The sequence below is a fragment of the Salmo salar genome, chromosome 05 (assembly GCF_965601325.2).
Source record: "Salmo salar chromosome 05, fSalSal1, whole genome shotgun sequence".
Classification (NCBI taxonomy): Eukaryota; Metazoa; Chordata; class Actinopteri; order Salmoniformes; family Salmonidae; genus Salmo; species Salmo salar.
Window position 1 is genome coordinate 62,062,919 of NC_138295.1, and position 143,692 is coordinate 62,206,610.

The 143,692-nt window shown below is 43.2% G+C and overlaps 7 protein-coding genes across 13 annotated transcripts in view; 3 read left to right on the plus strand and 4 right to left on the minus strand.

The window, feature by feature from the left end:
- LOC106605381 (serine/threonine-protein kinase pim-3) overlaps positions 1 to 4,318 on the minus strand; it is a 6,736-nt gene extending 2,418 nt beyond the window's left edge. The window contains exons 1-4 of the mRNA XM_082974933.1: positions 4,310 to 4,318; positions 2,902 to 3,328; positions 2,721 to 2,815; positions 1 to 46 (exon numbers count right to left, since the gene is read on the minus strand). The exon at positions 1 to 46 is cut by the window's left edge and continues 5 nt beyond it. Of these exons, the coding sequence (XP_082831059.1) occupies positions 1 to 46; positions 2,721 to 2,815; positions 2,902 to 3,328; positions 4,310 to 4,318 (577 nt within the window). The remainder of the gene's footprint in view (positions 47 to 2,720; positions 2,816 to 2,901; positions 3,329 to 4,309) is intronic.
- A 6,419-nt stretch (positions 4,319 to 10,737) lies between these two features.
- On the minus strand, positions 10,738 to 37,249 carry LOC106605372 (pleckstrin homology domain containing, family F (with FYVE domain) member 2). 4 transcript variants are annotated; one of them, XR_014392361.1, is made up of 3 exons: positions 28,338 to 28,664; positions 12,067 to 14,342; positions 10,738 to 11,268 (listed from the first exon to the last, which is right to left on the minus strand). XR_014392361.1 is itself a non-coding variant. In XM_014200909.3 (2 exons), exon 2 carries the CDS (start codon positions 14,329 to 14,331, stop codon positions 13,585 to 13,587), a length of 747 nt encoding a protein of 248 aa, XP_014056384.1. In that variant the 5' UTR covers positions 14,332 to 14,342; positions 37,076 to 37,249; the 3' UTR covers positions 10,738 to 13,584. The 4 variants fall into 4 exon arrangements, 3 of the variants coding, with proteins under 3 accessions (XP_014056384.1, XP_014056385.1, XP_014056383.1); XM_014200909.3 differs by lacking the exon at positions 28,338 to 28,664 and adding an exon at positions 37,076 to 37,249 and having other exon boundaries at positions 10,738 to 14,342; XM_014200910.3 differs by lacking the exon at positions 28,338 to 28,664 and adding an exon at positions 35,292 to 35,981 and having other exon boundaries at positions 10,738 to 14,342.
- Positions 37,250 to 59,715: 22,466 nt separating this feature from the next.
- Positions 59,716 to 73,330, minus strand: LOC106605374 (NADH dehydrogenase (ubiquinone) complex I, assembly factor 6). Its single transcript, XM_082975350.1, is given in 8 exon segments — positions 59,716 to 61,152; positions 63,424 to 63,457; positions 63,459 to 63,517; positions 64,836 to 64,969; positions 67,728 to 67,830; positions 68,305 to 68,412; positions 70,273 to 70,372; positions 73,024 to 73,330. Coding segments are annotated over 8 exon segments (696 nt in total). The 5' UTR covers positions 73,089 to 73,330; the 3' UTR covers positions 59,716 to 61,059.
- On the plus strand, positions 71,052 to 92,615 carry nagpa (N-acetylglucosamine-1-phosphodiester alpha-N-acetylglucosaminidase). 2 transcript variants are annotated; one of them, XM_014200912.3, is made up of 12 exons: positions 71,052 to 71,399; positions 73,360 to 73,571; positions 73,789 to 74,056; positions 75,178 to 75,317; positions 75,784 to 75,892; positions 78,256 to 78,384; positions 78,576 to 78,781; positions 78,916 to 78,963; positions 79,397 to 79,525; positions 80,242 to 80,373; positions 88,682 to 88,760; positions 89,460 to 92,615. In XM_014200912.3, exons 1-12 carry the CDS (start codon positions 71,317 to 71,319, stop codon positions 89,704 to 89,706), a joined length of 1,782 nt encoding a protein of 593 aa, XP_014056387.2. In that variant the 5' UTR covers positions 71,052 to 71,316; the 3' UTR covers positions 89,707 to 92,615. The 2 variants fall into 2 exon arrangements, with proteins under 2 accessions (XP_014056387.2, XP_014056388.2); XM_014200913.3 differs by lacking the exon at positions 88,682 to 88,760.
- A 6,110-nt stretch (positions 92,616 to 98,725) lies between these two features.
- On the plus strand, positions 98,726 to 112,109 carry tp53inp1 (tumor protein p53 inducible nuclear protein 1). 2 transcript variants are annotated; one of them, XM_014200916.3, is made up of 4 exons: positions 98,726 to 98,948; positions 101,268 to 101,584; positions 107,688 to 108,150; positions 109,232 to 112,109. In XM_014200916.3, exons 2-4 carry the CDS (start codon positions 101,458 to 101,460, stop codon positions 109,491 to 109,493), a joined length of 852 nt encoding a protein of 283 aa, XP_014056391.3. In that variant the 5' UTR covers positions 98,726 to 98,948; positions 101,268 to 101,457; the 3' UTR covers positions 109,494 to 112,109. The 2 variants fall into 2 exon arrangements, with proteins under 2 accessions (XP_014056391.3, XP_014056392.3); XM_014200917.3 differs by having other exon boundaries at positions 98,770 to 98,839.
- Positions 112,110 to 115,136: 3,027 nt separating this feature from the next.
- ccne2 (cyclin E2) lies at positions 115,137 to 120,779 on the plus strand. 2 transcript variants are annotated; one of them, XM_045718477.2, is made up of 12 exons: positions 115,137 to 115,202; positions 116,068 to 116,129; positions 116,258 to 116,336; positions 116,452 to 116,502; positions 117,025 to 117,170; positions 117,575 to 117,710; positions 117,973 to 118,119; positions 118,255 to 118,350; positions 118,429 to 118,563; positions 118,680 to 118,791; positions 118,890 to 119,097; positions 119,350 to 120,779. In XM_045718477.2, the coding sequence occupies exons 2-11, from the start codon at positions 116,110 to 116,112 to the stop codon at positions 119,078 to 119,080; spliced, it is 1,113 nt and encodes a 370-aa protein (XP_045574433.2). In that variant the 5' UTR covers positions 115,137 to 115,202; positions 116,068 to 116,109; the 3' UTR covers positions 119,081 to 119,097; positions 119,350 to 120,779. The 2 variants fall into 2 exon arrangements, with proteins under 2 accessions (XP_045574433.2, XP_014056395.3); XM_014200920.3 differs by having other exon boundaries at positions 115,139 to 115,202; positions 118,890 to 119,047.
- Positions 120,780 to 122,656: 1,877 nt separating this feature from the next.
- si:dkey-22o22.2 (neural-cadherin) overlaps positions 122,657 to 143,692 on the minus strand; it is a 116,220-nt gene continuing 95,184 nt past the window's right edge. Inside the window, exons 17-34 of the mRNA XM_014200922.3 lie at positions 140,222 to 140,505; positions 137,847 to 138,476; positions 136,760 to 137,756; positions 136,052 to 136,145; positions 133,915 to 134,108; positions 133,320 to 133,555; positions 132,328 to 132,605; positions 132,016 to 132,230; positions 131,176 to 131,303; positions 130,894 to 131,021; positions 129,880 to 129,991; positions 128,657 to 128,837; positions 128,387 to 128,553; positions 128,023 to 128,287; positions 126,938 to 127,118; positions 126,562 to 126,815; positions 125,376 to 125,533; positions 122,657 to 125,128 (exon numbers count right to left, since the gene is read on the minus strand). Of these exons, the coding sequence (XP_014056397.3) occupies positions 124,532 to 125,128; positions 125,376 to 125,533; positions 126,562 to 126,815; positions 126,938 to 127,118; positions 128,023 to 128,287; positions 128,387 to 128,553; positions 128,657 to 128,837; positions 129,880 to 129,991; positions 130,894 to 131,021; positions 131,176 to 131,303; positions 132,016 to 132,230; positions 132,328 to 132,605; positions 133,320 to 133,555; positions 133,915 to 134,108; positions 136,052 to 136,145; positions 136,760 to 137,756; positions 137,847 to 138,476; positions 140,222 to 140,505 (5,099 nt within the window). The 3' untranslated portion in view covers positions 122,657 to 124,531. The remainder of the gene's footprint in view (positions 125,129 to 125,375; positions 125,534 to 126,561; positions 126,816 to 126,937; positions 127,119 to 128,022; positions 128,288 to 128,386; positions 128,554 to 128,656; positions 128,838 to 129,879; positions 129,992 to 130,893; positions 131,022 to 131,175; positions 131,304 to 132,015; positions 132,231 to 132,327; positions 132,606 to 133,319; positions 133,556 to 133,914; positions 134,109 to 136,051; positions 136,146 to 136,759; positions 137,757 to 137,846; positions 138,477 to 140,221; positions 140,506 to 143,692) is intronic.

The following is a 143,692-nucleotide window of genomic DNA, read 5'->3' on the forward strand; positions in this document are numbered from 1 at the left end:
CCAGCTCCTCCTCAGCTTGGGCCTTGGACACATACTTGATGGCTACCTGTGGGACAGGAATAGCAACAACAGTCTAAGTACAGCTGTTACATGTGAAAAATGTGTTATAACATTCTCAGTGCTTTCATGAGAATAATACAAAATGAACTCATACAGGAGACAGCTGAGGTTGGTCAGGTATGATGAAGGGCCTTCCAGAAGTAAATGACAAGGTGAAGATATATGAACGTTGTTTAAAGGAAAAGCAGTTACACCATCATAAAACGCCATTATGAAGGAATGTTGTCAGGCTTCTTAGCTGCACTGTGCAATTAAAGCAGACATTAGTTATAGTCCCTTATAAACTGGGTGGTTCCAGCCCTGAATGCTGATTGGTTGATAGCAGTGGTATAGGAGACCGTATACCATGGCTATGACAAACATTTTTTTATTTTTACTGCTCTAATTACTTTAGTAACCAATTTATAATAGCAATAAGACACCACGGGGGTTTGTGGTATATGGCCAATATACCACGGCTATTGGCTGTATCCAGGTACGACGCATCGCGGAGTGCCTAAGAACAACCCTTAGCTGTCGTATATTGGCCATATACCACACCCCCTCGTGCCTTATTGCTTAATTTTACATCAAATATACTGAATAAAAATATAAACGCAACATGTAAAGTGTTGGTCCCATGTTCCATGAGCTAAAATAAAAGATCCCAGAAATGTTGATTACACACAAAAACCTTATTTCTCTCAAATGTTGTGCACAAATGTGTTTACATCCCTGTTAGTGAGCGTTTCTTCTTTCCCAAGATAATCCATCCACATGACAGGTGTGACATATCAAGAAGCTGATTAAACAGCCTGATCATTACACAGGTGGTTCTTGAACTGGGGACAATAAAACTGCACTCTTAAATGTGCAGTTCTGACACACAACACAATGCCACAGATGTCAAAAGTTAGAGGGAGCGTGCAATAGGCATGTTGAGTGCAGGAATGTCCACCAGAGCCGTTGCCAGATAATTTAATGTTAATTCTCTAACATAAGCCTCCGACGTCGTTTTAGAGAATTTAGCAGTATGTCCAACCGGCCTCACAACCGCAGACCACGTGTAACCACACCAGCCCAGGACCTCCACATCCGGCTTCTTCACCTGTGGGATCATCTGAGACCAGCCACCTGGACAGCTGATGAGTATTTCTGTCTGTAATGAAGCCCTTATGTGGGGAAAACCGCATTCTGACTGGCTGGGCCTGGCTCCCAAGTGGGTAGGCCTATGCCCTCCCGGGCCCACCGGCTGCACCCCTGCCCAGTTACGTGAAATACATAGATCAGGGCCTAATGAATGTACTTCAATTGACTGATTTCTTCATATGAACTGTAACTCATTGAAATATTTGCCTGTTGCATTTATATATTTGTTCAGTATAATTACAGGCTTGTTCAATGACTGGGTCATTCTTCCTGATTTGCAAGGGAGCAGCGCAAGATCTCACTAAATGAAAAGAAAGTTGATATTTTCTATTGAAAAGGAAAGTTTAGTGAGGTTGGGTAACTCATTTCCTACACTGCCACTGTTAGGAAAGAAGAGAGGCTAAATCTGGAGGATAGATGGAGTGAAAGACAGAGAGGGGGGAGAGCAATTATATTGACTGACAGCCCACAGGGAAATAGAATGTACTGTAACAGGAGGACCTAGGTGAGAATAGGCCTGTCAATACAATGGTCCAAAGCATTTCTTACCGCAGAGCAGTCTCAAATGGTGAGTCACAGCCCAGTCCAATTTGGGTTATAGCTCAACACTGGGCCCTGGGTTTGTTCCTGTAACAGGTCACATTGACTTTGGCTGGCCATGTCACAGTACAAAAGAATGTGAACCACTGCAGGGGAATATTTAGTCTCCATTCTCTCACCAAGAAAATATCTCAGACTACCATTGCAACTGTATGAGAAGACCAGCCTCAGTTGAATCTTGCCCCCTGGTGGGCCAGGGAAGGTGAGTGTGTGCTAGATCCATGAAATTGGACAAGAGTTATGGGAGTTTAGGTGTAAGATGGAATCGAGAGGAGCCTCTTTGTTTTAAATACATTTGGCTGCTTAAATAAGGTACAGTAGCTTCATGCAAAAGCACTGCTTGATTTAGACTGAAATATGTGCCGGTACTCATTTTGGGTGCCGTTACTGTTTACATTTAGCTGCAGGAGCAACACAATACATTTGAGCTAATATTCTATAAAAGGAGTTTAAGCAGTAGAAAATGTGAGGAGCTGGTACTCAGCTCCAGTGAGCTCCTGCCCAAGTCAAGCACTGTGCAAAAGAAACTCAAATCAATAGTCCACTGCCATAGAGAGCCGACAATCAAAAGCTATAGCGTCGATGAGACAGAATGTCTCAAACGATAAGAATATAAGAATTTGCAAGGGCGTGAGGCTGTCTATGATGATTAGATCCCTTGAGTGTGTGAGAAGGAGGACTCTGCGAGTGCGTAAGATTGAGAATGTGAGAGTAGAAACATGTATAAGACTACCAGTCTGTTTCTGCTTTCAACAATATATCAGTTCTTTGTTGCTTTGCCAAACAAGCAGGACAACAACAAGTTGGCTGAGGCAGAAACAGACTGGGTAACCAGACTGGCTTAAGATTTTGTATGACACTAAAACAATATTAAATATCACACAGACAACATGTGTTTTCACAGGAAAGGGAAGAGTTGTGTGTTGTCTCACCGGCATGCCGTCAGATTTGCGGGTCCCTGCATAGACAGAGCCATAGCCCCCTTTCCCCAGCAACGTCCCCTTTACATACAGCTTTTCCAGCCGGGCTGAAATGAAACAAAGCTGTGAAAATGAATTCTCTCCTGATGGGACCGGAAATGATTTTTTTTATCTGTTTGGTGGTCACTTTTACCTTTGCGGTGGCGTTTAGTGGCTTTAGGGCGGGAAGTGGAGGGGTAGTCATCCTTTGCCCCCACCAGGCACAGTGGCCAGGGGCCTTGAGTCTGGTTCAGGGCTGGACCATGGCCTACAGGCTCCATCCAACCCCCCCTGCCTGGGGCCCAGGCCCTGGAGGTCAAAGCGTTGCATCTCTGGCTAACATTCCCTGTACGCCGGCACAGGACCTTGGGTGCAGGGGGAGCCGGCACAGCAAATAGCTCCTGGAAAGCCTTTGGCTCCTTGGACCCGTTACATTCTAAGTCGGGGGAAGCAGTTTTGGCGTTGTGGAACCCAGACCTTTTCCTCTTCCGCCTGCCGCCTCCATTCAGACCCCAACCCTGGTCAGAGCTGTTGGGGACTATAGGGAGAACAGAGAGGGGCAAACACTTAATGATAACATGCTTTTAAACAGATATTTAAATATTAGGTTAACTTTTTTGATAATAACAACAAGATCAATGTAGTTTGATTATAACATTTATTCTGTCATTTCCATCCCTTCTCCTTCCATATACCCATTTACAATATAGCCTAAATGTATTTATCTAGCCTACTTTACAAGACTAGGCACCCAGGCTACTTTTTTATTTTCGTTTACCTGGAGAGAGAACTTCCTGGGAGCTACGAGTAATCATGGTTGAATTCTACCCTCTTAAATCAGCCATGATTTTAGGTAGGCTGAAACGGATATCAAACCAGATATTTGCGTCTGACAGATTGTCACATGGCCTTAAAAAACACTATTGCTCTGACGTAATGTACATGGACAATTATGACGTGTCATGATGTAAAACAAAGAGTCGTGCGCGCCAGGTGTTTGTGCCTGTACATGGAAATCCAAAAGAGGGCGCAATTAGCTCTTTCAAAATCGCCTTAAATTGTTGCTTTTACCTAAGATTTCTGAGATGACCCATTCCTCCATTTCATGGGTTAGAAACGAAGAGAAAGGTTCAAAACCAAGATAAAAGCAGCCCTATCTTGCATTTTGTGACACCATATGCTAACAATATCACATGATTTAAAAAAAAAAAAAAAAAATGTCGAAATCTTCACACCCCTACAACTGTTTTTGAAATCTTGGTCCATGGAGAGTGGAGACCCACATACGGTGCAGGCTTTTGTTTTAACCCATACCAACCGATGAAACTATAGCTGATCAACAACAAAACCTTGACAAATTTAATCAGCTACAAAAAAGCCTAATATGACCTAACACTATACAGTCAAACTTTTCATCATCGCTAGGCCTACTTTATCTCACATTTTGGTAAAAAAAATAAAAATAAATGTAAATTCAGTGTTTTTGAGAAAAATGCCTATAAACGCTCTGAATCCACAACAAATAAGTTAGGTATGGATTTTGTTCCATTACCTGTCCATACCTTTTCCATCTGTCAATATCCATACCTTTTAAGCTCTGCATAAACACCCAATGTGAAAACATTTTAGAAAATTGGCCAAATATCAATTTGCACTTTGTTGGCAATGACACTCAGACTAGATTGAAAGAAAGCAGCGGAGAGATTAAAAACAGCCCTGTGTGTTTGTGTGTGTGTTTATGGACAAAGGCACCTGTGATTTGCTCCGTCCAAACGCAGTTCAAACAGTTTTCCACCTTCCAAACGATCTAAATATAAAGTGAGGAGGAGGTAAAACTGCTATGTTGTTCTTAGTAATAAGTGGTTATCATACACTATATATACACACAAAGTATGTGGAAACCCCTTCAAATTAGTGGATTTGGCTATTTCAGCCACACCCGTTGCTGACAGGTGTATAAAATAGAGCACACGGCCATGCAATCACCATAGACAAACATTGGCAGTAGAATGGCCTTACTGAAGAGCTGATGCCACCTTTCCAACAAGTCAGTTCGTCAAATTTCTGCCCTGCTAGAGCTGCTCCGGTCAACTGTAAGTGCTGTTATTGTGAAGTGGGAACGACTAGGAGCAACAACGGCTCAGCTGCGAAGTGGTAGGCCACACAAGCTCACAGAACGGGACCGCCGAGTGCTGAAGTGGGTACAAATCGTCTGTCCTCGGTTGTAACACTCACTACCGAGTTTCAAACTGCCTCTGGAAGCAACGTCAGCACAATAACTGTTAGTTGGGAGCTTCATGAAATGGGTTTCCATGGCCGAGCAGCCGCACCCAATGCATAGCGCCAACTGTAAAGTTTGGTGGATGAGGAATAATGTCTGGGGCTGTGTTTCTTAGTTCCAGTGAAGGGAAATGTTAACGCTACAGCATACAATGACATTCTACACGATTCTGTGCTTCCACCTTTGTGGCAACAGTTTGGGGAAGGCCCTTTCCTGTTTCAGCATGACAATGCCCCTGTGCCAAATGTCCAGTCTTTTCCAATGTGAAAGAGGTTGGTTAAGGCTAGATGGACAAGGCCACAGTTTTTGGAAGACACTCAGCCCTGGCTTGATATCAGACTCAGGGTTTTCCCCTAACTAAATGGATTTTCTACCGCCACGGGGCTTCTGGTTTGAACAGGAAAGCCACTTGAACCACTCGAGGGCCGGGTGGATGTCAACAGACAGATTTGCAAGAGGCACAAGGTCGTAATTTGCTATAAATGGAGAAAGTTATAGAAGACGTGCCTATATAATCTAATGAGACATTTCATTAATGAGTCAATTATTGGTTTGAATAGTTTTGCATATTTCCAGACAGCCTTTCCAACGGTAACACATTCATATACTACATTGCCAAGCAACTTACCAATGCACTTTTACCACAACAAACCATTATCATCTCCCTCTAAAACAGCTGGACTGCGGACAGGACTGCTAAGTCTGGCTGTTTACTTTAAAAAATATTCGGTGACACATTTCCCACCACAACCAAAACCACTTTGAGACCTCAGGTATAGTGTTCAATATTGCCTCTGCAGACTGTTCAATATTGCCTCGGACCGAATGCCCAAGGGAGGAGCAGGTGTGTGATTTCGTAACCAAATAATATCCTATCCTATGGGTGTCATTGAATACACATAATTAAACCTCCTCCAGTATGCCCACAACCAGTACGGAATGAAACAGGGAGGGACCTACCTGAATTTGTCCAATAGAAACTGTTTGGACTAATGATTACACCCCTGATGTTCTCCTCCGTTGATCATGAATCCTTTGACAATGAGATTGTGTATGGTGCAACCACGTCAGACTCCTTCAGTCTGAAGGGCCTGTAGAAGGCCTGGGCCCAGAACTTGGCCCAAACTCATTTGACATGTAGCAGATTCAGGAAGACAACAATGTATGTCCATTTCTCTTGTGCTTTTGTCAGAAATGTGTCCTTTAAACACACTGTACAAGGCCAATATACTGTATAGCCATTATACATAGGAGGCCAAAGCTTTGTTACGTTGGTGGCAGAAGTGGAATTGTGACCACGACAACCATCACTCCTGAAGTCCTATGAAGGACTAGTTAGTGAGTCAGTGTTGACATGCTTTTCAATAGGGGAGGGTTGTGTAACAACTCTGTAACCCCCCACCCAATGGATCCTGCTCCAGAGTCCCTACAGTACTATACTGTAGGTCAGGTCTCCATGTCCATGATGATACTGAGGGTGATTGTCGGTGGTGTGCTTCACACATCTTTGCACTCGTTAACAAGACATCCATTTAAGCAAATTTGATCTGTTTGATGGAGACAGAGCAACTCTTTGAGAGAGGAAGTTTAACTTTGAATTACATTGAATTTGATTTACTGTATTTCTATAGAAATTACAGTGCTCCAATTATCTGCAACAGCTTCACTCTTGCTGATCCTGGCTTTACAGTCATTTGCTTCATACTGAGGTGGACAGACATACATTATTTGCCAGTTACCTGTCAAGTCAGATCAGTGTGATGGACAGAAAACAGGGAATGAAATCTATGCAAGATGTTTGAAAACAGCAGAGGAATCATTTAAAATGTGTGGGGATGGTTGTACTGTTGCAGGTAAAGTACAACATTCTCTTGCCATTGTACCTCCTACTGTGTTCAGTTAGCTATGATTCATCATTGGGAAGCACTGCTGATTACACAATCATAGTCACTATTACTATTATCCTTATCTGTTTATTGATGGTCAATGCATTCTTTTACAAGTTCATTCCATTATATTTCTGTCAGTAAAGAACATCGTGAAGATCATAATTGCATAGCTGAAGCTTTTCTGACAGCTATGTGCCATCTTTTTGCTTTGTTCTCTAGGCCTCTGTCTTTTGAAATGTATCTGACATATTATTGAAGTGACTTTTGTGGGACCCCGACGGGTAACTTCCTCATGCATGTTCATGCATTTCCTATCACTAAAATAAACGAGGAAGTTGCCCGTTGGGGTCCCACACCAAAAGTCACTGTTATAGTACTGCATTTCCTTTAACAGCCATCACTATTCAAACAATGCACCTCTGTTTCCGATGCAGGGTAGTTCATCAGACCCCACCATGGAGACAAGGCAGGCTAACTGAGCACAGGTGTTTAGTTGTTACAACAGTAAGGTTATTAATACCTGTGGAGTGAAACAATGTGGCTTTGTAGAATGAAACATATACAGCTGCTTTTCAAAACAGCTTTCCACCTCCATCATTCATTTGAATCAGTTTCTCATACAAAGCCGTATGAATAAGGTACTCTCTGATAGAAAATGAAAATGAGCTTTAAATATAGCATTTTTTGTTGCACCCCTATGTCAAAAAGAAAGTAGAAAAGGAGAACGCCAGGAGAAGGCATTCCAACCTCCCCCAGTTCAAAACCGCTGCAATAGAGGATGTATAGCATGTGGCATAAACTGTCTAACACACCAGCCTTCTGCGGTAATGTCAATTTCTATTCTCAATAGGAACACTGTCCCTAGTAGAAGACTGACAGTAGGCTACATGCGTCCAGTTTAAGCGTCTGCCAGTAGAAAGTGCCCTGCAGCTTTTGAAGTTAAAGCATCAGGACCAGCAATCGCGCCCATCTGTAAGAGCAGTCACACAAGCAGTTCTCACTTTTACACCGAACACCCCACTCAACGGTTGTCTGTGCATTTATATTGTTCACAAAGTGGTCTAGCTTCCCCGCTGATCACACCCCCCAACCTGACCAAGTACATCTTGCTTTCTTAGTAGGGTGTTAAACTGTCACATCTCACTGGCAGCTAGCTTAATTGATAGCGCTCTCCTCTTCCTCCACCCAGTCTTTGGTTGCCGACCTGCCAGTCTTTAGAGGCAGGATGGACATCAGTCCTGAAGGCTCCCAGTCTGATTGTCCGCCGTTTCTTCAGCTTGATGTCGTAGGTTTTAAGAAATCAATACTGCTTTTCTGAAGATGTTGTACACAATGCTGGGGCTGAATCCCCCCAGCTTGGACTATTAGGTTTAGTTTGGTTCCAGTCAATATCCTTGGCATCATTTGAGGAAGAAAAATCTTAAGATGTATAACTACCACAACTTTATACTGGCCAGATAAAGGAGACAATCTATAACACCATCTGCAACATTATCACAAAAATCTCAAGTATCAACGTACAAATGGTAAACCTTCCTAGTTTCTCAATGGGATTTCAAAAAAATGATTTGCTGTGAAGTCTCAGTAAAAACTCAATAGCACTTAAACTTACCCAGACAGAGGTCAAAGTTACAACGGGTCATAATCACAGCCAGGCTGCAGGCCTCTGCGGTTACTATGGGAACTGTACAGTGGAGATTAGCCAGGGGCTGTAGTGAGCGGGTGATGGGCTGGATGGTGTATCAGAGGGCCTTGGGCTGGATGGTGCATCAGAGGGCCTTGGGCTGGATGGTGCATCAGAGGGCCTTGGGCTGGATGGTGCATCAGAGGGCCTTGGGCTGGATGGTGCATCAGAGGGCCTTGGGCTGGATGGTGCATCAGAGGGCCTTGGGCTGGATGGTGCATCAGAGGGCCTTGGGCTGGATGGTGCATCAGAGGGCCTTGGGCTGGATGGTGCATCAGAGGGCCTTGGGCTGGATGGTGCATCAGAGGGCCTTGGGCTGGATGGTGCATCAGAGGGCCTTGGGCTGGATGGTGCATCAGAGGGACTTGGGCTGGATGGTGCATCAGAGGGACTTGGGCTGGATGGTGCATCAGAGGGACTTGGGCTGGATGGTGCATCAGAGGGACTTGGGCTGGATGGTGCATCAGAGGGACTTGGGCTGGATGGTGCATCAGAGGGACTTGGGCTGGATGGTGCATCAGAGGGACTTGGGCTGGATGGTGCATCAGAGGGACTTGGGCTGGATGGTGCATCAGAGGGACTTGGGCTGGATGGTGCATCAGAGGGACTTGGGCTGGATGGTGCATCAGAGGGACTTGGGCTGGATGGTGCATCAGAGGGACTTGGGCTGGATGGTGCATCAGAGGGACTTGGGCTGGATGGTGCATCAGAGGGACTTGGGCTGGATGGTGCATCAGAGGGACTTGGGCTGGATGGTGCATCAGAGGGACTTGGGCTGGATGGTGCATCAGAGGGACTTGGGCTGGATGGTGCATCAGAGGGACTTGGGCTGGATGGTGCATCAGAGGGACTTGGGCTGGATGGTGCATCAGAGGGACTTGGGCTGGATGGTGCATCAGAGGGACTTGGGCTGGATGGTGCATCAGAGGGACTTGGGCTGGATGGTGCATCAGAGGGACTTGGGCTGGATGGTGCATCAGAGGGACTTGGGCTGGATGGTGCATCAGAGGGACTTGGGCTGGATGGTGCATCAGAGGGACTTGGGCTGGATGGTGCATCAGAGGGACTTGGGCTGGATGGTGCATCAGAGGGACTTGGGCTGGATGGTGCATCAGAGGGCCTTGGGCTGGATGGTGCATCAGAGGGACTTGGGCTGGATGGTGCATCAGAGGGCCTTGGGCTGGATGGTGCATCAGAGGGACTTGGGCTGGATGGTGCATCAGAGGGACTTGGGCTGGATGGTGCATCAGAGGGACTTGGGCTGGATGGTGCATCAGAGGGACTTGGGCTGGATGGTGCATCAGAGGGACTTGGGCTGGATGGTGCATCAGAGGGACTTGGGGGCATTTAACGTGAACGTTTTGTTAGACCTGTACCTGCGGGGAGATGGACAGTAAAATGTTCCCATTCCAGATGGGTTTTTTTTAAACGTTTTTTTTTTTTTAGTTTTTTTTTTGCGCAAGTTAAGCTTCATAAATAATTTATTGCTTGAGGGAAAGGGATTGGTAAATGTGACAAACAACCATCCCTATAATCTTAAATGTCAAGGCACCACAGGCTCAGTTGAGGGCCGCTTGATAATTCATCAGAAACAGATGAATGTAAGATGTCAAACAGATAAATGGAAGGACAGATATGAACATGGCATCTTTAGAATGAGTAAAATAACAATCAGAAATGCTTGGTGCAGAGCCTGGCACAATTCCTCAAAATTGTGTAAGAATTGGTTACAGTTGCACAATGCGGAGACAAGGAATTGTGTGATGCTCAGAACAGAAAGCAGTGGCTAATTAAATTCTACTACATAACATTTCTGATCAAGTCACTTTTAGTTAAGATATGCATTAGGAAAACAAAATAAGACAGAATTTTCTGGGCTTCCCATTGAGTCACTGGACAAACAGAGCTTGAAAACAGCACTGACAGAGCAGTTTGGCAGCTGGATTATGGCATGATTGTTACAAGCACTACAGGCCATGTGACTGTCAGGCAGCCTATGAGGTCATGGAGCAGTCAGTTCTCAGCTCCCCGAGAAGACGGTCACCACCACCAAGCAAGCTCCCTCTAAACACCATGGTAAATAGTCATTCCCCTCTGAAGCCATGAGGACTTTTTCCAATAAGCCAAAGAGACAGATTTTAGGCAATATGGTATTTATATATTTCAATTCAGAGAAAATTAGTATCCAATGATGATATGCTGTATTACATTCAGGTTTAAGCCCTTTTAAGACTTATAAAATGAGAATTTAAATGGCAACAGAAAAAAAATATTCTGAGAGAAAACAACAAAAAACACCACCCGATAGCAATGGAGAGAACTTCAATTCCATGAGACTTGAGAGGTTAACAAACCAAACCAGATAAGCAGGCAAAGAAAACTAACTCAAAAACGTATGGTAAGCTCCCTTTCAGAAATCTCACAATGTTCCCTCAGTTCTGTGTTCAGACATAATTTTTGCTTAATGGGTGTACAATGTTCATTCTCAGGTTGTGTAGGTACCCCTAGGTCACTCTCCTGAGGTGATGTCAGACAGGAAATCCTGTCCTGTCAGTCTACGGTCTCAGCGGCAATGTAGCTCGTTTACGACCTCTCTCCAGAGAAAGAGAGTAAAGTGCAGGTGTTTAATCCGGTCCATACATGAAGGTGAGACGTGCACAAGGAGACCTGAAACAGCGGCATTTGTATAACTACATAGTATATTGTACAAAACAAACCCCAAACACTATACAAATATACAAAATCAACAGAAGTCATTTCAAAATATTCCTTAAGTGAGGTGAAAGAAAAGAAAAGTGTTGATTAAGGAAACTACAGATTATGGTAGGATTTGCATTAATATAGATGTGCCCAATATCTATAAGTAGGATCAACAGCAAAACTTGTTTGAGTATAATGATAAACCTTCAATACAGTGAGGGAAGTAGTATTTTGAGCATCTGCAACAATACAACCTGATAATCAGATATAATGGGGTAGGAGATTTAGATCGAAGTACTGTATGACGTCTCATGTCTTATTGCTTGCCAAAGAGATTGACTTTTATAGGGTTCTACAGTTACTTCTTAGAGAAGCTAAAAAAGAAAAGGAAAGAAAAATGATCCCTTTTGTTAGTTCTGTCACTCAAACACACATTTCTCAGGATAAACGTTCCAGATTACACTGAAAGACTGCAAATTAGTTCAAGTCTTTGCCACCTGTGAGCCTGACTGCTTAGGTGTAAAAACAAGTTGCTTTAAAAAAGGAGAGAAAGGATTCCCATGGAAACACAGGAAGATAAACTATGCCCAGACTGAAAGTGATTGAATTAGATCTGTCTGTCCCAGAGTGTAAAACCTGAAATGGTTAGTGCATTTCATATTCGAATCACAGCGTGAAAAAGTGATGGTGGTTGTGGGTAGGTCATCATTAGTCCTCCAACAAGCCTTTCACATGTCAGTGTCAGCTGACACAGAATGGCCATACCTTATAGGGAAGCTCAGTTGGAAGAGGGACATGGGGGGCAGGGACAGTCTTGGTTCCTCTGAGAGAAGTCGATGGTAGACACTTCCTGTACGTTATGCAATGATTTCCCGTCCTCTGTTCAGGCAAGTTCAGTTCAGCTTTATTTTCTGACAGGTCAGGATACCCTGGAACTTTGAGGGCAGGTTAGGAAGCAGTCACATACTGAGGAGACCACAGTAAGACAATGGGCTGATTTCCTGATCATTACGGGTCAAGTTTCTGCTCTCACAGCACTCTAGAGGCACTCAGTGGAGACTCCAGACAGAAACTTGTCAAATACTCTAGATGAACCAAAACCTAACAGATAACTATCTCCAACACTGGACAGTACTCTATAAAGCATGACAATATTTTTAGGTGCATGTTTTCTTCTATGATTTAGTCAAAAATATCTGAAGTAAAGCTTTCTAGCGCATCTACACACACCGACACAATGATGACACAATCTTCTCCCTACAGCCATTATTCAGCTTAGGGTCATACCGACAGAACACAACCTGAAAATAGAAGTTACAGTACTAGGGTCTACTCTGATGCAATATCTCATTAAAACAGGCCTGCCCAGACAACTCACTTTCTCAGAAGGCACTGTGTGAAAATTAAGGTCTGTGTGAGGTACATTTTCGGGATGATTGAATATGTGCATTTCAAATACATGCTATTACAAGCTAAGCTGTGTAGAAAAACTCTTCAACTTCAAAACTGAAAGTTGGCCACCACTGTATGCTGACATGCACACCTAGAGGAGCTTCTCCATACAATCATAAAGCTTTAGCTGATTTGTCATAAGCAAATAACTACAAAAGACAGATCAACAGATCACACTGTTTATGTTTCTGGCTTTGATACTGTAATCATTTGAGAGGTTAGTTAAGGGGGGTTTATTTAGGTTAGAAAATACTGAAGCAGGTACAAACCGAGAAAAAAAGCACCTATAGGTATTTTACCTGAAATATTTAAATGGTTAGGTAGACCATGTGAAGTGTGACTGAATGCTAATCCCTTCTCCCTGAAGAAATATCAGCATTGAGGCATGTACCTCTTAAGGTTCATCTGGTGGGGGGGGAGAAAAAAAGGGAAATGAAAAGAAAAAAAGGGAAATGAAATCAAGAATATAATAGAAGAGAGGATGACATTAGCATAATTCTCTCCTGTAGTGAGGTCCACTGTTTAATGGAGAACAAAGAGGATGACTGTGGAGCACGCCATACAGGAAGCAGCCATACTACAAATAGTGTGTGGGATATTTTTACCGAACTTACTACAATTCCCATCAGGCATTTCACTATATTATCATTAAAAAGCGTTTATTTCAGCTAGAAGAAAAAATTACTTTTCCCCAAAACACTGCTGTGCAATGAATGAATCTTCCTACGGTATTTTGAAGCTGCGGAGAGAAAAAAAAATTATAATTACAAGTGGAATATTACTAATTGATTACTAAAAGGGGAAGATGGAAGGCTGTCAGGAGGGCCTTCCTCAGTCACTGCTGTCCTCCTCATCTTCGTCGTCCGACACGTTGTTGAACTTTGACCCTGACCGGCTGTAGGAGTCCGAGCGTGGGCCTAAGCCCGTCCCCCCTCCTGCGGAGGCCAGCTGCAGGTAACAGAACTCACACACACGCACCGGCTTGGACGACTGGCTGGGCAGCAGGAATTTCTTGTCAGAGCACGGGCCACAAACCACATAGCCGCACTTGCGGCAGTGGTGGCGGCGGCTTAAGGGCGTGAACTTGATCTTCTGGCAGCGCATGCAGAGGGTGGCCTCTGAGTCTGGTATCCAGACGGCGGCGTGCTCGCCAGTCGGCGCCTTGCCACTCTTCTCCAACAGGTCGCCCACGCACTTGCCGATGTGGCTCATCCACTCTGACTTCTCGGTAGCGGTGGCCGCGTAGACAGCGAAGGACTTGGTGGGTGTCTTGATGAGCCAGCCGTTCCGCAGGTCGCCTTCATCAGCCACCGTGTCGATGGTGACGCTCTCCAGCGGGATGATGTGCTGCTTGTTGTACTTCTTCTTCTGGATGACAATGTTGCCGTACACCAGGATGTCGTTGAACAGGAAGAACTGGCGCGCCTTGGGCTTCTTGCGACACAGCTTGGTGAGCACACCCTCACCGATGAGTACCCGGCCCGGTATGACCAGTGGCTGGCCCGCTGCGCCGAAGCAGCCCTCGACTACCTGGATCCGCTTGGAGTTGGCCTCGCTGTTCGCCAGCCGGTCCACCATCTTAGCCTCGCCTGGAGCAGACAGAGAGAGGAGGGAGAGAGAGAACTATTGTATTTGAATGTTTAGCAAATACCCCTTCAAAGCTGTGATACAAAGATTGAAAGTGGGAAAAAAAGTCATCCATTTCATTGTATTATAAGAATATGAAAAGCGATATAGGAAATATATGGCAGGCAATACAGATGAATTTCAATTGAGAACCTCTAGCAAAAATGTCCATGGACTAGGCCTGAAGTCTCATTCACTTAGCTGCTTTATTAACTTAAAAGATAAGCTCACTCAAAAAGGAGGATTTTTTTATTGGACATCCTACTCCATAATACGTGAACATGTAATTATGTTATCTTCCTTTAAAACGCTTCTGAAAAATCGAGGACAGTTTCATTTTCTCTCTTCATCTCAATGACACCACCAGATCATTCTATGTTAACCCAGAAAGTAATTTAGCTAGCGTAATGTTACTATCTTAGCTAACAATTATTACATACAGCTATTAATAAGGTTGGCTAAAAGATAGACGGAACACTGTATTTGTCCCATTATGGCAACTGTGAGAGCATGGGCAGCGCCATTGAGGCCATCTCCATTTTGAAGTAGTCAAATGTTCTTCCTCTACTAGTTCTATGAGTTGGTAAACAAAGTGAAAGGGTGCATACTGCCACCTGAAGTGTGCTGTTTGAACAGGTATACATTTACTGCCACCTGCAGTTATGGAATGTTTTCATACAAGTATAATTCACTGGCTGATCCCTCCTGATGACCTGGATGGAATTATGTGATCCTTCCTTTACTCATAGGAAGTCCCACCCTGCTAACTACTTCAAAATGGTGAAAGTCCTCAATAGCGCTGCCCATGCTAAAACGGGCTCTTGGGCACTAGAAGCCTCTATCTTTATGGGTTGGCTACACTTTCAGGATTTCAAGTTACCTTGGAGGTTTGAATTTGTCCACAGAAGATGGGTGTTAAAAATCAGAAAGAGTTTAATATGGGTCTTTAACTCTTTAGGGATAGGGGGCAGCATTGGGAAGTTTGGATGAAAAGCGTGCCCAGAGTAAACTGCCTGTTACTCAGGCCCAGAAGCTAGAATATGCATATAATTAGTAGATTTGGATAGAAAACTCTAAAGTTTCCAAAACTGTTAAAATAATGTCTGTGAGTATAATAGAACTCATACGGCAGGCAAAAACATGAGAAGAATCCAACCAGGAAGTGGAAATTCTGAGGTTTGTAGTTTTCAAGTGAATGCCTATCGAATATCCAGTGTCTGTGGGGTCAGATTTCACTTCCTAAGGCTTCCACTAGATGTCAACAGTCTTTAGAAGTTGTTTCAGGCTTCTATTGTGAAAGGGGAGCGAATAAGAGCACTCTAAGCAGATGGCCCAGGTGAAAGCCTTTAGTTAAGTCACACGCATGGCCGTGAGCGCGAGCTCCGTTCCCTTTCCTTTCTAATGAAAACAGTATTGTCCGGTTGAAACATTATTGAAAAGTTATGATAAAAAAAAACACCCTAAGGATTGATTACAAACATCGTGTGACATGTTTCTACGAACTCAAATGGAACTTCTTGGACTTTTCGTCTAGACTTTGTGCCAACACTTTGTGCATTTGGATTACTGGACTAAACGCGAACAAAAAGGAGGTATTTGGACATAAAGATGAACTTTATCGAACATTTATTGTCTAACATGGAGATCTGGGAGTGCCATCAGATGAAGATCAAAGGTAAGTGATTAATTTTAATGCCATTTGACTTTTGTGACACCTCTCCTTGGTTGGAAAATGGCTGTATGGTTTTGTGGCTAGGCGCTGACCTAACATAATCGCATGGTGTGCTTTCACCGTAAAGCTTTTTTGAAATCGGACACAGCGGCAGGATTAACAAGAAGTTTATCTTTAATCGTATGTATAACACTTGTATCTTATATCAATGTTTATGATGAGTATTTCTGTAATTTGATGTGGCTCTCTGCATTTTCACCGGATGTTTGTTTGAGGCAATGCATTTCTGAACATAACACGCCAATTTCAAATGAGGTTTTTGAACATAAAGATTAACCTGTTTGGGATAGGGGGCAGTATTTTCACGGCCGGATAAAAAAACGTACCCGATTTAATCTGGTGACTACTCCTGCCCAGAAACTAGAATATGCATATAATTAGTAGATTTGGATAGAAAACACTCTAAAGTTTCTAAAACTGTTTGAATGGTGTCTGAGTATAACAGAACTCATATGGCAGGCCAAAACCTGAGAAGATTCCATACAGGAAGTGCCCTGTCTGACAATTTGTTGTACTTCTGTAGCATCTCTATCGAAAATACAGGATCTGTGCTGTAACGTGACATTTTCTAAGGCTTCCATTGGCTCTCTAAAGCCGCCAGAAAGTGGAATGGGGTTTTCTGCAGTGTCTGGGCGAAGAACAGCAGGAGAATTTGTGAGTGGTCAGGCTGGGAACAGTGACACTGGAGATGCGCGTCCACGAGACTACTCCATTTTTTTCTTTCAGCCTTTGAATGAATACAACGTCGCCCGGTTGGAATATTATCGCTATTTTATGAGAAAAATAGCATAAAAATTGATTTAACAGCGTTTGACATGCTTCGAAGTACAGTAATGGAATATTTTGAATTTTTTTGTCACGAAATGCGCATCACCCTTCGGATTGTGACCTGAACACACGAACAAAACGGAGCTATTTGAATATAACTATGGATTATTTGGAACCAAAACAACATGTTGTTGAAGTAGAAGTCCTGGGAGTGCATTCTGACGAAGAACAGCAAAGGTAATCCAATTTCTCTTATAGAAAATCTGAGTTTGTGAGGGCCAAACTTGGTGGGTGTCAAATTAGCTAGCCGTGATGGCCGGGCTATGTACTCAGAATATTGCAAAATGTGCTTTCGCCTTAAAGCTATTTTAAAATCTGACACCGTGATTGCATAAAGGAGTTCTGTATCTATAATTCTTAAAATAATTGTTATGTATTTTGTGAACGTTATTCATGAGTAATTTAGTCAATTCACCGGAAGTTTGCGGTGGGTATGCTAGTTCTGAACATCACATGCTAATGTCAAAAGCTGTTTTTTTATATAAATATGAACTTGATTGAACAAAACATGCATGTATTGTATAACAATGTCCTAGGAGTGTCATCTGATGAAGATCAAAGGTTAGTGCTGCATTTAGCTGTGGTTTTGGTTTTTGTGACATTATATGCTTGCTTTAAAAATGGCTGTGTGATTATTTTTGGCAGGGTACACTCCTGACATAATCTAATGTTTTGCTTTCGCTGTAAAGCCTTTTTGAAATCGGACAATGTGGTTAGATTAACGAGAGTCGTCTTTAAAATGGTGTAAAATAGTCATATGTTTGAGAAATTGAAGTTATAGCATTTGAGCTATTTGTACTTCGCGCCACTCTATACCATTGGATATTGGTGAGGCGTTCCGCTAGCGGAACGTCTGTCCCTAAAAGGTTAACTTTATCGAACAAAACAAACATTTATTTTCTAACATGGAGTCCTGGGAGTGCCACCAGATGAAGTTCAAAGGTTAGTGATTAATTTTAATGCTATTTCAGACTTTTGTGACACCTCTCCTTCTTTAGAAAATGGCTGTATGGTTTTTTGTGGCTAGGTGCTGACCTAACATAATCGCATGGTGTGCTTTCACTGTAAGGCCTTTTTGAAATCGGACACTGTGGTTGCATTAACGAGAAGTTAATCTCTAAAATGGTGTATAATACTTGTATGTTCAAGGAATTTTAATTATGAGATTTCTGTTGTTTGAATTTGGCGCCCTGCAATTTCACTGGATGTAGGCCAGGTGTTCCGCTAGCGGAACCCCCTTCCCAGAAAGGTTTTAAGGGATGGTTCACTGAAATGACTTAATTATGCCCTGTAAGCAGTCGATGGAGAAGGTAGGACAATCAATACTTTGGTTTAGTTAGTCTGGCACGGTTTCCAGATGCTAACGCTTTAGCATTTGTGGCACAAATCCCATTCAAGTCATGGGACCGATAGCTTTTCCCCCCACGCATCATATCTAAATCATCTGAAAGTATCTTACATTGATTGTAAAGCTCAATAAAGCCACTTGTTGATGCTTTGAACATGAAGCATGGAAAATGCTAATATCAGTCCCATGACTTGGAAATGTTGAAACAGAAACTAAACCAAAGCATGGATTGCTGCCATACCTTGTCTATAGACCGCTTACAGAGTAAGGAAACCAATGTGTCATTTGGGTGAACTATCCTTTTAATGTACCAGTAGAGAATTGCACCGCAACATTATATTCTAACAGGTTCTGATGTACCAGTAGAGAATTGCACTGTGACATTATATTCTAACAGGTTCTGACGTACCAGTCGAAAAACTAAGCTGCTCCTATCTAACTTTCCTAACGATGACAACCTCCATTACTCGCTCGACTCCTTAACCTCGCTCTCTGCCCAGAAGACACCGTCTGTCTTTCCCAATCTAATTCCCTCACTCTCTATCCTGAGGGCACTTCCATCTGCAGCTTCACAGAACCATGGCATGAAACCAGAAAGCCCCATTTGCCCAGGAACACTAAGGTAATCTGCCTAAATGACTACCGACCCGTAGCACTCATGTCTGTAGCCATGAAGTTCTTTGAAAGGCTGGTCATGACTGACATCAACACCATTATCCCAGAAACCCTAGACCCACTCCAATTTGCATACCGCCTCAGATGATGCAATCTCTATTGCACTCCCCACTGCTCTTTCCCACCTGGACAAAAGGAACACCTACATGTAAATGCTATACATTGTAGTGGAGCATGTTGAGAGCTTCAAGTTCCTTAATGTCCACATTACCAACAAACTATCATGGTCCAAACACACCAAGACAGTTGTGAAGAGGGCACGACAAAGCCTATCTCCCCTCAGGAGACTGAAAATATTTGGCATGGGTCCTCAGATCCTAAAAAAGTTATACAGCTGAACCATCGAGAGCATCCTGACGGGTTGCATCACTACCTGGTATGTCAACTGCTCAGCCTCCGAATGCAAGGTACTACAGAGGGTAGTGCGTATGGATCAGTACATCACCGGGGTCAAGCTTCCTGCAAACCAGGACCTCTACACCAGGCAGTGTCAGAGGAAGGCCCTAAAAATTGTCAAAGACTCCAGCCACCCTAGTCATAGATGTCCTCTCTGCTACCGCACGGCAAGGTCTAAAAGGCTTCTTAACAGCTTCTACCCCCAAGCCATAAGACTCCTGAACAGCTAGTAAAAAGGCTACCCCCCGCTACTCTATGGTTATTATCTATGCATAGTCACTTTAACTCTACCTACATGTACATATTACCTCGACTAACCTGTGCCTCCGCACATTGACTCTGTACCGGTACCCCCTGTATGTAGCCTCGCTACTGTTATTTTATACCTCTCTTTTTTTGTTGGTTAAGGGCTTGTAAGTAAGCATTTCACTGTAAGGTCTACACCTGTTGTATTCGGCGCATGTGACAAATACAATGCTACCCTCATCTCTCCCACTCTTTGGAGTGAATCCAAAACTAGCAAAGCAAACACAGAAGTTTATCTGCTTTGACCCAACTTCCAGCAAAGGCACTGAGCGGGAGCTTGTAATTGTACATTCATATAGGTCAAAGGTAATTGATGAGAAAGACGATGGCCTGTGTTTGCCCTGTGGGCCTGGTACCCTGCGAGAGGGACATACTTCAGTTGTTTGAACTGGTGATGCATTGATGATCACTCAATCTCAAATCAAGCCTACAGATTGCATACACATAGTCTACTCAACTAGGCCATCTCTTGATGTTGATACCAAGACAAATTCAAACTTAGGTACACACCTCTGGCAGATCTCTAATATGGAGTGGATCATAGCAATGCAATGCCACTCCAGGCCTGGACCCACTGTTGCTGCTCTGGGATTGTGCTAATTAGCAGCAGAAGCTAACACTAACATAAGCACTGGGGCCAGGCTAAAGGCAGGGAGGGCACACAGGTTCACAGTTATCTGTGCATTAGCCACCTAGCCCAGAGAGCTAACACTATTGACGACAGGTGATATGGAGCCATGGAGCATAGGGCCTTGTGTGCCCCTGCCTGGAGGGGATATTGTTTAGAGACATATTAGCCCTGTTAGTGAGGCCTCTCTGCCTACTGCCATGACGACAGGCGTCAGCTGCAGTCAAAAGGAAGATGAGATCTAGAGCCAGGCCTGAGAAAGAAACAAAGAGAGAAAAAAAAGAGATGAAGGACTGTGTCAGGGAAATGAATCATAGGAAGTTAAGAGGAAGATACAAGGCTGCTTGGTCTCTTCATTTGTACTTAATGCCCAATAGAAAGAGAGAAGACTTAAACCTTTCAACATGTCTGATTACAACAGATGATCTTGATCACGTTACACTGTCAAAACATTTTTCAATACTTTGCGGTGGTGAGGCTGCATGGAGGCATCGATTCAAACACCTACATGTAAATGGCAAAGGCATACGAGGGCACTTTGACATTCAGCATTTAGGCGTGACGTTCTGCGCCCACCAGGTTAGGCGTGGTCGTTTTCATCTGAAGGGCCCAACATGTTGGGACAAAACCAACTGCCAATCCTGGTTGTGACTGTGTGAACTACTGTGACTCACCTCTGCTTTGAAAAGTTAAACACAGAGTGGAGAGGGAGGCCTATGCCATTTCAGAGAAAAGTGCTTCAGAGTGAGGCTATAGATTGTGCATTAACTTTATACAGTAACAGGCCTAACGTGTCTTAGGCCTATAGTACATGTACTGCTTCAGTGGATTCAATAGATTTAGTTCCGAAGATGCAGATTCCAGCTCTCACACAGCTCTCATCCAAAATAACAGCATAATGACCTCTGTCTCACTTTCACGCCGCCTCCTCTTCAGTGTGACACGCAGTAAACAGATGGGGAAGACAGAAAAACATCTCATGTCCTTTCAGCTTAGCTCGGGTCATACACCACCTTCAGCTCAGCGAGTCAACCAGTGCACTGCCTGAAAGAGTAAGCACATACTGACTGAATTCATTTAGACCTTTTAATACTATGCATGTGCATGCATGTACTTCTGCTGTCAAATAGGTTAGGGTGCACAGGGTCCACTACCTAGTAATCTCGGAAATCCATAACTAAAATCCCACATAATTGCATCAGATGCTTGATTAAGTTCTGGGGGCAGAGTTGCTAGAACAGATACTAGAACGAGGAGGGGAAGCAGAGCTGTAGCTCCACCCCCTCTCCTTGCAGGTTACAGGCACGTTTATGGGCCAAATGTCCCCTCCCCTCCCTGAAATTTTAAAGATGTGCACACCTGTGAAATCGTGATTTGTCCAATTGATCCGTGACAAAAGAAAATATGCACTGGAACAGGGTAATTACTCATTAGTCATCGAATCAAACACATGCGTATGTCCACGAAAGATTTAGTACTGTTATTAATAATGACAGATAAGACTTGATTTCAAGAGTAATATAAAACAATATAAAACAATAACAAAAAATAACAAAGCAAAATAACTACCAAGCCAAAACACATACAGGACAACCACCTCCTCACACAAACCGGAATTCCGGTGAGACACCACGCAACAGGTAGCAACAACACTTGGGAGTGTTTTAGTTTGTAATTTGCTGATTGGTTGCTATTGTGCCTCTTGTCTCTGAGTGGACGTACAGGTTGCCAAGTTGACAGGTGGGAGAAGGTTGCCAGGTAGCAGAGGGTAGCAAGGTGGTGAATACACCTCTATCCCAGCACCAGGTTGACTATGGGCTTCCCCATCACCAGCTGGTCCTTTCAGAAACTCATAAGCTTTCCCTCCGCCATCAGCGACACCAGATCTTGGACATGTTGGGAAAAAAGGACAACCTTTTACAGCGCACTCCTCATAGTTTTGGATGCTGGAGTAACAGGACTAAAGGCTTCATTTTGAATGGCAGGGTTAGCTGACGCTTGTTGCTATAGCCTACCTCAGGTTACGGGAGAAGCAGTAGATAAAGATAAACCCATGATTAATAGATTACGAGCTCTGTCCTCTCGCTCTTTCAGGTTTATTTTTCTAGCCATTTTGCCCAGAATCAGATTGAGAAAATACACCCAACATTATGCAGACATGGAAATAGGACTACTTCAGAAAGTCAACACTCATGATGTTAGTTCTTCTTCTCCCCACAACGTTTTCTATGTGAGGTTTATGAGTTTGTGGGGAGGGCCCAATGAACACAGTTGCCACCCTACATCTACCTTAGGCAACATGAAGGCCAATAATGCTAACATTTTCCATAGGCAGGAGGGCATCCAAGCTACACATGGTGTAATGGTCATAATAAACTAATGGTATAGGAGGAGACACTGCCAATAAACAGCAGCTTTAAAAAGGCCTGGCTCTCATAATGAATGGTTCCTTGCCCTTTCCTTCCTGTAACGTTGAACAGAAGAGGCACTGCATGCAAAACAGTCTTATTTCTGTCACAAATTGGGAGACTGCATCTAAAAATAATCCAAGGTTTCCCCAGATGGGTCAGCATTGCAAAACAAGTGTCTTCATGAAGCAGATGGAGGGAGACAGCAGGGGACATTCAACCTTTCTCCTCAGTGCTGGGCTACAACATTACTTAGCCTAACTAACTTTGAGACACTAGAATACTCTTTGAGGACCACTGAGTCTGAAAGTGCAATGCAATTCTATACCGGCCCACGTCTCATGAACTCTGGCAAGACAGAGAAGTGACTCAGATACCAAGAGAATGAAAGTGTCAGAAGGAAGAAAAGGAGAGAGGAATTTTTATGCTCTAACCCAAACAGAAACCTCCAAAACATGCAAATCGATTAAGAGGGTTCGGTTGTTGACAAGGATGCTGCTGCTTTTGCATATGAGGTCAAAGACAGGCAGAAACTGCACAGCCAATAGAAATCCCCGATCACGCTAGTAGGCAACGTTGGCTAGCTAAGCTCATGCATAGAAACACGTCAGCGGGTCTAACGGTCGTCTGGTGCACAACTGCACATGTGCAGGCCGTCAAAGCAAAGGCACTCCTTCGATATAAAGTTGTTTTTGACGAAAATGAAAACGTGTTAGTTTGTCACTTTCACGAGGTTGGGGTAATAACACGTTCAACTACTTATTAAGACTTCTCAAACCCTAAACCCCGGCCTGCTTAGTCTATTTCACAAGCGTTCCTGGAAGCCTCGCAATGTTGCGCCTCTGGGTTTAGAAACTCTTGTGGCGTGGTAGCTTAACGACGTCACTGTTGGGGGGGGGGGGGGGGGGGGCTCATGTTTTTGGTGTATGCTCAGTTTGTTTGCCACAGCCTCCTCCTACAGAGGAAGTAATTACGCTGCACACATTAATCTAAAGAGATGAGGATCAAGTTATTTTTACACCTTTCACCAAAACACGAATTCATGAACTTAAAGCAGAAATCAGCAGTTAAAACAATAAAGCAACCTCCACCAGTTTCAGTAAAAAGTTAAGGGATGGGGCTTGAGAAATGTAACCACTCAAATTCATAGAGCTATGGATGCAAGGATTCACCATCCATGATAAAGTTATAACCATGTTTTAAGGCTATATAGGGTTTGTATTTACTTTGTTGACAAATATTGGGAGTAAAACATGTTTATATTTGGGGTTATGGTAGAGCAAGACAGTTGAACTTAGGTCATAAGGCATTTATAAGTTATATTCTTCAAGAATCAAATGGGTACATATAATTAATTTACACTGAGTGTACAAAACATTAAGAACACCTGCCTTTTCCATTAGACTGACCAGGTGAATCCAGTTGAAATCTATGATCCCTAATTGATGTCACTTCAAAATCAGTGTAGATGAAGGGGACGGGATGGGTTAAAGGATTTTTATGCCTTCAGACAATTGAGACATGAATTGTGTATGTGCCATTCAGAGCGTGAATAGGCAAGACAAAAGTTTGAAGTGCCTTTGCACGGAGTATGGTAGTGGGTGCCAGGCGCACCGGTTTGTGTCACGAACTGCAACACAGCTGGGTTTTCCAATAGTTTCCTGTGTGTATCAAGAATGGTTCACTACCAAATTGACATCTAGCCAACTTGACAACTGTGGAAAACATTGGCGTCAACACGGCATAGCATCCCTGCGGAACACTTTCGACACCTTGTAGAATCCATGTTCTGAGGGCAAAAAAAAGGTTTGTGGGGGGGTGCAACTCAATATTAGGAAGGTGTTCTTAATGTTTTGTACACTCAGTGTATATGTCTAAAATTGATGTAGAAACTGCTGATTGCCCCTTTAATTTAAAGAAGCATTGCATGAAAGACTGATGATAGCATAATTCAACCAGACAGGAAGAGAAGATCCGCCTCAAGCATTTCAGCTATTAAAGTGTAAGTGTGACTGCCAAGCTCATGATTCACTAAACCTTGGACCATGTAGCACAGGTCCATTTGGTATCTAATTCTGCTCATTTTAAGGACGGCAGGAAGTCCAAAAACCACAGAGGACCACGAGCTGATGCCCACTCCACAGCCATCCCCAATCACACTTGCAAGAAGATACCGGTAGCTTCCGAGTGGCACAGTGGTCTAAGGCACTGCATGTCAGTGCTAGAGGCATCACTACAGACCCTGGTTCGATTCCAGGCTGTATCACAACCGGCCGTGATTGGGAGTCCCATAGGGCGGCGCACAATTGGCCCAGCATCGTCCGGGTTAGGGTTTGGCCCGGGGTAGGTCATCATTGTAAATAAGAATTTGTTCTTAACCGACTTGCCTAGTTTAATAAAGGTTTAATAAATATAAATTATAGGCCAACTTTCCTTGCTAGCTGAAGCAAACATCAATTCACTACCCTAGTAACATGCTTCTGATATGTAAACGTTAAGGCAAAATATTGCTGATTTCAAAGCTCATCGACATCAAAAACTTTACATTTTCATCGTCTCCCCCAATTCACATATCATCTTTGCTCTAGCCTTGAACTGTCTGTGTGTGTGAATGAAGTCAAGGGTCTTAAGAGACTGCGCACACTTTTATACAAATAAAAAGCAGCAAATGTTGATCAGTATAATAAAATAAGTCAAATGTTTTTCATCTGTAGCCGCATGGAATCATCCAAAACAAGCTCAATAACTCATTGCATGCACACACTCCTATTGAATATGCATTCACCTGTACTGTGGATAGACCTAGGTTACATCTTGATTTACCCAGTCTATCAATAGACTAGACTAAAGCCCTCAAATTCAACTCTAGACCTTGAGCCAGTTCCACTGCTTGGTTGCGCTGCAGTTCCACATGCATTGGTCCCCGGCTCAAATGTTTAAGATATGACTGCATCGGTTGGAGGGACCCCAAACCGACCGGTCAGAAGATCCATTAAAACATTGATCATAGGCTATTACTTTCTTCTGACCTTCCGAAAATACCTCACCTTTGTGACAACTGATGTCTCCTCTCCTTCAGTGTCGAGCATGTAACGGTGTTGACAATCATTGATCAACAAGTCATTTTGCATGCCGAACAACCAGAGCTGGGACAGTAAACCAAAAATGATCGATGCAGACCATACTAATCACTTATCTCAGGCATGTCGCTGACATCGTTCATTACGATAAGTAGCCTATACTAGAGAAATGGGAAGTTTGCCAATATAGGTGATCGCTAATGGAACAATTGATGGCTGCAACCATAAAAACTAGTAGCTGTAGTTTAAAGTAAAAAATAAAATAAAAAATGTGTGCACATTCATGTTTGAAATGTATTGTTATATTTATCACATCAATACAGGCAATTTATCGCATTATGGATTACCAACAACCCCAGGCAATATTAGTAGATTAGTCAAACTGTGTACACTGCTTCCCGCGAGGCCGCACGTCACCTCCCGCATTCAAATGTTTGTAAAATGGCTTGTGCAATATTAGGCTTTATTATTTGATTGACAACCAATGTAATTTGCTAGGTTATTGTTATCAAATGCGCTGTTGAAAATTGTGTTTTACCGTAAAAAAGTAGCCTAAGCTACCGCCTGAGATAGCCAACTGGCTGACTATAGCCAACTGGCTGACTATAGCCAACTGGCTGACTATAGCCAACTGGCTGACTATAGCCAACTGGCTGACTATAGCCAACTGGCTGACTATAGCCAACTGGCTGACTATAGCCAACTGGCTGACTATAGCCAACTGGCTGACTATAGCCAACTGGCTGATCAGGGCTTAGGCTCATTAGATTTTATTTTGATTGTTCAGGTTCACCATAAGCAACAGTTTCAATAGTTTAAAAAAATAAAAAAATAAGTGTATATGGTCATTTTTAGATATGATATTATAAAACTTTATCCTGTATAACGATGTTTGCTACCCACACTGCATGGGCAAAGCGGGAGGAGATAACTTTTTTAATCAAAAAAGGTCTAAACCATTCAATTGAGACAGGGCTGAAATCCAAAGTTGTGCTATATTTTCATTGGCTATGTCATAGCTAATTTGTAACGATGAATATTGACACATTACTAGGTCAAACACTTTGAATCTGCAAAAATGACAAATTAATTAGTGGGTGATGGGGATTTGAGATCGAAAGTTTTGGGACAAAATGCAAACATTATCCCCATTATGTGATAGTGGGGTGGTAGATGCAGAGTCTTCCTTCTGGCTCAGCTCAGGTGCCGACATAAACCATAGACATACACACACACACATATATATCACATGCATACAAAAATTATACACACATACACAGCGAGGTCAGCTCAGACAGATTCAGCTTAAAGGCACCCAGCTCATGAACTCCATTAGCTGCAGATTAGAATGGAAAACGAATGTGCTTATACAACAAATGTTAGTGCATCGAATCGTATCACATCGTTCCTCTAATCAAACCAAATCGCTCCGAATTGTTTAAAACCAAAAAAAGTTGCACATCCCTAAGATTTACCATTCAAATAAATGATTACCTTTAGGTAGTTCGTTTTTTTTTAACCAAATCTGAAAAAGATCTGACTGGGTCAAGTGACATTATGCGACTTTGGCTGATACGCCTTCTTTATTTGTTGTGGTATCGAGTATCTTAGTCAAACAATTCTGGTATCATGACAACACTACCGCACTGTGTTATCAGCTTACAACAAACCACTTCAGCCTTGCAGAGGACACACTCCTGGCTTACCATGAGCACAGCATGTCTACACAGAGGATTACATGATCTCAATATGAGATAAGGGGGTTGTAAATATGTTGTGTCAAGTGGCCGTTTATGTGATATCTAAACAGATGTGCAGTGCAGCCACATTGACCTGTTGAATAGGACAGGGCTAAGTTAATGTCAAACCCCTCACTGCAAATATAGGGGGGTTGGTGACCATTCAAAACAAGCCATTTGACCAAATAGCCTCTGATGATATAGTGGCATGATGGCATTCTCACTTCACATTTAGGGTACTACAGTCGATATGGTACCCTTCCCCAGATCTGTGCCTCGACACAATCCTGTCTCGGAGCTCTACGGACAATTTCTTCGACCTCGGTTTTTGCTCTGACATGTCAACCGTGGGACCTTGTATAGACAGGTGGGTGCACGCCTTCCCAAATCATGTCAAATTAATTGAATTTACCACAGGTAGACTCCAATCAAGTTGTATAAACATCTCAACGATGATCAATGGAAACAGGATGGACCTGAGCTCAATTTTGAGTCTCATTGCAAAGGGTGTCAATACTTATGTAAATAAGATCTGTTTATTATTTTTAATACATTTCCAAAAATCACTTAACCTGTTTCGCTGTCATTATGAGGTATTGTGTGTAGATTGATGAGTAAAAAATGTACATAACCCATTTTAGAATAAGGCTGTAACGAAACAAAATGTGGAAAAGGGGAAGGGGTCTGAATAGTTTCTGAACGCGCTGTATTTGTAAAATCCCAATAGAGAATGCCAACTAAATGCTAAAGAGCACATTGTAAACATTTTGTACAGTTTCTGACCTAAACTATACAAGTAACTCAAAAATACTACTCACTCATTTTGCTGCACGCACAAAACTAATATTTGCCAGCAAGGCTCTTGATCCAGGACGGGATTCTCTGCTGTTACCAAGCAATGCTTGATTTTGGAATAAGCTAACCACTTAGCTAGATAGCTAACTAGCTACTAAATTTGCACACCAAATGCTCAACTGCTGACATTTAGCAGATTTTAGATTTAACATACGTTATAAAATATATCTAGCTGGCAAACATTTAGTTGTGAATTCCATACTGTAATTAGATCCCCTGGCGCATGCTGCACAACAGTGAGTGACTCACAAAGCTCTGGTCTCCCGTCGTTGTTTTCTTGTAAACAAACACCATGTGACACGTGACTGGGGACTACCGTAAACTTCATAAGAATGTGACAGACGAACTGAAGAACTTAATGTTCTTAATCTCCTATAGTATTGCACAAGTTGACTGCAATTATTTACTTAAAAAGTGTCTACAAATATTCAAAATGTATCCCGTGGCTTTTTCCAAATGCCCCGGTATATACTGCCCAAGCCTAATTCATGACATGTACAATTGCTTGGGACTGTCGTGAATGTGCTCTCTAAACCAGAGCAAGAGGGCAGTCTAACCAAAGCATGTCCAGTGCACTGTATTTACAGAATACCCATATCAATCCAATAGCAACAAGGTTTAATTTGAATTTCAGTCTAACCTTTGTTAGGGGACCTCTACCTTCAAGTGAAGGTGTGGAGTGGGACATTCCACTGTGTAAATTATTACAGTGAAGCCACCTGTAGATAGGCTAGATTATAACCTTGTGCAGGTGAGATCTAAAAAAAAAAAGGGGGGGGGGGGGGGGGGGGGAAAGAGGACAATAAACACTGGTTCTCGAAGAAAAAAAAAAAAGAAAAAAAAAATACCCTACTCTTAAAATGGCAAATAATTATTCAGCTACTATTCTCTACCAAGAACCTTGGAGGGAAAGCTTTAGTCATTGCCATAACTTGCTGACACAGAAGCTAGTAAAAAAAAAGCATTAAGCAGAAAGGATGCTAACTTTGACTAGAGGAGGGGAAGCCATCCCCCACTATTGTGGGGCTAGGCTATATAAAACCTATGAATCAATTTAATGGAGCAGGCAATGTACCATGGGATTTGATTTGAATTGATTGAAAGATTTCATTTGGGTCAGTCACTTAGTCAAAGACACTTGGCAAAAACCGGAGGTCACCACCCTTTGACTTCAACTGCCTCTCAGGCCAAAAGTTGACACGCTATATACAGTTGAAGTCAGAAGTTTACATACATAGCCAAATACATTTAAACTCAGTTCACAATTCCTGACATTTAATCCTAGTAAAAATTCCATGTCTTAGGTCAGTTAAGATCACCACTTTATTTTAATGTGAAATGTCAGAATTATAGTAGAGAATGATTTATTTCAGCTTTTATTTCTTTCATCACATTCCCAGTGGGTCAGAAGTTTACATACACTCAATTAGTATTTGGTAGCATTTCCTTTAAAATTGTTTAACTTGGGTCAAATGTTTCAGGTAGCCTTCCACAAGCTTCACACAATAGGTTGGGTGAATTTTGGCCCATTCTTCCTGACAGAGCTGGTGTAACTGAGTCAGGTTTATAGGCCTCCTTGCTCACACACACTTTTTCTGTTCTGCCCACACATTTTCTATGGGATTGAGGTCAGGGCTTTGTGATGGCCACTCCAATACCTTGACTTTGTGGTCCTTAAGCCATTTTGCCACAACTCTGGAAGTAAGCTTGGGGTCATTGTCCATTTGGAAGACCCATTTGCAACAAAGCTTTAACTTCCTGACTGATGTCTTGAGATGTTGCTTCAATATAACCACAGCGTTTTCCTACCTCATGATGCCATCTATTTTGTGAAGTGCACCAGTCCCTCCTGCAGCAATGCAACTCCACAACATGATGCTGCCACCCCATGCTTCACGGTTGGGATGGTGTTCTTCGGCTTGCGAGCATCCCCCTTTTCCTCGAAACATAAATGGTCATTATGGACAAACAGTTCTATATTTGTTTCATCAGACCAGAGGACATTTCTCCAAAAAGTACGATCTTTGTCCCCATGTGCAGTTGCAAACCGTAGTCTGGCTTTTTTTAATGGCGGTTTTGGAGCAGTTGCTTCTTCCTTGCTGAGTGGCCTTTCAGGTTATGTCGATATAGGACTCGTTTTACTGTGGATATAGATACTTTTGTACCCGTTTCATCTCTAGGAGACAGAATGCGTCTCCTTCCTGAACGGTATGACGGCGGCGCGGTCCCATGGTGTTTATACATGCGTACTATTGTTTGTGCAGATGAACGTGGTACCTTCAGGTGTTTGGATATTGCTCCAAGGATGAGCCAGACATGTGGAGGTCTACACATGTTTTTCTCAGGTCTTGGCTGATTTCTTTTGATTTTCCCATGATGTCAAGCAAAGAGGCACTGAGCTTGAAGGTAGGCCTTGAAATATGTCCACAGGTACACCTCCAATTGACTCAAATTATGTCAATTAGCCTATCAGAAGCTTCTAAAGCCATGACATAATATTCTGGAATTTTCCAAGCTGTTTAAAGTCACAGTCAACTTAGTGTATGTAAACTTCTGACCCACTGGAATTGTGATACAGTGAATTATAAGTGAAATAATCTGTTTGTAAACAATTGTTGGAAAAATTACTTGTGTCATGCACAAAGTAGATGTCCTAACCGACTTGCCAAAACTATAGTTTGTTAACAAGAAATTTGTAGAGTGGTTGAAAAGCGAGTTTTAATGACTGCAACCTAAGTGTATGTAAACTTCCGACTTCAACTGTATGATCCAAGTACCTTTGGTCTCAACATTATTTTTTAGGCTAGGCCTATAGGCTGACAACAGAATTTCCACCACTACAATTTCCAGTACAGGAAACGTGGGAGCTTTAGTAAGTCTATGCATTAGCTCAGCCTCAGATCGCTCACAGGGTTGTAAAATCACCATGGAGATCAAGAGTCCGACTGACACGCCTCTTTCCGACCGAGTTGTAGTAGTGGTCAAAGGGCAATGTGTCGTGTGGTTGATCCTTAAGCTCTCTGCTTCTATGTGGAGAAGTTGTTGTTACTCATACCACTCACTCAGAAAGCTATGATCGCTCCCTCAGCAGCAGGCAACAGCATTCACTACAGATTGATGTTTAAAGTGAAAAAAAGGGTAGCTGCGCTCCATATGGGGTTTGAGTATTAACACATGCTATTTTCTGATGACATGTGAAATGGCTGCTCTTCCAAACTCTTTCCAGGTTTTTGGTAGCACTCGTTAAACTCAACCATGAGGTCTGTAGGTGCAGAACCAGCGAGAGTGAGGAGTTTGGCTACACAGGAATGCACCATAACAACATCTGTTACACTCCTTTGGATGTGCTCATTCGTTCATCATATTCACTTCTGGGACATTTTAATACAAAAGGTAGCAGAGAACGGTAAAAAGGTTGAGTGGTACAGCTTGCAGTTAGCCACTTTGAATAAAACTGTCTGCTAATAGCAAGAAAAAAACTAGGCTACTCATGGCCCATCTTGCTAACTGTTTGCTTACCTCCCATTTGGATACAAGTGAAGTTCTAACAAGTGAAACCCTCTCACAGAAGTGAAGCTTTCAAGTGAAATCCTCTCACAGAAGTGAAGCTTTCAAGTGAAATCCTCTCACAGAAGTGAAGCTTTCAAGTGAAATCCTCTCACAGAGACATACAAAAGGACAATAAATCAGAAGTAAAAGGCATTGCAAAAGTAAGACTGAATTGTGCCTTTTCAAAAACGCCAGGTGGGAGGCAGGCACAACAAATGCAGAAGTGAAACGCTTACATAATATGAAGAACCCTCCTGTTGGGATAGGAAACTATTTATCAATACATTACAGGCCTTTCTGTGACAGAACTACTTCCTGGTGAGTAAGATGAGCACAATTGACATACACTACACCAATCACTTTAGCAAGCTAACCAATATTTGTGAGCTGCTAAAGCGACTGCAACCTATTTGATTCAGAGTGGGAAGTATTCTAGTGTATTTAATCTGCATCCATTTATAAACAGAGCCATATTGGATTAAATGTATTGGATTACAGGAACCAGAGCAACATCCTGTACCGGTGTGGCAGAGCAGCTAGTTGCCTAAGGCTGGGAGGAGTCCTCCTGGGCAAGTCGATTGCGTTTAGCCTCACCTAGGCCTAGCTTGTAGAAAACTGGTTTTACACGGTTAAGCTAAAAAAAAACAAGGGACAAAACTGCTGTCAAAAGACTTATTGTAGGTGCTTCTTTTCAGATGCACATTTCATGCTTTGCCTCTGACCACGTGAAACTACTCAAGGGGAAAAAGTTGACAGCACCTGTATTCAATAGGCAATAGCCTATTTACACACTTGCACAACCTTGTCCTTTTGCTACTCTACAGTTATGAGAAAGTGAGCAGCATCAGGCACTGGGTAGTCGTGTGTGTGTAAAAGCAACAGCTAGATTGCTCGATACCTCTAATTTTGACACAATTGTACAACGCTGATGCTATGACCAGGTGGAAAACTAGCTAGCCAATGTCGTAATCGCAATTTCTTAATCCTGGTCCTGGCGACTGAAAGAGTTGCATATTTTAGCCTTAGCACTACACACCTGATTCAAATCCTCAAAGCTTGATGAGTTAATCATTTGAATCAGCTGTGTAATGCTAAAGCAAAAATATGCCATAAGCAGACGCATTTAGCCAAAGTGACTTGCCGTACGCATGCATACATTTACGTAAGGTTGGTCCCGGGAATCGAACCCCACTATTCTGCCATTGGAGGTGCCATGCTCTACAAACTGAGCAAGGAAAAAACCCAAAAAAGGTGCACCCCTTCGGCTCCTCAGGACGAGGATAAAGCACATCTAATGATAGCTGAGCTGTCATTGTGGTGGTGTTCTGCATTCAAGTTTCTACAAGTTTAAAATTGTGATATTTGTCATGGTAGCTAGTTGGGTAGCTAGCTAAGTCCGTTGAATCTATTTATGGCCATTGTAAGCTCTCTAGCTACTTAAGTACTGGATGTGGTGATGAACAACAAAAGGGCTAGCTATCTAAATTCTGTCTAATTAACTTGCCCAATGATGGACTAAAGGAGCCTAGCGTTAATCTCTATTGCATTCCACAGTGCCCTCTGCCACCTGGACAAGAGGAACACCTATGTGAGAACGCTGTTTATTGACTACAGCTCAGCGTTCCAACACCATAGTGCCCTCCAAGCGCACTGAGCTCAGGACCCTGGGACTGAACACATCCCTCTGGATCCTGGACTTCCCGGCGGGCCAACCCCAGGCGGTGAGGGTAGGCAATAACACATCCACCACGCTGACCTTCAACACAGGGGCTCCTCGGGGGTGTCTGCTTAGTCCCCTCCTGTAGCCGCTCACAACTCCAACACCAGCATTAAGTTCACTAACGACAACAGTGGTAGGCCTGATCACAGACACCCCTTTGGCTCCTCAGGACACAAGTGGTAGGCAGTGTGGTGCCAGGACAACAACCTCTCCCTAAACGTCAGCAAGACAAAGTAGCTGATCGTTGACTACAGGAAATGGAATGCAGAGGGTGGAGCCGGTCGAGAGCTTCAAGTTCCTCTGTGTCCACATCACTAAGGAATTATCATGGTCCAAACAGTCGTGAAGAAGGCACGACAACACCTTGCCCCCCTTAGGGGGCTGAAAAGATTTGGCATTAGGTCCATGATGATACCAGTACCGCAAAACTCGTTAGTATTGTGGCAAGGAAACAAAACACAAAGCAGATTCAACTTCTTTAGGAAAACAGACCTAATGTTGGAAACAAACAGTCATCCAGAGCCACATTTATTTATACTGAACCAAAATATAAACACAACATGTAAAGTGTTGTTCCCATGTTCCATGAGCTGAAATAAAAAGATCCCAGGACCGCCACGTCCGGCTTCTTCCAAGGCGAGATCGTCTGAGACCCGGACAGCTGATGAAACTGAGGAGTATTTCTGACTGTAATAAAGCCCTTTGAGGGGAAAACACATTCTGAATGGCTGCGCCCCTGCACAGTCACGCGAAATCCATAGATTAGGGCCTAATGAATTTATTTAAATTAACTGATTTCTTAATATAAACTGGAACTCTGTAAAATCATTGCATATTGCACATAACATTTTACGTACATATAGTTTGATTTGGTTCACAATTTCATTTTTGACATTGAAAAAAATATTGTGGTACTGGTATTGCCACAGCTTTATTTGGCATGGGCCCTCAGATCCTCAAAAAGTTCTACAGCTGCACAATTGAAAAGAGCTTGACTGGTTGCACCACTTGGTATGGCACCTGCTTGGCATCCAAGTGCAAGGTGTTAATGGTAGTACGTACGGCCCAGTACATCACTGGGCACAAGCTCCCTGCCATCCAAGACCTCTATACCAGGCAGTGTCAGCGGATGTCCCTAAAAATTGTCAAAGACTCCAGCCACCCAGGTCATACACTGCTCGCTCTGCTACTGCACAGCAAGCAGGAGTGATGCACCAAGTCTGAAACCAAAAGGACCCTGAACTGCTTCTACCCCCAAGCCATAAGACTGGTAAATAGCTAACCAAATGGCTACCCGGACTATCTGCATTGGCCCTTTTTGCACCAACTCTTTTGACTCATAAGCTACTGCTACTGTTAATTATCTATCCCGTTGCATAGTCACTTTACACATACCTATATGTACACATCTACCTCAATTACCTCGTACCCCTGCATATCGACTCGGTACCCCATTTATATAGCTAAGTTATCATTACTCATTATGTATTTATTCCTCGTGTTACAATTTTTCAATTATTTATCCATTTCTCCCTCTTGTTGGGAAGGGTCCTTAAGAAAGCATTGATTCTAAATTGCTGTACGGTTCTAGAAATCCCTCTACTTACATCTCACAAAATAATTTCACAAATTAAAAATACACACTTACTGTACAATGTTTTAACCGGTTAACACAGTTGCACCCGACAGTATTTTTCAGTGACAAGATGTTTGTGGCGTCTGTCTTTTGTTTACACACAGGTGTCAGTGATGCAGATAGCTAATTAGCACAAGTTGTTAGTCCACTCTGTCTTTCATAAACTAGTGATGTTACGTTTAATACCGGTGCGCCGAGGCAATCGCTAAGCAGTTTATTTTGAAGCTGTGTGCAGACGCTTTATCAAAGGCACGTGATCAATGACGTCCGAAGCTTCGTTTCGTCAAACAATTACTATTTGTATTTAACTAGACAAGTCAGGTAAGAACAAATTCTTATTTACAATGACGGCCTACAGGGGAACAGTGGGTTAACTGCCTTCTTCAGGGGCAGAACGACAGATTTTTACCTTGTCAGCTCAGGGATTCGACCCAGCAACCTTTTGGTTACTGGCCCAACGCTCTAACCACCTGATTGTTTTGGTATCGGTTTTGGGAGAAGACAAAAAGGCTACACTGTGCATGTACCATAGTGTGTGGGATGTCATCTATAATTTGGCTGTGCTAAATTGTTTTGACTACCAGGTGCCACTAGTGTACACAGTGTCGATCAAAGCCTCGAGTAATGAACCTATTTGACACAATTGGCTGGAAATGTGCAACGCTTCAGGAAGCTTTGTTTCCCCATCACTACTGAAAACAAGCAGTGTAACATGGAAATATGTCTCTGTGGGAACCATAACCCTATAAAAGGTGTTTGTAATTTAACCTTTGTTTGTAAAAAATTATTTCTCGATGATATGCAGTGGTGTTAAGTACTTAGGTAAAAATACCTTAAAGTACTACGTTAGTAGTTTTGGGGGGTATCTGTACTTTACGGTTTTATTTTGGTTGTTCCACTGGATATCATAAGGTGAAGGCACCGATTTGTAAGTCGCTCTGGATAAGAGCGTCTGCTAAATGACGTAAATGTATATTTTTTGACAACTTTTACTAAACTACATTCCTGAATAACATGTACCTTTACTCCATACATTTTCCCTGACAACCAAAAATACTCGTTACACTTTGACAAGAAAATGGTCCAATTGACACATCGAGAACATCCCTGTTCATCCCTACTGTCTCTGATCTGATATTTTGGCAAATCCAATTACTTTTGATAGCTACTTAAGTATATTTAAAACCAAATACTTCGGCTTTTACTCAAGTAGTATTTTACTGGGTGACTTTCATTTTACTTGAGTCATTTTCTATTAAGGTATATTTACGTTTACTCAAGTATGACAATTGATTACTTTTTCCCACCTGCTGACATGAACGATACGTTTCTTTAGCAAACGATGCGTTAACGTTTAGAACAAGCGTCGGGGCTCTTAAACAAAACACCCCCAGTCAGATGATACTATCGTTAATGGGCGCTAAAGAAGGTAGTTAGCTAACGACGTCTATGGTGTACTGGTTAACTAGCTAACATTAGCTACTAGTTTAAGATGACTCGCGTGGTTAACTTGGCTAACGTTATCTCAATATAATTCATAATTGGTGTATCGCTAGCAAAATTAGCTAGATCAACTTAGTTAGTTGCTAGCTACGCTCATTAGCCACAATGTATATGCAAAGGCTAGCTAAATCCTCCATTCGGTCCCGTTTCCAACTTACTAGCTAACTTAGCTGCTGTGGTGTTAGCGCAGTGGACTGACTATTGGTGAGTTAACGTTAGCTAGCTACAGTAGCTGTGACTATGGCTAAGAATAGAACACAAATAGTGAGATATCATTCCAACAAAGCACATACCCAACTTTAACTTCGGCCAGCAATTTACAAGTAACTTGTAGCTTCGTTTTAATGAAATTCCACACTTGTCAGTCGCCCTCTACCTTGCTGTCCGCGCGTAGCGGCTCACTCGTTGCCTTGAAAGTAATAACAATATGGCTACAGGGAGTAGTGGCGTCAATTGACTTGTTAAAAAAATATGGGAATGAGTGCTGGACTGGGACGTGCAGTCATAAACAGGTCGGGTCGGGGATATTGTGGCTCACTGGCGTACAATGATTTTTGGTCTTTATTTTTCTTATCCATAATTTGTTTCAGGATTGGTCAACAGGCCCTGTTGTGAAAGTAGGCAGGCTACTCCCCTAGTAAACTGGGATCCAACAATAGTAGAGAAGATAACTGTCTGGATTCCCTACTGAGTAATACTTATGTCATGTTCCACTGCTTAGATGTTTCTGACTCCTGACAGATCTTACAATGCATGATAGGTATTTATCAGCTAACCACATATAAGTTGTGTTCCCCTGCTCATATGTTGCACGCATCAACCAATGGTTGCGTGTCATGTCATTGACTGACAGATTGCGATAACATAGAATGTGGTTGGCTAATACTTAAAAGACACTATATATACAAAAGTATGTGGACCCCCCCTTCAAATGAGTGGATTCGGCTATTTCAGCCACACCTGTTGCTGACAGGTGTTTAATATCGAGCACACAGCCATGCAATCTCCATAGACAACCGTTGCCAGAAGAATGGCCTTACCAAAGAGCTCAGTGACTTTAAACGTGGCACCGTCATAGAATTCTACCTTTCCAACAAGTCAGTTCGTCAAATTTCTGCCCTGCTAGAGCTGCCCCGATCAACTGTAAGTGATGGTATTGCGAGATAGAAATGTCTAGGAGCAACATGGCTCAGTCGAAGTGGTAGACCACACAAGCTCACAGAATGGGGCCGCCTAGTGGTGAAGTGTGTAGCACGCAAAAAATCGTCTGTCCTCTGTTGCAACACTCACTACCGAGTTCCAAACAGCCTCTGGAAGCAAGGTCAGCACAAGAACTGTTCATCAGGAGCTTAATGAAATGGGTTTCCATGGCCGAGCGGCCGCACACAAGCCTAAGATCGCAATGCCAAGCATCGGCTGGAGTTGTGTGAAGCTCGCCGCCATTGGACTCTGGAGCAGTGGAAACTGAAGTGATATATCACGCTTCACCATCTGGCAGTCCGAATCTGGGTTTGGCGGATGCCAGGAGAACGCTACCTCCCCAAATGCCTAGTGCCAACTGTAAAGTTCGGTGGAGGAGGAATAATGGTCTGGGGCTGTTTTTCATGGTTTGGGCTAGGCCCCTTAGTTTCAGTGAAGGGAAATCTTAATGCTACAGCATACAATTCAATTCTTGACGATTCTGTGCTTCCAACTTTGTGACAACAGTTTGGGGAAGGCCCATTCCTTTTTCAGCATAACAATTACCCCGTGGACAAAGCGAGGTCCATACAGAAATGGTTTGCTGAGATCGATGTGGAAGAACTTGACTGGCCTGCGCTTGCTCTTGTGGCTGAATGGAAACAAGTCCCTGCAGCAATGTTACAACATCTAGTGGAAAGCCTTCCCATAAGAGTGGACGCTGTTATAACTCCATATTAATGCCCATGATTTTGGAATGAGATGTTCGACGAGCAGGTGTCCACATACTTTTGGTCATGTAGTGTACCTATCCAGGCATTGTAAGATTAGGCATGCGTCACCAACACGTGGACAGAGGAACGTGTCCCAGATGTTATAGCAATGTTTCAGTCGATGGCACCCAACCGTTATTTTTTTGCTTTGCCTCGCCTTATGGTGCTTTCAAGACAACTGGGAACTTGGAAAAAAACAAGGTCAAATCATGATGTCAGTGATCTTCAGGTCAGAAAGTCAGAGCTCTAGAAAGATGCCAGAGTTTGGAATTCCGAGTTGGATGACCATTCCAAACTATTTTTCCCAGTTGGAGCTAGTTTTTTTTCACCAAATTCCCAGTTGTCTTGAACGCATTGAAGTCAGAAGTCTGAGATTTCCGAGTTCCCAGTTGTTTTTGAACGCAGCATTAAGTGAGGAACGGACTAACATGCATCACTTTCCCATCAAGCCCATCTGCTTTCTCTTCTATACTGAACAAAAATATGCAAGAATTTCAAAGATTTTACTGAGTTACAGTTCATTTAAGGAAATAAGTAAATTTAAATCAATTCATTAGGCCCTAATCTATGGAATTCACATGACTGTGCAGGGGTGCAACCATGGGTTGGCCTGGGAGGGCATCGGCTCACCCACTTGGCAGCCAGGCCCAGCCAATCAGAAATAGTTTTTTCAAACAAAAGGGCTTTATTACAGACAGAAATACTCCTCAGTGTACTGCGGTTGTGAGGCTGGTTTGACATACTGTTGAAAATCTCTAAAACGACATTGGAAGCGGCTTATGGTAGAGAAACGAACATTCAATTATCCGGCAACAGCTCTGGTGGAGTCAGCATGCCAATTGAGCTCTCCCTCAACTTGAGACATCTGTGGCATTGTGTTGTGACAAAACTGCACATTTTAGAGTGGTCTTTTATTGTCCCCAGCACAAGGTGCACCTGTATAATGATCATGCAGTTTAATCAACTTCTTGATATGCCACACCTGTCAGGTGGATGGATTATCTTGGCAAAGGAGAAATTCTCACTAACAGGCATATAAACTAATTTGTGCACAAACTTTGAGAGAAATAAGCTTTTTGTGCATATGGACATTTCTGTGATTCTTAATTTCAGCTCATGAAACACAGGACCAATACTTTACGTGTTGCATTTATATTTTTGTTTAGTGTAGTTAAGAGGATCAGGAGAATGCCACATCCTTGCTCCTCTCTAAACCTTATCATCCAATGCCTAGATCTTTAAATATGGAACACACTCTTAATAGAGGTGAATATAGCCTGGAGGATCGTGTAAGCATGGACGACCATCTAGTACACAAAGACATAGCACTAGTAGATCAGGGATATCCAAGAACACTCAGAAAACATGTTCCTGTACAATTATTTGTACATCTAATTCAGTGCACCTGAATGTTTCACACTTTATTGAGGATCATATTCCTTGGTCTCTAGCAGCTGATTCTGAGCCAGGCTAGGAGTTTGAGCATAGAGCCAGGCTAGGAGTTAGAGCACAATGATAATGTACTGATTATCATCTGAACTACATAGACTGATCATGAACACACACAACAGGTTAAATTGTAGTCCAAAAAACCTGGTGTGTAGAGACTAGAGTCTGTTCAATTGAAGTGTGTACTCTGGTGACTACAAGGAACAGACTCTGGGCAAGTTCCAAAAAACGAATTGAGAGCAAAGGGAGAAATAAACATTCTTATCAGCTCGAGTGGCCTCAAGGAGATTTAGTTCAATCCCAGCTTCATCCTCTAGACCCGTCAAACTTAACTCTGGACCCCCGAAGCCAGTTATAATGCATTTTTTCATTGTTCCCCTCTAATAAGGGACTGATTTAGACCTGGGACACCGGGTGTCTGCAATTCATTATCAGGTAGAACAGAAAAACAGAAGGAAGTGAATACCTTTTCTCTAGACTCTTTGTCTCTCCAGGTAGCTACTAATGGACATTTAAGGAATTTACACAAAGTACCTTTTTTTTTACCAAAGCCATGTTTTTCTATTTTCTAAATCCCTTGTATTTCTTTTTATCTCATCTCAGTGATAAGTGATAAAACTTCTCAAGTTTTCTCTTTTTGACGTTCCACATGTGTTTTGAGGCCCTGTTGTTGTTCAACAGTGGTAGGTTCTCTCCTATCACTGTTGAATTGCGATAAAGGCAATATTGACGGTTGCATCTGGTGAGATGGGCATGATGCCAGCTGCATGTCTTCCTCTGTTTATGGAGCTTTGCAGAGCTGGGACCTGAGTCACACGTGGTGACCCTGGATTAGGGAGTATTACCACTACACTACACCCACTATGGCATGAGATTATTATTTTGTTTTTCTTTGTGTCAACTTCTGCCCGAACAGAGCTAAAGCCCAAACAGAAAAAGCCAAACATCCATGTTACAGACTGCTTAGACAATCACGTTTAATCAGTGTGCAGTATTGTATGATTTTAGTCAGCCAAACCACACCAACCTCTGTCCTTCTACTGGTTTTCATGTAGCAGGGTCAGACCTAGTAGACTTTAGGGAGATGGATGGGTAGACAAAATCAGGTTGCTGCTGTTGGAGAACTAGGGCCATTAAGCTGATGACCCCAACACCACAGGGCAGTGATAGTGGAGTTTTATGACAAGTAGGGGTTTTAATAGTCCTGTATAAATTCCCTACCTGGTCACTCACACCATCACAACCAACTGATACTTTCCTCCTCATCTCTCCACTGGATACGATATACAGTTGAAGTCAGAAGTTTACATGCACTTAGGTTGGAGTCATTAAAACTTGTTTTTCAACCACTCCACAAATGGCTTGTTAACAAACTCTAGTTTTGGCAAATTGTTTAGGACATCTACTTTGTGCATGACACAAGTCATTTTTCCAACAATTGTTTACAAACAGATTATTTCACTTATAATTCACTGTATCATAATTCCAGTGGGTCAGACGTTTACATACACTAAATTGACTGTACCTTTAAACAGCTTGGAAAATCCCATAAAATGATGGCATGGCTTTAGAAGCTTCTGATAGGCTAATTGACATAATTTGAGTCAATTGGAGGTGTACCTGTGGATGTATTTCAAGGCCTACCTTCAAACTCAGTGCCTCTTTGCTTGACATCATGGGGAAATGAAAGGAAATCAGCCAAGACCTCAGAAAAAAATTATAGACCTCCACAAGTCTGGTCCATCCTTGGGATCAATTTCCAAACGCCTGAAGGTACCATGTACATCTGTACAAACAATAGTACGCAAGTATAAGCACCATGGAACCACGCAGCCGTCATACCGCTCAGGAAGAAGACGCGTTCTGTCTCCTAGAGATGAACGTACTTTGGTGTGAAAAGTGCAAATCAATCCCAGAACAACAGCAAAGGACCTTGTGAAGATGCTGGAGGAAACAGGTACAAAAGTATCTATATCCACAGTAAAACTAGTCCTATATCGACATAACCTGAAATGCCGCTCAGCAAGGAAGAAGCCACTGCTCCAAAACCGCCATTAAAAAGCCAGACTACGGTTTGCAACTGCACATGGGGACAAAGATCGTGCTTTTTGGAGAAATGTCCTCTGGTCTGATGAAACAAAAATAGAACTGTTTGGCCATAATGACCATCGTTATGTTTGGAGTAAAAAGGGGGATGCTCGCAAGCCAAAGAACACCATCCCAACCGTGAAGCATGGGGTGGCAGCATCATGTTGTGGGGGTGCTTTGCTGCAGGAGGGACTGGTGCACTTCACAAAATAGATGGCATCATGAGGTAGGAAAATGATGTGGTTATATTGAAGCAACATCTCAAGACAACAGTCAGGAAGTTTTTTTTTTTCTTCTTTTTTTTGCTGTCTGGACAGTGAAACAGCACCTCTCCGTCTCAGTATGTGTAGACCATGTATCTGATGCTGTCTGGACAGTGAAACAATGCCTGTCTGTCTCAGTATGTGTAGCCTATAGAATGTTATATAGTGCCTTCGGAAAGCATCCAGACGCCTTGACCTCCTCCACACCTTGCTACGCCACAGCCCCACTCCAAAACGGACCCCCCAAAATGTCCCCCTCATCAATCTACACACAATACCTCACAATGATAAAGCAAAAACAGTAAAAAATATTAAATTAATTAAATATACATTTACATAAGTATTCAGACCCTTTACTCAGTACTTTGTTGAAGCACCTTTGGCAGTGATTACAGCCTCAATTCTGCTTGGGTCAGTCAGGAAGTTAAAGCTTGGTCGCAAATGGGTCTTCCAAATGGACAATGACCCTAAGCATACTTCCAAAGTTGTGGCAAAATGGCTTAAGGACAACTAAGTCAAGGTATTGGAGTGGTCATCACAAAGCCCTGACCTCAATCCTATAGAAAATTTGTGGGCAGAACTGAAAAAGTGTGTGCGAGCAAGGAGGCCTACAAACCTGACTCTGCCAGAAGGAATGGGCTAAAATTGACCCAATTTATTGTGTGAAGCTTGTGGAAGGCTACCTGACACGTTTGATCCAAGTTAAACAATTTAAAGGCAATGCTACCAAATACTAATTTAGTGCATGTAAACTTCTGACCCACTGGGTGAAAGAAATAAAAGCTGAAATAAATCATTCTCTCTGCTATTATTCTGACATTTCACATTCTTAAAATAAAGTGGTGATCCAAACCTGACCTAAAACAGGGAATTTTTACTAGGATTAAATGTCAGGAATTGTGAAAAACTGAGTTTAAATGTATTTGGCTAAGGTGTATGTAAACTTCCGACTTCAAGTGTAAATTGGCAGGTTTGTCATCCCAAAAGTGTGCAAAGCAAACCTCATATGTCAAAAGACAATTTTAAACATAAATATTGTCATCAAGGACATCAGCCAATGGGGTTGAATCTGCCTGCGTAAAAATGTAATATTTAGTTCTGCCTATAGTATTCGACCATGCAGTGCACATACAGTCATACTGACTTCAAGCCCTGTCCAGTCATATCGTCCCGGACTGACTGGGTCTGGTCCTCGTCTCCAAGAGTCATCTGAAAAAGTGGGTTTGTGAATAGTAATCTGTCATATTTCATTATTTTTATGAGAGGGATTATATATGGAATATTTAAATTGGAGCAAAAGATGCAGCCACTGTGTTGGCCTATGTGCGCCCAATAAAGCATATTGGTGAATTTTATATCTAATAATTTGAAAATCTATTTACGGTAAGTGAGTTGTTTCTACCATCTGCAATAACGACTCTTAAAATTGCGATTGTCCTACTGTATAACAATAGCCTAGAATATTATGTTTTTAGTACATTTGATTGTCTTTTTTTCATATTATCAAATATTAGGGTTGCAAAACTATCGTTATGAAATCCACTTTACCAATAATATAATCTGTATTTACTATTCCAGCTGCTGTCATGACTAAATATGACGTCATCACTTTACTCTTAGTGACAGCTCGACGCGAGACAGCACAGCGCGTGCCCTGTCCTGGAGTCAAATCTGTTAACCACAGATGTTCTTGCTGTAACATGCAGTTGAAGAGAGGAGGATAGTCATCCTTATTACAGTAACTTGAGTTCATGGTCTGTTTCTCATATAGACCAATCATGCTGCCGGAGGGAACCGAGCCGACAAACTGTACTCTCTGTTGCTGGACTGTGACCAACAAGATTTTGATGGTCGTTTTTATGGTCATCTTGATTTTTGCTATCTTGTTCGGCAACTCCGTGACATTAGCCGTACTGTGCGGGACTAAGCACTTTCATACACCCCAGGGATATCTGAAAGCGTCGCTAGCGGTGGCTGACTTGGCGGTAGGGATATTTGTGGTGCCAGTCTCCGTTTACGCAGAGGTGTCGCTTATGTTGAACAACTCCGCGCCAGAATGGATCGTGAACAATTCACAAGGAACAACTTTTCACCCGTGCAATTTAATTGGCCCCATTTTCGCTGGCTGCACCTTTGTGTCCATTACGACTATATTTTTCCTTACTATCGAACGGAGCATCGCAGTTTTGAGGCCGTTGCACAAGGAATCAGTCATTACGCGCAAACGGACCACTATCCTCATACTCTTCTCATGGATGGGAAGTTTCTTTCTGGCAGTGTCTCCGATGATTTTCAGCAATGAAATTGCCCTCGAATATAACCTTTGTAGTAGAATGTGCAATTACGCACTGGGCACCATCGACACGTTTCCTTCCCAGGCGTGGAACATTCTCCTGCTCTTTCCCGCGTTTGATTTCACACTCCTTGGTGGAACCGTGGTGATAAATATAATTTCATTGTCTAGCATACGCCAGAACTCAAAGCAGAGAAAACATCTGGCTGAAAGCGAAAGCCAAAGCGGCTCCAAACCCACTTTCTCCGATATCAAGGCTGCCAAAACGATAGGGACCTTAACGCTGGCTTTTACGTTATCCTTCACCCCCATTGCTGTCTTTGTCGTGGGAAATGTTATTGGAAACGAATGGTGCAACTTTTCGCTTTTTGCTTTTTGGATACTGACTACGAATAGCTGCTGGAATGTTATAATATACAGCGTGAGAGACCAGAAGTTTAGGCTGCGCGCGCACAAGCTTCTGATTCCTTCCCAAATCACGAATGTCTCCAAGACCTCAAAAACGGTGGACATTTTGTCTTAATCTCATTTTGACATTTCTGTACATGTCGAATTGACGGACTTATGATAATGGTACTACAGGCAATGTAATAACGAAAGAAAAGCAGCCTACATAGAAATGCTAGGTTATAGTATCTCTGTGATCGATGCTTTACGCACACACAGGGATCACCAACTAGGTTCAGCCGCAGGCAGATTTTTTTGGTCAAGGGGCAGGAACAAAATTACAAATAATTTGTCGACTACAAATTTACCGCAAGAAGCCCAAACAAATAACAATCATTTCAAACATTGCTTACATTTGTTTACGATCACATACACTGAGTATACCAAACATTAAGAAAACCAATGCTTCCCACAGTTGTGTCAAATTGGCTGGATGTCTTTGGGTGGCGGACTATTTGATACACACGGGAAACTGTTAAACGTGAATAACCCAGCAGCATTGCGGTTCTTGACACAAACCGGTGCGCCTGGCAACAACTACCTTAACTCGTTCAAAGGCATTTACATTTTTTGTCTTGCCCATTCACCCTCTGAATGGCACACATACACAATCCATGTCTCACTTGTCTCAAGGTTTAAAAATGATTAACTAGTCTCCTTCCCTTCATATACACTGATTGAAGTGGATTTAATACAGTGACATCAATAAGCGACCATAGCTTTCACCTAGATTTACCTGGTCTGTCATAGAAATAGGTGTTCTTAATGTTTTGTCTTCTCAGTGTATATTTCTCAGATTTTTGGAATACTTTGGAACACATTACAAAAATTCAAATCACTTGGAGCTGATTTGCTGGTGTTTTCCCAGTCTTTTATGTCCAACAATAAAAAATAAAATGACATCATAAAAGCATTACACGTTTTAAAATATGATGGTATAGCAGCTTTGTCTTACTTAGGCTATGTCATGTTCAGCGCACACTTAGCCATTTTGTGAAATGATTGTTTTTATTCAGCAATACTTGTCTGCGTGTAAACTGTGTGTACTACACTTGCTCAAATATGTGGTATTATTGACACAATGTGTTCTCTGACTATTAAAAATAAATGTATTTTTGTTACAAATACAATTTAGGGAGCCTGTTCAGATGGGTGGAAGTTGAACTTTCTATTAACACCATAATCACAGACGGGAGCTACACCTCACTCTCTGATAGGCTACTTTGGGGTAGAGCGGCGTGTGAGGGCGCAGAGGGTCAATCTCACCATTAACAAGAACATGGCAGCATATTCATTTGTTTTGTGCAGCCATTATAATAATAGTCAATCTGATTACGCACTCACCCACTCGTACGCACACACACAGGGAGAAAATATTCAAAAGTTGCAAGCGCTAATCTTGAGCAGAGTTGGATTTTTTTTAAACCTGTCTTAAATTTCGTTTTGGGGATTACGGCTCGGCGGAGCTGCAATCATGAGTTTCTTCTCTGATATCCAGCCTTGCGCTTGCCACTCTTTTTCGTGGCGACTGACCATTCACATGAGAACCATCGCGCAATTTAAAATGCTATTCGCCCCCCCCACTAGCGCGCTATCTGTGCGCTTAAAGGTCTCTCATCATTTCACTTCGATCTAGGAGCGTGCGTGCGCTTGGCTGGATACTCAATATATACTAAACACAAATATAAAGGCAACATGTAAAGTGTTGTTCCCATGTTTCTTGAGCTGAAATCAGGGGCGAAAATCTGATATCAACTTTGGAGGGGACAATTACATGAAATTTTCTCAAGAGCAATTCCTGAGGGGGACACCAAAAGTAGTGCTGTAACACACAGCCTACATTGTAATATGGTAAATGTATATTGAGGAACCAAAGAAATAAGGTGTTTGCTGTACTCCTAACTACCAGTACCCAAAACTACACAACTAATCACAACAGCAATACCATTGCCTTAAACTGGTGACTGAACTAAGATTTGTTAAAGTTGAGAGTGGGGGTATCCATGGCATTTTCCAATTATGTTCCTATTTTACAAGTAAAAAAAATTGATAACCTTTCATAATGTTGCCAAACAAAGACTCAACAAACTTACCTGAGACTCCCTGTCTCTGCCAGTCTGTCCCTGCATATCTGTCCCCAACTCTGCTGTCTGTGTGCCATCTGTTGCCTGCTCTGCCTAATGACATCATTGTGAAACATTTCCATTAGAATTTCATTTCTTTCTTATGAACATTTTATCAACTAGTCTTTGAGATATTAGGCTACTAGGGTTCTTACTATGCGTTTTGGTGTATTGAAAAATACTCTGTTCGTCTTTTATTTTTCTGCCATTTTTCTACCTGGCTGGCTGGCTGGCTACACACACACACACACACACACACACACACAGTGTGTAGGTTATTTACAGTAGGAGATGGGCTTCTATCATCTTCAATCATTTTATTTGGGCTTCGATCTAAAAGGTAGCTAGCAAATGTGAAACGGATTAAAATGACAAGAGTTGACAACTGTATGAGTTCACCATTTACACAACATATGCTGCAACCTTTTGTCATTTTAATAGTTTGTTTCATATTGGCTGGCTTCCAACAATAAGCTGAATTTGCAAAGCTAGCGAGCACCAATTCAGTTCCAGTGGTGTTTGCTATAATCTTTGCTACCCAGGTTAAATAAAAGTGAAATAAAATAAATAAATAAAAGTTCCCTTGCGACAATTTAGCTTTTGCAACGAGACCATTAAATATATTTAAGACAATGGTAGAAGAGAGTGTAGTTCTGTTCAGTTTGGACTTCAGTTTATCGCTAACCTTATCACAGGGACTTTGAAGCACTAACTTACATCATCTGCATGCTGATCTTGGAATAAATTGACGATAGCAAAGATTCCATCTTTGACAACGCCACATAAATGGAATAGGTACTAGCTAGCTTAATAGTTAATATTTGCTCGCTAGCTCTGCATATTCAGCTAGTGTGTGTGCGCGATTGACTGGATGAACCTCACGTCAGTTACGTTCATTGAGTGCCTTTCAGACAGTAGACACTACCCCTCTGTTACCTTGCCAACTAAGGAACTGGCAGTGGATCAAACCATTGTGAGGCAAAGGGTGGGGGGGTCGCAATCTTTTGAAACTTAAAAACGCGCTATTAAGTGTCTATAATCAGCACAATTGCTTTCATTGTAATTTAAATAATATTAATAATACGCATAGTTATGTTTCAGTGATATATTGGGGGGGACAAATCATATTTTTCCCAGGATGGGGGGGTCGTGTCCCCCCCGTCCTCCCCGGGATTTCCGCCCCTGGCTGAAATAAAAGATCCAATAAATGATTGTGTGTATAGAAAATGTATCTCAAATGTTGTGCACAAATTTGTTTACATCCGTGTTATTGAGCATTTCTCTTTTGGCAAGATAATCCATCTACTTGACAGGTGTGGCATATCAAGAAGCTGATTAAATAGCATGATCATTACACAGGTGCACCTTGTGCAGGGGAAAATAAAAGGCCACTCAAATGTGCAATTTAGTCTAAAATGTGCAGTTTAGTCACAGATGCCACAGATGTCTCTGGTATCACTAGCCACTTTAAACAATGGCACTTTATATAATGTTGTCATACCCTACATTACTCATCTCATATACACTGCTCAAAAAAATAAAGGGAACACTTAAACAACACATCCTAGATCTGAATGAAAGAAATAATCTTATGAAATACTTTTTTCTTTACATAGTTGAATGTGCTGACAACAAAATCACACAAAAATAATCAATGGAAATCCAATTTATCAACCCATGGAGGTCTGGATTTGGAGTCACACTCAAAATTAAAGTGGAAAACCACACTACAGGCTGGTCCAACTTTGATGTAATGTCCTTAAAACAAGTCAAAATGAGGCTCAGTAGTGTGTGTGGCCTCCACGTGCCTGTATGACCTCCCTACAACGCCTGGGCATGCTCCTGATGATGTGGCGGATGGTCTCCTGAGGGATCTCCTCCCAGACCTGGACTAAAGCATCCGCCAACTCCTGGACAGTCTGTGGTGCAACGTGGCGTTGGTGGATGGAGCGAGACATGATGTCCCAGATGTGCTCAATTGGATTCAGGTCTGGGGAACGGGCAGGCCAGTCCATAGCATCAATGCCTTCCTCTTGCAGGAACTGCTGACACACTCCAGCCACATGAGGTCTAGCATTGTCTTGCATTAGGAGGAACCCAGGGCCAACCGCACCAGCATATGGTCTCACAAGGGGTCTGAGGATCTCATCTCGGTACCTAATGGCAGTCAGGCTACCTCTGGCGAGCACATGGAGGGCTGTGCGGCCCCCCAAATAAATGCCACCCCACACCATGACTGACCCACCGCCAAACCGGTCATGCTGGAGGATGTTGCAAGCAGCAGAACGTTCTCCACGGCGTCTCCAGACTCTGTCACGTCTGTCACATGCTCAGTGTGAACCTGCTTTCATCTGTGAAGAGCACAGGGCGCCAGTGGCGAATTTGCCAATCTTGGTGTTCTCTGGCAAATGCCAAACGTCCTGCACGGTGTTGGGCTGTAAGCACAACCCCCACCTGTGGACGTCGGGCCCTCATACCACCCTCATGGAGTCTGTTTCTGACCGTTAGAGCAGAAACATGCACACTTGTGGCCTGCTGGAGGTCATTTTGCAGGGCTCTGGCAGTGCTCCTCCTGCTCCTCCTTGCACAAAGGCGGAGGTAGCGGTCCTGCTGCTGGGTTGTTGCCCTCCTACGGCCTCCTCCACGTCTCCTGATGTACTGGCCTGTCTCCTGGTAGCGCCTCCATGCTCTGGACACTACGCTGACAGACACAGCAAACCTTCTTGCCACAGCTCGCATTGATGTGCCATCCTGGATGAGCTGCACTACCTGAGCCACTTGTGTGGGTTGTAGACTCCGTCTCATGCTACCACTAGAGTGAAAGCACCGCCAGCATTCAAAAGTGACCAAAACATCAGCCAGGAAAGATAGGAACTGAGAAGTGGTCTGTGGTCCCCACCTGCTGAACCACTCCTTTATTGGGGTGTCTTGCTTATTGCCTATAATTTCCTCCTGTTGTCTATTTTATTTGCACAACAGCATGTGAAATGTATTGTCAATCAGTGTTGCTTCCTAAGTGGACAGTTTGATTTCACAGAAGTGTGATTGACTTGGAGTTACATTGTTGTTTAAGTGTTCCCTTTATTTTTTTGAGCAGTTATACCATCTACTGCATCTTGCCATCTTGATGTAATGTATCACTAGCCACTTTAAACAATACCGCTTTATGTTTTCATACCCTACATTACTCATCTCATATGTATATACTGTACCCTATACCATCTACTGCATCTTGCCTATGCCGTTCGGCCATCACTCATTTATATATTTTTATGTACATATTCGTATTCATTCCTTTACACTTGTGTGTGTGTGTGTGTATAAGGTAGTTGTTGTGAAATTGTTATGTTATATTACTTGTTAGATATTACAGCATGGTCGGAACTAGAAGCGCCAGCATTTCGCTACACTTGCCTTAACACCTGCTAACCATGTGTATGTGACAAATACATTTGATTTGATGTCTTAAGTTTTGAGGGAGCGTGCAATTGGCATGCTGAGTGCAGGAATGTCCACCTGAGCTGTTGCCAGATAATTTAATGTTCAATTCTCTATGTCTGGGATCTTTTATTTCAGCTCATGAAACACGGGAACAACACTTTACATGTTGCCTTTATATTTTTTGTTACAACGTTGTTTTAGAGAATTTGGCAGTACGTCCAGTCGGCCTCACTTACGCCGATCACGTGTAACCACACCAGCCCAGAACCTCCACACCTGGCTTCCACACGGGGATCGTCTGAGACCAGCCATCCAGACAGCCGATGAGTATTTCTGTCTGTAATAAAGGCCATTTTTGGGGAAAAACTCAATCTGATTGGCTGGGCTTGGCTCCCCAGTGGGTGGGCCTGGCTCCCATGAGGGTGGGCCTATGCCCTCCCAGGCGCCAGCCATGGCTGCGCCCCTGCCCAGTCAGGTGAAATCTATAGATTAGGGCCTAATTTATTTATTTCCATTGACAGATTTCCTTATATGAACTGTAACTAGGTAAAATCATTGAAATCGTTGCATGTTGCGTTTTACATTTTTGTTCAGTATACTGTATATCCTCTTTCTTCTCAGAATTACATGTTACTAAGGCATCTGGACCAATGGTGAAGTTGACAAAGAGAGAGAGACTGCAATACATGTACAGACACATGGTGAGGTTGACATTTGTACGTCACCACAGAGAGAGAGTGACTGCACTGCAATACATGTACATACACAGGGTGAGGTTTACATTTACATTTAAGTCATTTAGCAGACGCTCTTATCCAGAGCGACTTACAAAATGGTGCATTCACCTTATGATATCCAGTGGAACAACCACTTTACAATAGTGCATCTAAATCTTTTAAGGGGGGGGGGGTTAGAAGAATTACTTTATCCTATCCTAGGTATTCCTTAAAGAGGTGGGGTTTCAGGTGTCTCCGGAAGGTGGTGATTGACTCCGCTGTCCTGGCGTCATGAGGGAGCTTGTTCCACCATTGGGGTGCCAGAGCAGCGAACAGTTTTGACTGGGCTGAGCGGGAACTGTGCTTCCTCAGAGGTAGGGAGGCGAGCAGGCCAGTGGTGGATGAACGCAGTGCCCTTGTTTGGGTGTAGGGCCTGATCAGAGCCTGAAGGTATGGAGGTGCCGTTCCCTTCACAGCTCCGTAGGCAATCACCATGGTCTTGTAGCGGATGCGAGCTTCAACTGGAAGCCAGTGGAGAGAGCGGAGGAGCGGGGTGACGTGAGAGAACTTGGGAAGGTTGAACACCAGACGGGCTGCGGCGTTCTGGATGAGTTGTAGGGGTTTAATGGCACAGGCAGGGAGCCCAGCCAACAGCGAGTTGCAGTAATCCAGACGGGAGATGACAAGTGCCTGGATTAGGACCTGCGCCGCTTCCTGTGTGAGGCAGGGTCGTACTCTGCGAATGTTGTAGAGCATGAACCTACAGGATCGGGTCACCGCCTTGATGTTAGTGGAGAACGACAGGGTGTTGTCCAGGATCACGCCAAGGTTCTTAGCACTCTGGGAGGAGGACACAAGGGAGTTGTCAACCGTGATGGCGAGATCATGGAACGGGCAGTCCTTCCCCGGGAGGAAGAGCAGCTCCGTCTTGCCGAGGTTCAGCTTGAGCTGGTGATCCGTCATCCACACTGATATGTCTGACAGACATGCAGAGATGCGATTCGCCGCCTGGTTATCAGAAGGGGGAAAGGAGAAGATTAATTGTGTGTCGTCTGCATAGCAATGATAGGAGAGACCATGTGAGGATATGACAGATGACTTGGTGACTTGGTGTATAGCGAGAATAGGAGAGGGCCTAGAACAGAGCCCTGGGGGACACCAGTGGTGAGAGCGCATGGTGCGGAGACAGATTCTCGCCACGCCACCTGGTAGGAGCGACCTGTCAGGTAGGACGCAATCCAAGCGTGGGCCGCGCCGGAGATGCCCAACTCGGAGAGGGTGGAGAGGAGGATCTGATGGTTCACAGTATCAAAGGCAGCAGATAGGTCTAGAAGGATGAGAGCAGAGGAGAGAGAGTTAGCTTTAGCAGCCTCCGTGACACAGAGAAGAGCAGTCTCAGTTGAATGCCCAGTCTTGAAACCTGACTGATTAGGATCAAGAAGGTCATTCTGAGAGAGATAGCAGGAGAGCTGGCCAAGGACGGCACGTTCAAGAGTTTTGGAGAGAAAAGAAAGAAGGGATACTGGTCTGTAGTTGTTGACATCGGAGGGATCGAGTGTAGGTTTTTTCAGAAGGGGTGCAACTCTCGCTCTCTTGAAGACGGAAGGGACGTAGCCAGCGGTCAAGGATGAGTTGATGAGCGAGGTGAGGAAGGGGAGAAGGTCTCCGGAAATGGTCTGGAGAAGAGAGGAGGGGATAGGGTCAAGTGGGCAGGTTGTTGGGCGGCCGGCCGTCACAAGACGCGAGATTTCATCTGGAGAGAGAGGGGAGAAAGAGGTCAAAGCACAGGGTAGGGCAGTGTGAGCAGGACCAGCGGTGTCGTTTGACTTAGCAAACGAGGATCGGATATCGTCAACCTTCTTTTCAAAATGGTTGACAAAGTCATCCGCAGAGAGGGAGGAGGGGGGGAGGAGGATTCAGGAGGGAGGAGAAGGTAGCAAAGAGCTTCCTAGGGTTAGAGGCAGATGCTTGGAATTTAGAGTGGTAGAAAGTGGCTTTAGCAGCAGAGACAGAAGAGGAGAATGTAGAGAGGAGTGAGTGAAAGGATGCCAGGTCCGCAGGGAGGCGAGTTTTCCTCCATTTCCGCTTGGCTGCCCGGAGCCTTGTTCTGTGAGCTCGTAGTGAGTCGTCGACCCACGGAGCAGGAGGGGAGGACCGAGCCGGCCTGGAGGATAGGGGACAGAGAAAATCAAAGGATGCAGAAAGGGAGGAGAGGAGGGTTGAGGAGGCAGAATCAGGAGATAGGTTGGAGAAGGTTTGAGCAGAGGGAAGAGATGATAGGATGGAAGAGGAGAGAGTAGCGGGAGAGAGAGAGCGAAGGTTGGGACGGCGCAATACCATCCGAGTAGGGGCAGAGTGAGAAGTGTTGGATGAGAGCAAGAGGGAAAAGGATACAAGGTAGTGGTCGGAGATTTGGAGGGGAGTTGCAATGAGATTAGTGGAAGAACAGCATCTAGTAAAGATGAGGTCAAGCGTATTGCCTGCCTTGTGAGTAGGGGGGGAAGGTGAGAGGGTGAGGTCAAAAGAGGAGAGGAGTGGAAAGAAGGAGGCAGAGAGGAATGAGTCAAAGGTAGACGTGGGGAGGTTAAAGTCACCCAGAACTGTGAGAGGTGAGCCATCCTCAGGAAAGAACTTATTAAGGCGTCAAGCTCATTGATGAACTCTCCAAGGGAACCTGGAGGGCGATAAATGATAAGGATGTTAAGCTTGAAAGGGCTGGTAACTGTGACAGCATGGAATTCAAATGAGGAGATAGACAGATGGGTCAGGGGAGAAAGAGAGAATGTCCACTTGGGAGAGATGAGGATTCCAGTGCCACCACCCCGCTGGCTCGATGCTCTAGGGGTATGCGAGAACACGTGGGCAGACGAAGAGAGAGCAGTAGGAGTAGCAGTGTTATCTGTGGTAATCCATGTTTCCGTCAGCGCCAGGAAGTCTAGGGACTGGAGGGTAGCATAGGCTGAGATGAACTCAGCCTTGTTGGCTGCAGACCGGCAGTTCCAGAGGCTGCCGGAGACCTGGAACTCCACGTGGGTTGACATTTGTACGTCACCACAGAGAGAGGGAGAGAGAGAGCGACTGCACCGCAATACATGTACATACACATGGTGAGGTTGACATTTGTACGTCACCACAGAGAGAGAGTGACTGCACTGCAATACATGTACATACACATGGTGAGGTTGACATTTGTACGTCACCACAGAGAGAGAGAGGGAGAGCGAGAACGACTGCACTGCAATATATACACACGCTCTCTTTCTCTCACACACCACACACACGCACACACATTGAAGTTACCTACAATCCTCTTTAGAAAGACACAATAGTTCTACTGAAATAACCTTTAATTATGGGTCTCGCAGTAGCTAACAGGCGACACGGCGCTGACATACCTCAGACTACATTTTTGGCATTAGTACCTTCGTTGTTTACATGAAAAGGCGCGTGTTTACTTCACTTCAATAAATAACTTTTAAAATGTAAAGTGCAAAACAAATGATGGGAATAAGGATCCTTTCTTCAGCTGAGTGAATAAGATTGACCTTCATCTAAGAGAGTCCAAAGGCATTTGTCTTCCCTCTCTCATGTCATTTATTTTGTTTTCCACTCTTTCTTCATTATCCATGGCTATAACCAGCCTAACTAACTAGCCTAACCACCATGAGCTTCATGCTGATACTGGAAAATAAGAACAAATTGGTTATCAAGAAGTAGCCTCTAAAGTGATTTATAGCAGGCCATAGCAGGCTTCTACATTATTCACACACAAGCTAAAAAGGGAAACAGTTCAAAAAGAACATTTGAGCTTTCTGTCAAGGACTTTCACAGCCTATCACATACAGTGTTACTATGGGGTGAAGTCCACTTTGACAACAATTATGTGAAAAGTAGGCTTACTAGGTGACAAAAAGAAATGAGCAGAACGCAGAGACATTTTCATTACACTCATAACCCCGGAGCAGACAAAAGGAGCACATCCAGTATTTCCATTTCTTCATTTTCTTAATTTGACACTCCTAAATGACAAAACACTATCAGCTTTAAGAGACTTAGTGTATGTGTCCAGTGCTTATAAAAAACAATGTACTATATTTCCGCATGTTTCTCTCTATTTACTAACGTAATTACCTCTAGATATGAAAATCTGAGAAGCAAGATGCCATGACTAAGGGGTGTAAGTTGATGTTGCTGTCTTTCTCAGCAAGTAGTTATGAAATCTTAATGATATTGATTCGGTGGCCCCTTTTTTGATGTATTTGATTTAGCATGCACTCTCCTTCAGCGTTATTTACAGTATATTCAGCATACGATTGTTGTGATTGTCATTTCTATCTTGTAGGCTACATCAAGTCCATAATGTTAACCAAGTGTTTCCGACCAGTAAACCACACAACAGTAGAACTATATGAAATACCCAAGTTCTCTGAATAAACCCATACAACCTTGAGGTTGACATAGAATAACATCTACAAAAGGTTGCCACGGAAAATAATAGAAGAGGAGAAGTTGCTTTAAGAAGTACATTAAATCTATGGCTAAAAGGATTGTAGTGTTTGTTCAGTGCATGTGGGAGGGCTTTTCAGGTGGTTTAAGAGTTAGTCCTTTACAGCTCCTCAGTAAACATCTATTGTGGGGGAACCAGGGAGTATTAAGTACCTCCCAGAGATACATTTTGTAATCTCCATAAAAACCGAACGCCTTAATGAATCGAAACCTGGAACAGTGTGTCCAGCAGGATGAGTCAGAAATATAATTCTTAAGCTACATAACACTCTAGGATTCATGTACTCATCAAAATGCTGTTTACAGAAGGAGACCAGATGTATTAAACTGCATTCATTTAAACATGTCTAGGGCCTGAGTATGCAGTTTGTTTGGACCTGCTTGAAGCAACAGAAGTCCTGTGACTGGTATGGGTGATATATTCATTATCTCTACCTACCAGCAATTTCAAATGATAAAATGTGAATAGTGGACTTGACAAGAGAGAAATTATAAACTCAGTTTATTCCATTATCTATTCCCAGCTGATGATTTCCCCTTTTGTCTTATTATGCAACCCTGCTGAGGGAATGTGGTTGTAAAAAGGTCTTCAGTCTGATGTTGGTATGAACCTATCTGGCATGACTCTGGATCAGTCACGAAAATTCCAATTAGTTAACCAGCCTGCCCCCACGCACGCACAGGGCAGGAGCCATTGTGCATCTCTTCAAGTTGGTAAGCATCAGGAGCCTCCCTAATCACCCACCACTTCCTTTTGAAGAAGTTGAACAGAACAGCAGGAGTTGTTTACTAGTTACTCCTCCTAACCCCTTGTTCCTCACACTTTACATGATCATGTTTCCTATCAGACACATTCTCAACTTCGGTTTCAACAGTCACAATAGATCCTCCAGAATTAGATAATTGTCTGTGTTTCTGGGTATGACTGGGTATATGTTCATATACAGAGGTGTCATGCCCATAGGGGTACCTCAGATTTGTCCAGATAAAACTTGTTTTTTTTAAATAAATAAAAATAAAGTGTTTTTTAATACTACTAGCATTTTATGAAATTGGCTTAAGATAGGGTTCCAATCTGGGCTATCTGCCAACCTCATAACTAGCTACCAAAAAGCCATTTCAGGCTATCAATCAAGTTACAGTAGCTAGCTTGTCCAACTACAGGTAACTGCCAAAATAAAGGAAACACTAAAATAAAATGTTTTAATAGGGTGTTGGGCCACCACAAGCCAGAACAGCTTCAATGCACCTTGGCATAGATTCTAAGTGTCTGGAACTCTATTGGAGGGATGCGACACCATTCTTCCATGAGAAATTTCATAATTTGGTGTTTTGTTGATTGTGGTGGAAAACGCTGTCTCAGGCACCGATCCAGAATCTCCCATAAGTTTTCAATTGGGTTGAGATCTGGTGACTGAGAAGTCCATGGCATATGGTTTACATCGTTTTCATGCTCATCAAACCATTCAGTGACCACTGGTGCCCTGTGGATCGGGGCATTGTCATCCTATTGGGGCAGAGCCATGGTAGCCAAAATAATAGTGGAAATAATAGCCTGCCCAGCATTTTTATACATAACCCTAAGCATGATGAAAGGAACCACACATGGGGAAGCACCGGCTTTCAATATATTTTGTATTTCTCATTTCCTCAAGTGATTCCATTATTTTGGCAGTTACCTGTATCTTAGCTGGCATGCCTGCTGGCAAGGTTGGTAGACTTGAGAAAAGCAAGCAATTACTAAATGTACTAGATAAGACTCACATTCTTTTCAATCTTTTACCCAGATTTTAGCAGAGATGCAGGGAAGCATATTAAGTTTCTTAAAAAAAAAAACACCAGTCAGGAGGATAGACAGCTCAAGAGGTAAATATCAAATGGTGTTCACACCAGATACTGACTGGTTTTCTGATCCACGCCCCTACTTTTTTTCCCTAGGTATCAGTGACCAATCGATGCATATCTGTATTCCCAGTCATCTAAAATCCATAGATTACGACCTAATTAATTTATTTTCATTAGGTCGTAATCTAATTTAGATGAACTGTAACTCAGTAAGATCTTTGAAATTGTTCCATGTTGCATTTATATTTTTGTTTGGTACAGAATGGATCAAGAGCTTGGATGGACCTATATTTCCTGCAATATGGAATTAGTAGGCTTTTGACTACAGGGAACCTTGTCAAGTCACATAGGGTTCAGCACACAATTTAAATTTAATCTCAATATGTTGTGCATCACAGCAATTTATTTAGCTTGACAATCCCATCAAATGAAATTCTGCATTTAGACACAATGGTTATATAAAAGTAAAATTGGCATCATGTTGCAATTAAGTTGTACATCTAGACCACAGGTCAACATCTCTTGGATTAGTGTGCCTATAGTACTCAATAACAATCAACATCTTTATCCTTGACACAATTTATCAGTCTTGGGAGGATGAGCAGGTTTCCACAGCAACAGATCATAATACGACCTATTAATGATGCTTGATCAATCAAGTTGGTTTAATTCTGATCCACTGGGCACAAACTGGTTGAATAAATATTTCCACATAATTTCAACGAAATGACGCTCAACCAATGTGAAATAGAACACTTTGGATGAGACCAGTGTTCTCTCTGAAAGAGACAGTACTATAGAGAACTGGCTGGCCATCACACACCATATTTGGTCATCACATACTGGCATCTTGGTTCAAAAGAAAAGGTGCATTTGATTTGAGTTCTGCCTGTGTGCATGTTATTTTATTTTGGCCATCACAAGCTTGGCGACGAAAAATCCATAAATTGTGACAATGCTCACTCATCTTTGGTGAAGGTATAAACCAACCTATTAAACATCCTTTGATCCTAGGTCTCTTCTAGCCTCTTTCTCCCTCACTGTCTCTCCCTTTGGAAGTACAAGGCCCTTCTCATCAAAACATGGCACTTGTCCAGGACTTCACTGGATTGCTTCCAGTGAATGATACAAGCTTCATTTTATCAGTAGTCCATTGACTGCATCAAGATTGCCATGGTAGGATGAAACATCGATCTAACGAATGGCCACAGGGATTTGCATGTATGAGAAACAGCCTTAAGGGGACAGAAGTAGCACAGGGGGTTGCTTGGGAACATAGAACCCAATGAATCGCTGGAAGGCAACATCTCTTTGCATCAGTGAGACCAGGCAGAAAAAGTGGGATGGGAGGACTTTCCTTTCTGTTAAGGGTGGAAGGGCTAGTCTGAAGAGGTCATTATCAGGGTCTGGAACACACTGACTTGAATGATTCACAACAGGGAGGAAAATACATCATTTATCATAAAACTACCCTGGGTGAACGACCTGGCCCTCTCTGTGACAGTCTTTAAGGTGAAGCCTTAGAGTTTCCTGCTTTTGAAGAATAAAACCTAAAAGTACATAAACCGTTCAAAATGGCCCTTTTCTTTTCAACTCCACAACCTGGCATCTGGTCCAGATCAAAACGATCAACTGGAGGCGGAGATTCTCTGGTAAACTAAGCACTATGCTAATTACACGCTTGCATCCTACTTTGGCTGTAAACGGTTGTCAGGAGCAACAGTACCATATCATTTTGTGCTGGTAAAAAGCTATGTTGTGAATGTATACAGCCTGTTCCACAAATATGACAGTGATAATCACACTTAAGTCACGTAAAAAGCTCTAGATTTTATTTAAATGTCGTAATTCACAATGACATACAGTACTGTTATTATGGTTGTGACATCTTTATTTAAGAGCTTTAAAAAAGGAGAGAAAACAGACCAACATGGCTACACGATTTATTACTGAAAATAGTCAATATATCAGGGGATCAGTTCAGTCTCCAGTACTGTAGTTATTGCTTTACAATAATCTCTGTCTGTGGTCCTCAGCTGTCTAGTCTACAACAGGGAATAACACAGGTGAACTGGTTTAGATGGCAGAGGCATGTTTTAGATCAGAATCCTTTTCTGGGGAGTGCTGACATCGTAGATGGAGGAGTCTCTTGAAATCCACTGTCGTAGATTGGTCTACTTAGAAACCAACATACGAGAGCGGGACTTTTGGAAATCAGATGTTTAAACCTGGTATAAATTACAATAGGGCAAAAGATAAGGTCCCACCATACAGATCAATAGGTCTTCTTCCAGGAGCGAATATAAAGCTGGATGGGGATCAGTGGGTTTCTTTTCTGTAGGCTGGGATGGAACACATCAAAGTCTACCCGCCGCACCCTTTGAAGGTAGTCCTCCAGCACCACTTAGAACAGCAGCCAGAAAGAGGGAAACAGCATCCACACACTATCAGTCCTTATTCTCTACATGTGGTAGCTAGCGTGAGCATTATCTGAGCTCAGGAAAGTGCTTCCTCTTTGCCCTAGACGCACAAAGTCAGCCCTGCATAAAACATATGACTCAGCAGCTGAGAGGAAGGAGCCTTTTAGGCGTCAGAACAGATTAACATAGTTACAGCACCGGCAGCAATAGATCATCATATTTGTGAAAATTGTCCTGGATGAAGCGGAACACAGAACTGAGTGGATTAATGTTCTCTCTTTCTCTAATTACCATCATGCCCCTGCTGGTTGAAGCACTCAAGCATCGTGACCATCCACCCTTCAAAACATAAACACACGATGCGGGGCATTTGTCTACCTCAAATTCTTCACCTTGGCATCATTCTCAAGGCTCTGGTTAATATGTTCTGCCCTTCCTTTATTGCCCTCTTTCATGCCCCTTCTTTGTGGGTATCAGACTGCTTTTGAGAGTGCCAGTGGTAAGAGCCCATAATACAGTCCCTTGGTGGTCTGTCTGGTGTGATTTAAATTGGAGCATTAAAAAGGTCCGTCTGGCCAACTGATGGGGAGCGTGCTGTGATGGGAGGGAGGGATAGGCTAGACAGCCATGTCAGGATATTGGGAGGTGATTGAGGAGGAGAAAGGACCGTTCAACAGATGCTGCTCCTCTTTACCTAGGTTCAGATTAACGAAAAAAACCTAACCCAATAAATGCTAATGATTCTTATAACAACAACAACAACAACCCACCGTTTGGAGGAAGGCAGGGAAAGCAGAAGCTGGTATGTTCTTGCTGAATGATCTGGCCTGTGGAGACAAAAGGTTCAAACTGAGTAAAATAACCAACACAGGCTAATAAAGCTATAATCTGTTTTATAACAGATGGAGGTCTGTAGACATGCAAAATCAATGACGCACATATAAAACACCAGTAGCTACTTCATTTCGGACTGCTTCTCTTTTCAATCCCTTTTGTGTACAAACAAGCCTTAATTAACTTGAAGCTCACAATAAAACAAAGTTTTATTGATTATGTACACCACCGTTCAAAAGTTTGGGGTCACTTAAATGTCCTTGTTTTCATGGAAAACAGACTTAATTAGTTGCAAAATGAATAGGAAATATAGTCAAGATGTTGACAAGGTTATAAATAATGATTTTTCATTGAAATAATAAATTGTGTCCTTCAAACTTTGCTTTCATCAAAGAATTCTCGATTTGCAGCAATTACAGCCTTGCAGACATTTGGCATTCTAGTTGTCAATTTGCTGAGATTTCACCCCATGCTTCCTGAAGCACCTCCCACAAATTGGATTGGTTTGATGGGCACTTCTTATGTACCATACGGTCAAACTGCCCCCACAACAGCTCAATAAGGTTGAAATCCAGTGACTGTGCTGGCCACTCCATTATAGACAGAATACCAGCGGACTGCTTCTTCCCTAAATAGGTCTTGCATTGTTTGGAGCTGTGCTTTGGGTCATTGTCCGGTTATAGGAGGAAATTGGCTCCAATTAAGCGCCGTCCACAGGGTATGGCATGGCGTTGCAAAATGGAGTGATAGCCTTCCTTCTTCAAGATCCCTTTTACCCTGTACAAATCTCCCACTTTACCACCACCAAAGCACCCCCAGACCATCACATTGCCTCCACCATGCTTGACAGATTGCATCAAGCACTCCTCCAGCATCTTTTCACTTTTTCTGCATCTCACAAATGTTCTTCTTTGTGATCCAAACACCTCAAACTTAGATTCATCTGTCTATAACACTTTTTTTTCCAATCTTCCTCTGGCCATTGTCTGTGTTCTTTTGCCCATCTTAATCTTTTCTTTTTATTGGTCCGTCTGAGATATGTTATTTTTGTTTAAGGGGTGGATCAGCTTAATATTGCGGAAAGATTGTTGCTTCCATCAATGTAATTGTCTGCATAATTTCCAGTCCTCTATATCTTCTTTGATATAGATATATACATACATACATACACACACACTTTTTTTAGAATATGCCTTTATTATTCCCCGCAAATATGGCTTTTTCTTTGCATCTCTGCCTAGAAGGCTAGCATCCCAGAGTCCCCTCCTCACTGGTGACATTGAGGCTGGTGTTTTGCAGGTAATATTTAATGAAGCTGACAGTTGAGGACTGAGGTGTCTGTTTCTCAAACTAAACACTAATGTACTTGTCCTCTTGCTCAGTTGTGCACCGGGGCCTTCTACTCCTTTCTATTCTGGTTAGAGCCAGTTTGCGCTGTTCTGTGAAGGGAGTTGTACACAGCGTTGTACGAGATCTTCAGTTTCTTGGCAATTTCTCCCATGGAATAGCCTTCATTTCTCAGAACAAGATTAGACTGACTAGTTTCAGAAGAAAGTCCTTTGTTTCTGGCCATTTTGAGCCTGTAATCGAACTCACAAATGCTGATGATCCAGATACTCAACGAGTCTAAAGAAGGCCAGTTGAATTGCTTCTTTAATCAGAACAGTTTAACTGTGCTAACATAATTGCAAAAGGGTTTTCTAATGATCAATTAGCCTTTTAAAATGATCAACTAGAATTAGCTAACACAACGTGCCATTGGAACACAGAAGTGATGGTTGCTGATTATGGGCCTATAGTTGCTGATAATATCTACGCCTATGTAGATATTCCATAAAAAAATAAAATAATTTAAAAGCCGTTTCCAGCTACAATTGTCATTTACAACATTAACAATGTCTACACTATATTTCTGATCAATTTGATGTTATTTAAAAAAATAAATGTCCTTGTTTTCTTTCAAAAACAAGGACATTTATAAGTGACCCCAAACTTTTGAATGGTAGTGAATGTGTCGTACAGGTAAAAAACGCATTGTAGTAGCCATTAGAGAAAACGACTGATCCCAAATGAGAACACGCTGTCAGAGTCCTCCATTTAAAAACATTTTTTTTTTTTTTTAAAACAGGACTGGATGAAAAATGTAATTGAATCAAATCTTATTAAAGACCGGGTTTTTCAGCCAAGCAGTAAATCTGTTTGGCAAGAACAGCCCACCAAATAACATTGGAGGAACACTATCCTAATGTCAGGAGGGTACGTACGTGTTGTAGGTGGGCTTGGCTGGCAATGTCATACCACGTCTCTCACATTCTGTTCCTGGCTTCCTCGGATGAAGTCCTCCTGGGAGGCTCTGTGCTGGTGGTGACACACACCACACACACACACCTTTGTTCACACCACTTATTCACACAGGAGAGATTTGTTCCTTCAAACACCTAATCTAGCCGAGCACATGGGCTCTAAATGGGGCGAATAAAGTGAAGCTCTCGATAATTATCTCCATTATTCACGGCATGTATAGCGATTGTCAGATCTCAGTTCTCTCTCCTTTAAACTGTTATTATGGCCTCAGGCTGCCCTGAGGTCTGTTGACGGCACTATGGCCGTCAGCCCCGATAGACAGAAGTTGTTTAGAAACTGGGTAGAAGTCGGATAGTTTGACAGCAAAAAATATATATAAAACGGGTAATATGAATCTTATTCCACAAATAAGGAGTTTAGTTTGATATAGTTTAACAATAATATGAGGACAAGGAGATTTGTATTGCCCAAAAACACAAGGCAGTCGGTGTCTGTAGACATGCTGCTACACACGTTAGCTTGACAAACTAAACAATCAAGTCAGGAAACTTAAATACTATTTGAATGCAGTGAAGCTTGGTATAGCAAGTTATTAGCTAGGCTAGAAGCTGTTGTCAAGCAATGGGAGCAATAACAAAACAAACATACAGAGGATCTAATGCCAAAGCCTGTATAAAATGTAACATCCCCACGGACAGAGGCTGCAGTAGTTAAACCCCTGGACACCAACAGTCCCTTCCGCTTCCGACCAGAGCAATGAACTTATAACCGGATGAAAATAATTGGGAGATTGCAAAGCACTCACTGTCCCTTAATGACACAAAGTGGAGAAAACCCACCAGGCTTTAGCAAGCTTTAATTTGGGGGGTGGGGGGAGAATCATAGATTGACTGTAGGGGGAAACTCTAGGGCGCTTCAGTTGAGCTCAGGACTAGACCTTTATGATGTTACAATAGCAAATGACCTGGAGGCCTCCATAAACCTGACAGGTCACTAATGTCACACACACTGGACTAGCAGGGGTAAAAACATCTGATGTCACATCATAAACCAGCTGCACACAGTCCCTTGTCACTCCAGCTGTGGCTCAGAGGCCTTGTTGACAGATGGATCAGACAAAGCTGTGAATTTGACTTGTAACTATAGCCAGAGCATTTGTCATGGGGTTTCATTATAACTGTGCCTCTGGCATACTTCATTTGGAGTAGTGACACACTCCCTCACTGTGTTGATAATGCCAAACCCAGTCTAGCAGGAATATCATGTGACATAAAGGCCTGTGTGTGTGTGCAGTATGGCATCCATCTGTACAAAACGGCACCAGCAGGAAAGTCATCATTTTGATACCTCTTCTGCAGATATGGTCACTCACCAGCATGCAGATGTCCATAGGTAGGTAGACTTTGCATCTGCTGCTGTTGTAGGGCGTGGCTCTTAGGCACATCACGATCCCCTGGGCCTTACCAATGTGGCTGGCAGCATGATCAGCATGGACATCTTTCACACCTGGACAAACACACAAAAGGAATCAGGGAAGACAGAAAATAAGTTAAAACACTGCACCACTTTTAAAACAAATAAACTCTATTGTATTAAATACACTTTGTCTATGTACAAGATTCATTTGTCTTCTAGTTTACCTCAGAAACCTAGTTACCGTTTTTGATTGACTAGGGCCATGCTAATTCACCATGCTAATTCACCTAAATGTAATGCTAAAACCTTAAGCAGACACTTCTCTTGTATACATCATTTATCACAACAATGAAGCGCACACGCTTTGATATTAATAACTGGGAACTGCTTTCATGCTGAGTGCCCTGTACTTGAAATGGGTAGAGGCTTTGAGTCAGATGTCTCTTCTAGTCAATTAGACTGGAACAAGTGTGACAGGTTCCTTCGCAGAGGGGGGCAAAATAATGACACTCCACAAAAGAACATGCGAATGATTGACAGAAACACAGGTACTTGAGATGCAGAAATGCCACTTAATTAATCGCTCAAGTGAATACAGCTTGACCTGCTTAAGTCTCCCTCTCAAGTCATAAAACAATCTGCATAAGTAATCATTATTTTGTACACAGTGCATTCGGGAAAGTATACAGACCCTTGACTTTGCCACATTTTGTTACGTTACATCCTTATTCTAAAATTGAGGGAAAAAAACAACAATTTAATCAATCTACACATAATACCCCATACTGATAAAGCAAATAAAGGTTTTCAGAAATGTTTGATGTAAATGTAATATTTCATAAGTATTCAGACCCTTTACTCAGTACTTTGTTGAAGTACCTTTGGCAGCGATTACAGCCTCAAGTCTGTGGGTATGGCATTACAAGCTAGGCACACCTATATTTGGGAAGTTTCTCCCATTCTTCTCTGCAGATCCTCTCAAGCTTTCAGGTTGGATGGGGAGCGTCGTTGCACAGCTCTTTTCCGATCTCTCCAGAGATGTTCGAATGGGTTCAAGTCCCGGCTCTGGCTGGGCCACTCAAGGACATTCAGAGACTTGTCCCGAAGCCTTAGGGTCATTGTCCTGTTGGAAGGTGAACCGTCACCCCAGTATGAGGTGCTGAGTGCTCTGGAGCAGGTCTTCATCAAGGATCTCTCTGCACTTTGCGCCATTCATCTTTCCCTCAATCCTGACTAGTCTCCCAGTCTTTGACACTGAAAAACATCCCCACAGCATGAAACCTGGACACCACGCTTCACCGTAGGGATATTGTCCAGGTTTCTTCCAGATGTGACGCTTGGCATTCAGACCAAAGAGTTCAATCTTGGTTTCATCAGAACAGAGCATCTTGTTTCTTATGGTCAGAGTCTTCAGGTGCCTTCTGGCAAACTCCAAGCGGGCTGTCATGTGCCTTTTACTGAGGAGTGGCTTCCGTCTGGCCACTCTACCATAAAGGCCTGATTGGTGGAGTGCTGCAGAGATGGTTGTCCTTCTGGAAGGTTCTCCCATCTCCACAGAGGAACTCTAGAGCTCTGTCAGCGTGACCATCGGGTTCTTGGTCACCTACCTGACCAAGGCCCTTCTCCCCCGATTGCTCAGTTTAGCCAGGCGGCCAGCTCTAGGAAGAGTCTCGGTGGTTCCAAACTTCTTCCATTTAAGAATGATGGAGGCCACTGTGTTCTTAGGAACTTTCAATGCTGCAGAAATGTTTGGTACCGTTCCCCATATCTGTGCCTTGTCACTATCCTGTCTCGGAGGTCTACGGACAATTTTGCTCTGACATGCATTGTCAACTGTGGGACCTTATATAGACAGGTGTGTGCCTTTCCAAATCATGTCCAATCAATTGAATTTACCACAGGTGGACTCCAATCAAGTTGTAGAAACATCTCAAGGATGATCAATGGAAACAGGATGACTCTGAGCTCAATTTCGACTCTCATAGCAAAGAGTCTGAATACTTATGCAAATAAGGTATTTCTGTTTATTTTTTTTTATAAATATGGAACTTTTCGCTTTGTCATTATGGGATATTGTGTGTAGATTGATGAGGAACATTTTATTTAATGCATTTTAAAATAAGGCTGTAAAGTAACATGTGGAAAAAGTCAAGGGGTCTGAAAAGTTTCCGAATGCACTGTACATCCACAGTATAATGTGACTGTTCCTGTCAGGTTTCTTCCAAATAGGGAAGGAGCAGAGTCATAATCATAGTCATTCATTTCATGTAGAGTGGAAATGATGGGTAATTTCTGTTGTCCTGCCTTTCAACAAAAATCTACAGGAGATCAGTGGCTATATTGATTCATTCTGATGGAATTTTCCATGTGCAATTATGCATAGAGCACTCTGTAACGCCATGGCGGACATGGTATCATTAGACAAGTCACAATTAAAGTTCCCGGCAATGTCTCATTCGGTGGCTGCAATTCTCATCTTTCTCATTTTAGTCAATGTGCTGCATTGGCAAGCACGATTCTCATCATTTCTAAAGAAGTACTTCAACACGGTCCCGTGTGGCTCAGTTGGTAGAGCATGGTGTTTGCAACGGCAGGGTTGTGGGTTCAATTCCCACATGGGGACCAGTACGGAGAAAAAAAATGTATGAAATGTATGCATTCACTACTGTATGTTGCTCTGGATAAGAGCGTCTGCTAAATGACTAAAATGTCAAATGTAAATGTAACACTGGGAAGTTAATTTTGAACATAAATTCAATGTCCCCCCCCCTCGGGAACAGAACAATGCACATGCTGTACACTCTTCAGTCAGTGGAGTCAAGCACAAAACACACATACACCTGCTCACCTAAACTCTCCAGAAGAAGGTACAGTAGTGAGGACTGGGTATTGTCTGAATAGGCCTCCAACTCCTAGAGGTTTCTATAAGCTCTGTCTTCCATGTCTTTCTCCTGTTGGCAACAGTGGAGACATATCAAATAAATGAAACAGAACTAGAATTGAATCCACACAAATCCATGACCTAAAATGAAACATTTGCTTACTCTCTGAGATTATCCTAAGCATCCACCTCTTTGTCAGGTAGTGTTTCTTCACCGCCTCCAAAAGGAGACATTAGAAGATGTTTAAAACAGCTTTTCGTATGCATTTGATGTGTAATGCTATGCATCAAATCTATTTATAAAGCCCTTCTTACATCAGCTGATATCTCAAAGTGCTGTACAGAAACCCAGCCTAAAACCCCAAACAACAAGCAATGCAGGTGTAGAAGCACGGTGGCTAGGAAAAACTCCCTAGAAAGGCTAGAATCTAGGAAGAAACCTAGAGAGGAACCAGGCAATATGCAAAGTCCAAACGATATACAGTCGACTGTAATAGCCGCAGTTGCAAATCCAGCACTGAAAATGAAAACAGTAGACGTCTACTCCAGACAGACGGGGGGGGGGGTCGTCTCTGTAGATCTCCTCCACTGTAGTCTTCCAGAACTGCATCCACATCAGACCTATAGTCTTCTGGGAAACAGAGTCCTTCACCTTGGAGAGAAACAAAAAACGAGGGTTTTCTCAATCCCTTTCAGAAGACTTCATTGAATGAGTTTAAACTGTTTGGCATATAGAGTTGCACAAAAAAAGTATTGCTTTATTAGACCATTCCCTCACTGTTATTCATGTTCATACCTAGGTCTATAGGTTGATGTATTATTGTAGACATAAAAGCATAACCTTCAATAGCAGGATGCCTGAACATCAACACTTAGCTCTGGACATGTATTGGACATATGACCACCCCATTGAGGATTATAGTATCATAATTTCTAATATATGCATATATTCACACCCCTCAACTCTTTACACATTTTGTGTTACAGCTTGAATTTAAAATTGATTAAATAGAGATGTTTTTGGTCACTGGCCTATACACAATACCCCATAATGTCAAAGTGGAATTGTGTTTTTCTAAATGTTTACAAATTAATACAAAATAAAAACCTGAAATGTACTGAGTCAATAAGCATTCAACCCATTTGTTATGGCAAGCCAAAATAAGTTCAGGATTAAAAATGTAATAAATAAGTTGCATGGACTCACTGTGTGTTTAACATGATTTTTGAATGACTACCTCATCTCTGTACCCCACACATACAGATAATTGTAATGTTCCTTAGTCGAGCAGTGAATTTCAAACACAGATTCAACCACAAAGACCGGGGAGGTTTTCCAATGCCTCGCAAAGAAGGGCACCTATTGGTAGATGGCTAAAATAAAGAAAGCAGACATTGAAAATCCCTTTGAGCATGGTGAAGTTATTAATTACACTTTGGATAGTGTATCAATACACCCAGTCACTAGAAAGATACAGGCGTCATTCCTAACTCAGTTGCCGAAGAGGAAGTAAACCACTCAGGGATTTCACCATGAGGCCAATGGTGACTAAAACCATTACAGAGTTTAATGGCTGTGATAGGAGAAAATGGAGGATGGATCAACAACATTGTAGTTACTCCACAATACTAACCTAATTGACAAGAGTGAAAAGAAGGAAGCCTGTACAGAAAAAATATATTCCAAAACAGGCATCCTGTTTGCAATAAGGCACTAAAGTAAAACTGCAAAAAATGTGGCAAAGAAATGACCTTATGTCCAGAATAAAAAGTGTTATGTTTGGGGCATATCCAACACAACACGTCACTGAGTTCCACTCTTCATATTTTCAAGCATGGTGGTGGCTGCGTCATGTTATGGGTTTGCTTGTCATCGGCCAGGAATAGGGAGTTTTTGGGGATAAAAATAAAATGGAATAGAGCTAAGCACAGGCAACATCCTAAAGGAAAACCTGGTTTAGTCTGCTTTCCAACAGACACTGGAAGACAAATTCACCTTTCAGCAGGACCATAACCTAAAACAAGGCCAAATCTACACTTGAGTTGCTTACCAAGAAGACAGTGAATGTTCCTGAGTGTCCGAGTTACAGTTTTGACTTAAATCTGCTTGAAGATGTATAGCAAGACCTGAAAGAGGTTATCTAGCAATCATCAACAACCAATTTGACAGAGCTTGTAGAATTTTAAAAATTATAAATGGCCAATGTTGCACAATCCAGGTGTTCAAAGCTCTTAGAGACTTACCCAGAAATTGCTGCCAAAGGTGCTTCTACAAAGTATTGACTTAGGGGTGTGAATACTTATGTAAATGAGATATCTGTATTTCATTTTAAATACATTTGAAAAAATGTTTTCATTTTGTCATTATGAAGTATTGTGTTAAGAATGGGTGAAATTTAAAATATATATATTCCATTTTGGATTCAGGCTGTAATACACAAAATGTGGAACAAGTCAAGGGGTATGAATACTTTCTGAAGGCACTCAGTACTGAACTTGCTGGAATACCTGCCTGAGCCAGCTCGACATTGAAGGCCCTCAGGGCCAGTGAGGAGCGCCGGGCATCCTCAGGGAGAAGCAGGGAGGACACAAAACCGTCATAGTCCCGAGACCTGGGGAAACAAGGCAATGAACACAGGCAAGTTAATCGAAACAAGTCAAGTGTAATGCTAGTGGTGGACTAACTTCTTCACAATGAAAACATTGGATGCAGTAACACATGTAACAAAAACAAACGACTAGCCAGGGTTGGGGTCAATTCCATTTCAATTCAGTATATACACTGAAACTCCAATTCTCTTCAAAGCATTTCAATGAGGAACATTTGGACAACGTAGCCAGTCACAGAGAGACAACGTAGCCAGTCACAGAGAGACAACGTAGCCAGTCACAGAGAGACAACGTAGCTAGTCACAGAGGGGCCCATGCAATTTGTGCATAGAAGGATGCTTACAAGTCATACCATTTAGAGCCATATTTGGCTAGTTAGCAAGTTGGCTTGCTTTTACCTCACAATATCGATACAGTATTTTTCGTTGTGCTGCGACTCTGCAGTCGAGTTTGTTGAAGCTCGTAGACATTTCACTTCTGTAGGTCGTTGAATACAAATAGCATGTGGCAATATCTTTCTTTGGAGTGAGTGAAACAGCGAACATTTTGTGGTTAATAATCCATGCTTTGCACTAATGCCAGATGCCATGTTGACAACATACCCTTCAACTTTCACCCTTACCTTGTGTCGCAACAAAAGTCTTCCTCCCTATTTCATTTGTGTTCCGCTTCATGTTGTATTTTTGAATACAGAACACTCGTTTTAGGTAAAGTATTTGTCTCAAGTTAGTTAATTATTGGTTAACTTAACTAATTTAGCGAACAATATGTGGCAGCTACAACTGTGCATTTCAGTGTCATTTATAGTGGACGTTTGCAGCAGGCAAAGTAAACAGAACATCATGTGCTCTTGTCTTGGACAAGTCATATGACTTCCCTCGCGTTGGTTATGGTAGCTTAAAAGTGGAGTGAGGCAGGCGCACACTTTCAATGTCTATGCTATCATATGGCAACACGTTCAGTGAATAGTCACTTTGCGGTGCTCCTGATATGGCTTGGTTACTGGATGTCGGAGTGCAACAATATTGGGTAAGGGCCGTCGTTTCTTGCTCGCTAGCAAAACTTTCACAATCAGACTCAGAAGTTAACAAGCGCTAGCCTGCTAACTAGTTAGCTAGGTTGGTTGTGCTTGTGCTGCTGTCTCAAGGATGCAGACAAGAATGTTGTTAGGACATCCTGTGAGGAGCACTTATCTGACTTCGTAGTCCCGTTTAGTTAAATTGGTAGAGCATGGTTCTTGCATTTCCAGGTTTGTAGGTTCTATTCCAAAGGGGGATCAATATGAAAAGGTATGGACTAAAATGTAAAATGTATGAGGGTAAATTAGTAATTCACTGCCTATGTTCCGACAGGTTTTGGGATTATAAACTAACCAACTAATGCATTCATAATTTGGTCAGTTATAGCCAGCCAGTTGCTTGTTATGTGTATCTGTTGCAGTGGCACCAGTAAAGTGCAAAGTCATTATTGTCTCTGACAGCAGAGATACCGGTATGCTGTCCCTTTGTGAATATAGTCAACTGAAGAAGTCTTTGGCACACTTTGCTTCACTACAAGCTGAGGACCCATCTGAAATACACACAGTGTATGTTTATTTCAGACGTCTTCACTTAACTTTATTCACAAAGGGACAGCATAGCGTTATCTCTGCTGTCAGAGACAATAATGACTTTGCACTTTACTGCTGCCACTGCAATAGATAAACATTATAATCAAGCAACTGGCTGGCTATAACTGACCAAATTATGAATGCATTAGTTGGTTAGTTTATAATCCTGTCGGAACATAGGCAGGGAATTACTAATTTACCCTCATACATTTTACATTTTAGTCCATACCTTTACATATTGGTATTTTTTTGTACTTTGCTAATGTTAAATATGAGCATTTTTTTTTATGCATGAAATAACTCCTCCCCTATTCTTGACAAAATGATATTTGTTGTTATTTAAAGTACAAATCTGAAGTCCACGGTAAAGTACACGTCATTGCATTGAGGCAGAGATGTTAATTCTTTGAGCACAACCCATCTTGAAGTTTCTGGTAGTTGCATATAATCAACACTAGAGAGCAGTGTTGTGTAGTGCTGTGCTTGTATCTCAAATTATATAAATCAATTCCTAGTAATCAATTCTCAAGTTTGTCTGGTTTTTACAGACCCTTTCTTTACTTTGTTACAACAACCTCTTCAGCGTTTCTCTCATCCTATCAACTAGCATAAGCTGTCATATGTTGTCTAATGTCATAGAATACCCATTTGAAGGTCTCAAGTTAAAGCTGCAAAAAATTAAAATTTTTGGGCGACCCCACAAAATTCACATAGAAATGAGTTATAGAGCTCATTGAAAGCAATTCTATGAAGCGGGCGATCTGTTATGTGCCCTATTTCTATGCTTTCTGTTTTAAAGTTACATTTTTGCATCTTTTACTATTGTTTTTGTACAACCAGCTTCAAACTGCTAAAAATACTATTTTTGGAAAATATATTTCACAGCGGTTTAGATGGTACAATGATTCTCTACACTATACTTGCCTGTTTTGTTACTTTAACTGAAATCAGGCGTGATATCTGCATAGTGTATCTTGCATAGTGCATCTTTATTAGCCCTTACCTTTATCACCAAATTGAAATGGCTTAAGCATTGAGACGTACCTAGGATCCCGGATAGCAAAGAACTTGGTCTGAAGTGGCCCAAGGCTTTTTCTTCTGGAAAACATATTTAGTCACATGATCAACACTCTTTTGACACATTGTCGCACTGATAATAAGTCAATTGTTTGAGAGTGAAGTGTTTTTGGACTTAACTCAAATGTGTGACAAGTACTTTTACTTTAAAGAAAAAAAGTTCTAAACATTTTCACTGCCGATCTTGATTTCTTTGAATGCAGGTTGTCTATTTTGCATCAGGTTTAATACAATATGGACTCAGGATAAGTGTATCATCATGAGTAAATAAAGTTGAAACAACTGGATATTTGTTCTCCACAGTCCCTCATTGGACGATGACCTCCTATCGCCGTACCCCTACGGCCATAGCCATGGACCCTCGCACTCCCACCGTCATGTCCGAGACTGCCAGTCCGTTGTCAATGGCAACGTCACCCACCAGACCTGGCCCGCCAGCAACCACACTGGGGTGCCCGTGGCTGAGTCGAAAGTATTCATCTCTAACGTCCCTGGCACAACCCGATGGGTCACAGGTCAGTGGAGGAAATACTTATTTTGAAAATACCCCTAAAATTGCCCCATTTTAATTCTTTATGGCAAAATGGGTTATTTTCTTTGTTTCCATAGCTATTCAGCAGTTTAAACACCATACCCTTACAATATTAGGCTTTTGTCAAGTGAGATTCTGTTCCATTTTTTTTTTGTGTATATAAACTCTAAAATTAAGAAATGATTTCCTCCCTGCCACAGGTCACATTACAGTGGTCCATGACCCCCTGAGGACGGTGTCTGTGCTGGAGCCTGGAGGGCCGGGGGGGTGCGGGATGAACCGGAGGGAGGCGGTGGAGGAAACTGCTAGAGCCGGCAGGTGTCTCTATGCCCAGAATGGAGGGTTCTTTGGTACTAAGACCGGGGAGTGTTTGGGGAATCTAGTGAGTGACGGGGTGCAAGTGAGGGACAGCAAAGGGTTGCAGAATGCCCAGTTTGGCATCAGGAGGGACGGGACACTGGTGTTTGGGTAAGAGCTGCCGGTCTCGTTGAATTTCCTTCTCAAAATCTCTCTGTACCTCACCTTGAGCTCCATTTGTGGTTGTAATGTGTATAATTTCTAACAGAAATTTGGACTTCATGACTTTTTCTAGACATGCTGTCAAGGCTTGTAGTTGAGGTTGTGGAACACTGATCCTGTTATCATAAAATACAAAGGTCTTATGTTTATTTGATCAAACACAAAGGCCTTTATTACATGCTATGATTATTACTCATTCTAAATTATCGCAAGTCTTATCTCATCTCACTAACAGCAATGCTTCTTTGTTTCTCCATATGAAACTTTAATGAACTTCCACTAGCCAAACCTCCATGCCCAAATTAAGCCACCCAACAAAAACACGCACACGCCACAATAACCCTATCACGTAAATTACGTCTACTTTGGAACATAACCTATTAGATTAGAAAGGTACTTCCTGTTCCCTGGAAAAGTGTGTTGTGTTGACCTGTGAGTCATTCCGTGTAGAGTATTGGTTCTACCTTGGAATTTCCTGTTTCCCAGATAATGGTGTTTACGTTCATGTATGTTTGATGGGGAAAAATAACAGCAGTGAAAAAAGCAGTGGTCCCTAAACCGATAAAACCAGCCACCTGAACAGGCGGCTGCTTGGTTGTTGTGTAGTGGCTGATGTAATATTGTATGGGCAGAATCACCAAACCATTCACTGTGTCCAATGTGCCCCCCACATCTCATTCCCCCCATAGATTTTTCATAGACTAGAGCCCGAGCTCGGGCTTTGAACACTAAGCTATTTAACTGTCACAAATTGAAGTACAAACATTTCTTGTGGGGCCAACAAAGCTAGCCAGGTGAAAACACTGTACAGAGATTCAGGATGCACTTGAGCTTTTCGCTGACTCAGCCAACATGTTTTATCTCACCAGATTGCTGAATGTACCCTTTTTAACATGAGTATCGAAGCATGTGATCTCATGAGTACCTTGTTCCACAGTTGGTTATTCCTTTCTTGAGATACGACTGACTGGTGTTATTTGATGCTGTTTGGGGGTAACTTTACATTTTCCTCATCTTTGTCCCTGATTTTTCCCTCTACATCCTGTTTCTCTACTTCTTTCTGTCTCAAGTTATCTCTCTGAGGAGGACGTTAAGGATGAAGCCAACCCCTTTGTGCAGTTGGTCAGTGGGGTGGTGTGGCTGCTCCGAAACAGCCAGGTCTACATTAACCAGAGCATAGAGGCTGAGTGTGACGCGACACAGGAGACGGGTAGCTACTGCAGGATACTGAGGATGTCTTCAACTTAGCCATACTTACTTAAAATGCTAGAGATATATGTAGTTAGTTAGTATTGACATCTTGTAATATTACTTTAGGTAAAAGTCTCCATTAAGTGCAGATCTAGCATCGGCTTACTCAACCATTAGATTAGGAAGTAAAAAGCAGGACTGACCTTACGTCAGCACTTAGTGGTAGCATTGTCATAGACTTGATGTAGAAATCTGTTTTTGGCTTCACGTCACTCATATAACATGGCCATTTAAAACATCATGGAGTTGTCATAATACACAATAAAAAATACATTTAGAAATATGAAGAGAAATTGCATATGGCACAATTGACAAATGCATATTGTGAAACCTTGTTTGCCCGTTCTGGCTATGTAAAAACAACAATGATGTATTCTATCAAATTCAGCCAGTAATATTCAATTTTCATGCATCTGATTCCGCAGGGAATTTCCTCCGTTTTGTGGACGTGGTGTCGGCCAGGACAGCGGTTGGTCACGATAAGGAGGGGAAACTAATCCTGTTCCACATAGATGGACAGACGGACCACAGAGGGTAAGAATGGACAAGAGATGAGGAGTTAGAAAGGGTGGAAAATAATACAGGTGTAATTGGATGAGGGTGGAAAAAGTGGAGAGAGTATTGTGGGAGTCAGGAGAGGAATACAGTGGGAGGGAGAGAAACTGGTTGGTCAAAGTGATGGAGAGTGAAAGGAATGCGAGACCATGCAGGTTTGAATGGAGGCAGAAGTGGGGCCATTTAGGCATATGAAGGGAGATGGGGCTACAGTGAGGGGAAAAAAGTATTTGATCCCCTGCTGATTTTGTACGTTTGCCCACTGACAAAGAAATGATCAGTCTATAATTTTAATGGTAGGTTTATTTGAACAGTGAGAGACAGAATAACAACAAAAAAATCCAGAAAAACGCATGTCAAAAATGGTATAAATTGATTTGCATTTTAATGAGGGAAATTAGTATTTGACCCCTCTGCAAAACATGACTTAGTACTTGGTGGCAAAACCCTTGTTGGCAATCAGAGGTCAGATGTTTCTTGTAGTTGGCCACCAGGTTTGCACACATCTCAGGAGGGATTTTGTCCCACTCCTCTTTGCAGATCTTCTCCAAGTCATTAAGGTTTTGAGGCTGATGTTTGGCAACTCGAACCTTCAGCTCCCTCCACAGATTTTCTATGGGATTAAGGTCTGGAGACTGGCTAGGCCACTCCAGGACCTTAATGTGCTTCTTCTTGAGCTACTCCTTTGTTGCCTTGGCCATGCGTTTTGGGTCATTGTCATGCTGGAATACCCATCCACGACCCATTTTCAATGCCCTGGCTGAGGAAGGAGGTTCTCACCCAAGATTTGACGGTACATGGCCCCGTCCATCGTCCCTTTGATGCAGTGAAATTGTCCTGTCCCCTTAGCAGAAAAACACCCCCAAAGCATAATATTTCCACCTCCATGTTTGACGGTGGGGATGGTGTTCTTGGGGTCATAGGCAGCATTCCTCCTCCTCCAAACACGGCGAGTTGAGTTGATGCCAAAGAGATCCATTTTGGTCTCATCTGACCACAACACTTTCACCCAGTTGTCCTCTGCCAACGAACATCTGAATGATTCAAACTTCAGACTGGCATGTGTATGAGCTTTCTTGAGCAGGGGGACCTTGTGGGCGCTGCAGGATTTCAGTCCTTCACGGCGTAGTGTGTTACCAATTGTTTTCTTGGTGACTATGGTCCCAGCTGCCTTGAGATCATTGACAAGATCCTCCCGTGTAGGTCTGGGCTGATTCCTCACTTTTCTTATGATCATTGCAACTCCACGAGGTGAGATCTTGCATGGAGCCCCAGGCCGAGGGAGATTAACAGTTCTTTTGTGTTTCTTCCATTTGCGAATAATCGCACCAACTGTTGTCACCTTCTCACCAAGCTGCTTGGCGATGGTCTTGTAGCCCATTCCAGCCTTGTGTAGGTCTACAATCTTGTCCATGACATCCTTGGAGAGCTCTTTGGTCTTGGCCATGGTGGAGAGTTTGGAATCTGATTGATTGACTGCTTCTGTGGACAGGTGTCTTTTATACAGGTAACAAACTGAGATTAGGAGCACTCCTTTTAAGACTGTGCTCCTAATCTCAGCTCGTTACCTGTATAAAAGACACCTGGTAGCCAGAAATCTTTCTGATTGAGAGGTGGTCAAATACCCTCGGTCCCGTGTGGCTCAGTTGGTAGAGCATGGTGTTTGCAACGCCAGGGTTGTGGGTTCGATTCCCACGGGGGAAATTGTATGAAATGTATGCATTCACTACTGTAAGTTGCTCTGGATAAGAGCGTCTGCTAAATGACTAAAATGCAAATCAATTTATAAAAATTTTTGACATGTGTTTTTCTGGATTTTTTTGGGTTGTTATTCTGTCTCTCACTGGTCAAATAAACCTACAATTAAAATTAGACTGATCATTTCTTTGTCAGTGGGCAAACGTACAAAATCAGCAGGGGATCAAATACTTTTTTCCCTCACTGTAAGTAAAAAGCGACTGAACAATTCTATTCATCTGGCTTTCTCTGCACCGTTGCAATGAACAAATGACCTCATTGACCTAGAGTTTCATGAGTTTGTTAAAGACATGGCTTTGGAAAGACCACAAGGGGACATGTCTATTCATGTCCATGGCCTTTCCACTCAATATCAGGCCATATAAAGTCAATAAATCTTATCTAGTAGGCACAGTCTCTCGGTGCATATCAGACCAACCATTGACCTTCTCCAATGAATTTACCTTATTTTTCACACAATCGACATTGCTTCAGAAGTCCTTATGGATTTGTTTTGATTTAAATGCAAGCACCTTCCTCCTATATGGCCTTATGCTACAGTACTGTACTAGTGGTTTTGTACCAATTGTTCTCTCCTCTCTTAGTATGAGTCTTTGGGAGGTGGCAGATTTTCTGAAAGGTCAGGGGGTCATCAATGCCATCAACCTGGATGGGGGTGGTTCCTCCACTTACGTGGCGAACGGCTCTTTGGCCAGCTACCCCTCGGACCACTGGTAAGCCAATCAGAAAGCTCATGTCACATGTTCATTGCAATGACATTACAAGGTTTATGGAGCTGCTTTTTGTGACTTTTATTTTCGTCATGTTGTTGCTGTTTGACACACTGTAAATTATAATATTCATTCTCTCACCTGCTCTTTCTTTGTCTCCATGCTCCCCATCTCCTCTCTATTCCCTCCTTCAGTGTTTCAGACCCCATGTGGCGCTGCCCTCGGCGGATCTCCACCATCCTGTGCGTCCACCAGCCCCATTGTCAGCCTGAGGACTGCAGCGGGCACGGGGCATGCATCAATGGGCACTGCCAATGCCAGGAGGGCTGGAGTGGGACTGGCTGTGACACCCTGGTGTGCCAACCGCCCACCTGTGGTGCCCACGGTGTCTGTACACAGGGTGAGTGAGGAGTGGGTACAGTTGTTCTCTCCTCTCGAGTTCTGAACCAGCTCTCTGAGGTTACAATGAAACGCCTCTCTCTCCTATTTCTTTCTCGATTCTCTTTCTTATCTCATCCCTCTCTCCTGGTGCAGATGGCTGTGCGTGTGACGCTGGATGGAGAGGGGAGATCTGCAGCCAAGGTAATCAGTCTCTCTCTCGCTCTCTCTCGCTCTCTCGCTCGCTCTCTCGCTCTCTCGGTTTGTTTACACAACAAGTCTGTAATTTCTCCTGGTGTGAAACCTGTTGCTTGTCCCCAGGACCCTATGATTTGTGAAGAATGTGCTCTGTCGAGCTTTGGCAATTACGGTTGGTAGTTATAACTTCCACATTCCAGGGCAGTACTTTAACACCTCCTAGCCTCACATTTTCTTTCACTCACTGCACCTTCTCCCAACCCAATGGCCCTATAATACACTCCTTACTTTCCTGACCAAACCTGTATCCTACATAATACTGTATACAATGACGTCTTGTCCTCATATCTTGTAATATTTCCTCCAAAATCTACAGTATCTGACCATCCACCTATCACAGCTTACTAGTGTCTTAACTTATTTTCTCTCTCTCGCTCAGTGTGTGATTTGGGTTTCTATGGCGACGGCTGCAACCAGACATGCACCTGCACTAACGGGGGCTCATGTGACACTGTTCACGGTGGCTGCAGCTGCCCCATTGGTTTCCGTGGCGACTCCTGTGAACAAGGTGTGTTGCTAGTAGTGCGGCAGGATAAGTGTGTAACCCTGATTGATTGGTGTACACCTAAAACAACTTTTACGACCCTCCAAAGCAAATGCGTAATCCCCTATCAGTCCCTAATTTGTCTTTCACATTCCCAGACTTTCCCTCACCTGTTTTAGTAATAGCACCTTGGCGCACTTCCATTGTTAAGCCTTATTCCCAGTCTCACAAGGATAACGGTGAGCAACAAAAGCTTTCCCAGTGCTCTGGCTAGAACATTCCCTCTGTACGACTTCTGCCAATAGTCTTGCTCCAAATCTCTGAATGAGAACTGCTGGAACACATTAACCCTAATATGCTAAGCCTTCGTTATATCACTTCCTTGGCCCTCTGATGCCCAAATCCTGGACTGAATACCTGTGGATTTGGAGATTAAATTAAGTTATTGTTGATTTCTTATTGCCTGTCAGAGTTGTTAAACTCTTCATGTTCATCAATGCTGTAGTTCCCATGTATTATGGACTAGCTTACATGTGACAATTACATATTGTGAACAGTATCTTAAAATCCCTAAGAAGGTCTAGGAAACCAAAACATTGGTTCTAACCCCGGATGTTGCAAGCTAGATCAGTGGTTTTCAGCAGGGAAGTTTCTTTACATTAAAGCTTTATTGTATTTTCCAGTGACATCTCATCCTGTTTCCTTGGTGTCTCTCACATCACTTCCTGTGTTCCCCTCAGAGTGTCCTCTGGGTTTGTACGGGCTGGACTGTGGGAAGGAGTGCCAGTGCCAGGACATGTGCCCATGTGACCCGGTCACAGGAAGCTGCAATGCCTTGTTCCAGGGAGAGAAGAACCAGAGCATACAGAGAGGTATGGAACCACCTGTAACTCCCCCGCCTGCTCAGAGCTCTAGTAGTTGCAGTAAATAAACGGATCACAACATACTGCATAAAGAGGTTACAAGCCTCTTCATGATGTCTGCATCTCAGTCTCTAATGAGTACTAATAGTTTCATAATTGTCGTCCTGTAAAGTGTCTTGTACAGTATGTGGACCACTTCATTCTAAGCCTGCTAGCATAGGTTTTCTCCCAAACATGACTTGTCTGTTTTATTGGTTCCCCATCATTACATGGTACAGACATTCAGGATATGTTTCAGTTGGCTGTATGTAGTCTAGGGCTGTCCCCAACAACAAAAAATCTTGGTCGACTGAAGTCTGTTCTTTCGACCAATCGATTGGTTGACATTTTTAAACATGTATTTCTCCATATAGACACATCCTATGTATTTTGTTAAAATCAACTTTATGCATTCAGCTTGTCTGATACTTTAAGCTCACGGTTTGATGAAATCGGACACAAATGACTCAAGATGGAGCCAGAGATCTAGATAACCAGAAGAAACAATCTTAACCTGACCCAACCATACTCTTCCCTCTCCTGATGGCTTTTGCAGATTCTGCCATTACTCTCCTGAAGTTGTTGGTAATAGGCTACACGAGGAGTCGGCAACCTTTTTTCATGTGGAATGCCAATTTATCTTACCATTTCTACCGATCTGTGTGCCAGTTATGGTTTTCATATGCACATTTTACAATAACGTCTTCATATCTCAATCATTGTCATGTGGTTAATCAAAATGATATCTAAATTCAAATGATACAAACCTAAAAAGTAACTTCTATTGCCATTGGCCAACTACGTAAAAATAGCCTACATAAAGTCAACAAATAAAAACATTGCAGCCTGCTGATATAAAATATCCTATAAATCACACGGGCTATGCATGGCCTGTCTGCAATGAACTTGAAACATTTTTATTAACTTGGGTCTGGTCTGAAGCTTGCTCTAGCAAACTTGCAACATTGTATAAAATATTCTGGGCCCTCAGTTTCCTGCTCCAGTGAGCTCGGGACAGACACCGCTGTAGGATATTTGCTCAAGTGATAAGAAGCAGTGCTTGACGTGGGCAGAAGCTCACCGGAGCGGAGTACCAACACCTCAAATGTCCTACTGCTTGAGCTCCTGTTCCTCTTATAGAATAGTAGCTCAAAAGTATAGTGGAGCTCCTGCACCTAAATATAAACAGTACCAGCACCCAAAATGGGACCGGGACCTATTTCAGTCTAAGTCAACCACTGATGAGAAGTAATCAGGTAGACCTATTTAGTGATGTTTCTACTGGATCAGAGCATGACATTTTTCCATTCACACTGAGTGGTATTTGAAAGGGAGAGCGCTGGAAAGATTTTTCAAAAACATTGAGGAACTATTGTCATTCTCAATGGATGTTAAAACAGACTTTGTTTGCTTGCTGTTTGAGGTGAAAACATTACTTTGAGAAGCTCCACAGCTCATTAGTGGTGGTGAGTTAAGCCAATCAGAAATGCTATCAGATCCCCAAATTTGTGAGCAGGCCAGTTAGCCTATAGGTCTACTTCTAAGTGTAATTAGGTGCACGTCCTTACTCAACATTGACAGGAGGGAGTGCTCCAAACAAAAGACAATGACTAAATTGGTTTGGCAAAACTCGTAATGAAATAAACCAACTTGTTCCTCACAAGTGTTGCATAGGTTGTGTGCTCTGCAAACATTGTGTCCACTCCGACAGTGAGGACGGTAAAAGGAATAATGTATTGAATGCATTAACAGAAATTACCATAGCTGGGGGTGTCATGATCAAGCCGACGTCTGCATTGGCCTTACAGCGTTTACGGTGAATCGGCCTCTGCAGAAGTCATGGCGTTCACGCTTCGCAGCGCAGTGAAGAGCTGTTGTGAAGGAAGTAGTACAGCTCCCATCTACCGTCAACCAATCATGTCAATGCGGAGCTATACAGGGCCCTCCGCATTGGTTCATTTGGGTGGTGCATGGCCACTGCATGCCTCCGGAGGCTCCGTAATTGCGTCACACCCTCCATACGGAGCCTTCGACCACATTTCGGTTCTAGCATAAATGGGCTTTTAGTCTAGGCCGCTGCAATCGATTAGTTCACTGAGGTGTGTGTGTGATACACGCATGCTACTGGTTGACCAACAGCCTGTCAACTAATTGGGGTCCGCCCTAATGTTGTTGCCCTGTGTGTCTAGTGTTCTGTGTTCTCATTGTAGTACAAATCAGGAAGGTTTATCTCTGAGATGATCTGAGCTGTCCCAGCACACCCAGACTCATTTCCCTTCAATGTATTTCCTCATTTTATGTCTTCACCTCTTTTGTTCCTGTCTGTCATTTTACCTCCCTCCTTGTTCGTTACTTGTTGGTCTTGCTTTCTCAATTCAATTCAAGGGCTTGCCAAAGCAAGTGAAATGGATAAACAAAAGTGAAATAAACAATCAAAAATAAACAGACTCAAGTTCCAAAGGAAGAGACATTTCAAATGTCATATTATGGCTATATGCAGTGTTGTAACGATGTACAAAAGGGAAAATAATAATTTACAATGATGTATGTTCTTCACTGGTTGCCCTTGCGGCAACGGGTCACAAATCTTGCTGCTGTGATGGCACACTGTGGTATTTCACCCAATATATTTGAGAGTTTATCAATTTGAGTTTTCTAGTTTTTTGCTGGTCTGTGTAATCTGAGGGAAATATGTCTATTGTCATACATTTGGCAGGAGGTTAGGAAGTGCAGCTCAGTTTCCACTTCATTTTGTGGGCAGTGTGCACATAGCCTGTGTTCTCTTGAGAGCCAGGTCTGCCTACGGTGGCCTTTCTCAGTAGCAAGGCTATGCTCACATAGTCAAAGCTTTCCTTAATTTTGGGTCAGTCAGTGGTCCGGTATTCTGCCACTCTGTTTAGGGCCAAATAGCATTCTAGTTTGCACTTTATTTTTTGGTTAATTATTTGACACATTGGAAATAATTATTTCTTTTTTCTCATGATTTGGTTGGGTCTAATTGTGTTGGACCAGCTTGCTTAGGGGAGTCTTCTCCTCCATGTTGATTTCTCTGTAGGTGAAGACTTTGTTATGGAAGGTTTGGTAATCACTTGGTCTCTGTCTGTATCTCCCCCTCCCTTACTCTGCTGGTTGTGTCCATATGTAGGGCATAGCAGGGATGTGTTCATGAGCTCTCCTAAACTATGACAGGCCCGTGCAGACTAGAATCTCACTCCTCAGCACACCACTTTGTTTTACTTTAGTTATCTGTGTGATCCACCATCTCTATTTAGTCTAGTTCTATGTTGGTGGCGTTTTTATGTGTGGGGGTTGGAACATCAACGCCACACTACACTGACTCATTCCCTTTCATTCTAGTGTGTTCTCACTCCCGCACTCCTTCATCCCATGTCCTCCAAGGTTGATCGCCCCTTTCAGTCTCTGAGCATAGCCCAGGACTGTGCTCCTTATCAGGTTGATGAGCTGATTGGCCCTCACCATCATACTACACCGGCTCCGACGCTCGTCGGATGTGGCAGGGCTTGGAAACTATTACAGACTACAAAGGGAAGCACAGCCACGAGCTGCCAAGTGACACGAGCCTACCAGACGAGCTAAATCACTTCTATGCTCGCTTCGAGGCAAGCAACACTGGGGCATGCATGAGAGCATCAGCTGTTCCAGACGACTGTGTGATCATGCTCTCCGTAGCATACGTGAGTAAGACCAACATTCACAAGGCTGCATAGCCAGATGGATTACCAGGACATGTGCTCCGGGCATGTGCTGACCAACTGGCAGGTGTCTTCACTGACATTTTCAACATGTCCTTCATTGAGTCTGTAATACCAACATGCTTCAAGCAGACCACCATAATCCCTGTGCCCAAGAACACAAAGGCAACCTGCCTAAATGACTACAGACCCATAGCACTCACGTACATAGCCATGAAGTGCTTTGAAAGGCTGGTAATGGCTCACATCAACACCATTATCCCAGAAACCCTAGACCCAGTCCAATTTGCATACCGCCCAAACAGATCCACAGATGATGCAATCACTGTTGCACTCCACACTGCCCTTTCCCACCTGGACAAAAGGAACACCTATGTGAGAATGCTATTCATTGATTACAGCTCAGCGTTCAACACCATGGTGCCCTCAAAGCTCATCACTAAGCTAAGGAACCTGGGACTAAACACCTCCCTCTGCAACTGGATCCTGGACTTCCTGACGGGCCGCCCCCCAGGTGGTGAGGGTAGGTAGCAACACATCTGCCACGCTGATCCTCAACACTGGAGCTCCCCAGGGGTGCGTGCTCAGTCCCCTCCTGTACTCCCTGTTCACCCACGACTGCATGGCCAGGCACGACTCCAACACCATCATTAAGTTTGCTGACGACACAACAGTGGTAGGCCTGATCAATGACGAGACAGCCTATAGGGAGGAGGTCAGAGACCTGGCTGGGTGGTGCCAGAATAACAATCTATCCCTCAACGTAACCAAGACTAAGGAGATTATTGTGGACTACAGGAAAAGGAGCACCGAGCACGTCCCCATTCTCATCGACGGGGCTGTAGTGGAGGTGGTTGAGAGCTTCAAATTCCTTGGTGTCAACATCAACAGCAAATTAGAATGGTCCAAACACACCAAGACAGTCGTGAAGAGGGCACGACAAAGCCTATTCCCCCTCAGGAAACTAAAAAGATTTGACATGGGTCCTGAGATCCTCAAAAGGTTCTTCAGCTGCAACATCGAGAGCATCCTGACTGGTTGCATCACTGCCTGGTACGTTAATTGCTCGGCCTCCGACCGCAAGGCACTTCAGAGGATAGTGCATACGGCCCAGTACATCACTGGGGCAAAGCTGCCTGCCATCCAGGACCTCTACACCAGGCGGTGTCAGAGGGAGGCCCTGAAAATTGTCAAAGACCCCAGCCACCCCAGTCATTGACTGTTCTCTCTACTATCACATGGCAAGCGGTACCGGAGTGCGAAGTCTAGGACAAAAAGGCTTCTCAACAGTTTTTACCCCCAAGCCATAAGACTCCTGAACAGGTAACCAAATGGTTACCCGGACTACTTGCATTGTGAGCTGAAATCATTCTCTCAACTATTATTCTGACGTTCCTCATTATTAAAATAGTGGTGATCCTAACTGACCTAAGACGGGAAATTTTTACTAGGATTAAACGTCAGGAATTGTGAAACTGAGTTTTCAATGTATTTGGCTAAGGTGTATGTAAACTTACAACTTCAACTGCACATATCAAGTTTCACATCTTAATAGCTTGTTTGCAATGTTCCTTGTGTTTACGCTAGTATGTAAATGTAGAGTGCCTTCAGGAAGTATTCATACCTTTTATTCCACATTTTGTTGTTACAGCCTGAATTTAAACCGGATTGAATACATTTTTACAAAAAATGTCACCCATCTACACACAATACCCCATAATGGCAAAGTGAAAACAACATTTTTTGACATTTCTGGAAATGTTTTGACAATTAAATACAGAAATACCCCATTTACATAAGTATTCACACCCCTGAGTCAATACTTTGTAGAAGCATATTTGGCAGTGATTACAACTGTCTTTCTGGGTTAGTCTATGGGCTTTCCACTCCTGGATTGTGCAGTATTTGCCCATTTTATTATTTTCAGAAGTCTTCAAGCTCTGTCAAATTGGTTGTAGGTCATTGTTAGACGACAATTTTCAGGTTTTGCCTTATATTTAATTCAAAACTGTAACTCGGCCACTTAGGAACATTCACTGTCTTCTTGGTAAGCAACTCCAGTGTAGAATTTGCCTTGTGCTTTTAGGTTATTGTCCTGCTGAAAGGAAATTAATCTACCAGTGTCTGGTGGAAAGCAGACAACCAGGTTTTCCTCTAGGATTTTGCCTGTGCTAAGATCATTGTTATTTTTTTTCTTCCTGAAAAGGTCCCCCAGTCCTTAACTATTACAAGCATACCCATAAGCTGATGCAGCCATGACTATGCTTGAAAATGGAGAGAGGTACTCAGTAATGTATTGGATTTGCCCCAAACATAACACTTTGTGTTCAATACAAAAAGTTAATTGCTTTGCCACATTCTTTGCACTATTATTTGAGTGCCTTGTTGCTAAAAGCATGCATGTTTTGGAATATTTGACTATAGTGACTATAGGTGCATTGATACACCATCCAAAGTGTAATTAATAACTTCACCATGCTCAAAGGGATATTCAATCTGTACCTTATTTAACTCAGCAAAAAAAGTAACGTCCCTTTTTCAGGACCCTGTCTTAAAAAGAGAATTCGTAACAATCCAAATAACTTCAGATCTTCATTGTAAAGGGTTAAAATGCTGTTTCCCATGCTTGTTCAATGAACCATAAACAATTAACATGCACCTGTGGAACGGTCGTTAAGACACGAGCACCTTACAGACGGTAGGCAATTAAGGTCACAGTTATGAAAACTTAGGCCACTAAAGAGGCCTTTCTACTGACTCTGGGGAAAAACGCCAAAAGAAAGATGCCCAGGGTCCCTGCTCTGCCGGGCAATAAATTGCAATGTTCATACTGTGAGACGCCTAAGACCGAGCTACAGGGAGACAGGATGTACAGCTGATCGTCCTCGCAGTGGCAGACCACGTGTAACAACGCCTGCACAGGATCGATACATCCGAACATCACACCTGCAGTACAGGATGGCAACAACAGCCCGAGTTACACTAGGACCGCACAATCCCTCCATCAGTGCTCAGACTGTCGGCAATAGGCCGAGAGAGGTTGGACTGAGGGCTTGTAGGCCTGTTGTAAGGCAGGTCCTCACCAGACATCACCGGCAACAACGTTGCCTATGGGCACAAACCCACCGTCGCTGGACCAGACAGGACTGGCAAAAAGTGCTCTTCACTGACAAGTCAAGGTTTTGTCTCACCAGGGGTGATGGTCGGATTCGCGTTTATCGTCGCAGGAATGAGCGTTACACCGAGGCCTGTACTCTGGAGCGGGATCGATTTTTATTTAAATTTTGGAGGTGGCGGGTCCGTCATGGTCTGGGGCGGCGTGTCACAGCATCATCGGACTGCCTGCAATGACAAGCTCAATCTCAACACTGTGTTACAGGGCAGACATCCTCCTCCCTCATGTGGTACCCTTCTTGCAGGTTCATCCTGATATGACCCTCCAGCATGACAATGCCACCAGCCATACTGCTCGTTCTGTTTGTGATTTCCTGCAACACAGGAATGTCAGGGTTCTGCCATGACCAGTCAAGAGCCCGGATCTCAATTCCATTGAGCACCCCCCCCTCCCCCAGAAATGTCCAGGAACTTGCAGATGCTTTGGTGGAAGAGTGAGGTAACATCTCACAGCAATAACTGGCAAATCTGGTGATGTCCATGAGGAGGAGATGCACTGCAGTACTTAATGCAGCTGGTGGCCACACCAGATACTGACTGTTACTTTTGATTTTGACCCCCCCCCCTTTGTTCAGGGACACATTATTCAATTTCTATAAGTCACATGTCTGTGGAACTTGTTCAGTTTATATCTGTTGGTGAATCTTGTTATGTTCATACAAATATTTACACATGTTAAGTTTGCTGAAAATAAACAAACTTTTTTTTGCTGAGTTTGTTTTGCCATCTCCCAATAGGTGCCCTTTGTGAGACATTGGAAAACCTCCGTAGTCTTTGTGGGGGAATCTGTTTTAAAATTCACTGCTCAACTGAGAGACCATACAATTATCTGTATGTGTGGGGTACAGAGATGAGGTAGTCATTCAAAATTCTTGTAAAACACTATTTCACACAGTGAGTCCATGCATCTTATTATGTGAGTTAAGAAAATTAGTTGTTACTCCTGAACTAATTTAACCTTGCCCTAATAAAAAGGGGTTGAATATTTGTTGACTCAAGACATTTCAGCATTTTCATTTTTTTATTAATTTGTAACAATTTCAAAAAACATAATTCCACTTGGAAAATATGGGGTAGTGTGTGTTTGTCACTACCTTTAGATTGTAGGCCAATCATTTTAAATTCAGGCTGTAACACAACAAAATGTGTAGTAAGTCACGTGGCGTGAATACTTTCTGAAGGCCATGTTGAGGAATAACAAATTGTCGCGTTTGTACTTTGATGCCTGTTTTTTTTTTTTTTCTTTTTTTTTTTCATTTAAAAAATGGTCACATCTCGTGCATTCAAACAAGGAAGCTGAAGCGACCATCTATAGTTGGTATGATAGTGTGTGTGTGGATGAGACTTTAGACATGAGTGGTTTCTGTAATTGCAGTTTCCACTTTCCACAGCTGGCCATTGTCTGGCCAATCAGATGTTTGCAATATGGAGTGAGGAGGAGGCACACAAATCCAAGCCTTATCTCTCTGAGTAAGTGCCAAAGGTCATTTCAGCTGAAACCCCTCCCTGCTGTTAACCACCTACAAATCAATCTAACTGCCCTCGCATGCACAGCCCCTCTCCCTCCTTTGAATCCATCCGTCGCTCTCTTATTGTAAATTAATGCAGATGAACATTGTGCAAAACACAGCTTTGCTATTTTTTTCACAGCTTGGCTCAGACAGAGAAATTCATCACTTAATCATATGTAATGTCACGCCTCAGTGTGACAATAACCGCATGTCCACTGCTATGTTTGGTGATGTGCTAATATTTGTATGGACAAACAGTGGTCCAGACCTGTATTTAGCGGGCTTGACCCCTCTATACTCGTAAGCACGTCACACAGACTGCAGGAGCCATACGCAGGGGGTATTAACCCCCCTACCTTTCACATGCTAGTGAGGGATTGTTTTGAGTTGCTATGGTTTCAGCCACAGATGGAATGGGAGGTTGACGTTTTGTTTATTCATTGATCATCTTTCTCTCCCTTTCTCAATTCCTCCTCACATTTTTACTCATCGTCCTACAAATGTTTCTTTTTGGGGCCCATGCCAATATCAATGAATCCTCTTCTGATAATAATGATAAAAGTGGGTTTGATTTTTGGATTGGATATGTACATTTTGCACCTGCTGTCATCCATTTATCTCCCCTGTTCTCTCTTCTCATCCCTCCATCTGTCCTCAGGCAGTGCTGGCTCATCATCACTGGCCTGTTGACCTCTCTGCTGTTGGCCAGCCTGGTGGGTCACCTGATCATGTGTCGGCGGGCCGCGGCTCACCACCCCGGCCGTGTGGACTACTCCTACGTGCCACTGACAGAGATTGGTGCGTGCAGTTCAGTGGTCCGTGGGAAAGGGTCGCAACCCAGCAGAGGCGTATTCGAGATGGAGGACTCAGACTCCCAGGATGAACTGTGGTCGGGTCCGCGCTGAGGGAGGGTGATGGGGGACGGGTGGGAGTGAGCCTACCCTGTTAAGACTGTCTGGAGGAGCTATCGCTAACATATTGTAAAGAGGGAAGGAAGGTTTATATAGAGAATGGTTTGCAATCAATGAAGGAGAGGAAGAGATGGAGCCAGGGATAGAGAAGAGGTCAGAGCTGGAGGGAGGGAGTGCAGTGCAGAAAGAGGAAGGGAGGGTGCGACGACGAGGCCATCGTCTGTTTCAAACTCTATCCCCTATTTGAAGAGGGCTATTTGTATTTTCCCTCCGTCTCATCAGCCACCATCTCGTTATCCAGAGTGGATGTAAAGAAAGAGGAAAAACAGACTGAAAAGAAAGAGGAGGCATAGAAGTAAAAGGAGGAAGAAAGTAACTTCTCTCACCCTTGTTACTTTTTTATACTAAATGACTCTTTTTTTTATTTTTTTTATTGTCCTCCACTCTAGATTGTTCTAAGTGACAAAGAAGAAACAATATGCCAACATATTTGATTGTGACTAATATCAACAGTATGTTTCCATATAAGAATAGGTATTTTAAGGAGACATAAACAGAGAAGGGATTCTGGGCCTTTTGTTGGCCACCCTGATGTTTGCCATCCTGTTCCACAAGCATGGGATAGATTTCTCCACTTGTTGCCATGAGAACAGACAAGGTAAGAACTAGCCAGGAAATCCCCAACGCTCCAACCCACTGAACCTTGTATTAATGGAGTCCACTTTATCAAATTATTCAATGTGAATGCACCCAGGTTCACTGGGATTGTTTTTAATATTTCCAAACTAGTTTTTTTTCTGAAGTCATGTTTCCACCAGCCCCGTGAAGCACCTATTTTTGTTCAGACAACTGTTCAGACAAACGTTGAAATCATGTTTAAAGGTTGTCTGGGTGCCAAGTGTGCTTCTGGTTCAGCCAAACGTTTCTAAGGCAGCAGTAGGGGTTTGAATGCAGAAGGAAGCATGTACCCAAACTAGTTTGACAGGACCCGAGTGAGTTTTTATTTTTTAATATTTTTTTTTTGTCTGACAGATTGTTTGTTGACTGCTCCTTGACCCCAATCTCAATTCTTTAACAGTTCATTCTAGTTATTTTTCAGTTGAGGTTTCTCACAGACGAGGAAATCCTTTATGACCTTTATCTCTTTTCCATATTATGAGAATTGTGTGGCGGCTTGGTGAGGTGGAGATTAGTGAGTTAGAGGGCCAATGAGACTATTGGAGTAGTATATGGTCATGTTGGGGGGATGTAAAGAAGGATGTTCAGTTTTTAAACTGTGTGTGGAGATATTTATCTCACACTAAGGTTAGGATTCACTTTGAGACATACCAGGGGTTGTTATATTACAAGGCTGTGGGAGAACACTTGATGGGAAATGTGTTTGTTGGTGGTGTTACGTGTGTATTTAACATGCAGGTTACCAGATTGTGGTCTATATGGAGGCTGTTAGGGAGTTGGATTGTCCCACAGAGATGGCTAATGACTTGTGCTCAAAAACAGTGAAAGGTCTCTATACAGTGATAATGACTCACTGTGTGCTAGCATTGTTGTTGTGTTTGTATAGTTACCTATCGTGACTCGCACTTCCTTGAACTGGTGAAGAAAATGGAGGAATTTCATTTGCACTCTCACCAGTGACCGTCAGGCAAGGAAAAATGCAAATCAAGGTGATTGCTTGAATAGATGTTTGTTTCAATACATTTGAATGTTGGTGAGTTGCGAGACTGGTTTTGTTTGGTAAATTGTAGATGTTTTATTATACTGCTTCTATGAGCTAGCTGGCCAACTAGAGGTACCTGGCATCACTACCCTGGAACATATATGCGGCAGGTTAGCCTAACGGTTAGAGGATTGGGCCAGTAACCGAAAGGTTGCTAGTTTGAATCTACGAGCCATCAAGGTGAAAAATCTCTGTCCTTGAGTTAGGCACCACGAATTGCTCCAGGGTCACCCTGGCCGTGACCCCACTCTTCCGAGGGTGTCTTGGGAAGTTGGGATATGCAAAAAACTAATTTCCAATTCGCACGTGTATTAATAGGACAAATATAGGCACCCACCAAATTATTTTTATTACATACTGTATGCTTGCTATTAATGGGTCTTTCGCTTGAATGTCTTTTTTAATAGTCTTGGCATATTATAAAAAGTATTTAAATGTTTTATATTGTTTAGTTGTAGCCCAGCATGGGTTGTTATTGTCTGTGTGTTAACAACAAACCAGCCCTAGCCAGAGCCGAGCCAGGCTGCAGTACACACCGGTAGCGTGTGCCGGACATAATTTGCTAACCGACTCTGCATGTAGAATCTGTTCAGTTTGTATTTATTTTGAAAGGCGCATTGTGTAAGCTAGCTGTGCTTTGTAGTGACCACTGACTTGAGGGCCCTCTGGATTTCAGCCAGCCAGAGGAAGAATGACTGATGAAGAAGGGAGCTCCTTTACATAAACAGGAAGTGCACCTAGCATAATGCCAAATGATTGGGGGTTAATTTAATATATATTTGTTCAAAATTGGACTTCCTCTTTGTTTTACTCAGGCGATGACATAATTATGTTTAGTTCCCATCCAATAAGGGTCAGGAAATGATACTTCAATATTTATAAGTTTGATAATGTGTTAATATTTGGCAAGGAATGTATTTGATGTACTAGAGTCATGTATAGTGTTTAATCACAAACTAAAGTCAATGAACTGAAACTGGTGTAAAAGTTTCCCATGATTGTGTTTCCTTTACTGTCGTTGTTGTGAATGACAACTCGCATTCCTTGTCTACTTGAAACTTCTTGCTGTTAATATGCAAATGTCAAGAATTGAGAAAAACAAAATGCAGTTTAAGGTGGTTGGCATGTCACTGCTGAGTTTTAGTAAAGATTCTTTTTCACCAATAAAGCCTTTTTTTTTCAGTATCATTTTATTCTCTGGGCTAGGTTGGAACTATTTAGGCCTTAATTCGTACACCTCATTCACAAGTGGTTTATTTTGGTGGACAAAGGAAGTAGCTTAGTCCGTAGGTTGCCTCCACAACTGCAATTAACTCATTTGATTTATTTTTATAATATCATGCGTCCATTACATGTTGGTGTTCAACAGTCAACAAGGTTATTTTCCATGGGAGTGACTGACTGGTTGGCCCACCCGATCACTTGCTGACTCACCCATGTCTGCCCCGCCTTCTTCTCTGTCCTGTTCAGCTGATGCAATTCTTAAGAGGGATGTCACTCTCCCTCCCTGCATCTCTTTGCTCCTGCATCTCTTTGCTCCTTATTTTGCTTGTTCCCTGTCCACCTCTTTTCCTCTCCCTTAATGTCCTCTCTCTGTTGTCCTATCATGTTCTTACTCTCGCTTATCTCCATTCATGACATGCCTTTCCCAGATTACCTAGAGTGTACGTGACTGTACTTCAAAACAATAACTTAAGCATTCATTGTAAATATTGAATTTCTGTGTGTGCCTTCGCTTGAGTGTGTTTGTCTTTTTAAATTAGACTGGCAGGAAAGGTTACCCTCCCACGGCTCCTTTGTGTTGGTTATAATTCACTTGTTTGCCTGTGAACTGTCACACCCTGGGTCAATGTTAATCAAACAGAACCGGATCCAAATTCTGTGTTTCACCTAATCATCGATCCTATCGCAGGTTATTATGGGTGTCAAACATACTGCAGGCTATGTGCGTCTTTCTCTTATGTTGTATATATTTGTCCATTCCTAAGGGACTGGGGGAGGAAAGAAAATGTGGCGGACCTATTTCACAATTATTTTATTTTTTTTACCCATAGTTCCATATTAATCTTTCCTAGTGATTTGACTTGACATAAGTTGTTGAGGGATGGAAATGTCACCCTCTGCCTATTGATGGACAGTGTCAATCCAACCACAGAATGTGGCTGAATGAAGTAGCCTACCTCACTTAAATGAGACCTCCCTTCTTAACTTTCATTGCCCCTTTGTTTTCACAGCCTTGTCTCTTTACCCCACAGCTTGAATACACAGCTCTGTTTCTGTCCCAAATTCCCAACACACAAACTCTTTCACATGGCCTTTGACATAGGTTTCCTTTTCTTTATCCCCCCCCCCCATTTACAAACTGTTTTCTCCCTCAAGGAATAGCTGTCCCCCTGGATGTATTTTAAATGGACTACTCTGAGAAGATTCTGTTCTCTTCTGTCAAATGCATGGTTTAAATTCACCATGTTAAATATCAGAGAAAATACAAATTAGTCTGTTTTTGTTCTGTAAAAAAAAAAAAAAAGTACGTTATTGATTATTAAACTGCTGAAATTATGATGACAAGTCATCAACGAACTGTGTCCCCTTGTAGATATTGCACAACGCATTGCCCACTTTGAAAGAAACATTAGCAACATTATGTAAGGATGTGGTGTCTTCACCTGTAAGGGAGCATGTATTGTTTTTTTTTTTTTTTATACAATGACGATGGCCCATTAAATGACACAATGAATGTTTTTTGTTTTTTAAGAGCACTCAATATATTGACAGATAGGATGTGGTATCTGAGAAAGTCTACTTGATGTTAGGCAGATTGACATTACTTACACCTGATGGTAATTGAACATTTTATCAATATAATCCATATTTGTTTCTGAAAAACATGTTCTTAATAGAATAGTATGTTTTAATTTGTTTATCCAAGTTAAATTTGAGCTCAAGTTGTGTAGGTCAAGAACACTCGGGTTGATTTTGAGTGATGTAACACTGTTGTGGGAAAAAGGAAATGGAGTTGAGCTGAAAGCTGCATCTTATCAGTTATGCAATAGTAGCCAACTAAAATAGCACAGGTGTGGACGTTTTTGGGCCTGGAAAATTACCGAAAGAGCTGGTTAGATTTTGAAAAAACATTTTTACATGGACACGTACAGTTGACGTCGGAAGTTTACATACACCTTAGCCAAATACATTTAAACTCAGTTTCACAATTCCTGACATTTAATCCTAGTAACAATTCCCTGTCTTAGGTCAGTTAGGATCACCACTTTATTTTAAGATTGTGAAATGTCAATAATAGTCATTTCATCACATTCCCATTGGGTCAGAAGTTTACATACACTCAATTAGTATTTGGTAGCATTTCCTTTAAATTGCTTAACTTGGGTCAAATGTTTCAGGTAGCCTTCCACAAGCTTCCCACAATAAGTTGGGTGAATTTTGGCCCATTCCTCCTGACAGAGCTGGTGTAACTGAGTCAGGTTTGTAGGCCTTGCTCGCACATGCTTTTCAGTTCTGACCACAAATGTTCTATAGGATTGAGGTCAGGGCTTTGTGATGGTCACTCCAATTCCTTGACTTTGTTGTCCTTAAGCCATTTTGCCACAACTTTGGAAGCATGCCTGAGGTCAATGTCCATTTGGAAGACCCATTTGCGACAAAGCTTTAACTTCCTGACTGATGTCTTGATGTTGCTTCAATATATCCACATAATTTTCCTACCTCATGATGCCTTCTATTTTGTGACGTGCACCAGTCCCTCCTGCAGCAAAGCACCCTCACAACATGATGCTGCCACCCCCGTGCTTCACGGCTGCGATGGTGTTCTTCGGCTTGCAAGCCTCGGCCCTTTTTCCTCAACATAACGATGTTCATTATGGCTAAACAGTTCTATTTTTATTTCATCAGACCAGAGGACATTTCTCAAAAAAGTACGATCTTTGTCCCCATGTGCAGTTGCAAACCGTAGTCTGGCTTTTTTTATGGCGGTTTTGGAGCAGTGGCTTCCTTGCTGAGCGGCCTTTCAGGTTATGTGAATATAGGACTCGTTTTACTGTGGAAATAGATACTTTTGTACCCGTTTCCTCCAGCATCTTCACAAGGTCCTTTGCTGTTCTGGGATTGATTTACATTTTTCACACAAGTGCGTTAATCTCTAGGAGACAGAATGCGTCTCCTTCCTGAGCGGTATGACTGCTGTGTGGTCCCATGGTGTTTATACTTGCGTACTATTGTTTGTACAGATGTACATGGTACCTTCAGGTGTTTGGAAATTGCGCCCAAAGATGAACCAGACTTGTGGAGCTCTACACATTTTTTTTTTCTGAGGTCTTGGCTGATTTCATTTGATTTTCCCATGATGTCAAGCAAAGAGGCACTGATTTTGAAGGTAGGCCTTGAAATACATCCACAGGTACACCTCCAATTGACTCAAATTATGTCAATTAGCCTATCAGAAGCTTCTAAAGCCATGCCATCATTTTATGAGATTTTTCAAGCTGTTTAGAGACACAGTCAACTTAGTGTATGTAAACTTCTGACCCACTGGAATTGTGATAGTGAAATAATCTGTAAACAATTGTTGGAAAAATTACTTGTCATGCACAAAGTAGATGTCCTTACTGACTTGCCCAAACTATAGTTTGTTAACAAGACATTTGTGGAGTGGTTGAAACACTTAGGTTGGAGTCATTAAAACTTGTTTATGTAAACTTCCGACTTCAAATGTATGACTAATTCACACTTATATAACCTCACCTCTGAAAGATTGGGTGATGGGAAAATATTTGCCTATTTCCAGGAAGAGTTTATCTCGGTGCTTACACAAACACCAACTGTGCCCTATGGTCCAGTGTAGAGAAACCAATTGCCCTAAAGGGAGAGGGCAGGGTGGCTATGGCATAAGACAACATATTCAGTTTATGGTCTCTACATTTTTTATGATGGCCTCATCCTACTCAGCCCTCTGACAAGAGACGGGTATATTTAGAAACACTATCTCAATCTACATACTTGTCATCTAGTTATTTTTCTAGCCGCCTCAAGCTGTTTGGTATTTATTACATATTAGTTGTGTATGGCTTACTTAGGAAGTAAAAAGACACTTGTCTATGTCGGTCTATATGCTCACTGTGAAATGCAGTTCCATTTTCACCCCAATGGAATACTTGGCCAGCAGTGCAGGGGCAGATTGCACCAGTTGGGTGTTAAAAAAATAATTGGTGTTAAATGCTAGGTTGCACCTGTTGCACCAAACAAAAAATAAGATTAGTTGTAGCTATACCTGGCTTAAGCAATGCGACTTCATGAGATTTGATGTTTCATAATTATGGTTGGTAGGCCATGGCAGTTCTAAACAATGATTTATATGAAGCCTGGATTGCTGAAGCTATATATTGGCCATTGAGATGCTTTGAAGCCACCGGTCTGCCATATTGGCACTCTGGATTAGGAGCAGTCCTCCATAGGAATGAATGGAATTCTACAGTATTTCAATTAAGTGGTTTAAGGACAAAATTACATGTATTTAACTTTTTGTTTTGTAGTGGGGACAGTAAAATTTAGTACTCTCAACAACAAAAATACTTTAAGGAAAATGTTTTAGCTCACATAATTTAAAAGTATGCATTAAGGTGTCCATTATAGAAAATGAATGTAGACATTAATAAATGCATTTCTTTAGCTTCCAAAATATGTTTTACAATTGAGGAGTGCTATGATGGCTGCGAGCAGGGTTCAATACAACGCCCCGTTAGTCATTCAGGGTTTAAACACATAATTTGTTCTAAACTTTGCAGGGCATGTCCGTCCCATCACGTCACAAAGCTCATCACTATGCATGCACATTTTCTTAAGCACAACTGGATGGATTAATCAATAATTACTCTGGGAATGAATATCACAATGACGGGAATATTGAAGTAAAGTAGGCTAATGCCATTGAAGGCATTTATCATATTGTTACAGAAACTCCCAGTCATCCAACTGTTTTTAAATGGCGTGTGTGTGTGTGGTCAGCAATAATTTCAGAGTTATTGTGCTGCTTTGATACAAGCGTGGGGACTCGTCTTGATAAATCTGTCATTTTTGGGGGGTTTCACGGAATGTCCATTTGAATAGTCTACAAGGCTCGGGAAATGTTAGCCAAATTGAGGTGTGTTTTCTAGCCTCAATAACGATTTTCTATTGGTATTTATTTTATATTAGTTGTGTTTGGCTTACTTATTAGACACTTGTGTCTTTATTTCCTATCTATATGCCCACTGTGAATTTCAGTCTTACTTTCACCCTAATGGAATACTGGGCCAGCAATCCAGAACATTTTACGTTGGCCGTAGAGTTACGACCCATGTACGACCAACTGGTGCAACCAGCCCCAGGAGGTCCTTTGTACAAACTGTCCTTAATCTGGTTTATGTATGGGGGTTGGTGTGCCATGTCTTGGGTCAGGTCCCTTTTCCCAATTTGCACCGCTTGAGGGAAGGGGGTGCTTTGTTGTACCCCTCACTGGTGACCTACATACTATGTATTGAGTGCACTGCCATATTTTTATCCCCTCTTCCTTTGTCTGGATCCTTTTTGTTTGTGGCCCATTCTGTCCCAACAGAGGAGACATCCGTCCATCTAATTTTAGTGATTGCAACAACAACAAACTTGGTGTAAGGTTAAAATCTATATTTTTCATTATTGAATGTATCCTTTTAGGGAGGGTGCAGAGTGGTCATTGCTTTGTAACATGGTCCCAAGCTCCTAAATTAGCTTTTATTCTTATGCATGTAAAGAAGCAATTTAGTCACCTCAGGATGAAATTTTGTGTTTTGGTACTTTTGATAATGTCATTTGACTGTCACTGGACTACGGGGAGATGTTTATTGAGCGAAGGAAATGTTACAGGATGACTTCATTGACCCTTTATAGACAGTTATATAACATAGGGTTATAAGCATTGTATTAACATGGTATAAAGCATGTTACAATATTAATTTATAGCCTGCTGTCCATAAAGCTTGATTAATTAAGCCGGGAAATTGTAAAAAAAAAAAAATTCAAAAAGGAAACACATGGCCGCTATTTTACACAACACAGGAAGTAAGGGTGCCTAGTTAAATATTTTGACAAGTTTGAAGACATACTTTTTGAAAAGCACTCCCAAAAACGTGTGGGCTGGGCTTAGCCAAGTCTTTTCTTTCTCTGGGGTGGGTCACGTGCGTTGGTGACAGTCTGTCAGAGTCAACGGCGGCGTATGATTGGCTTACAGATTTGATACAGGGCCCTCCCATAGGCTGCCCGACTACACGTCACTCCGATCAGCTGTTAGTTCCCCTCAACAATAACAAAGGGAACAGTGGGACCTCGGAAAGGCTCGGAAAAGTAACGAACTGTGTTGTTCCGAAAACAAAGGTCCAGGTACTAAATTTCTTCTGCGAAGAACTTTTTTTATATTCTCGAAAAGATACAATCTACCTCAAAGTCTTAAGGATTTTATCACTAAATATCCGTCCTTTGCTGTTCGCAGGTGAGTTTTTTTGGGGGGTCTCTTTGTTGTCTGTTGTTGAAAGAACACACAGTTCTCTTTTTCAATTCAATTATAGGCCATTGTTGACATTACTTTATTTCCACAAGTACGGTTTAGCACAAATACATAGCCTAATTTCCACTGTTTTTATGCACCAACAGTGTTTTGTGTAGCAAAAATAAGATTCTCGGCCCATTTTTGCCAAATAAGAGTCAGACCACAGTCTAATGAAAAGTTATTAAAATGGCAAGGTCTAGATGTCTACCTATCTATTGAAGGAGGAGTTATTTATATGCACAAAACAGAATTGTACTTTTTAAGTTAAACTTTGCTGGCAGTTGAACATTGTAGGAGCTGCGACCCGCCTAAGAGGTGTAGGGTTACCCTATACACCCTCCGCTTGTATGCTAGTCAACAAATCATCTTGCAAGCAGACAGCCTACCACGATTTGAAGTTCTTATTGAACCTAAAATGTGCCGTTTTTCATGTAACTCAATCAATAAAATGTATTTGTACATCAGCAGTTGTACAAAGTGCTTATACAGAAACCGAGCCTAAAACCCCAGAGAGCAGGCAGTGTAGATGTGGAAGCACGTTGAACAGACACTAACTGAACATTTTATTCATATTTTCAGTGATTTATTTGTTTTATTAGAGCCAATATCAGGCATTTTGCTCTGGGTGGAACACTCATGGAGAATATCTATCCATATGACGTAATCGTTACGGCTCCTAACGTTCTCTCTTCCAAGGTGTCGACGACAGGCCTCCAACCACCAATCAACCATTCAAATACATACGACAAGAAAAAATTATCCTGTGAGCTCTCACATAACCTACCGTTTCATTCGGTAAATAATACTATTCTGCCTTTTTAATGGGCCTAGTATCACGACGCTTCTTCAACCCCCCTCAGTGTTTGCTATCAGAATCGAGCCACCGTTCTGGGAAGAAAACAAAGCTTGCAAGCGGTATTTTGTTGAGGACGAACAGGTGCAGGAGATTATAACCCGGTTGCGTATTGGACATACTGTAGATAAAGTCCCATAGAAAAGCCCTCAATCCCTCAACCTCATAGCACAGCTGCTCATTTTCTTTGTCGTTGAATCTAACAAATAAGAGGACATTAAATCAAAGAACGACGTGTTTGCATTCGCTTGCAGCCTACACATCTTCTGACGAAAATGTCTGATGTTAAATAATATATGACAAACCTGTAATTCTGACATAACGTGTGTTTGCCTGTAGCCTACCTGGCAGACCAGGTTTCAGTTTTTGTGTCAGGTCTACCAAACAGCTATCTTGTCCTTTTTGAACATTATCATAAAGAAGCTACTGTAGTTCTCTCAGCTTTTCAGATCTTACAAACCCACAGATCTCGAATTATTGGCTGCACTGCTCTGTATTTGTTTACCATAAATGTGTACATGCATAGAACTCATAGTTTACAATTGCACTGACAAATGTGGCTTCACAGCAGGAATTCAATATTGTCTGGCAGAATAATGGTTGTTGTGTATCACTGATCTTGCTTCAGGTCAGGGGTCATAATGTATAACCTGAAAACAGTGTCACTGCTGCGCTGTATCCCTGGTGTGTCAGTGTGGGGGCAGTAGTTTACTTTATCAGCAGACAAGTGCTGTCTGGCTTTTTACACTCTAGTCAGTGGGACTGGAGGTTTAATTGCAAAGAAAGGTCAGGCCTATACCACCAATACTGGGCTGTATGGTCACAGAGAGTTGATCCCTAGGTGAAGATTCAGCACTATAGTGTGTGTTCTATAAAGGACCACCCTATCAGTGAACAAGCTGCTAGGTTACAGACCTATTAGGCCCACACATATTTGGCCAGTATGTCTATGTCAGTTGGCAGCTAGTTGATGATGGGTCTATTTCCATAATTGCCTTTATGAGGGATGTCTGGTAGATAGGCAAATAATACCCACACCTGTAAACATTTATGACCACATACGGTGCCTCTTTGAAGTTTGTGACAGTTGTGAGTGATCTGGCTACCCTTTTATGTTTTATTATTGAGTATTAGAGTTATAGAAAACCTATTTATTGGCAGAGAGTGTTTTATATTGGACTGTCCTCTAAAACTAGTAAGCCAGAAATAAACACAGATGTCCTTCCAGTTCAGTCTGACCCATGTTTTCCTCCTGCCAATTGCCCAAAAGCCAAATGATATTTGTATGCATCTCTCCCCTCCCTTTTCACACAGGTCTTTATAAGCTCATGTATATGGTCTCAAACGTGTCACTCAAGATCACAACGACTTATTCTCTCCCTTTCTCCCCCTCCCCTTTTGTCTCTCAGGTCCTTTGTAATTTTGCACACGTTGAGGTGAGCTATGACCAGACTTTACACAGCTCCCCTCAGATGATAGACATCCGTACCTTATTGAAGCACTTTAGCACCTGCAGCTGATGACCAAAACGCCTGTTCCCCGTCCTCGCACCGCTCAGCCCCCCCTTGGTCCCTCCGTGCTCCCCCGAGGAGTCCCAGTATGTTCCAGAGGCTCACCAGTGTCCTGTTTGGGGACGATGTGGAGAAGGTGAGCGGAGGAGGCCCAGGAGAACAGGGCTTTGGCCAGAAGGAGGAGGATGAAGAGTGGATCCTGGTGGACTATCTGGGTGAGTTTCAGAACATACACACGTACACAGACACACACAGACGAAACATACACAGACATAAACACTAAAATACACAAACAAAAATGCAAATACACTCTAAACACAAACAAACCCTCGCACACCATAACCTCCTGAAATCCATGTACAAAACGGTTCAGATGGGTTCAACAGTGAGCATCATTTCCATACAGTCACATGGTGGGAACTTCACTAACTTTTAAAAGTAAACTGATCAAATCAAATAGTATTTGTCACATGCGCCGAATACAATAGGTACCTTACAGTGTAATCCTTACTTACAAGCCCTTAACCAACAATGCTGTTTTAAGAAAATACCTTTAGAAAAAGCAAGAGATAAGAATAACAAATAATTAAAGAGGAGCGGTAAATAACAATAGTGTGGCTATATACAGGGGGTACCGGTACAGAGTCAATGTGCGGGGGCACTGGTCGAGGTAATATGTACATGTAGGTAGAGTTATTAAAGTGACTATGCATAGATAATAACAGAGAGTAGCAGCAGCGTAGAGGGGGGGGGGGGGCAGCAATGCAAAAAGTCTGGGTAGCCATTTGATTAGCTGTTCAGGACTCTTATGGCTTGGGGGTAGAAGCTGTTTAGAAGCCTCCTGGACCTGGAGCTCCGGTACCGCTTGCCGTGCAGTAGCAGAGAGAACACTCTGACTAGGGTGGCTGGAGTCTTTGACAATTTTTAGGGCCTTCCTCTGACACCGCCTGGTATGGAGGTCTTGGATGGCAGGAAGCTTGGCACCGGTGATGTACTGGGCCGTACGCACTGCCCACTGTAGTGCCTTGCGGTCAGAGGCTGAGCAGTTGCCATACCAGGCAGTGATGCAAACCGTCAGGATGGTCTCGATGGTGCAGCTTTAAAACATTTCGAGGATCTGTGGATCCATGCCCAATTTTTTCAGTCTCCTGAAGGGGGAATAGATTTTGTCGTGCCCTCTTCACGACTATCTTGGTGTGCTTGGACCATGTTTGTTGGTGATGTGGACGTCAAGGAACTTGAAGCTCTCAACCTGCTCCACTACAGCCCCGTCGATGAGAATGGGGGCGTGCTCGGTCCTCCTTTTCCTGTAGTCCACAATCATCTCCTTTGTCTTGATCACGTTGAGGGAGAGGTTGTTGTCCTTGCACCACACAGTCAGATCTCTGACCTCCTCCCTATAGGCTGTCTCATCATTGTCGGTGATCAGGCCTACCGCTGTTGTGTCATCAGCAAACTTAATTAGGGACAGACGTTCCGCTAGCGGAACGCCTCGCCAATATCCAATGGTATAGAGTGGCGCGAATTACAAATACCTAAAAAAATGCAAAAACTGAAATTTCTCAAACATATGACTATTTTACACCATTTTAAAGACAAGACTCTCCTTTATCTAACCACATTGTCCGATTTCAAAAAGGCTTTACAACGAAAGCAAAACATTAGATTATGTCAGGAGAGTACCCTCCCAAAAATAATCACACAGCCATTTTCAAAGCAAGCATATATGTCACAAAAACCAAAACCACAGCTAAATGCAGCACTAACCTTTGATGATCTTCATCAGATGACACTCCTAGGACATTATGTTATACAATACATGCATGTTTTGTTCAATCAAGTTCATATTTATATCAAAAAACAGCTTTTTACATTAGCATGTGTTGTTCAGGACTAGCATACCCACCGCAAACTTCGGGTGAATTTACTAAATTACTCACGATAAACGTTCACAAAAAACATTACAATTATTTGAAGAATTATAGATACAGAACTCCTTTATGCAATTGCGGTGTCAGATTTTAAAATAGCTTTTCGGTGAAAGCACATTTTGCAATATTCTGAGTAGATAGCCCGGCCATCACGGCTAGCTAATTTGACACCCACCAAGTTTGGCACTCACCAAACTCAGATTTACTATAAGAAAAATTGGATTACCTTTGCTGTTCTTTATCAGAATGCACTCCCAGGACTTCTACTTAAACAACAAATGTTGTTTTGGTTCGAAATAATCCATAGTTATATCCAAATAGCTCCGTTTTGTTAGTGCGTTCAAGTCATTATCCGAAGGGTGACGCGCCGGCGCATTTCGTGACAAAAAATGATATGCATATTCTAGTTTCTGGGCAGGAGTAGTAACCAGATTAAATCGGGTACGTTTTTTTATCCGGCCGTGAAAATACTGCAATACTGAATATGCATATAATTAGTAGATTTGGATAGAAAACACTCCAAAGTTTCTAAAACTGTTTGAATGGTGTCTGTGAGTATAACAGAACTCATATGGCAGGCCAAAACCTGAAGATTCCATACAGGAAGTGCCCTGTCTGACAATTTGTTGTCCTTCTGTTGCATCTCTATCAAAAATACAGCATCTGTGCTGTAACGTGACATTTTCTAAGGCTTCCATTGGCTCTCTAAAGCCGCCAGAAAGTGGAATGGGGTGTCTGCTGTCTCTGGGCGAAGAACAGCAGGAGAGTTTGTAAGTGGAGCTATTTGAATATAACTATGGAGCTATTTGAATATAACTATGGATTATTTGGAACCAAAACAACATTTGTTGTTGAAGTAGAAGTCCTGGGAGTGCGTTCTGGCAAAGGTAATCCAATTTTTCTAATAGTAATTCTGAGTTTAGTGAGCCCCAAACTTGGTGGGTGTCAAAATAGCTAGCCGTGATGGCCGAGCTATGTACTCAGAATATTGCAAAATGTGCTTTCGCAGAAAAGCTATTTTAAAATCTGACACCGCGATTGCATAAAGGAGTTCTGTATCTATAATTCTTAAAATAATTATGTATTTTGTGAACGTTTATTATGAGTAATTTAGTAAATTCACCTGAAGTTTTCGGTGGATATGCTAGTTCTGAACATCACATGCTAATGTAAAAAGCTGGTTTTTGATATAAATATGAACTTGATTGAACAAAACATGCATGTATTGTATAACATAATGTCCTAGGAGTGTCATCTGATGAAGATCATCAAAGGTTAGTGCTGCATTTAGCTGTGGTTTGGGTTTTTGTGACATATATGCTTGCTTGGAAAATGGCTGTGTGATTATTTGTGTCTGTACTCTCCTAACATAATCTAATGTTTTGCTTTCGCTGTAAAGCCTTTTTGAAATCGGACAATGTGGTTAGATTAACGAGAGTCTTGTCTTTAAAATGGTGTAAAATAGTTGATTGTTTGAGAATTGAATTGTGGTAATTTAGTTGGTTTTGTATTTCGCACCGTGCGATGCCATTGGCTGTTGGCTAGGGGTTCCGCAGGCGGAACAGGGTTTCCGTTAGCGGAACGTCTGTCCTCAACAGGTTAAAGGTCTTACTCACATCGGCTACAGAGTGTGTGATCAAACAGTCATCGGGAACAGCTGATGCTCTCATGCATGTTTCAGTGTTACTTGCCTCAAAGCGAGCATAGAAGTTATTTAGCTCGTGTCACTGGGCAGCTCTCGGCTGTGCTTCCCTTTGTAGTTTGTAATAGTTTGCAAGCCCTGCCACGTCCAACAAGCGTCGGAGCCGGTGTAGTATGATTATATGCCACTGCAGCGTTTGTTTTTCCATGTGAGCATATTATCAGATATTACATCTCATAAGCATCTATGAACTGACCTTATCAAACTGCTTGGCTATGCAATCCTTAGGTGCCTTGTAGTCTCCATAAACCGATGCAACCTAAGTTCGCCTGTATTCACAAATGCAGACACAAGGATGCTACTCTAAGCCCTGGCAAGGTTCCCAATATCCATACACACAAAAACAAATACACGTGAGCCCATACATGCATGGTTCTATACATATACAGTATATAAATGCTGCTCAATAACACACACACCTGGCACATACTTGTTCTTTGGGGGGAAGGGAGTGCATCCAGCCCGTCTGTCCCTGACACATCTCATATTCCACATGTGTGTGAATATTCAATGTGTGAGAGACTGAATCCTGCTGGCCCACTTCTGTATGGGGGAGGGGAGGGTGGTGGAGGGATATGGGGCTGTATATGGGCAATATGTCTGTAATCGGGTCAAACAAAAGCATGGGGGGCTAAGGGGAGGAAGATAAGAGGCCCGGTAGAGTTGCCCTTCTGGAGGAGTGAGACGTGTCGGCAGACAGCCCAGCAGAATTCCGCTCCAGAATTGCCCCCAGTCACTGTCTATGACCCAAACCATCTGGGATTAATGCATTCATAGTGTCGTCTATCACGCCATAATTCGTTATACGACTTGTCTTACATATGTAGCTCATGGCCTCTTACGACAACCTTTGGAAAATGCATTAAGGCTGACAATGTGTTCATAAACCGTGTGACACATCATTCATTACAGGTGTTCCATGTAAATGTGTCAATGCCTATAAAAGCATTCATAATGCTTTACAAACAGGTGGTTTATATATTACCTTCCAGTCCAGCACTCTGTAGCCTTACCATGTTAGAGTGAATGCAGAACTGTTAGAGTGAATGCAGTAAGCAGACACTTGAGGTCAGATGTTTTGTCTCTGAAAGCGTTGAATCATTCTTTCTTGCACAGACTGCAGTGCCATGACCTATTTTACAGTAGGGATTGGTTCCACACACTTAAAGTGTGTACTACTTAGTTTGTACCCGCTGTATTCCTGGCAAACTTCAACACCTCAAGTTGCACTAGTCTCCTACTTCTTCTAAACTGCTAATCTATTATATCAATAGTGTAGACTGCTTTCCTTCCCCTTCCTGCGTGTACACACACACACACACACACACACACAAGGTGGATGGTGAGAGGATTACAGGTCCTAATTAGCCTTACAGAGACAGTGATGAGGAATGTAAGCCGTTTTAGGGTTCTGCTGCGTTGCTTAGCGGCTAAGCTAAGGGTGTGTGTCGGCACAGATGAGATTTACTATTTTTATTTTTTTGAGTAAACAAGGTGGCTGCACTGCTGCTGACATGCGTGACAGAGAAAGATGAGGATGGGAACTGGTGTCCTTGGGAGTGGGTGTATTTATATCACACATATACACCATAACACACTCAGAAATGAACACACTCTGAGGAACACAACACATCTATACACACATCGTCTGAAAAGGAAAGAGAGGAAAACTTTCATGATCATACACACAAGGGAACACATCCAGTACACACACAGAGAACACTGTTATGCACAGAGAACGCTGTTATGCACAGAGAACGCTGTTATGCACAGAGAACACTGTTATGCACAGAGAAGAACGCTGTTAATATACACACTCAGCTGTTTATCAGAGATTCTGTCCAAAAAAAGACAGTCAGCTTTAAACTTTGGCCAGACGTCCGTGCAGGCTATTTTTAGTATAATGGGAAACCAAACAGCAATCTGCTGGCTTTGATTCCCATCTGGTATCAAGTTGCTTTTTCCATCATACTTCCCATATGGCAGTGTATTATTCTGACTTATTAGTGCACTATTGACAGTAACACCACCGAGTCTCAAAGCAAGACATGCTATATAGCCCAGGGATGCAGTGAATGCAACTTCTCGCTCCAGCCAAACCACCTCATTTAACTTGATTAGCTTTATTCTATTGAAACTTAGTTTCTCTCCTATCCTTTTGAGATAGTTAGCTAGTGGAAAAATGTGTTTTGGTGCATTCTAGAGTTGGGAAAGTCTGGAAAGCATTTGGCAGCAGTTTGGTAGAGGGAGTTGCTGAAGCTGCTTGATCCTATGAGTGACAGCTCTTGCGCACACACACACTATAGTATCTTGGGTCAGGCATGTTATTCTGACAGACAGAACACTGCTCTGTGCCTGTAGGGCTTTGACACCTATGCATCAGGGGAAAAGATGGTTTTTGTTTTGATCGCTAAAGCCATTTTCTCTGTGCCACATTGCCCCCTAAAGTCATGTTAGGGTATTGCATATGAGTTGTTATCCCACCCAGGTTGAGCTCAAGACCATATTGTATTTTTACATTTTGCTACAGGGAATTTTTTTAAATCGCCAATTATAAAACGCAATGGTTGTAAAACACATTGTCACACATATAGCCTACATGCTTTGGCAAACAGAAACGTTCCATTTCTTATTTAAATGTTAATTGTGCTGATGTATCCTAACAATCCCTGCCTTTCTCCCCAGCCGAGGCCTGCTCTAGCCCCTGTGGTGATGGCCTGTCTGAGGTGGATCTGACTTCGGAGGAGGAGGAGGACCTTGTGGTCGTCCCCTCTCCCATCGCCAGCTCCCCCATCCGCTATGCCTCCTGCTCCTCCCTGGACTCCACCGCCGACACCGAGGATGGGGGTCCCGAGGAAGAGGAGGAGGAAGAGGGGGGTTTCCAGTGCCTGGAGGCCTGTTCTCTAGAGGAGAGCTGGTTCGTCACTCCTCCACCCTGCTTCAGCGGGGGGAGGAGGGGCAAGCCTATGGTACTAGAGACCAGCCCCCTGGAGAACCTGCTGATAGAACACCCCAGCATGTCTGTGTACACCACCCACTGTCCCCCACGACTCTCCCTCAACCTCAATCTCTGCCTCCCCCTTGTTGACGCACCTGCCGCAGTGGTCAAGGAGCCTGGACGACGTTCGCTTGACATCCCCTGCCACAGGTAGGACTTGTTGCTGCAAAAATTCTGGCAGTAGTGTTTCATCACCTACATTTAGTGAATTTATGCTTAACCTCTACGGGATCGGTGTCCCTATTCCAGGATGGTTGAGCTAACGTGCACTAATGTGATTAGCATGACGTTGTAAGTAACAAGAACATTTCCCAGGACATAGACATGTCTTATATGAGCAGAAAACGTACCATGCTATTGTTTGAGGAGTGCACAACAACAAACTTTTCACGGCAACTGGTTTGATACTTTCACCTCTGAAGGTAAATAATGTACTTACATTCAGTAATCTTGCTCTGATTTGTCATCCTGAGGGTCCAAGATGTGTGTAAGCTAATGATCCATCATGTATGACATTCCTGGGAGTGTGTAAACCAAAAAAATTTATGTTCTCTATAGTTATGTACTTCAAAATGTATCAATTAACCAATTTGGCACATTTGGGCAGACTTGATGCAAAATATTGTCCAGTATTGCAATGCTCCACTGGATCAATCACACACTGCTGCCATCTAGTGGCCAAAAGCTAAATTGCGCTGAAACTGCAATATTATATGATGGCCTTATTCTTGCATTTCAATGATGGAGAAAAAAACAAACATGTCTAATGAGTTAAATTTGTTAGATGTTAGATCTAATGTGTTATATAATATAATATTTTTGGGGCGGCAGGTAGCCTAGTGGTTTGAGCGTTGGGCCAGTAACTGAAAGGTTGCTGGATCAAATCCACGAGCTGACAAGGTAAAAATCTGTCGTTCTGCCCCTGAACAAGGCAGTTAACCCACTGTTACCCGGTAGGCCGTCATTGTAAATAAGAATTTGTTCTTAACTGACTTGCCTAGTTAAATGAAGGTTAAATGAAAAAATGTGAATGTAAAAAATATTCTCCTACATTAATTTCACATTTACACAAACTTCAAAGTGTTTCCTTTTAAAATGGTATCAAGAATATGCATATCCTTGCTTCAGGTCCTGACAGGTAGTTAGATTTAGGTATGACATTTTAGGCGGAAATTTAAAAATAAAAAAAATGTATTAACCAGTCCAGCCCCCTTCCTGTCTCCCCCTATAGGCCAGAGACGGTAGTGCAGCGCAGAGCCGGGCTCCATGCTGGCTGCTATGCGGCAGCCGTCTCAGCCCGGGCCTCAGGCCTCCTAGACCAGGCCCAGCAGCACGGACGCCGGGCCCAAAGGGTACGTGGGGCCGCCCAGCACCAGCTCCTCTCCCGCAACGCCCTACGTCGCCTCAACCTGCTGCGTACTGGAGGGGCCAAGCAGGCCAAGACCACCACCACCTATCTACACCAGCCTGGCCAGAGGCACCTCAATTACTGAGGTCCTGGCCCTATCCCTTAGCCTCCATCCATCAATTCATCCATCTGTCTCAACCTGGATCCACGAAAAGAGTTCATCCTGCAACATGCTCTCCATCTTCCCTCCATCCACCGATCCTCCACTCTGGAATGAAGAGACGTGATGAGGACTCCTTTAGAATCAATGCCATAGGTCACTTTACTCCGCTGCAGGTCCCCACCACCACATGGTAACTGGGAGAGACTGGTTCAATCAGATATTACACCTGTGGCAACACTCTCCGCTTTCACCCACTCTGCAATGGTTCTGTGATGTCATAGTGTGGCTGTATGCTGCCATAGAATGGTTGTGTGATGTCATTGATTGATATCATGGAGTTGCTTGTATGCTGTCATAGTGACATAAGTGATGTCATTGAGTTGTTGTATGCTGTCATAGAGTGGTTGTGTGCTATCAGAAGAGGGTTTGTGTCTTAATAGAATGACTGTGATGTCTTTAGAGTAGGAGTAGGCATTTAGAAAAGGAGCATGTCTTTCACTTGTAATTAGGACAGTTTAACAAAGTTGTTTCTCATGTCCCTCCAATGAAATTGCTTCCTCTATCACTTCATGGCAAACTAATATAATTTGTCATTCTGATGGCCACAACTTACTTTTCAAAATCATCACCCCCCTCTCTTGACTAAGGGTGAACCTGCCTTGAACTTAGTAATTCAGTACTTTCACAATATTGTTTGAGAAAATGTTGGTCAAATACTGGGTTAAATATCACTAAACGCCTTGTTATAAAAGTAGAATTTAAGATGAAAAATAAATGTAAAATGTATTTAAAAAAAACGTCCAAAATATTTTTTAAAAGAAAAAAAAAACGTATATTACATATCAGTATGAAATTAGTATGAGCGTTTATCTACATAGGTATGTTTGTAAGCAGCGATTTGACTATGTTAGGGTGTGATTTGTTGCATGGTTGTATAGCGCTAGAAAACAGAAAAAAGTGTGTTTTTGTATCTTATCTCTCATTGTTTGTTCTAAACCTGCAGTCCACTTCTCAGGGTCATAGCCAATCACCTTTACACTTTACTAAAATGCAGATTACTTGACGGATGTTAATCGTCTTTGTACATACTGGAGACCTTCCAAATTTGTGCTAGTGTGATTTGCCTTGTGGTAATGTTTGTGATCAATGATTGACCTTTTAAAAGAATCGTGTGCATCTCGAGAAAATTTTATTTGAACGTTTGCTTGTCCAAGGACTGTGAAAATGAACTCCTACTCTCTCAATCGACTGTTATAACCCCAAGATGGAGTGAAACTATAAGTCTTTTTCATTTTTGTTTATATATTCTTTCTGTGTACTTTCCATTGTTTTGAATTACATATTTACCCTGTTCTTTATTTGCTTAGTTACATAACTTAGTAATATTATGTTAAAATGTCAACCAACAAAGTAGCGGCAAACTCTAACCTTGCAATAGTTTATATTACTATTGTTTTTGCTTTTACAGTTTATTCTTCTTTACTTTAACAATGTTTGCAAATTGGAGACTTTGTTCTGAAATGGTCAAGTTTGTGACAACATGAATCTGTGCGCTCTTGTGGTAAGAAAGCACAGAGAGACACAATTCAAACACCTAAGTAGCCTATTTTAAGTTTCACAGAACCTCTAAAAGTCAAGTATCCAGGGCAAACTCAATAATTTACATGACCTAATATTATTATGACCTTATATTATGACCTAATATCATCTGTTTCTTTGTACTGTGTATTTCCCCCAATAAGTACATACATACTCAGATGTATTTAGCATGGTAGCATTAAGAAGCACTAAGGTGGTTTTGTTTGGTTTTGTCTATATAGTTGTAAACTGATTATAGTGAAGTGATTTAAGCCTAGTCATTGTATTTGTGTATCTTTTTTATTTTCAGATGTTTCAGATTGCAAAACTTGCATCATTTGACGCATCAATTTTTGTACTGCATTGTTGTGACACGGGCAACAGGACGAAGGGAATGGAGGAGATGGCTAAGTCCTCATTTTTGATGCGTGAAGCTGGAAGGAGCCATTTTGTTTTGTCCTCAGCTGTCTGTATGAGCTCTTGATGATAATAACAGGGATTTGTATTTTGTTTTATGCCTTGAATTTGTTGTGGATCACGTGCCTTCCAGGTTAAACAGTATAATGACAATGCATTAATGAAGAACTTGAAATGTTGTCCAAAGGGACAACACATACAAAAGCAAATCAACTATGCACACAGGAGGTAGCTTCTCTTTGTGAACAACCCAGCCCATGTACAGCTTTTATACACAAATGTAGCAAACCTGTTTTCTCCTGTGTGAAGAATATTTGGTGGCATTTTTTTTTTTACGACATGTTAGACTTTTGCTTTGATTTAGTTTACTGGAATAATACAGCACTTTGCCAAAAAAGTGTAGGAATTTGAGCGTTAACTGTTATTTATCTACTTAACTGATCGCATTATTTGTATTTTGGATGTGTGAGAGATCAATTCACTCTGTTTTTATGCTCAGCAAAATTTGCAAATGAGAATGTGGTAGTCTGTTCTAAAACTGTAATACATGATCTGTTGTCATGATGTAAGCCACAGTCTACAATAAATGTTTTCATACACATACTCTTCTGTTTCTGTCCATTTCATCAATTTAACCTTTATTCTACCAGGTTTATTCAACTATGATGAAATCTCTTTTGCAAGAAAGACCCGCCAGCCAGCCTAGACTATATTTCCAAAACAAGCCCTTTATAGCACTGAGCTGAGACGGCTATGATGTTACTTTCAGTATGACATTCTCATGAGTTCTGAATAAAGAGCACATAACAGCTTTGCACAGCAATATTAAAGCCTAATTTTTTTTTTTAAAGATGGACTTCATCAAACAATTGAACAAGTTATCACAAATGTTTGACCAATCACAACAGAGAAAAGTAGTTGGCAGGAAGATCTTCAATAACTAAACTCAGCAAAAAAAGAAACATCCCGTTTTCAGGACCCTGTCTTAAAAAGATAGTTATTAAAAATCCAAATAACTTCACAGATCTTCATTGTAAAGGGTTTAAACACCGTTTCCCATGCTTGTTCAATGAACTATAAGCAATTAATGAACATGCACTTGTGGAACGGTCGTTAAGACACTAACATACTTACAGACAGTAGGCAATTAAGGTCACAGTTATGAAAACTTAGGACACTAAAGAGGCCTTTCTACTGACTCTGAAAAACACCCAAAGAAAGATGCCCAGGGTCCTTGCTCATCTGCTTGAACGTGCCTTAGCCATGCTGCAAGGAGGCATGAGGACTGCAGATGTGGCCAGGGCAATAAATTGCAATGTCCGTACTGTGAGACGCCTAAGACAGAGCTACAGGGAGACAGGACAGACAGCTGATCATCCTCGCAGTGGCAGACCACGTGTAACAACACCTGCACAGGATCGGTACATCCGAACCTCACACCTGCGGGACAGGTACAGGATGGCAACAACAACTGCCCGAGTTACACCAGGAACGCACAATCCCTCCATCATTGCTCAGACTGTCCGCAATAGGCCGAGAGAGGCTGGACTGAGGGCTTGTAAGCCTGTTGTAAGGCAGGTCCTCACCAGACATCACCGGCAACAACGCAGCCTATGTGCACAAATCCACCGTCGCTGGACCAGACAGGACTGGCAAAAAGAAAGTGCTCTTCACTGACGAGTTGCGGTTTTGTCTCACCAGGGGTGATGGTTGGATTCGCGTTTATCGTCGAAGGAATGAGCGTCACACCGAGGCCTGTACTCTGGAGCGGGATCGATTTGGAGGTGCAGGGCCCGTCATGGTCTGGGGCAGTGTGTCACAGCATCATCGGACTAAGCTTGTTGTCATTGCAGGCAATATCAACGCTCTCAACGGAAGACATCCTCCTCCCTCATGTGGTACCCTTCCTGCAGGCTCATCCTGACATGACCCTCCAGCATGACAATGCCACCAGCCATACTGCTCGTTCTGTGCATGATTTCCTGCAAGACAGGAATGTCAGTGTTCTGCCATGGCCAGCAAAGAGCCCGGATCTCAATCCCATTGAGCACATTTGGGACCTGTTAGATCGGAGGGCTAGGGCCATTCCCCCCAGAAATGTCCAGGAACTTGCAGGTGAGTGGGGTAACATCTCACAGCAAGAACTGGCAAATCTGGTGCAGTCCATGAGGAGGAGATGCACTGCAGTACTTAATGCAGCTGGTGGCCACACCAGATACTGACTATTACTTTTTTGATTTTGACCCCCCCCCCCCCCCCCCCCCCCTTTGTTCAGGGACACATTATTCTATTTCTATTAGTCACATGTCTGTGGAACTTGTTCAGTTTATGTCTCAGTTGTTGAATCTTATGTTCATACAAATATTTACACATGTTAAGTTTGCTGAAAATAAACACAGTTGACAGTGAGAGGACATTTCTTTTTTTATTACAAACAAACAACTGATTCAACAGTTTAGGAAATAAACAGTGACCCAAAAAATAATAACTCTGATAAAATAATCCTATACACTTGTTTTTAAGGCTATAAAATGGAATAATGACTAATGTTTATTGTGTGTTGAAATCTGAGGGGTATGCTACGAAGTGGAATCAATCAGTTGGCCAGCTAAGCAACCAGAAATGAATGTTGATTTTCTGATTCATTAAAAAGGCTAAACTTTATGGTTTTTGAGTCAATTAGACATTTTACATTTTAGTCATTTAGCAGACGCTCTTATCCAGAGCGAATGCATACATTTCATTTCATGCATTTTTTTATTTGGCATGGCGTGTGGCATTGCACACACCATGCTGGCGTTGCAAACACCATGCTCTACCAACTGAGCCACAGGGAAGACAGGGAAGACCACGCCCATTTCAGTTATTTCAGAATATTTAGGCATGTAACTCCTTAATCCTGCTTTACTATATACGGTATAGGCAAACATGGTTTAGTAAGAAACTGTGGTATAGGTATACATGATACTACCCTCTGGGGGTCGATGTCACTATTTGGACGGGTCCAGCAGTCTTATCTTGGTATGACAAATAATGCATTAGCTAGAAGAGGAGTGAAAAAAAGCTTTAACCTAGCTCAATCTATGTACAATAACAATAGGCATATGATCTCTGCGTTGAGACGTGTAAAAATCTTCCTGTTTCAATATGACAGCGCTCCACGCTATCTTCATCTCTGGTTGTTTACATTTTGAAGGAAGACCACGTTGTTTCTCCTGACCCTCCTCTGATTGGCTAAGCGAGTTTGAAACCCCTCCCATAGGTGGACCTGTAATACGGAAGTGTTTTTCTTGCAGCAAAAAAATAAGAAAATAGAGCATAAACGTTTTTTTATATATACTTGACCAACTGTAAAGGCTAACTCAGCGCCTACTGCGTCATTTAAGCTTAACCGGAAAATAAGGAAAGCGCCCTTTTTTCCAAAAAATATAAATGAAACCTCTCTTCTGCAAAGTAGATCCGCCATCCATACAAAGTCGATGAGTGCTAGTCTCTAATAATGATCGCAAACACGTTATCAAATGTATGAACTCCCGGGAAATAAAACAGAATATTGGCTTTCTTATTTGCAATAAATGGAATTCAGATTTGAACATTTAGCGCGTTTAAATGAACCGGGAACACACATGCGCACTTGCCATGGAATGGTCATATATATAAAGATTGGCGCCGGTTGATCATTATTCGTTTCTGAGGGTAAGGAGCTGTAGATTAATTCTTTGCTTATTTAACTAGTTATATCTCAGGAGTTTATTCTGAAAATTCGTGGTAAAGCTATTATGTCGATGAGCAACATTTAGTTTATTGGGTTATTGAATCATCTTGAAAAGGAACTAAATGGCAAGAGAGACTGGTAACGTTAGCAAACAAGTTGGTTGCAAACTAATGTTATCTGGCTAACATTGGTTGATTTGATAAGACAATACATCTGTTTCTTCACATTGGTTTTACGCTGTTCTTTTATCAAATTAGATTGATATTTAACGTTAACATAGAAGCAACCACTGCTTTTCAAGGACGTGGCATAAAGATAGTTAGCCAGTAACTTTGCTAGCCAGCAAACTACATCATCATGCAAATTATACCTACCAATGTTGAATTATTGCTGCGGCAATACATTGTTTAAGTATCATATCCTTTATCTATTTATATTTCCTTTTTTTATGTTGCTGTATTGGAGTTAAAGTTGGCTCACTGGTGAGCTACTGTAGCTAGCCATAGTGACTGTCCAAATCCTCCCGCTTCGAGAAATTGGCGCGTAGTTGGGTTTCACAAACCATCAAATAATTATCGTGTGGTTACTTTTGTTAACAATAACCATGTAAGTTACTACCAGGGCTTCTGACATAACACTGGGACTACGCATAAAGTTTTTCTTTAAGCAATTTGTGGCAGATTTCTTTGTGGAAATGACGGTACTCACAAGCTCAACCCTCTACCCATTTGGCATGCCATTTTACCGCCGGAAAAAACAGCCTTTTATTATCCAATCGTGTTTTGAACTTGTGAAGATAAGTATATTTGCCATTTTAACAATGTTTTCGCCCTGTCTCCGTTTCAGTGGATCATTTTCGGTGGAACTCTGAAGCCTTCAATTGACAGAATGGCTAACGTTAGACGCAGGTATGTGATAAAGCCTTGTTATCAACAAGCATGATTGCAAGCTAGCTATAACATTGATTATTTGTACATGTTTGTAACAATTGGTATGGTGACTGCTTGCTGTCGCTAAAAATGGTCTGTCCTTTCAGTGGTCGCATCACATTGAAAGCAAGAGATGAGAACGCACCAGAAGAGAATGTCAAGATCAGACGAAAAAGAAAATCTGAGGTTTGTTCAATTTATCTAGCTGTTATTTTTAACCATTAGTGTAGCGGTATTGTTTTATTGGTTTGTCGCCAAATAAGAACTATAACGTAAGCTAATTGTATTGTCCACTTTTCAGCCATCCAAAAAGATGCCACCCGCAGCGAAGAAACAAAGCTATGAAATACAGGTTGGTTGCTTGTTTATTCAATCAATTAACTTTACCAAGTTGTGCCAGTGATTGATGACTGTAAAGCATGTGGGGGAATATAGCGGTGAACTACGGTAAAATTCGCATGGATGTAGAAGTAATTATTGATGAGACTTAACTAGTCGAGTTATCTGTGTCAGTGGGTTAGACAGCGCGCAATAACCCCGCGTTTTGTCTGTCCCTTTCTCCTCGGCCCGCCTAATCTAAATCACATCGCATGCTTTGTTTTGCATAAACTATGGAAAGTCTCATAAATACCCGTTTCTGTCGCCATTAAAATCATTATTCTCTTTTCTGTTAAGTTCCTATGTATACTATAGCTTTGAACAGTTTGGTAGTTTTCACTGTGGTGGTAGCATGCTTTGACCTCTATTTGTAAATGAGGGCTCTGTTGGCTATATGGAATTATCACTTGGTAAATGCATGCTTATTTATATCTGCATTTGCTGCTGATGTGACTGCTGATGAAGAGCTTGAACTTGGTGCCTTTTCTCTCTCTAGAAACGGTGGTCAGAAGAAGGGGCAAGTCCATGTGTCCTCGTAGAAACGCCACACAAGGAGCTGGAGATGACAAGGGACCGGTCTGGCTTCAAGCAGTTCCGATTCAAGAACATCTTCATCAAGACCTCACCGCTGCCCTGCCTCAGGTACTGTGTGTGTGTGTTGACGGGGCTTAGCCCAAATTCCTTTTATACCTCAATAGTGGCAATTACTCCCCCTCTCATGCAGATAGATGCCCCTTGTCTTTGTTCCTAAGGTGTACCCCCAACGCTACTTTGGAAAACTCTGCATATGTAATGTTTTAGTGGGACTCTACTCACGTTAGCCACTTGGCTAATGTGTGTGTCAATGCAACGCTTACATACAAGGTCAGGGTGGCAGTAGACCTGCATCTAGAAACACTTTAGAAATGAGCTACTCTGAACGTTTTGCGTTTTCTCCTGTTTGTCACTTGATGACAAACAAATTCACTGTCTGGCGTTGGGGCCTCATAGTCCATGCGATTGCACACTGGACGTCCTGTTTAGACCTGTGTGTTTCCCCTTGGCAGCTGGGCCAGCTCAGATGACGTGTGGATTAAGATGCTGAACAAGGAGCTGAAGTATGTCCATGACAAGGGCTTCCTACAGCAGCACCCCAAACTAAAGCCCAAGATGAGGGCCATTCTCCTGGACTGGCTTCTAGAGGTATGTGTGTCTCTGAAATGACTTGCTGTACTCTATAAAATCTTAGGTATAAGTAATAGGCCCATCTATATGCCTTGTTTACACCCGTGCTTGGATTTGTAATGACTGGATATGCATGAGCCAAAGGTCTGATACTCCACCTCCATAGTTATTACCTCAGGGGTTCTACATCTCCACCACTTTGACTTGTTTACTATAGTGCCCCAGGATTTGTACAGACGTGACTGATGTCTAACCGTCCTTGTTTTGTCCTGTGTTGTAGGTGAGTGAGGTGTACACTCTGCATCGACAGACTGCTTATCTGGCTCAGGACTTCTTTGACCGCTTCATGCTGACACAGGACGATATGGAGAAGGACCGACTGCAGCTCATAGGCATCACAGCCCTCTTCATCGCGTCTAAGATGGAGGTAGGCGTAATGCCCTCCATTTTCATGTTCTTCTGGATGGCGACCACTGCTTTAGTTTATACTATGTCATAACAAAATGGCATTTGTGCTGTATTTTTCTCGAGTCTAATCGTTCCCCCTCCTTATGCCCCTCAGGAAATCTACCCTCCAAAGCTCCATGAGTTTGCCTACGTTACTGACGGAGCCTGTGAGGAAGAAGCGATCCTGGAGATGGAACTTGTCATGTTGAAGGTAAGACACCTCCTGTGCCCAAACCTGCACTGTACTAATTCAGTTGTCACACATGACTTAAAAACTCTCCTCCATCAGGCGCTGAACTGGAACCTGTGTCCAGAGACGGTGATCACGTGGCTGAAGCTCTATGCTCAGGTGGAGTCCCTAAAGGATGGCGTCAACTTCCTGGTACCTCAGTTCTCTCAGGACACCTACATCCAGATCACACAGGTGAGTCCACTAGCCCCCCCGCAGCTTTTACTGTTTCTTCTGACACTTGACTGTCGTGGAAGGTTTTTAGCCTCCCTATAACTGTTTTAATGGTTGTCGTGGTCTTCATGTTACAGCTTTTAGACTTGGCCATACTGGACATCAACTCTCTGGACTACCAGTATGGGATACTGGCTGCTGCTGCCTTCTGCCATTTTTTCTCATTTGACGTCGTCCACAAAGTATCAGGTAAGCATTGATTTGGCATCGTGTACAGAGGTTGGCCCATTCTAGAACCCCACAGCCCTGGTGTTATTACATAGTTACTCATGTCTGTTTCTGTGCAGGTCTGACGTGGGATAATATTGCTCCCTGTGTCCGGTGGATGACCCCCTTCATGCGCACGGTCAGCGCCTGTCCCAGAGCAGAGCTCAAAGACTTTAAGAAGGTGATGTCTGACGACAGACACAACATCCAGACCCACGTAGACTACCTGGTCATGCTGGTGAGTCCTCACACAACATCCAGACCCACGTAGACTACCTGGCCATGCTGGTGAGTCCTCACACATTTCAGGGGCTGGAGTGAGTACAATATAAAAACAGAATGTCTACACACTGTTGGCTGTTTAGAGTATCTCTACCAGTGTTTAGGAGGAGCAAGTCGCTTCCACCCAGAAATGTATTGCAGCCATCTTGATGCATGGGGCAGCCATTTTGTGCTACCTAGTAATATTTTTCAAGTGAAAGAATAGAACTGCTCATACAAATGTTCGTTGTTCTTAATGAAGTGTCTTGTCTGTTGCAGAGCAACGCTCACCAGAGGCAACCGGACAGCCAAGACAGTCTCTCGCCTGCTGCCATAGGAGGGATATTAACTCCACCAAAAAGCACAGAGAAACCAGCCAATCACTGAGCCCCAGGGTCTCCTCACGTTGATCTTCTGACCAACCAGATGAAGGGACAATTCCCTAGACGTCACGCCTGACCAGCCAGAGGCCGGGAAACGTCACTTCGGAACCTCATCCTCACGTGACCAATCAAATTTGCTTTTGGTAATAACTCACCTTTGTGTAGCATGTTAAGATGAGTTATTTTACTTTCTATACCAAGCTGGATATCAGAGTGTATATGCAGTACAACCATGGAAATCAGCTCATGGTTACTATAGTGACTTATTTTGTCAAATGATTGCAACAAAAACCTTGTTCTCACAATCTTAATCCCCAGAATTTGAATTTTACATGGATCATTTGAGTTGACTCAAGTCAAATCTTCCTCCATAGGAAAGCATGTCTGCTGCTCCCCCTGTTACTTGAAGCTGAACATTTCAAGACATGGGATGTTTTGATAGCTAAAAAGCTAATATTTTATTTGAGGTAAATTGGTACATAATACTCACAGTTGAGTTGCTCAACTCGGTCTCTTAACATTGTGTTATCATATGTATTTAGTGCTGTATAGTATAAATCTGGGTACTCCTGGAAAAGCTCAGCCATACAATAACACTGAAAGAAGTATTGGTGTTTGCTATGGTTACATTTGAACATTTGAGCTGTTTGAAAGGGTAGTGCAGGGTTAACTATTTGCAATACCAACTTAAGCACCATTCTTGACCGTATGTATTCTCTCCACTGTGAAGGACTCATTTCCATGTGCATGGTGCATTCTCCTGCCACAACACCTTCCTGGACAACTTGACTTCAGTAGTTTGATGTAGACCTTTTGGATCAATTTACAACTGTAATTTTAACATTGTATTTATTTGTTCATTTAAGCCTTACAATGTTTTTATGTCCATATATACATTCTTCATAGGGCTATGAATTCAGTTCTTTAACAATGCCAAAGGCAACCTATTTAAGTCACGGGATGCATGTTATTTATGATTTTGACATCTGTTATTGGCGGGGGACCCGGTATAATGCAGTTACGTATGAAATGTTATGTTGCGTAGTTTTGCGCTAGCCTGTCCGTGGTGCCGTAGTTGAACTAGTATGGTGATGTAAAGACTTGAGAACCCAGATGCTCCAGTGCAGGGCTCTAACCCAGTCTGTCCAGCAAACCTGACTGTCAACTGAAACCTTCAGTGTTGTGCAGACGTCTGCTGAGGCAGCAGTATACAAAGAACCATGTTTAAACTGTAAATACTAATGTGTATATGTTATGTACATAAACTGAACGTTCTGCTTTCTAATGGAAATTTGAAATGTATTGAATAAATGAAATAGAAATGAATGCACTTTGCCTGCTTTTATGGTTGGCTTTGAAATGGCAGCATTTGCCTAGTACTTTTTCGACCGTGGTTTGTTAAATTCTTCTGAATTGGAGAGGGAGTGCCATTTAGAACTGGTCTAACTTGAATGAATCAAGCCACAAGAACGGTATACCATACTACCTGTTACATGGACATAAGAGCCTGGAGGAGTCCTGTATATCTGTGACATGCTGAGGGGAGAGTGAAGGGAGAAATGGGACAAACATCGCCTGGCCTCCAACGAGTGCGGTGCGAGCCTCACGCCTTCGCTTCCTTCCACATAAAAAGTAACTTTTCACAGAATGGTGGGATGTTATAAAGATGAGGCCTGCACTTTTAACATGTGCTTCGCATTACTACAGTATTGGGCCTGGCATTTTAGTTCATGTTTACGCATGCCATGGGAGTATCTTCTGAGGGGAGGGGAAAGCTTCACTGGAATGACAGGCGGCGTGTAAAAGAAGCCTTTACCATGACTCAGACGGTGGAGTCACAATGAAGTGCTCAACTTTCTAACAAGTAATCACTCTGGTATTGAAGGGTGTTACGCTGAAACCAGAGGGACGACACTAATCTTATGAAAAAATGGGTCAAAGCAGCTGTAAGAGACTGTCAGCAATATGTGATTGTGTTAAAGGTCCAATGCAGCCATTTTTATCTCAATATCAAGTCATTTGAGGGTAACTAACTTATTGTGATTGTTTTCAATTAAAATGGTCAAAAAGAAACTTTGATTCTTAGCAAACAGCAATTTCTCAAGCAACAATTATGCTAGGACTGTCGGAGTGGTCAAAACTGAAAACTAGCTGTTATTGGCAGAGGTTTTCAACTCTTTCTTTTTGGTCTATTAACTAATCCACCGCCTCGTGATGTCACCAGGCCGGCCAAAACCCCATCCAACCAAAACAGGCTGAAATTTCAGGCAGTCTTTTCAAACAGCTCTTACACTAAAAGGGCATCATCATTTTCACAGTATTATTCCAACCTCATAGTGTGGTATACTGTACTATATATTAAACACAGGAAAAGTATGTTTTTGACTGCACTGGGCCTTTAAGAAAATTGCCCTAGTCCTATCTCTAGTCCCCCTAATGTCCCCCACCCTGAAAGAACTGAACAGTGACAGTGCCCCCTGGTCAGTCAGCTCCGCTTGGGGGTCTGTGTGTGATGATGCATGTCTCTCCATGAGGCCAGTGTGTTTGTGTGTGTGTGTTTGAGGGGGTAGTCTAGGAGGCAGACAGTGGGACAGCAAGGCAGGCATGGGCCGCTCTCTCTCCCCCTCCCCCCTTCCCAAGTCTCTGTTATTGTGTTGTTATTGAGAGGTTATTGTGTTGGCCTGGGAACGCATAGCCCCCACCTCTACATGCCAGCGTTATCATAACCCCCCACCCATCCCTCTTAAACCAACCCTGACAAAGAGACTCTCACCCCCACCCCTAACCCAACTGCATAATGAGTCCTTCACTTTTATGACACGTTTCTTTCATTTTCCAACTTCACGTACATGTGCTACCCTCTCCACGTACAAATAACCCATATTATCTATGACACATCTGCAGTAGAAAGATAAAAAAACATCTTTGAGAAACAATAACAATATCGTTTGACCAAATACATTATTTTTCATGTATTTCATGTAAAGATCTGAAACTCACCACAAGAGGGCAGTATGTCCCTATGTTAAGAATAATCATGGCCGTATTTCTCATCCCTTTAATCACTGTTGTTGTACCTTGTCTCATACAGCGCTATGTCCTGATAAAGCCTGTGCCGTGGTTCATTAACGGTGTCCATATAATAGAGATGGAGTTACAGCCATCCTTACATTGGACAAATAAAGTTACAAACCCAATTGCAATGCCTTGAAGAAAAGTCATTTTAATTAAAGTAATATACAAAAGGAATATCTGACGTTAGGTTGCTATAAAACGTAGATATGTACATTATATATACATAATAACACGGGGACAAGGACCTTGAGTCCTGAATACAGTAAGTAGGGACGTTGGGCTGCGAGGATGAAGCCTTACTGGGTTTGTGAGTTCCAGAGTCCATGTGTCTCCTGATCAAAATCACTGAACGGCTGCAACCACATGTATCCATTGTATCTATAGTTTTAGGTTAATATATGCAAACATAGCAACTGCAGTTAAGTCATATGGGGAAAAAATGTAAGGGTGCAGTCGATAATTGGACCAAACACCAGCGTACAAAAGGCACCACCAGTAATTTGAAATGTGGAGACAATGTGGAGACAACAGCCAGAAGGGATTTTATCAGTGTGTTTGTTAGGGAGGTGTTCCTGGTTCTCACTGTGTCTCCACTGTGCATCACAGTAACTCTACAGCCATGGAAAAGATGGGATATTTGTTTATACAGCTATATATAGGAGTTATCACGAACAAAATTGTAAAGTGAAGACATTTTGGAGAGCTAGTTTTGGGGAGTTTTTGTCTACCTACGGCAACAAAAATAGAACCATTTCAATCAGATCATTTATAAAATAAGTGTCGGCAATGGAGTTTCTGTGATTGTACTGTTTGACTTTTCTTTGACTACTCACAACTATTCCTTCCCAGCCAACCCCTCCCTGTATTTCCTGGCTCCTTTAGCACAATACATTCATCAGACGTTGTCAGGACACTGTGGGGTCATCCTGCCCTCTTGTTTCCGAGACGATAGGACAGGAAGTTTCAGAAATGATTGGAATCACACAACACCATCTCTGAACCAACATAGAGCTAGAAACAGAAGAAAGGAGCACATCCTTGTAAGACACATCAAGACAGTGCACCACAGGGGCTGGGTTCATTATATCTATATTGGAGTATAAAAATATTTCCTATCTGAAACCCCATCACTATATTCTATAATACACATAATTGATGCCAAGTGAAGGTTTATCACCCGGCATATCAACAATGCTTTTACCGTTCTATGCATTTTAAGGTTTGTACTTATTTTTTGGCAAATGGATTCTGCAATCAAGACTGAGAATCATCCACTAGTGCAATTAGACTGTGATTGAAAGGGAAAGTATTTGACAATAGTCTAGAGGATCTAGAATCTCTTGCGTATGAGAACTGATAACTTACACATATCAAGGAATAAACAACACGATTGATGGCTTTCTTCGTCTAATCAATTTTCCTTTAGTTTTATAAGGTTCCTCCTAGAGATCATATCTACCTCCTGCTGAACTGAAGAAGGGGAACTCCCCCTGTGTAGGGCAAAAATGCTGTCCATATATATTCTCACAGGATAGAATGTCGTAAAGGAACAAATCAGAGCTTCTCCGTTTGCCTGTTTCCTTGGCATGACTGTCTTTATCCAATAGGATGTCTGAAACAAAAACGTTATAATACAAAATAAATGGGTACCGGTAACATATACATTTGACACATTAAGTTCAAAGTCCTTATAATATAGAAGAACAACATTGTCCCTGTTGGTTCAACATCATTTCAGAGCAAAAATAAATACAGTTTCAACACTTCACAGAGAGAAATAAAACAGAATAAATAAATTCATCTCACTAAGACTTGTAATCCCTCTTCCACCACATAAAGCTTCAGCAAACCTGTCAACATGAAGAAAAAAATAACAGGAGACAATTTTCCGTGTGGTTTCTTTCCCTTACTACCAACCAGCATTGGCACACCATACACAATCACTAGCAGGTACTAAGTCAGTCAATGTTGCAGTGTATGATGGGTTGTGGTTTATGAGTACCCTAAAAAGGGTGTGGCAGGTTGTCCTGACTGTGGCTCCTCTGACTCTGGCTGTAACTCAAAGCTTCCCTGTATGTCAGCGCCAGCGCCGGTCGCTCGTACATTTCACTTAGAGCCTCAAACTTGTCCCCCCAGTGGGATAGCCGGTCGTAGCTGAAGGCTGCTCCCTCCTCTTCCTCTGCTTTATCGTGGGAGATAGCAGAACCCAGCGAGCTGAGGCTACCGACCGGGGACCCGGCGCCCTCGATGCTCCAGACGTGATAGCTGTCCGGCGGGAACTCCTGACTGTCGTTGTCGGCCTCCCAGATGATGCGCGCCACGTAGCTCTTGAAGTCCATGGGGCAGTGGCCCACGGAGCTAGCATGAGCATCATTACTATCATTAGTATAGCTAGCATTGCTAGCGTGGTGATGATGGCGGTGGTGGTGGTGGTGGGGGATGTGGAGGTAGGGGGTCCCTGAGCTGCAGGCTGAGCCAGCGGGGTGCACCTCCTCCTGGGAGCCCTGGGAGGACTTGATGAGGGGGGCGGTGGTGCAGGATGAGGACTGGGACAGGCTGGAACACAGGGGCCTCTTCAGCTCTGTGATGTCATAGGCATTCTGGAGGGATGAAATGGCATCAAATTAAAAACATAAGTATGAAAAATAAGTCAATGATGCCATCTAGTGGTCAATTTAGAAATCGATCTCAATGAACAGCGACTTAGGTAATTTCACTGTGCTGCAATGTCTGACCTGTGTGTGTGTGTGTGTGTGTGTGTGTGTGTGTGTGTGTGTGTGTGTGTGTGTGTGTGTGTGTGTGTGTGTGTGTGTGTGTGTGTGTGTGTGTGTGTGTGTGTGTGTGTACCTGGTCCTGCTCTCCTCCTCCCTCCTCGTTGTAGTTGAGGATGTTCTCTCTGATGTCCTCCCAGCTCTGGTGTTCTGCAGGGATGTGGTACACGCCCCTCTTCTGGAACTTACTACGACTGCCCTTCTGGTTCCAAACTGTCACAGCTACCAGCACAGCTACAGGAGAACGGCAACAGTTCAGTCATTAGAGTGGATGGAAGAGAATGAGAGATAACACTATGTACTCTACATGCATCTGAGTGTGGAAGGGAAAGAGATGAAGCAAAACCTATCCTTTTCACGTTCACCTCTTGTCTTCTGTCGGCCATCTACCGTCCCTCAGGCAATCCTACACTCTCTTTTCCCCTCTCCCTTCATGCCATCTCTCTCAATTTCCCTTCCTCACTCTCCCTGCAAGTCTAACCATCACTGATTTTTAGACATTCACCACTGTAGCTACTTCACCCTTTTCCTCATCCCGCTTGACATTTCTAGTTTTAGCACTCAGATGTTTATGTTCGTCTTCTCCACTTCTCATCCCCCTCTCCTTTCCCTGGCATGGGGCTATGATCTCGCTGTGTCGTGTATCAGGGCCGTCAGCGTTGACAGAGGGGCCCTCGGGGGCCCTGCCAGTCTGACATCACAGAGCCGTACCCGTCAGAGGCTCATACAAACCTCGCTACCTGTCACGTGTCACTGTCACTGAACAGGCCCTCTAGTCTCTAGTCTATTTCCCCTGCTCTCCCTTCTGCATACATCTAACTACACATCTATCTATATGGTGTTTATCAATGCTGCTAATGGACAGCATTATAATGACTACTCTATTGATGTCTTAAAAACAGCTCACTATATGAAGGGTAAAAGGTCATGTGAAGAGAGGGTTTCAGTATGGGTAAAAGGGTAAAAGGTCATGTGAAGAGAGGGTTTCAGTATGGGTAAAAGGGTAAAAGGTCATGTGAAGAGAGGGTTTCAGTATGGGTAAAAGGGTAAAAGGTCATGTGAAGAGAGGGTTTCAGTATGGGTAAAAGGGTAAAAGGTCATGTGAAGAGAGGGTTTCAGTATGGGTAAAAGGGTAAAAGGTCATGTGAAGAGAGGGTTTCAGTATGGGTAAAAGGGTAAAAGGTCATGTGAAGAGAGGGTTTCAGTATGGGTAAAAGGGTAAAAGGTCATGTGAAGAGAGGGTTTTAGTCGTCCATATTTACCGAAGAAGACGAGCAGACACATGCTGATGACCAGGATGGAGCCCGGGCTGAGGGCGGCCATACGGTGGGCTTTCATCTGGCCCACCTCACAACGCTGACCTCTGAACCCCTCGGGGCAACGGCACTGCCAGCTGTCGGGGGTCAGGGCGTGGCAGGTGCCCCTGTTACGGCAGGCCGAGGGTCCACAGGGGGAGGGCACACAGCGGTGGTGGCCTGATGTCTCGTCTGTCACCGTCACCTGGCCACCTGGACACCTGGGAGAGGCCGGAGAACAGGTTTGTTCTTTTAACTATGTCTGTGTGTCCTTAGCATGTGTAAGATTGTGTGAGATAGTGCTTGTATGTGTTTAAATGTGTGTGTAGCCAGCCTCACACACCTGCACTGGTGTTTCCTCCACAGGTCCACACAGTAGAGGGGGCTGCGGCAGGGCTTGGCACTGCAGGCGTCTGAGTGACAGCCTGAAGTCACCCCCCTCCGCTCCAACACCGTGCTGAACTCGGTACTCTGACCATCCAGAAGGAGGGAGTGGCCGTTCAGCCTTACATCCCGCAGGCAGCCTGCGAGAGAGAGAGGGAGAGAGCCTTAATGACTGAGAAAAACTAATAGGATAAAAGATCATCAGAGATGATTGTTTTCTGTGATTGCTACTTCTAAGAAATGTATTTGCCTTGATAAAGTAAAATAGAGGGAAAAAAGGGAAAGATTGAGTAAAAAATATGGAACAAAATGATGACAGAAAGATCAGCCACTCCTTGACATGGACCTGTGGCTTTTTGACCCAACCAAAGATGCACACACTGAGAGGCAGACACAAGATGCACACACTGAGAGGCAGACACAAGATGCACACACTGAGAGGCAGACACAAGATGCACACACTGAGAGGCAGACACAAGAGGCACACACTGAGAGGCAGACACAAGATGCACACACTGAGAGGCAGACACAAGAGGCACACACTGAGAGGCAGACACAAGAGGCACACACTGAGAGGCAGACACAAGATGCACACACTGAGAGGCAGACACAAGAGGCACACACTGAGAGGCAGACACAAGAGGCACACACTGAGAGGCAGACACAAGATGCACACACTGAGAGGCAGACACAAGAGGCACACACTGAGAGGCAGACACAAGAGGCACACACTGAGAGGCAGACACAAGAGGCACACACTGAGAGGCAGACACAAGAGGCACACACTGAGAGGCAGACACAAGAGGCACACACTGAGAGGCAGACACAAGAGGCACACACTGAGAGGCAGACACAAGGAGAGAGGAGACCATTACAGTGGAGAGGAGGGGAGGAGTAGAGACAGGATGAGGTGAAATAATGAGAAGAGAGGATGAAAGGAGAGAGGAAAACAGGAGAATAGATTGAGACAAAGAGGAGACAGAGGAGAAAGAAGAGAGAACCAGCAGAGAAAACATGGAAAGTACAGAAAAGGAGACTTCTTACCCTGGAAGTCAGCAGATTGTCCCGGGGTGGGTCCATTCCCCAGCAGCACACTGGAGGGGTGCACCACAATCTCCCGCCTGTTCCCCATCCAGGCCCTGGCCTCCCGCGAGCCACCGCCCTGCTCCAGGCGCAGCGTGAAGAGGTTGTCATGACGATGCAAGCTGGCGAGGACCCACTGGCCCCTGTCGACCTGCTGGCTGGCCAGGCGGAGGGAGTGGGCACCGTCGCCCAGGTTGGCACGCACCGACAGGTGGCCGTCTACGATCTGAGAGAGCGGAGAGAGGACATCAGCAAATGTAGCCACTTTTCACTTTCCAATTGACTAAATTGGATCCTGTGAGTGATGTTACAGCAGGGCACTGACCTCCAGGATGATGTACTCGTTGGCACCGCGGGACATCATGGAGAGCAGGGTGCCAGAGGAGGAGCGCGTGCGGAGCAGGAGCTGGATGTGTGTACGACGGGGGCTACCTCCCCCCCTCAGCTGGTAGCGTAGCATACTGTCCCTGACGAAGGACCACTCTGGTAGAGCTACAGGGGAGAGAGGCGATATGGTTAATACTCTCCCTCACACACATTCACACACCAAAATACTGCTGTGAAGAAGAACCAGTCCACCAGCAAAGTCACCTACCTTTGTCACACTTGTGCCCGCTGTACCCGGGGTGACAGTCACAGCTGAAGGAGCCCCACTCGCCCAGGCAGGTCCCGTGGACGCCACAGGAGGGTCCACTTGTTGTCACACACACCCCGTCTGTCAGGCCACAGCCCGGGGAACTATCCAAGCTCTCCCCCGGAATTCCCAGGTCATACACCTCCAGAGAGAGATGTAGTGAATACATTATAGGTTAAATATCAGCTTAGAGAAACATAAAGAGAGCCCTCAGAGTCAGTTATCAACATTTGAGCTCAAATGGATGCCGTTGCTGCCCTGTGATCCTCTCCTTTCACACCCCATGTCAAATAGGGCTTTATATGGTCAACTTCTTGAGCCAAAATGGCTACTACTGTTGCTGTATATAATCAACTATCTGATCCAAAATGGTCATCACTCATGCTGTCCTGCTGTGCTCCTCTCCCCTAATAATTCATGTCAAACAGGACTGTATATGGTCAACTGTCAACCATCTGAGCCAAAATGGCCACCACTTCAGTCCCATGTTCCCTCCCTTTCATATTTCCCAGCAGTGATGCAAAACCACACAAGCTAATCTGCTTTCAGGAATAGTTTATGGAGGAGATGTTCTTATAATTTATGTTTTATTTGGACATTGAAATCGTTTTTTTGTCCTCATTTCATAAGCTGTGCTCAAACGACCGTCTATCCAACTCTCTCCCCCGGCACTCTCAGCAAGTGCCAACAGGACACACACACACACACACACACACACACACACACACACACACACACACACACACACACACACACACACACACACACACACACACACACACACACACACACACACACACACACACACACACACACACACGTTGCAGAGAGAAGTCGCAAAAGAAACCCACTCACATAAACAAATGAATATTGACAACCCCATAGAGTAAACAGACTAAAAGAAAGCCTCTCTTCTTCCCAGGTATATTAATACAGCTGCCAGTCTCTGTCTCCTCTGAGCTCTGTTCATAAACCTGTCACTATCAGTCTGATGGATAGACAGCTCTGTCACTCTGATGGGGAGAATGAAAACACTGTGACAGTGAGGAAAGGAGGATAGAACTACTAGAGAAGTGAGGAATAAAAGGTGGTGGAGGAAGAGGAGGTGTGACTTTATTGAAGACGGAGAGAAAGAAAGAACGAAAGAAAGAGAAAGCAAGGGAGGGGGGGAAGAGAGAGGTTACCTTGCTATCGACCACCAGGTTCCTGAGGCAGCCAGTGAAAGCTTTGTAGCGTCTGTGTGTGGAGGCCTCCTTCACCCCGCCCAGCTGGAGAGGCTGGTTCACATTCAGGAACCTGGGAGATGGGGAGGAGAGAGACAGAGATAAGAGTCAGTAACCAGGTTTCCATCCAACCTTTTTATACAAGCAAAGTAGATGTCGGATCAAAAATGTCATGACAGGCCTGACGGAAACAGAACATTTTTAGGTAAACTTTTCAAATGTCGACATCACAAAATACGCTAGACAATGTGGGATCCTTTTGTGTCTGTAAAATGAATTATGTGAGAAATATCGATGAAAACGCTTTTATGCACAAATATTGATATAATAACCATTATAGGGAAGTAAACTTGGAGTCACGCGATGCCATGTTGTGTGGTCCTCCCACTACGACTCGTCAGGGAAAGCATGCCGTTTAATAGGCTACAGGTGAAATAGGTTATGATGAACTTCACAGGCTGATTAAAGAGCACGGTGATGAGCTTGATGCTCCTTTCCAATAAATATCGAGGGTCTTATTCTGGTGACATGATAATCGATGCTTGGCTGCTGTTTGACAAATAAAAATAATCTCTCTTTTGTCCATAATAATAATCTCATCATGTCGACTATGTGTGCGCTCTAGTCAACAGTGTGCAGGTATCGCTATTGGCTAGAGAGCACGTGTCAATACCAGAGTGGTCACACTCGCTATATAACAACAACAAAAAGGTGCGAGAAAACCATCAGTATAGTTTAAAATACGATTGAAACCCATTTAACTTGTATTTTTCTATTCAGTACGTGGGAATTTGACCACAAAAGGTGAGAAAATGCACATCGTTTTTATTTAGCTGATTTTAGAATATTCACATGAAAATCTGTCACCAATTGGATGGGAACCCAGCTAGTGTTGGCTTGTGCATAACATGGCTTGTCAGTAGTAGTCTTCAGTGGTCTGTAGTAGTCTAGTGGTCTACAGTTGCCTGTTCTTACCTCAGGTTGCCAGGGGTCTCTCCAGAAGCCTTGCAGCCAGACTGATCTGTCTCCAGCACCTCCACCACTAGACCCTCCACCTCATTCACCACTGCCCCCGAACACTGGTCTAGGATCAGTTGAACTGCCTGGATTAAACACATCATATAGCACCACCGTCACGTTCACAGTCAGGTCCTAGCTCAGTTCATAATGTAAGCATCCCAATGAGGATTCCCCCTTCGGCTATTCCCCAATCCCCAACCGTTCCCTCCTCCAACCCCTCTGGGAATATATCTGGACCTTTCCGTCACTGATGATGTCCAGGCGGTGCCATCGGCGGTCCGTGATGGTGGATCTCGCTGGGAGCTGCAACGTCAGTGTTCCCGATCCATGGCTGATGCTGAGGGTCGGAACGCCATTCCTCAATTCTGGAAGAGAGACAGGAAACAGGGATGAGGAGAGATAATCACTTCGAGGCTTGAGATCACATAACAGTGGAAACACATTCTGACTCTCCATCAATCAATCTAGTCATTTTCGCTTGAAACTGGCTGACTCACCAATATACAGAGTTACATTGATAAGTCGCCTTAATGTTGCATTAACAGTATGCGTGTGAAAGTGTGTATGACTACATGGTGTGTGACCTGACCAACCTCTGTGTTCTACACTGCTACTCAGTTGAGCAGAACCAGTGAAAAATGCTTCACCGCAATCAATTCAGCAGCCATGTTCGATTTGCTATCCCCGGAGCGGGGGAACTTGGAGCAGGCTCGATAATTACATAAATTAATGCGACGGGGCTACCAAACAGATTATGTAAGGCCTTTCTAAAGGCCAAACTGGACTAATCTTAGGGACATATAGGACCTCTGGGATGTGACATTAGGATTAGGGGGGACATGACTTGACATAAAAGCCACATGGCTTATAGGGACCTGAATATGACGCAGGCTTATGAGGATATGAGTATGTCACCTCCACTAGGGGTTTGATCAAGAGTGCTGGTTGCCGATCGATCCCCATATTGCTTACCTATCCATTTCCAGACACATTGAAAGTAGGAAGTAGGAGTAAGTGAGATGGACTAGGGTGTGGTTGTTTCTGTTCAGGGCCTACATGTAGGCTGTCTGTTCTTACCCAGAGAGATGTAGTCCTCCTGCTCTCCGGCCTGGGCTGGGCCTAGAGGGCCGTTGTAGAGCAGCAGCCCATTGGCTGACTCGGTTATGAACTCCAATGAGATGTGGCTCTGAAAGCAAGGCCTGATGGGAGGGAACCAGGCGTAACCCTGGCCGCGGAAGGAGTGCTTGGTCTGCTGGCACTCAGGCCCGTCAAACATGGGAGGACACTTGCACCTGAACGGCAGGGGAGAAACATTGCGAACGTTTTATTTCTAACAGCTAATGCTAACTAGCGAGAGCTATTGGCTCCAACTGTCTTTGACCGTCATACCTGTATCCCAGCTCGCTGTCCTGACAGGTGCCTCCGTTGAGGCAGGGGTTGTGGGGGTAGGAGGAGCAGGCCTGGTGCAGGCTCTCTCTGGCCCTGCAGCCGCAGCGTGCCTCAGAGGAGGCGGAGACAGACACCAGGGAGGTGTTCCCGGAGCTGAGGGCGGTGGGGGTGAGGCTGAAGGTGACGTCACTGCTGCAGCCGCCCGACTGACTGCAGTCTGTGGCGGGACACTCGTCTATACCCACCTGGGAGATAGACACACCCAGTGCTGCTTCCAACTGAGAGAGGAGGGGGGAGAGAAAGAGAGCGTCAGTCTACTGCCTGTCAGTGAAATCAAATTGGTTTGAATCAGTCTTCATATCAGTCTTTCATAGTCTTAATTTACAGCCAGGTGATGTCTCTGGATGAATTTGTTCTGACTCAATCTGACTCCAATGGCTTAAAAGCAACTCACCAGTTCCATTCAATCGTAACAGGCAGCAGTAAAACTGTCAGTGACACACATCCAGTGTATAAACAACTGCTTCTGGGCAGCACAACACTCACTACAAAACAGCTTAGGATTTATGGACTAGTGAAGACTTTATAAAGACTCAGACGTTCTCTCCTGTCATCCCTCTTTTTCTCTTATCCATCCATTCCTCTCTCTCCCTTTCTGTTCCCCCAGCGCAAGCTTGGGTCACCAGATGCTGTCTCATGCCTTAAATGGACATGAAACATTTACACACACTTGAGTAGTGTGCCGCAGTGCGTGTGTGATTAAGTGTGTGTGAGAGTTTAAATGTGTGTGTGTGTGTGTGATGAAATATGGATGTTGTTGAGCATGGTGTCAGTGTGTGTGTGTGTTTAAGTGTGTGTGAGATTTTAAATATTTCTTTTTAGTAGTGCATCACTGTGTGAGATAGTGTGAATGTTTGTAACGTTGTCTAGTGTGAAGCTTTATGCGTATTCGAACTCTTATATGAAACACTTAGTGTGCATCCCATCTTCACCTTAGCTTTATGCGCCATCACATTGCCGTGGAGTTTCTCGGCCTTGTAGTACGGCGAGCCGTGGGCGGCGAACCACACGTTGACCTGGCGCTCACCCTGGCGGTTGCCATTGGCGACAGAGAAGACGTGGACGTTGTCCCGGTCGGTCTGGAGAAGCTCGGAGAGGAGACGACCCAGGCGGGAGAAAGAACTCTCCTGACCCGGTGCACTGCTGAAGAACTGTTCCACTGTGATGTCTGCGCGACAGGATGGTGGGGTTGAATGGTCAGGACACTCAGTTCATCACACTACAAAGTGGAATGCCCCGTGCAAAACACTCCCCTGCCCAATGTTCTACAGGTAACGACAGTACAAATCAGTCAGATGTTTGTAAATGCTCAGCTGGTGCCTGGGGGTGATGTGAACCACGACCTATGGGAACTATTAGATACAAGAAAGCCTGCCACACAGCACTCAGGCACGCATGTCATCACACGTGACACGGTTACTATGGAAACATTATGACAGCATTAGCTCCTTATGGTCTGTGGTCAGTGACCATGAAAAAGAGTGAAAAGTGACAATATTGGCTGATACACTAGGTGGCAAAACTCACTGGACAGGCGCAAAGAGCCAGCGTTCTGGACCGCCTCCTCGTCCAGCTCCATGACGACGACCTCTGCGGTGGAGATCACGTCGGGCCAGGTCTTGTCGGAGACACGGACCTCGAGGCTGTAGGAACCCACCGGCACAGGGGCCCCCTCTCTGATAATCAACTGGCCTGAGTTGTGGTTCAGACTGAACAACCCGCTGAGAGGGAGGAGGGAGGAGGAGATGGAGGGAGAGAGAAATGGAAGAAGATCGAGAGAAAAGGGGGGTAGTGGGCATAGAAGTAAAAGAGAGGGATGGGGGGAGAACTGAGTGTAAGAGAGATCAGCAGTAGTCCCCCCGGTGTTCATCCATGCAGGACTATCCCTGGCCTCCCTCCATGCTCACCATCTCACGTTAAAACACTGAACAGTCCAGGGAGACAGCCACATGCATTATAGATGGATTCACTATCAGTATCAATGCAACCCTCTCTACCCTACCTCTCCTCCACTCTACCAACACCCCTCCCTCCTCCCACCTAGCCCCGTTAACTCTATTACTCTATTCCCTGCATACCCAGTTCAGTGTTCACTCTATCAAAAACCTATTCCCCCTGAACCTGTTCCCACAACCTCTTAGGTTCATGCTAGGTCTCTCTCTCTACTCCCCATAGACACATTCTCACTACACTAACCCCACCAGCCCTACCTAAGCCCCATGTTAATACTGCAGAACTTTCTATCCTATCCTGCTCCTAAAGTCTACTTCTCACTTCTCTAACTTTTCTTACTCACATGTCCTTGTTCCCTCTATTACAGTGACTCTTCTCCTTCCCAGCTATCTACTCATATCTTCTCTCCCCTTCCATCTATCATCCCTCTATTTACTTGGCCCCTGTCCACTCTGGTCCTTATCACTGGCTCAGATCATGACAAGGGAATGATGATGGTTCTGCTGTGACTATCTCCATCTACCTCACTCGCTCCACATCTCTCAAGTTAGAGGTCAATGCCAAGGAGTTCATCTGATGTCTTTCAAAATGGCTCTGTTTTTGAAGCTTCCGCCTCTACTGAAAATGGGGGGGGGGGGGGGGGGGGGGCGGCAGCAGTACAGTATGTAAGCTCTGCTCTACAGAGCCTTTGTACAACTGGAGCAACATACAAATGTTTACAGATACACCGAGCTTTACCACATGACCGCGCTATTGTTTTAGCATCACATTGTTTGATGGCACACCACGGTAAGTACCCTCACACACTAGCCCGCCATCAAAAGAGATTTGAAAAGGTGCCATGGCTCTCTCTTACGTAACAGTAAAAGCTGGTTATGCATGGCCCGTGACCTTCAGAAGTCAGGCCAAACGAGGTAATTATCTGAGCCATAAGAAAATGAAACCGGCTGGCCCAATCGAAGAGGTGCTGAGCTGTGGGTAGATGTGTGTTATGTCATCGCTCCCCGGGACATCATGTTAATGTAATACATTAATGAATCCCTGTTTGCAGGGCTAGCCGGGGCAAACATGCAACACAGCACTTTGGAGACAGAAAACAAATAGGCTTCAAATCATCATCTACACGGATGGCTGGTAGGTATAATGAGATGATCCATATAGTTTGGTCCTTCGAGACGCATTGGGATCTGCTGACTGGGGATTCAACATGGTAATGGCTCTTTCTTGCTCACTTTCTCTCTCTGTCGTTCCTTGTCATCTTTTCGTGTGCTTACTAGCTCTCCCGATTACAGGTGTCTCATTAGAGGGAGAGGTGCCAGCAGCGTAATCAGCTTCTTTTCAGTGTACACCAAACATTGCGCACCCATCAAACAAAACCAGAGCGCCGTGTCTCGCTTCACTGGGAATTTTCAATACAATTCTTTATGAAGTATTAATAATTGTGCTCCTGACAATTCATGTCTCCCTTTCTCTCTCGCTTTCCCTCTCTCTCTCTTCCAATCTATTTCTACTTTCTCTGTTTCTCTTAAACGGCCTGTTTCTCCTTCCCCTAAAATGTATCTTTCTCTCCTTTTACATTCTGTCTCTCTCTCTCTCTCTCTCAATCCCACACTTTCCTCCCCTCTTATTGTACACTCTTTTGTCTTATTCTCTTTTCCTCTCTCTTAAGTGGCCGGGCTTCATTCCAACTTTAGTGAGGAGATCAAAGTACCTGGGGGGTTTGCCTTGGAATCTGTAAACCTTTTCGCTCCAGTCATCAAGGTCAGGGGATTGAACCTGGCCAAGCACTGTTGTGGGGAGAACACCTACGGGGGAAAACTCAGAATTAGGTGCGGGAAGACTACCCCTCCCTGTCGTACACCTAAAGCTCTCAGAGTGAGAGAGAAAAAGAAAGAAAGGGAGAAGAGGAGGTGGAGGAGGGGAGGAAGAGGAGGAGGGGCGGAGGAGGGAAGATAAGTTGGAGAGCGTCGCCTCGTTGGCACATATGGACACGGTTTTGAAAACACAGCAGGGGAAGTGCACACATTAGCATGTTAGCTCCCGTTTTCCCTCCAAAAAGCTAAATTGAGTGCTGTAATCCCCTTAGGCGTGAAATCAAATAAAACATGTAATGGCTCCTGTTTATATGCCTATCAAACCTGGGACTTGAGCTTAAGTAAATTGTTTGCTTCATGGCATGTTTGGAGATACATGATGAATTCTTATTAGAAGGTTAATGTACTTTCATCTGGCAAAACCCATACAGAGAATCTACTAAAAATACATGACAGAAAACCAGAGTTTTTCCAGCAGTTACAGCAAGCTGACAGATGGCATGAAATACTAAATAAGTGATGTTGGGCTTCAAGAGTCCGTAAGCATTCAACTGTGACAAGTAGTGTCGTAACAACAACATCAGCAGAACACTGGAGAAACATACCATGGTAGCTGTACACGAAGAAGTCGGTGTGGCCCGGAGAGTGGGGGTGGTCATTCCTGTCGCCGATGACAACCGTCAGTGTGCTGGTTGAGCTCATTGGGGGAGACCCGCTGTCAATCATGAGAATGGGAAGACGGTACTCCTTCTGGCGTTCACGGTCAAAGGTTCGCATGGTAGTCAGTGCAGCGCTACCGTTGCGCAGGTCAGTCAGGTTGAAGCTGGTAGCATCGGAGGTTAACATCAGGAGACGGATGGAAAACGGTCCACCATTGGGTGAGGAGTCGCGGTCGGCTGCGTGGAGAAGCAGGGATGTATCGTTTATTCTCACTGCCTGGGGGGCAGCCATGTTTTCCCACACAATGGGCTTGTAGGGCACCTCAAACTCTGGCCCGTTGTCATTGACGTCCAGTACGGTAACCATGACGATGGCGGTGCCGGTGAGTGGCGGGCTGCCCGTGTCGGTGGCCAGGACCATGAGTCTGTGCTGGGATACCATTTCCCGGTCCAGAGAGTCAGCCACTACCACCCAGCCTGACTGGTCCACCAGGAACTGCCCGTTGGGGTCAGACTCTTTGGCAATGCTGTAGGAGAAGCGGCCATTTAGTCCTGAGTCCAGATCGGCAGCGGTGACTTGAGCCACAATGGTGCCAACAGACACGTCCTCAGACATGGCAGGAGCCTCATAGAACTGTGGGAAGAAGACGGGTGCGTGGTCATTGGAATCCTCCACCTGAACCAGGCAGTATGCCAGGCTGAAGAAGTCTGCGTCTTCCGCCTTCACAGTCAAGTTGAACGTTCTCTCGTGGGGCTTTTCAAAGTCCATCTTCTTCTTCAGCCGCACCACACCACGCCGGTTCGCCTTGTCCGTCTCCACAAAGAACTTCCTGTCCTCGTCGCCTCCGACGATGCTGAAAGTGACCACTGCGTTCTCACCCTGGTCGCCATCGCTGGCGGAAACCGCCAGAACCTCGCTGTTCACCTCTAGGTCCTCCGCCACCTATTAATATTGATAACAAAATACTCATCAAACATATTACAGTGCAACAGTGTTGGGGTGAACAGGTGTGTTTTGAGCAGGTGAACAAACCTGGGCATTGTAGACCCTCTGGGTGAAGACTGGTGGATGGTCATTCACATCAGACACCATGATAGTAGCGGTTCCAGTCCCGGACAAGCCCCCACCATCCCTGGCCTCAACCACAACCAGATAGCGGTCCTCCACCTCACGGTCCAGAGACCGTAGAACTGTACTGATGGTTCCAGTTGAAGGGTTGATGGAGAACAGATTGAGGTTGATCTCGTTGCGAACGTTTTGTACGATGCGGTAGGTCAGTATGGCGTTCTTGCCGGCCTTGGGGTCATCTAAATCCGTGGCCCTCATCTCCATCACTGAGGTGTCGGCGGGAGAGTTCTCAGGCACGTGGCCAACAAAGCAGCCTGAAGCGTCCGGCGCCGGGCATGGGAAGACTGGTGCGTTGTCATTGATGTCATGAACTTCCAAAAGGACGTCAGCAAAGCCAGTGAGTCCCGCCCCTCCCTCATCGGTGGCCAGAACTAGGAAACGCCAGGCCGGGCGCTCCTCACGGTCCAGACGGCGTTGGGCGTAGATGCGGCCCGTACGCTCATCGATGGTGAACTCGCTGCCGGCTCCCTGGCCGTGGAGTGAGTAGCGCAGGGCGCTCTGGTCTGCCTCCTGGTCTGGGTCGGTGGCTGAAACCTACAAACAGGAAACCCCCAAAAACCTAGCATTAGACAGTAGGGCCGGATAGAATCTGCTGTGAATTTTTCTTTTCAATAAAATAAAATATGTATATATAATTTGATTTAACCATTTCTGTTGATTTACGGATATTCTGCCTCTTCAGATTCCATCTGGCCCCAAAAATAGGACATGAAAAGAGAATTGATTGCAGTAGCCAATATACAGTTCGTTGCCTTGCAACAAAAAGAAGACAATTTTCCTTGTTTTCCTCTATAGATAATTAACCTGCCTTCATGTTATCTCTATGTGAAGGACAAGCTCAGACACTTCCCCCCACATCTATCACCAGAATGCACAATGCAATTAAAAGTTAATAGATGCCAGCAAAAGAAGAAATACACTTTTTTTTTTATTTCTCTCTTCCCCTCTCACCGGAGGGTTTGTTTACAAAAGCCTTTGAAGTTGAATTTTTTTTCTCTCCATTTCCTGACAATGCAATGAGAAGACAATATCGAGACACGGTGCGGCGTACGACAGCCAAGGCCAGGTAAATACTCATTTCAAATTGGATTTCCAATCTTTTTTCTTTCGGCAGGATTGTATTCATATACAGAGCGAAGGAACTTCGGGGAAGGGATGCCTGCCACACACAGGAAACTATTAAGTGCATTAGAGGGGAACCGAGTGCACATCAAATCAATTCCACCTCCAGGAAAGCAGCCCTGGGTTGAATACTGTGACACATGCCTCTCTCTCTAGGATTACTTCCATGCCCTCATGAATCGTACTCCTTTTTAATCTGATTTACCTTGGCGACATGCACATACAGGTTTACTGGGAATGACTGGGAATAGGTGTGACGAAACTAGGTTGGATATACAATGAAAGCCTAAGAAAAAGCAGGAGGCTCCACAACTATTTATCGTGGGTAAACTGTGGGTGCTCATGTTGAGTAGTATTAGGTATCAACACTTTAGGATAGGAGTATAACATTGGAGCATATTTGATTTCACACAATGTCCACATGTGTGATGAGTTACTGTATATATTATGTTACTTGAGCGGTGAAGCCAAAGCCACATTTCCATCAATGGGTGGACAATGTCACTGCATTTACTTCCATTCTACTTAATTTTTTTATACTGCATGTATAAAACAGAACTTCCTCACAGCAAGTTTAGCTTTATCAAAAAAGGCTTTCAAATATCAGTTGTCATACCCTGTTTATGTCGTTGTTACAAAGGGGCTATGTATGAATGGCGTCTGACCTCCAGCTAAAGACAGGTAGCTCTGTAAGTTAATGAAACATCCTAATGGTGTAATGTACTGTTTATGTGGCTGTTATAAGAGGTAAACCAGTACATATGGCCTATAGCAGGGATCATCAACTAGATTCAGTCGCGGGATGATTTTTTTCTTGAGCGGATGATCGGGGGCCGGTACATAATTACAAATAGTTTTTAGACCAAAAATTGACCGCAAGAAGCCCAAACCGATACACTAACTGACTAAAACATAGTAATTTCAAACCTTGCTTACATTTGTATACGGGTGTCTCTCTAGTATGTGTCGGAATATTTGGGAACAGAGTTAAAAAATGTAAATCACTTGGAGCTGATTTCCTGGTGTTGAAAATAAAATATAAAAAAATTGTTTTGCTCAGAAAACTTGGGGAACCAAATAAAACCACCTGCGGACCAAATTCGGCCCATGAGCCGCCAGTTGGGGAACCATGGCCTATAGTATGTATGACATCTGACCTCCAGCACGAAGACGGGCAGCTCGGTCAGCTCCTCTGTGACAGCGGCGTGGTACTCTGTCTGGCCGAAGACGGGCGCCTCGTCGTTGCGGTTCACCACCTGGACCACCACTAGGCTCTCGTTCTCCCATTTCCCGTCGGAGGCCACCAGTCTCAGCTCGTAGCGTTGCTCCATCTCGTAGTCTAAATGCTGGGCCACAAAGATGGTGCCCACCTCTGGCTCCACGTCAAAGGTGCCCATGGTGTTGCCAGAGGTGATCTGGTAGCGGAGCTTGGCGTTGGCACCTGGACAAGGAGATATGGCTGTTTCAAGGTTGTTTTTATTGGTTAGACAAGGTAGAACTAGTAGTCCATGTTAGAGGAGGAGAAAGGAGGACATAGTTACAGACAGTATGACTGTGGTATGTGTGTGCTCACTCTCACACACAAGCCTACAGGCTGACAATCTGCACACGTACAAACACTTGCCGCACAAAAACAAAAAAACTACCTCACTATTCCAACAGCCCTCAACACAAAAGAACAACCCACAATACCATCTCTGAGTCACACAGTGCTATCAGTGCCATCAAATATTTTGGAGGAAAACATCCGTTTCTCTCACAGTGGGCCTCATTAGACAGAATACAGAAGGCAGTGAGGGCTGGTCTCACCCACCCCCAACTCATCTTTGTCTCAGGCACCACCCGGTCTCCTCCCTCCCTGGCCCTTCATGTCCTCAGTGTGTTCAGTTAAAAATACACAGGTGCACCCAACAAATGCACATAGAGTTCCAGTCAAAGGTTTGGACACACCTACTCATTCAAGGGTTTTTCTTTATTTTTACAATTTTCTACATTGTAGAATAATAGTGAAGACATCAAAACTATGAAATAACAAATATGGAATCATGTAGTAACCAAAGAAATGTTAAACAAATATATTTTAGATTTTAGATTCTTCAAAGTAGCCACCCTTTGCCTTGATAACAGCTTTGCACACTCTTGGCATTCTCTCAACAAGCTTCACCTGGAATGCTTTTTCTCCTTGAAGGAGTTCCCACATATGCTGAGCAATTGTTGGCTGTTTTTCCTTCACTCTGAGGTCCAACTCATCCCAAACCATCTCAATTGGGTTGAGGTCAGGTGATTGTGGAGGCCAGGTCATCTGAGGTAGCACTCCATCACTCTCCTTCTTGGTCAAATAGCCCTTACACAGCCTGGAGGTGTGTTGGGTCAATGCCCTGTTGAAAAACAAATGATAGTCCCACTAAGCGCAAACCAGATGGGATGGCGTATCACTGTAGAATGCTGTGGTAACCATGCTGGTTAAGAGTGCTTTGAATTGTAAATAAATCACAAACAGTGTCACCAGCAAAGCACCCCCACATCATCACCCCTCCTCCTCCATGCTTCACGGTGGGAACCACACACGCGTTCACCTATTCTGCGTCAGACCAAAGGACAGATTTCCACCGGTTCAATGTCCAATGCTCGTGTTTCTTGGCCCAAGCAAGCCTCTTCTTTAGTAGTTTTTTCTTTGCAGCAATTGGACCATGAAGGCCTGATTCACGCAGTCTCCTCTGAACAGTTGATGTTGAGATGTGTCTCTTACTTGAACTCTGTGAAGTATTTATTTGGGCTGCAATCTGAGCTGCATTTATTCTAATGAATGTATCCTCTGCAGCAGAGGTAACTCTGGGTCCTCCTTTCCTGTGATGGTCCTCATGAGAGCCAGTTTCATCATGGCGCTTGATGGTTTTTGAGACTGCACTTGAAGAAACTTTCAAAGTTCTTGAAATTTTCCGGATTGACTGACCTTCATGTCTTAAAGTAATGATGGACTGTTGTTTCTCTTTGCTTATTTGAGCTGTTCTTGCCATAACATGTCACAACACAACTGATTGGCTCAAATGCATTAAGAAAGAAAGAAATTCCACAAAATAACTTTTACCAAGGCACACCTGTTAATTGAAATGCATTCCAGGTGACTACCTCATGAAGCTGGTTGAGAGAATGCCAAGAGTGTGCAAAGCTGTCATCAAGGCAAAGGGTGGCTGCTTTGAAGAATCTCAAATCTCAAATATATTTGTTTAACGCTTTTTTGGTTACTATACAGTTCCATATGTGTTATTATCATAGTTTTGATGTCTTCACTATTATTCTACTATGCAGAAAATAGTAGAAATAAAGAAAAATCCTTGAATAAGTAGGTGTGTCCAAACTTTTGACTGGTACAGCACATATTTGTGAATACTCTCACACATGCATGCACACATCTTTCTAATTTCCTCTCTTCTTTTATCTCATTTATCCCTCTTATCCTCCCGTGTTATCTTGTCTCCTCTCCTCTTCACGCTCTCATTCCTCCTCTCTAACCTCATCCACTCTACCACTGTCAACCCTAATCAGATACCCCATCAGAAGCGGAGAGGAGAGGGCTAGGTTGGGATGGCGTTCCTGGTCTGGGAAATGGGAATAATGGGACGGGATCAAAGGAGTCTGAATCCTGACTGCTGGTGTCTGTCATGTTAGAGTGCTGGGTGCTCCATTGTGGAGCTCCACAGTGGGACCTTCATACTAGTCCTTATAAAGCTATGTAAGAGCTGAATAAGGACGTGGTTGGGGTTCTACAGTAGTGAGTCTGATGAGTAGAGATGTATGAAAAGGACTGTCAAGAACGCAGATGTGCACAAGGCTGGATGACTTACATTAAACATGACACATTCCATTCCATAAACAATCTCAATTTCATATTGTACTAGTTCCTGCACCAGCTTCCCACCCCCACGCTCAGACATATGCGCATAAACACAAACACACACTGTTTCTCTTTCTCTCTTTCTCTCTTTCTCTCTTTCTCTCTTTCTCTCTCTCACAGACACACACATACCCACACTCCCTGCCTGCCTGCGTCTGGCTCGGGCCCTGTTTACCAGCACGGAGGAGATTTTAGGAGACAAACACCATCTGTGTGAGACATGTCGGGACTTCATTACGACATGTCATGCTCCTATCGGGAGAGTGTGTGTGTGTGTGGAGGAGGCTTAAGTGCGCTGTCCGTCAAACCTTCTGAGCACGATCTGCCGTGACACTCGCCAAGAGGGTGTGTGTGTGTGTGTTGAGTGAGCGAGTAAGTGTGTGAGTGTGTGTTGGGTGGCGGGGAGTAGCTCCTGTACTTTTGCCTCCGGCCGCCTCCCTAATGATCGGTCTGGCCATATGGTTACCCCCCCCCCCCTCCCTTAAGTAAGACTGGTGAGGGGGCCAACTGTGCACATCAGGGGGGTGGAGAGGGGCTCAAGGGTTAAGTGGTTTCCTCCTAAGCAAAGCAGGAGCTCCACTGAAGGCCCCAAAATTCTGATTAAGGTCACTAGCATATCCCCCCCACACCATGTATTGGACCCCATCCACTACCCTAATCTGCTTACCATTAAGCTAGACAACCTATATCTGTTTACTGACAAACCTTCAGCTCAACTCAACTCCAATGTCAA

What these genes read in the sequence shown, in the direction of transcription:
- nagpa (XM_014200912.3), top strand. Translation starts at nt 71,317, where the DNA reads ATGGCAACACGTTCAGTGAATAGTCACTTTGCGGTGCTCCTGATATGG. An exon ending in CCACGGTGTCTGTACACAGG is followed by an intron (nt 78,782 to 78,915) that starts GTGAGTGAGGAG and finishes CTCCTGGTGCAG; the next exon opens with ATGGCTGTGCGTGTGACGCT. An exon ending in GAACCAGAGCATACAGAGAG is followed by an intron (nt 80,374 to 88,681) that starts GTATGGAACCAC and finishes CACTTTCCACAG; the next exon opens with CTGGCCATTGTCTGGCCAAT.
- tp53inp1 (XM_014200916.3), top strand. Translation starts at nt 101,458, where the DNA reads ATGTTCCAGAGGCTCACCAGTGTCCTGTTTGGGGACGATGTGGAGAAG. An exon ending in GATCCTGGTGGACTATCTGG is followed by an intron (nt 101,585 to 107,687) that starts GTGAGTTTCAGA and finishes CTTTCTCCCCAG; the next exon opens with CCGAGGCCTGCTCTAGCCCC. An exon ending in CTTGACATCCCCTGCCACAG is followed by an intron (nt 108,151 to 109,231) that starts GTAGGACTTGTT and finishes CTCCCCCTATAG; the next exon opens with GCCAGAGACGGTAGTGCAGC.
- ccne2 (XM_014200920.3), top strand. Translation starts at nt 116,110, where the DNA reads ATGGCTAACGTTAGACGCAG. An exon ending in AACAAAGCTATGAAATACAG is followed by an intron (nt 116,503 to 117,024) that starts GTTGGTTGCTTG and finishes TTCTCTCTCTAG; the next exon opens with AAACGGTGGTCAGAAGAAGG. An exon ending in TCATCGCGTCTAAGATGGAG is followed by an intron (nt 118,120 to 118,254) that starts GTAGGCGTAATG and finishes TATGCCCCTCAG; the next exon opens with GAAATCTACCCTCCAAAGCT.